The following is a 144,179-nucleotide window of genomic DNA, read 5'->3' as shown; positions in this document are numbered from 1 at the left end:
TATATGGTATTTGTTTTTCTCTGACTGACTTATGTCACTCAGCATGATACTCTCTAACTCCATCCATGTCATTGCCAGTGGCAATATTTCATTCTTTTTGATATAAAGAATTTTATATATCTTTTTGATATAAAGAATGAAATCTTGCCATTGGCAATGACATTATATATATATCTATATCTATATCTAGATATAGATCTATAGATATAGATATGTGTGTGTATGTATATGTATATACATTACTTCTTTATCCATTCCAGTAGTTGATGAACACTTGGACTGTTCCATAATTTGGCTATTGTTGATAATGCTGGTATAAATATCAGGGTGCATTTATCGCTTTGAACTAGTATTTATTCTTTTGGTAAACATCTAGTGGTTCAATTGATGGAACATAGAGTAGTTCTATTTTTAGCTTTTTGAGGAGCCTACATACTGTTTTCCAGAGTGGCTGTACCAATTTGCATTCCCACCAACAATGCAAGAGGGTTCCTCTTTCTCCACATCTTGCCAAAACCTGTTTCTTCTTGTGTTGTTAATTTTAGCCATTCTGACAGGTGTGAGGTGATCTCTCACTGTAGTTTTGATTTGTATTTCTCTCTGATGATCAGTGATGTTGAGCATCTTCTCATGTGTCTATTGCCCATCTGTATGTCTTCTTGGGAAAAACATTTGTTCATGTCTTCTGCCCATTCTTTAATTGGATTATTCATTTTTGGGGTGTTGAGTTTGATAAGTTCTTTATATATTTTGGATACTAACCCTTTATCAGTTATGTCATTTGCAAAAATCTTCTCACATCCCACAGGTTGTCTTATAGTTTTGCTGATTGTTTTCTTTGTTGTGAAGTAGTTTTTTTATTTTGATATAGTCCCAATAGTTTGTTTTTGATTTTATTTCCCTTGCCTTTGGGAATGTATCTAGAAAGAAGTTGCTATGGCCAATATCAAAGAGGTTACTGCCTATGTTCTTCTCTAGGATTTTAATGGTTTCATGTCTCACATTCAGGTCTGTCATCCATTTTGAGTTTATTTTTGTGTATGGTGTAAGGAAGTGGTCCAGTTTCATTTTTTTTGCATGTAGCTTGGTTTCCCAACACCATTTGGTTTCCCAACAAATAGTTTCCCAACACCATTTGTGGAAGAGACTGTCTTTTTCTCATTGTATATTCTTTCCTGCTTTGTTGAAGATTTACTGACCATATAGTTGTGGATTCATTTCTGGTTTTTCTATTATGTTCTATTGATCTATATGTCTATTTTTGTGTCCCTACCATACTATTTTGATCACTACAGCTTTGTAGTATAACTTGAAGTCCAGAAATGTGATGCCTCCAGCTTTGCTTTTCTTTTTCAAGGTTGCTTTGACTATTTAGGGTCTTTTATTGTTCCATACAAATTTTAATATTGTTCATTCTAGCTCTTTGAAAAATGTTAGTGGTATTTTGATAGGGATTGCATTAAATATGTAGATTGCTTTGGGTAGCATCGACATTAAAACAATATTTGTTCTTCCAATCCGTGAACATGGAATGTCTTTATATTTCTTGTATCATCTTCAATTTTTTCATCAGTTTCTTACAGTTTTCAGAGTACAGATGTACAGGGTACATCTTTGGTTAGGTTTAGTCCTGGGAGTCTTATTGTTTTGGATGCAACTGTAAATAAGATTGATTCTTTAATTTCTCTTTCTGCTCCTTTATTATTGGTGTATAGAAATGATTTTGTACACTGTGACTTTACTGAATTCATTTATCAGTTTTAGCAGTTTTGGGGTGGAGTTTTTTGTGTTTTCTATATAGAGTATCATGTCGTCTGCAAAGAGTGAAAATTTGACTTCTTCCTTGCCACTTTGGATGGCTTTTATTTCTTTTTGTTGTCTGATTGCTTATTGCTAGGACTTCCAGTAGTATGTTAAATACCCTCTTAATAAAATTTTAAGTTTACAAATCATTACTGTTGACTATGGGTACAATGTTATATAGCAAATCTCTAGAGTTTATTCATCTTGCTTGCTTGAAACTTTATGCTCATTGATTAGTAATTTCCCATTGAGAACTTTGTCACAGAAAGTGTGAGCTAAATAGTGAAATCCCAGAAAAGCACTAAATGAGTAAGATTCGCCATTACCAGATCTATATTGTTGCCATGTGTCACAATCTCTCAAATTAGGAAAACGTTTTAATGATTTATGGAATACAGATTTCCATTAATTCTTCAGAATTGTCAAGCATATCTCATACAAAAGCATGTCTACATAGGAAAGATCAACGCTTCATTTATCATTTAATAAAGAAGTCAAGGAGAAAACTCTACTTACCACTTTCCTTTCCACTTGCTGTAGGCTAGTACTGTACCAAGAAATATATTGAAAGGGGACATCTAAGCACATCTTTTTAACTATCAAAATCATACACAACTTCAGAGTTTATTGAGTAGAAATATTTACAATATCTCTACCTCATTTACCAACACAGAACCATGGCTTCTATTCCATTGACCTAGGCTTCTTGGGGCCATCACCATGCCTCTGTATCCACAATAGGAATACAGTTGTTAATAATGCATGCAGTAGATGCTAATGAAAGAATTAGTAAGGTAGACTTCTTACAAAGATAAAAACTAATTTAAGTCAATAAAGAATCATCATCCCAGCAAACTATTATCCATAATGACTTTCAAATGCCATACATGTTGAGGGAATCATATCCCTAGAGTTTTTTCTTTATTCTTTTTATCATTTTTCTCCATTTTATTTTATAAACTAGTATTGAATGTCATATAATATTAGGACTCTTAAACTTCCTACCCATTACTCTAGTACAAGTTATGCAAATTTGCAATGTCGAGTCAACTTATTAAGAGAAAATGGAAATATCCTATGCCTAGTGAGCTAAAAACTTAGAGTATTTCCCGTTTAAATTGGTAACTGAAATGTACACCTTCAAAGTTGGAATCTGTTCTTTTTAATTAAACTCAAGCACATTCCAGTAAAAAGGTGAGTTTGATGAGATTGTACTGAAGTTCTCAATTCTGGTATGACCATTAAAATCTTAGACACATTTGAATTAATTGGTTATTTCTCTCTTCTTTGATAGAAAACAAACTGATTGCGACATCACACTATGAACCCACATCAGTGAGTACACTTTTACCTAAACCATTTTATGATTACTGCAAAAATTCACATGTGAGAATTTGGGGTTATGTATTGAAAGAATTAAATTACATCCATTGTTTGTACTTTCCACTGTTTGGTCTTTTGGTGTTGTTTTTCTGTTTACCCAACAGAGTTTTCCACTCCGTCCAAATCTTTGTGTGTACTTGGGAAGCAAAGGTCTTTACCTCTAAGAGGGCTGACCTGGGGCATTGGTGCAGATTAGATGTCATCCTGCACCAACTACCCGGCATCCTCCACAAATCATATTCTGCTTTATATCATGTGGCCCAACCCACTCGACTCACCGTTGAGAATGAGGAACACTGCTACTGCTACATCATCACAGTGATGAACGGTGCTTGAATTTATTTGTACATGTGTTTAAAAACCTTTTAAATTTAAATTAAATTGTAATTCAGAGGCTCTTCATGAAATGCCCAAAGTATACCAGTCAGGAGAATTGTATCTTCTTTTTTTTTCTCATCCTTTTCTATAGTACCAGTTGATAAGTTTTCAACACAATTTTACTTTTTACTTTGAGATAATATGAGAGTGACTTACATAACTTCATATGTTATATTCTATTAAATACTTATAATCTATTGACTAGGCTAATCAGATTTAGCAATAGAAATATAGGACACCCAGTTAAATTTGAATTTCAGATAAATTATGGAATTTTGAAGCTCATTTGGGACATAGTTTCCCATGTTTACTGATTGTTTACCCAAAATTTGAATTTAATTTGGTGTCCTGTATGTTATTTTACAATCTTATTTGTTGATTTGTTCAAATTTTCTAGGAAACATAATTCTAAAACAAAGAAAGGGGCCACAATAGGAACCCATTCTGACATGATGAATTATTACATATAGCGAGATATACTGAAGGCTAGAGAATATCCATCAAAAGTAGCATATTCACAGAGTAAAACACAATTTGGGATGACTTAATCCCTATCCCATGGTCATAAAAGTGTTCATCGATTGAGTATCTATGATACTCAAGTATCTTTGAAGTCGGGTTGGCAGCTCCTATGCCCAAGAGAGAAATGCAGCAATGGATGTGATGCAGTTATTTAGGTACAAAGAGAAGAGGCCTAAAACAGAAACGTAAAGACCCCTGCATGTAAGGGGTGGCAGAAGAAGACTAGAAAGAGACTGTGAAAGGGCATCAAGGGGAGGAAGACAGGAAGAAGCATTCTCCACTGAACACTCCCCACTGAAATAACCCACAGTGCTTGAGAAGATGGCTACTTCTAAGACAAGGGAGGTAAGGAAAGATTCAAGATAAGCTTGAAATATTGGTGGTATTGGAGATAGGTACTGAAAAGGTGATGTAGAAATGTCATAAGGATCCAGGAGCCAACATGAAGGGACTCCCATAAACCCAGACAATAGTAATATACTAGAATTCATTAAATAAAAGTTGATTCCACGAGTTTCTACTGACAATAATAGAAGATAGATAGATAGATAGATAGATATAGGAGAAGGGAAACTTGTTCCTTACAGTGAGGTGCCGATTAATAAATATAGAAAGAATGATGGAATCACTATTGTGCAACCATAATTGTAAAAACTGATTGAAGAAAGAATCAAGGGTGAGTGTAGAGGTTAAATGAGGTTCAGTCTATTTACATAATATCAAGTATCTCCCCACATACTACTATTACAGTTCATCTTCCTTATTCACAAATTTCACATTTGTGAATTCACCTGCTCCTTAAAAGGAGGTAACCCCAAGTTCAACACTCACAGCATTTTCTCAGTCATTCATGGATATGCACCAAAGGGTAAAAAGTCTGAAGTCCCCAGTGTGCACATTCTCATCTGAGATTGAACAGGGCAATACTCTGCCTTCTTATTTCAGCTGTCGTTCTGTAAACAAGAGTCTTTTTCAAGGTATATTTATTGTCAAGTTTTTGTATTTTTGTGCTTTTTATTGGTTGTTTTGCTGTTTTAAAATTTTTTTTAAGTTTATTTATCTTGTGAAAGGAGAAAGAAAGCACACATGCAAGCAGGGGGAGAGGCAAGAGAGAGAGGAGGATGAGAATTCCAAGCAGACTTCATGCACTGTCAGCACAGAACCCGACATGGGGCTCAAGCCAGCAAACTGTGGGGTCACGACCTGAGCTGAAATCAAGAGTTGGATGCTTAACCAAGTGAGCTGGTTATTTTGCTGTTTACCTTGTCTCCAAAGTGAAAGCCTTAAGGGTGAGAACATTATAATGTGACTCGTGGAGAAAATACTGTTAGATAAGTTTCTTCAGGCATGAATTACAATGTTGTCCATGCGTTCAATCAATGTTAATGAGTTGACAACATATATTGAGTAAAGTGTCTTTGAATAAACAATGGAAATACTCATAAAACAAAGTTATGGATTGGTTGGTTGATGAAAATGTTATGATTAGAGGCTCTCAGACACTTAACCCTGTATTTCCTTTGGAAGCAATGTTCAGTACTTGCTAATTCAGTGTTCACAGAAAGTCTGTAACACACAACTATTTTGAATAATGACACTCAACTGTTACTACAAAGAGAGAAATAATAAGCATACAGTGGAGATAAGCTTTAACCAATTGATCCAAATTAATATCACTAGTAAGGAGCAAATGGACATTATGGTCCACCAGATCTGATATTCTGAAAAGCAGATAACATTCCTCATGCAGTACATCCAGCCCAAAATGTTTAAAGTTGAATTGAATATGGAGGAAATGAGAGAACTCTCACAAGGTAAAAAGCATTTTATAAAACAATTCGTTTATGTTCTTAAAAAAACGTCAATGGCTTAAAAAATCAAAGAAAGATTGAGGAACTTGTCCATATTAAATAGACTACCAGAGTTATGCACATGCATTGTGCAATTCTTCACAAAAGTCTGTTCAAAGAAAGAAGCCATAAACTTCATTAAGAAAATGGACTGTATTTGGTAACAGTTTTATACCAATACTTAGTTCCTGAATTTGATCATTGTACTGTGGAGACGTACAAGAATATTTTTGTTCTTAGGAAATACGTATAGAAGTGACATGGGGTAATGGGAAGTATGTAACTTTCGCTGAAAACATTCAGGGAAAAACTTGTTATATATTATCTCCCTATCATCTATTGAGAAGAAGACACAGGACAAAAGAAACGACATATTACAAACAGGTGATTCTGGGTAAAGGGAATTATTTATATAATTCTTGCAACTTTGGTTTGTTCAGAACAATTTCAAGACACACAGTTTTTAAAAGGAGGGGAAGGAGGCTCAGACCAGTGTGCGGTCAGAGGAGTCTGGGGAAGAAGAAATCGCCCGTAGTGTCATATGCTACAGAGGTGAGTGAGGTTGGGGATTTAGGTTAGATTTAGCCAGCGGGGAGTTGCTAGTGATGCTAATTTCCATGGGTTTGTAGACATAGAAGGCTGCTTGTCATGGGTGCAAATGAAGTGGTGTGTGGAAATACAGACACCAAACTCTAGAAGTTTAGCTGTTAAAAGGAATATGGTAAGAGGTGGAATGAGGGATGGAAGTGTGGTTTTGTTTGTTTGATTTTAAATTGGAGAGGTGTAAGCATTTTTAAATAGGGATGGGGACCCACCCTTGGCATGTGAGAGGGAGGGGGCCAAGCTGAAGACAAATGGAAAGGAAGTAATAATTGAAAAGGGAGAGTTCTCATGAAAAATAGAAGCCGCAATGAAAAGCACAGAGAGGATAGGAGGCAATGTTGAATTCTGCTTAATTAACTGGAAAATGAATCTTTTTAAAAATCGGCACGGTGTCATGATATTTTTTAGGTTTTCTTAGGAAATGTCAGTTTATGAAACCCCTTAGGTTATGATAAAGAGAGTAGTATATTAATATAGAGAATATGTTTTATTTTTTTAATTTTTTAAATTTCTTTTTTAAAAATTTTTTTCTTAACATTTATTTATTTTTGAGACAGAGAGAGACAGAGCATGAGCAGGGGAGGGTCAGAGACAGAGGGAGACATAGAATCTGAAACAGGCTCTAGGCTCTGAGCTGTCAGCACAGAGCCCGATGTGGGGCTCGAACTCACGGACCGCGAGATCATGACCTGAGCCGAAGTCGGACACCCAACCGACTGAGCCACCCAGGCGCCCCTAATTTTTTAAATTTCTTAATTGATATTCAAGTTAGTTAATATGCAGTGTAGCCTTGGCTTCGGGAGTAGAACCCAGTGATTCATCATTTACATGTAACAGTGCCCATCATTTAACCCACCCCCACCTGGAGCCATCAGTTTGTTCTCTGGATTTAAGAGTATCTTTGGGTTTGCCTCCCTCTCTGTTTTTATCTTATTTTTTCCTTCCCTTCCCCTATGCTCATCTGTTAAGTTTCTCAAATTCCACATATGAATTAAATCATATGAGATCTTTCTGACTGACTTATTTTGCTTTAAATTAAAGGCACTGCAGTATGCTTTCAAATCTGGAAAAAAAGCAATAATTTATCTTTACTCTCGTGAAAAAACATAAGGATGTTTATGGAAATCTTATGTCCTAGCATCTTTTCTATTGTCTCTAAAATATCTCCCCAGTGAACGTGTCCATTCTCCTGATATCAGCTCTGGTTTCAGGCCTACACTTCTAACTGCCTTCCAAAGTTTGACATTTGGATGTTTCACCTTACATGCCATAATCTTCCTCCCCAAACCTGCTTCTTTCCATTTTTTTAGTAGGTAATTGAGATGACAAATAACACGGCACAAAGTATTTTGATAGACATAGTGTTTTTTAAATGAATGAATAATTGCATAATGCATTCTTCCACTTTTCCAGGGTGCCAGGACAGGAATCATGTGTTCCAAAGAGAAGAAAAGTATCCCATTTAATTTATTTTTTGGCCACACACCTAATTGAGGAGGTAATGATGTAGCATTTATGGAGTAGCCTAAAAAACAAACAACACTAAGTGTGAAGTCTACTTTAAAGTCTCATTAAATGCTAAGGGAATTGTTAAAATTTCAAACCCGTAATGAAAATAATCAACCTTGGTGCTTGTGCTTGAATCTGAGCTGCAATCGAACAAATGGAACTACTTTGGCTGAATGTGACATAGATTTGCTAGCACCAGCTCCATAATAACCCCGAGGAACTTTTTGAAAGTTTAGGCAGATTATGGGATGTAAATACTAACCAGTGAAACAGCTCTAACTGAAAATGGTAACAGTGAGTTCAATATTTCTGTTTGTGTGGGAACAGGAAGTGGTAGGGGAAAATTGAAAAAAAAACAAAAAAAAACAAAAAGAAAGGGAATTCAGGGACAAATATTTCTCTAGGAAAAACAGAAAAGCAGGATCTTTTTTTTTTCTGGTATTATGTACCAGAATGTTAGTTGTATTAACTCTCTGCTTATTCTTCTTTGAGTTGTTGGGACCAAAGCCATGTGACATTTACTCCACAGTTTCTTTGTATGTTACATTTTTTTATTTTCCTTGGACAAAAGCCCATGGCAACTTACTTGATTGGGGCAACACATACACAAGCTTTTAGAATCTCAGAATCATCAACTCTAAAGGGGATCAGATTATTTTAGTAGTAAATTAGGTTAAGCTGTGTTTTTAGAAAGAGCTGTACTTATAATTTTTGCTACGGGGTCATACTTGAATGGATAGTTGTATGAGAAATTGCTATAACTTTTGTTGCTGTTATTTCTCCAAGACATATACATATATAGATAATGTTAATCTTGTTCTTCTAGAGTTGCAGTCCTTTTTCTTAATGTCCTCCTATGATCTGGGTCCACTAGCATTTGTGGAACCACTTCGAAAAGACATTAACTCCGAGAGACACAACAGCTACAGTTTAAATACGCGAGCAGATCCACCGAAAAATTCTCATTCATAAAATAAATGGTGCTGTGTAACAAGTTCATGTGACTGTGGAAATTTGAAAAATGTGTTATTGCTTGGGTCATTTCAAAAACCATGATTTGAAAAAATATGGTGTGAGTTGTAATTCTTTCTAATTAAAAACCAGGCAAGCCCTTAGGTGGGAGTCACAGTGAGCTGCCCTGAGTTTTTCCCAAGCCTAACAAAAGAAAGAAGGACCAGCCACCGCTTGTGCCTGCCAACCGTGCATTGTTCAAGGAATCAAAATAAAGAGGCAACGGGGTCAAGGGTGAGGAGCTCATATTTCCACTCTACATGACCCCGTCTCGGGGCTGGGGTGCTCTTGTCATCTGTTTCTCAAGGTCTCTCAACACAAGACTCTCCTCCAGCCCTTTTGGCAAACTCCTGTGTGGACTATGCCGGTGATTAATGAAAAGGGCTCACAGGAGACCTTCTTAAAATGCTTTGGACAAAGGGGTCCTCAGCACGAAGGCTCCACAAGAATACCTGCAGACATTACTGTCTTGAGAATATCGTGGAAATATCTGTGTTTTCCACCAATTCTACCTTTTTACAACATATCAAGTAACTTGATTAATGGTATGCCACTTTCCATTCTTGTTACAGGCTGTCACCAGAATACTTAAACTTTCACACTTCATGTCGTTGCAGAATACTTGGTTGTTTTTCATGTTATTTTCATTATTTGAAGTATTAGGTGACCACTGGGTGGAATTCCGAAACTCCATTGAGTCCACAAATAGTGGAAAATTATAATCATGTTCCAGCAAATAAAATGTAGACGTATAAGGCAATTTTTACGAAAATCTGAGAAGGGAGGACACAAATTATGAATACTATCCTTGTGACATGGTAGGCACCTGAATAAAAAGCACACAAAAGTATACTCCGTTATAATCCACACCTTGTGATTATCACATATACGCTGGCTGCTTTGCTAGAAATTTCTCAAGAGATTATAAGAGATATTAATGAAAATCCAAAAGTGATTTTAAAAGATTTTCCCCCCCAAATACTTACAAGACAGTGAAATTAAACATGCTGTGGCTATTATTTTTTCCAGTGGTTTGGGACAGTGAAATAAGACACAGGCTCTAGTTCTAAGAGCTATCAGGGGTCCAATTTCTGGAAACCCTAACGTCTAATGCCTAACCTACAACTGTACTGATTAGGACAGTGTTTCACCAATTCCGCACTGTTCACACTAATGAGCCTACAGAAAAGTAGGAATTATCAGTTAAAGCTGCTGTTAAGCTGCTCCCCTCACAGTCTATCAGCTGCACGACTTTCTTACTGTCCTACAATTCAATATAGCATCTCCTGAAACAGTCGGCTTCTAGTTAACATACACATTTGTTGTGAAAGAAGTGAAGGAAAGGAGAGGCAATATTTGTCTATGACCATGAGTGTAAAATGCCTCCAACCAAAAGTTGTTACTTCAAATAGCACATTCTATCAAATAACATCCCTTTACTTTGTCTGCATAGAATTTTATAGGAATATACTTTTGACCAAATGCAAAACCTTTCCTCCCATTTTCTGTGCTTACTCGTTTTTCAGAGCCAACGGTGTTCAGCTTTCCTAACCGCTGAAGTGTAAATCACAACTGGGAGACTATTGAGGCGGTTTGGGCCAAACTGCAGAGAAACAAGAGAAAAAGGGTAAAAACACGTCTTTTCATTAAATTTCATTAAATTTAAATTTAGATAACTAGGAACAAGGCAGCTATTTCCTGTTTCATCCAGGTGTTTAACCTCCAAAGTAACCATGGCTGTTGAGAAGTCATGTCTGTGTTTTGAGAAGTGCAGTCACACTTTCCAGATAAACTAAATTATGATTACAGAATAGCCTTTTGGTTGAGAGATTCACTGCAAATTTCAGGTTGCTGAAAAACTGATACCAAGGGGAAGGTTAACACAATACATACATACAAGCAGAGGGAAATGAAAATATTTTTTTCAAAACCGTTACAAGGCCTCTTTGCTTCTTTCCAGGAACTGTCAGTCAAATATAAATTTCCAACTCCTGTCCTTCTTTTCGCCGAAACGATTCTTTGATCATATCCATCTACATGCTCCTCACACCTCTTCCTCCAGCACCCCCTCCTGCACCCCCACCTGTGTCTCTTACTCTCTTGTCTGTCCCTCGTAGGTTAAGTGGCAGGGTGGTTTGAGGGGTAAGAACCTGACCTCGTGCCTCCAGGTCTGAAATTTGGCTTTCTCGTTTACCAGCTGTGTGTGCTCAAATTATTTAACCTCTCTAGGCCCCGTTTCTTCAAATGTAAAATGGAGATCAAGATAGTATCTACATTGCAAGCTTGATAAGAGAGTTAAAGTGTTAATTTATGTGACGCATAGAACACGGTAGGCATTAAATTATTACTAGGGCCACTTGCATGCAGGTGTCTCCCACATAACCTCCTTGGAGGCAGGGGCCCAGGTTTCTTTTTCTTTAAAAAAAACTCCTGAGTTACCCGTTTCAGTGTTCAGTAGTCCTAGCTCTTAAACGAGTAGCGAACGAAGGAAAGAATAAAGGGGAATGGATTGCAATGGTTAGAAGTTTAGTCATCTGACGAGAGTTGATTCTGTCTCAGACAGATTTTGCTCTGCTCTCTCATCTTTGCTTCCATTTCTCCACTTTCCATTTGCTTCCGCCTGGAATTCACTCCGACCTGTCTGCAGCCTGAACCCAAAGTCGGAGCCCAGCTTTCCAAGATGATAGGTCCTTCCGGAAAGAGGGGAGGGATGATAAGTGGGAACTCACATCAAGAACATATACGTCCCACTATGTTTCTATGTGAATTTCAATATGAAAACCTACAACATTTTCAAGATCTTGAAACTGATTCTCTGTGATGTTTACAGAAGGCAAAAAGAATTTTACTTCCAATACAAACTTTACATTTGGGCACGGAATCACTTCTTATTAACAAGGAGATAAAATTTTGCAGAGAGAGAGAGGGCCAACTGCTTGTCACCTCTAGAGATGATCTCTATTTCAGCCAAGGAAATGATTATATGGATAAGTTTAACTTTGAAAACAGACATAATACCAGGCCCGGATCTTTATGTCGGGGGCTTCTGTTGGCAGTCACTCACATCACCTTAATCAGTGAACCCGATCATATTTGCGTGTTCTAATCACTGCCTTGACAGAACAAGATAAGCACCTGTAGAGATTTTTAAAAGACATTTGCTCCCTTTATCTGCAAACTGTCAGCACCCTTGCTTTAAAGCACGCTTGCCTTGCCCAATATAGATTATTAGTCTGAAGATTTGAATTAGCGGGATGTTAAAAAATGCCAGCAGCTAAAGTAAAGAAATGCACCATTTTCACTGCCCGTGCTAGGGCTGGTGCCACTGGCCACAGGAGTTAATAAACAAGTATGTTCCTAGAGATGGTCTTCAATTTTAAAATGCTGGCCCCAGCAAAATTCCTCATTGCACGTATTAATGGCAATTGATGTCAACAATGAAGGAAGGCCATGATAATTATTTGGCCAGCTACCGAGCTTATTTGAGGTGTAAACAAAATACCTTTCATGAACTCCAGGTTGACTTTCCACTTTACAAACATTATCCCCTGTTTACTTGCTAGCCTTTATAACATAAACATTGCTGTATCATACTATTAAAAGGAGCTCTCTGCTCAGGAAACTCAAGGTAATATCATCTAGCATTTTGGCATTCTCCCGAAGAATTAGTGCCTAGGGGAGGCCAAACAGAACATTAGTGAGGATTAATAGAATTTTTGAGTGAGCCTTCTTTTTCCCTCCTCTCTCTGTCCCTGCTTTTATGTGTTAACCTTCAAATTATTTTAGCATGTCTTTTGTGTGTGTTGAATTATTTAAAGTGGTGTATTTTTCAGTATCTAGCCAGTAGATTGTTTATGACGGCTTCACATTTTTTTTCAACAGCCACACTATATTTAAATTTCAATGCTTCAATATTGCTATATTTTAAACTTGGTTTAAAGTCCAAGCAGTTATAAGATATGTCTTTTTTTTTTAAATTTTTTTTAACGTTTATTTATTTTTGAGACAGAGAGAGACAGAGCATGAACAGGGGAGGGGCAGAGAGAGAGAGGGAGACACAGAATCTGAAACAGGCTCCAGGCTCTGAGCTGTCAGCCCAGAGCCCGACGCGAGGCTTGAACTCACGGACCGCGAGATCATGACCTGAGCTGAAGTCGGCCGCTTAACTGACTGAGCCACCCAGGCGCCCCGAGATATGTCTTCTTAAAAATGTGTTCTCTCCAGGCACATTGATTTAGTAGATTTGCTGACTGTCTCACAGGGCACTTAAACCATCCTCAAACATCTCTGGGATTTGATAAAAGATAGATTAAGAAACCCTCACAGGTTCTTGGGTGGCTCAGTCAGTTGTGCGTGGGACTTGATTTTGGCTCAGGTTATGATCTCACAGTTGTGAGATCGAGCCCTGTGTCAGGCTCCTCACTGAGCGTGGAGCCTGCTTGGGATTCTCTCTCTCTCCCTCTGTCTCTGCTCTTCCCTTTCCCCTGACGCTTGCACACTCTCACTCTTTCTTAAAATAAATAAACGAACATTAAAAAAGAAACTCTTATAAAGAAGTTTCCTGCACCTCACAAATGGTGTGATGTTTTGTAAGTAACTTGTCTGTGTCTGCATCTAATAAATAATGGACTTAAGCCAGATGATTCTGTGAGTTGCTTCCACGCTGGAGTGATATTAGACACTGTAGGGGACAGGAAGTCTGAGGCCCTACCTCTTGCGGTTTGAGTGGCTCCATAATTGAAATTGGAGGGAAGAATGGGCTTGAGAGTGAAGCAGTTTATGTAGCATAAAGCTTTCTGCATAAAAAGCATCAGATATAAAATAAAACCTATAAGCCACACCGTTCCGATGAGGTTTCCCTCTTCAACAGTACGGTTATTTTTTAAAGCTCAAACTGTAGACTCAGGCACATTCCAATCCAAGACCTTATGCAAAGTGGCCATAAAATGGATTGAATAAACATGCTTCTGAAGCACTTTTAAGAATCAAGTAAGGTGAAATCCTTGTCATGTTCTCTGTTTTCATTAAAATAAAAGTACTTTGATTTCCTGCTTATTAACATGGTCACATTTTTTTTTTTGGTTGTAAATTGCTCAGAAAGCCAGTGATATTCCAAAATATTTTAACAATTCCTGTCTAAATATGTCAACTACAGCCCTTAGTTAACAGTTCTATCAGGCATCTACTCTTTCTCACACTAATAAGACTGGTGGAATTGTTTTCCTAATTTAATTCAACCCCGCCACACCAGTGCAATTGTCTGATTCCCAGATCTTTCAGTTAGCTGCAGAACTGAAGTTCTTGGTTAAGTCGAAACTATTATACACATAAGTTGCCATAAATAATGATTCATTGAGAAGAATGTGGGTCATAAACATAAAGAATATAATATAAAAGACAGTTTCAAACATATGTTGCTTCATTTCTGTTCAAATAGTCTGGATAGCCTGTTAAGATGCTCCAACTTCCTGTAATAGAGAGTGAAATGAACATTTTTCTACAAAATGTGTCCCTCTTGGTTATTTAATGTAGCAGAACAATAGCAAAATAAAATACCAGCAGAATATCTGATAATTTTTTATTGAGGAAACAGGGAAGTTAGGATGAAATGTAGGACTCTTCAAGTTAACAGGAAAATACACTTAGAGCTTTCAGGCCCACCTTAAGATCCTCTACCATTTATCAAAAAATCTCTTCAATTTTCAAAGGCCTTCTAAAGACCTCCTGGGACCATAAACAAAGGCTATATTGTATCCTTGGCTGAAGCTTGTTAAGTGGCTCATGAATAATACTAAATGCATCCTCCCCATAAATCTCCTTGATGTAGGACTACTGTTATCCAGCCACAAACTTCACTGACATTCATCATAAACTTGGAGATGGGAGGTTTGCCATATGCACCCAAAACCACTGCTTCCAATGTCCCATCCATGTGATTCTCTTGAAGTCAGAGAAAGGAGAGATACTGACACTTTTTTTAGTGCAATATGTTGAAAACACTTCTAATAGTCTTGCCCTGCTCTTTCAGACCAATGATTTAAGGTGGTGAATTATCGGAACTTACATTTGCAATAGCATCTCATTCAGAGAGACTGGAAAGAATCGAGCGTTGCGGAGACTGTTTTAGATTCTAGGCATTTATTCTTTAATTTTTTTAAAAGAGAAACCCACAAATAATGTCTTTAGATAATCTATGGAAGGTGGCAACAACTTGGAGGTGTTTCTTCTAATGAGCAACCTGTTTTTGGCCACCTGTTTGTGACAAAAACAAAAGAAGAAATGGATGGCAGGTAGAACCTGGTGCATCTTAGTGATGTCCCCTGTAGAGCAGAAGGGGAAGTCTAGGCAGAAATCACCTGTTTTTTTTTTTTTAATTTTTTTTAACGTTTATTTATTTTTGAGACAGAGAGAGACAGAGCATGAACAGGGGAGGGGCAGAGAGAGAGAGGGAGACACAGAATTGGAAGCAGGTTCCAGGCTCTGAGCCATCAGCCCAGAGCCCGATGTGGGGCTTGAACTCACGGACCGTGAGATCATGACCTGAGCCGAAGTCAGACGCTCAACCGACCAAGCCTCCCAGGCGCCCCAGAAATCACCTGTTTAGAGTCCCTCTATGGTGAGCAGGATTTGGTGGGAAGTCCAGTGTCACTTGAAGGAGCATTACTCACCTTTTTTCTCAAAAGTATACTTATCATGTAAAACTACATCATTTCAAGAAAGAAAGGATTTATTTAATACCTCACAAGGAACTCTTGACTTTCAGGGTAAGCATAAACAACATTGGACACTTTCAATAGGTCACAGAAGTGAAAGACCGTGTAAAATGTGTTTCATCCACCATCCTGTGATTTAGATCTTCTAGGAAAATATTTTAATTCCTACAGTAATAATTTAGTGATGTCATTGTTCTTTTGGGGACAATGGATAAAGTTATATTTGCTCTTCAGTTTGTTAATGCTCACACAGAGAATGGGACTTTCTGAATGCCCTCCTCAGTACCTCTTCACAGTGACTATAAAGCAAGTGTCTATTTATTTAGACAGGTGCATATCAGCCTCCAATTTCATATGCATATAAATTGTGTTTAGTTCTTCTAGAAGTCAGACAATGTAGCTTATCTGCTTGTCAATGTACTATAGGCTATATATATATATATATAATATATATAATATAATATAATATAACTATGATAGATATAATATAATATAATATAATATAATATAATATAATATAATAACTAGATATAATATAATATAATATAATATAATATAATATAATATAATATAATATAACTATGATAGATAAGTCTTCAACATTCAGTAGGCTTTTATTGTAACGACTTAAAATGACAATTAAGATGGGTTTGCTGGTGTTTAAAAAAGAAACAGGTCCAAAACGGAGTCAGCTGTGCTAAATGCCCTCAGCAAACCAAGACTTGGTACCTAACCTAATTGCAGTTTTATTTTTTCCCAGTAATCGTATCTTAACCCAGTCAATCCGAAATTTCCTGGTCAGCAATAGTAAGGAAACCTGCCTGACAGATCCCTCCTGTGCCGCCCCCCAGAAGATGAGGTAAGCCTCTCTTTCTTTGCCCCTGCCCCCTTCTGTTTATTAAATTCTTCCATTTTGTACAGCTTTTTGGATCTCCTCTCAATTTGCTAGATGGGATGCTCCCCAATTCATGAATTGTTGAATAATGCCAATTTGACTTTCAAGTTTACTCAGTTAAATTATGTTTTTTTTAATGCTAGTATAGACCAAGAATATTAGATTAACCAACTGAAAGTTATTTTATTATCGGTAAGTGTTTCCAGACCTGGAGTTTGGGAGATTTAGGTGGAACCATTTAAGAACACATTTGAAACATGGAAATATTATTGTTGTTGTTATTGCTGTTCTTGTTTATTGTTCACTAAGAGAATTTATGAATGCTAAAAATCAAAACAGTGTTTATTTGAATAGATGGTTGCTAGAGGAATATTCTGAATTCAATAGCAAACAATTCTTAGAAATCTCCCCTGACATTGACCATGGTCAGTGATTAGTACTTAGTTTTTAACTCCAAATCTATAGTGTTAAAAATCTATATTTAGTGTTTAAATATAGCGTTTAAAATCTCTACATAAGAAAAATGTTGTAGAAGATTGAATACTTTAATCAAATACTTTATAGAATTGTGAATTAAATAAAGCATATAAATTATAAAATCAAAAAATAAGGACCCATAATTCTATCCTCCAGCCTCCTTCCTCCAAAAAAAATTTTAAAAAATTAAAAAAAGGGGCGCCTGGGTGGCGCAGTCGGTTAAGCATCCGACTTCAGCCAGGTCATGATCTCGCGGTCCGTGAGTTCGAGCCCCGCGTCGGGCTCTGGGCTGATGGCTCAGAGCCTGGAGACTGTTTCCGATTCTGTGTCTCCTTCTCTCTCTGCCCCTCCCCCATTCATGCTCTGTCTCTCTCTGTCCCAAAAATAAATAAACGTTGAAAAAAAAAATTAAAAAAAAAATTAAAAAAAAATAAAACTCATTCAGGGGAAGTCTTCCAAACTTATGCTCATGGGCATTGAAGGTCATATTTTGCATCATTGGCCAAGTATGTCAAACTTGACATGCAATGTCAGCTGCATTCCAAAAGAAAAGAATATTCTGTTGATACAGCTGTAGCAGGATATGCTTTCTTCCTACAGAAGCAATTGTCTTTTTATTGAAAATAATGGAACTATGGGAGGTAATGTCTCCAACAAACTTGAGGTGTATCCAGTGTATATCTAAATATCACAAAATAAAAATGAACTTTTTGCTCACTACATTTGTCTTCTTAATAGTTTGTGTGAATTCATGTAAATGCCTGAGTAGGTTACATCTGCATTGTAACTTTTGGTTTGTTATTTGCCTGAAAGTGGTGATGATGTTATTAAGACCTCTAAAACTAGACAGTGTTTATTCTCCATTAATAATAGCTAGTACTGACACTTAGAAAGTTTTCATTGTCCGAGAGCAGAATATGGTAATTTTTTTTTCTGCAAAGGTCCAGATAGTAAGTATTATAGGCTCTCAGAGGCATCTAGTCTGTTCGGCAAATATAACTTTGTTGTTGTAGCATAAAGGCAGTCATAGATAATATATATATGAAGGAGTGAGACCCTGCTCCAATAAAACTTTATTTATAGGCACTGAAATGTAAATTTCACATAATTTTCACATGTCACAAAATATTATTCTTCAATTTTTTCCCCAACCAATTTAAATTATGAAAACCAATTACAGCTGGCAAGATGTACAAAAACAAAACCAGGCACTGGGCTGCATTTGGCCAGTGGGTCAGAGTTTGCCAATCCCTGTCCTAGAGGAATGTTTGGACAGACATTCACTCCACAGTTTGACTCATTTTATGTTATTTTTGGTGTAATATTTTGGTTCTCTGGAAGAATCAGCTTTATATATTTCTTCATACTGAATGTCAGAGATTAATAATTTTCTTTGAAGATCAGGAATGCAGAAGAAAAACAGTGAAGAAGAGGTGAGAAACTAAGCTAAAAAAAAAACAAGAAGGCAAAGTCACTTGAATTCTGTTTTTCCAAAGGAAAGCTGTTTTTTGATATTTGACAGTCTCTCAATAATGATGTTGCAACCTTGAGACTCTCTGGAGAAATGTGAAAGTGACACCTTCTATAATGTGTTCATTACTGTGTTATGTTTGTTAAGAAAATTAACATAATCTGAACAAAATGAAAACTAGCAGTTAGCATATTAGCAAATTTCAGCATATTTCTGAAAGTGTAAAATTGAAGTAAAAGTTTATTTTCTCAAAATACTACTAAAATATGATAAACATGTTGATATGAAAGAGGTTCCTAATTATTATGTACAATTATCATAAGCATTGATATTTATGTTAATTCTAGAAGAAATTTTTAGTTCTATGACCTTAGACAAGTTACTTAACTTCATTAAGCCACAGTTTATTCCTATGGAAAATAGGTATAATTTTACCTACTATATAGGGATTTTTTCAATGTTTAAATAGGTAATACAGTTAAAGTGTTTAGTATGGTTGTAACATGGAAAGAATAAATGTTCAATAAGTGTTAGTAATTATTATAAATAAAATGATATCACTTTTTCATTTTTTAGCATTGTATTTGAAAATAGTGCAGGGGAATAATAAAACTGTTATGTACAGTCTTATAATATTTGCCTGTCCTTCGAACCAAAAGACTTAACCTATAGAGGAAACCACTTGTAACAATTGTAACTGTTTTTCAGTGATGAACTTTTTTTCTCCAGGTGATGTGATATTACTATTTATTGATTTATTAATTTTTTACAATATATGTGAACCTCATATTAAAATAGGTAAGAATTGGGGCACCTGGGTGGCTCAGTTGGTTAAACATCTAACTCTTGATTTCGGCTCAGATCATGATCTCACAGTTCATGAGATCCAGCCCCGTGTCAGGCTCTGAACTGACAGTGCTGAGCCTGCTTGAGCCTCTCTTTCTGTCCCTCCCTTGCTTTCTCTCTCTCAAAATAAAAAAAAGTAATAATAATAATAAATTTAAAATAGGCAAGGATTTAACTCATTTAAACCATTCTTACTTACTCTCTTCCTGATTTTAAAACATCAACTATCTTTCTCTTCTTTCTTTCCTTTCTTCTTCCTCCTTTTCCCCTTCTACTTCTTTCAATTAAAAAAAAAAAACTAGATTATACTTATTCTTTTCTATAACAAGTATGTTTAGAAGAATCATTGTGAAACTAAGGATATATATCAAAATCACTTGTGAAGCATTTAAAAAATACAGTTATCAATCAATCAGAATCTTCAGGGATTGAATTTAGGCATGTGTACATTTACAAAAGCATACCTGATTAAATCATTTGTTACAAACTTATTGATCCTTTTTAATCTATAGAATGAAGAATTTCTTTAGCTCAGGAAAGTTTTCTTCTATTATGTCATTCATTATTTTGTCTGTTTCCATTTTTTTTCACTCTGAAATTCCTATAATTTTAAGCTTGGTCCTCCATTCTCTCTCTCCTCCAAATCTATAATCGTCTTTCTTAGTGTTCTGATTTATGTACTTTTCTTTCATTTTAACAATGACTGTACACTCAGCTCTGTACTCTTTTGCTTGAAGATGATGACACCGATAGGATTGTTCTCTTTTCGGTTAAATTATAATTTAAGATATAAAACTAATATTGTTATATTTAAGGTTTGTTTTGTCACTGAAGCTGACATATAATATTCCCATATTTGACTGAGACTCTATCCGTAAAACCTTTAGTACCTGAAACCTTTTTTAGTGGAATGGAAATGGTATGATGGTGTCTTATCTCTCATCATGAGTTAATACATATAGAAGTAACTAGGGAGGCTTGAGGATAAAACACCAGGGAGTTAAACTTTTCAGGGATTCATAAGGTCCCTTTAAAGCGAATTCATCTTGTGGGAAGACAGAGACCAAGCAAACAATGGATTTGTCATGGAAGGCTGAGAAAAATGGCAGAATTTAGTTTACACTGTTCCTTTACTAGACTACCCCAATTGACTTCCTCATGGATTTCCTTTCTCCCCAATATACACAACATTTGCCACTAAGGCATTTGAGCCAAAACCATAATAAATGGAGGCTGTAAGATTTTTAAAACACAGAACTCAAAGCATTCAGTGCACTGAAATTTAAATAAGGGAAAGTGATTGATGCCATTTTGATATGAAATACGTCATTATTTTAGAATAAGGTAAGTTACAGAATACATAATGTGGCCTTGGCATATGAATGGCTTATTAAATTTTCTATGGCCTTGGGACCCGGCATCATGACTGTTCCAGTGATAAGACTCTGTGCTCAAACCATAGCTATTTTAGCTCTTGTAGAGGCAGTACTCTCAGCAATAAATATTGGCAGCTTTGATGTAGGCCTAGGCGAGTATCATCAACTTCCGGAGCAGCATTGTCATCTCATCATCCATGGCAACAGATAATGAGTCAGTGTTCAAATTTAACTAAGAACAGATCACAATGTCAGCTGAGACAAAGGACTTCATAAGTAAATGAATGAGGATTTGGTATGGAGAGGGACAACTTCCTAAAAAAGAGGTAGGATGCCTAGAGCAATGGCATTTATTTTCTCATGAATATGAGATAATAATAGATCGCATTTCTTTGTATTTAAGATTGGTCTGCTTGATGCACGCAGAATATGTCAGATTTGGAATAAGAGTTTTAAAAACCAAAAAAGTCAAAAGCATGTGAAATTCATGAGATTCTCTGTTTAGGAAAACAATCATCAATAATCGATAGGTCAATTTTCCAGATATAAACACTGTGCTTACCATAGCTTACAAAAACAACTCAAATTTTTCACAGTTCAGACTCAGAGCCTAATTCTGCTTACATCAGAGGCAGACAGGGGAGTCCTGCAGGAATCCTGGGGACTGGTAGTCCATAAAGGTTTGGCTGGTTTTGATGAAAATTAGTGTGAGATGATACACAGATGAAAGAGCAAATGGGTTTTCTTTACTTGATGAAAGCAGTGAATTCTGAAATTATGCACAGCAGGTACAGATGGAAAGATATTGCACAAATATCGCACATAGTTTTTATGCTGAAACATTTGTTTTATCCTTTTACCTCCCAGCCTTTTTGTGGGGAGAGGAAGAACAAAAAGTGAGCATATTAATCTAAATAAGTAGACCTTATTTTGTAGGGAAAAATAACTGATAAAAAGACAATGATAAATCATGCTGCTTACTCTTCCTTCATCCATTCATTAAATAAATATTTATTGAGTCCCTACTATGTGCCAGCCATTGTGCCACAGCAGATTTCTAACCTCCCTCCACTGACTAAAATAGAATTGTGTGATTTGGGTAATTTCTAGGCAATATTGCGAAGCAAGTGAATTTTTCAGAGATGTTGCTCTTCCCTCTCCTGAGACTCTGCTTCTTGCCTTCCCAGAATGATCACTCTTCAATTCTACCTGCTAGCATTTTTCTCTCTCCTTTCAATTATAATCTCTTCTAAGCATCAGCCTATAAAGGCCTAAGTCTGAAATCCAATGCTAACATAAAGCAATAAGGCAATGTGTGTGTGTGTGTGTGTGTGTGTGTGTGTGTGTAGAAAGATGTTTTGGAGTGAGACTTCTACCTGAAGGCCTACAGATCACATAATGTTGGTACCATTTTCTTTACCTTCAAAAACCAAATTTGTGTACATTTCTTTGAAATCCTTGGGGATAGAGACCATTTATATTTCTTTGATCTCTCTGTAGTAGATAAAAAAACTTTTCTAGAATGAGTTAGAAATTTTAGTTTATTCACTAATTCATTCAACATTTGAGTACTTACTCTATGTTGTTCTAGGGTTTTTGGGATATAGAAATGAATAAATTAGACAAAAACAAAAAAAAATCCTTATTCTCATAGAGCTTACATTCTCGTGGGGGTAAGATGACAATAAACATCATAAATAAGTTAATTATAAAGTTTGTAGTAATGTATTAATTTTCAAGTGAATAAAGTAGAACAGCAAAAGAAAATTTGGAAATGCTGAGGGTAGTAAAATTGAGATTTTAAGTAGGATGAGGAGTAGACCTTATTGAAAAGGTGACATTTGAACAAATACTTGAAGGAAGTGAGGAAATTAGCCACTTGGATACTTGGGTAAGAATGTTCTAGATAGAAATAGAGCATGTGCAATGGCCTGAGGTGGAAAGTATTTGGCATACACCAGGAACAACAAAGGGGTCAGTAGATAAGGAACAGAATGAACAAAGGGAAGAGAAGTAGGTGTTGAGCTCAGAGGCACCATAGTGTGTGGGCCTTTTAAGACATTGTACAACTTTAGCTTTTCTTCTGATTAAAATGGAGAGCCATTACAGGGCTTTGAGTGACATAATTTGATTCATCATTTTAAGGGCTCCTTTTGGCTGCCTGGGCAAGAGTGAAGGCAGAGAGACCCATGGGAGGCAGATTTCGTAACTGAAGAGTAAGTTTCATTGTTTCATTTGTTTTAAGTGGAGAACTATAGGGGTTCCTGGGTGGCTCAGTCGGTGAAGTGTCCTACTCCGGTTCAGGTCATGATCTCACAGTTCATGGGTTCGAGTCCCATATCAGCTCTGTGCTGACAGCTCAGAGCCTGGACCCTGCTTCAGATTCTGTGTCTCCTTCTCTCTCTGCCCCTCCCCTGCTCACACTCTGTTTCTCTCTGTCTCTCAAAAATGAATAAACATTAAAAAAAACAATTAGATGGAGAACTCTGATTCTCTCCTGTAGAATCTCCCCACTCCAATTAACCGCTACAGGAAAAAAATTGTTATTTCTTTGTAGGCATAGATTAGTTGAATCCTGTGCTTAAGGGCATGGAAGGCATCCATCTCAAGGGAAAGGGGGAGCAGGGAAGGGCAAATTAGGGAGTAACCATTTACTGCACTGGGCGACATTTCAGGCTTCTTACTTTAGAAACACCAGGGCATCTGAAACAATAATAGCACAGTAATAATAATAATATTCCTGGGGCCGAAGCCAAAATAATTAAATTGGAATCCTATGTTTGAAGCTTAGCCACTAGTTCATTTTAGAAGTGTCCTATCTGATTCCCATGTGCAGTCAAGACTCCTAGTTACTGGGCTACACATTGGAAACTCTGGAAATCCGTCTTCTACATATGATTTTCAAGGTTATTCTATTCATTTATATTCCTTTTCAGCCAAATGGGAAGGAAACAGGAATAGCATGTCCAGGGCTAGTGTCTTTTAAGCAGAAGTTCTGCTTCCTTGTTTTTATATTTCATCAATGAAAAATGAATTTTTATTCATACCTAATCACAGGGGAGACTAGGAAATATAATTGAGTTGGGTATCCAAATGCGGATAATTGTGCATTGTGGAGGGGGCAACTAAAGTGTTTGCCATATTATCTTGGTATGACAAGGGGGAAGATAAGTTTGGGGACTACTTGACATGGGCCACTTTTTTATCCAGCCAGTTAGAGACAAAAACCGAAGTCTATGAAAGCTGAGGAACTGAAACACTTGAATTCTAAAAGGTTTTCCTTTCTTGTCTACTCTGCGTCAAAGTAATGTGAAGGGCGTGGAGTTGACTCTGAACATAAGCATAGCAGCATACGAATTTTCTCTGTGGATTGTTTCCATAGTTTTTATAACTGACACTGACTCAAAAAGCCTGGAGTGTGGGAGAGAAAGTGGGGAGGTCACAGGATAGTGTCCCGTTGTACTGATAACCTAGGCTTGTTAAATATATGACCTATTTAACTTCCCCTCTACTAGAGATCCACCATCGTGAGTTTTCTTAAATGTAGTGGGTTAGAAACAGAGCATCAGGATCTGACCGTGCTGTCTCAAGTGTCTATTACAACCAGTGATTGTTAGGCAAGAAGACTGGAGATGTCATGCACAGTCATTGGGTGTCCTGACAGTGGGTGGTAGGAAGACAATTGGATATTGGCCGAGGGAATGCCTAGCGTACAATAAGCGCCAAGAAGCATTCCGGAAGCAAGTGAAGAAGGAGAGGAAAGGAGAGAAAGAGAAGAATAATTTTCCATTTTGGAATAGCCAACTTGAGGTCCTGGAATCTGAAAAAAGCTTGCTCGTATCAGTTCAGGGTGATTATACAATTAAGAGCAAACAAGTCTCACAATCCAAAACTCACAGCTGCTTCTTTTGAAGCTATGATTGTAACAATTGCTCTCTTAATCAGAGAGATTAATTAACTTTCCCAAGGTCGCATAGATTCATAGCCAAGCCTGGCAACTTCATCAGACTTTGTCTTTTAATCTTGCTTGATTAGTTTTATTTTATTGTCTCACTTTTCCTGATCCTGTAAGTTCCTTTTGCAACTAGACATTAAGTTGCATTGATTGCAAGGACTCAAGCATTGCTGCTCACAATTATTTTTATACAATGTACCCAAATATCGTTTTTCTAATAAAGGCAAGAAAATGAAATACTATATAAAGAAGTTCCTCTCATCTTCATAGAAACCAGAATATATCCTTTTATAACACTCTATCCTTACAGAATAGCATATCAAATTGTGGGAAATTTAAGAAAATGTTTCCCCCAGGAGTAGTCAGGTTATCTCTTTTGGGTTCATTGTTTCAAGCAAATATTTTCCCATTGATTCAGAAGCCTTTAAAAGTAACTTCTCTTATCTTCAGCTGGTGAAGAATGGCTTGATTTGAACTAAATGGGTGCAATTCTCCCTAATGTCACTGGGTATAACATCTGCTGTCATTTATTTTTCTTACTAAATTGTAACAGGTGAGACAGGCTGGAAGCTTAGGGGTAGCATTACTGCACAGAGACAGGCCAATTCCCAATCTAATGCCCAACTACATCGGGTGCAGTAAAGCCAAGTTAAGCTTTAGGATCTCAAGTGGATGTTATGGTGGTCTATGACACTGGTCATGTCAAGGAATACTTGACATCACACATAGCTGTGATGTTTTGGAATATTTTCCAGCATTTAAGATATGGACTTTTATGGGGAACTGTTCTAGTCTCAAATCGATTGGGGTAGGGGGTGGGGAAAGGATTTTTGTCCCTTGTTTTTTCTTCACTGATATACCCCTAATATGCAGAATAATATCAGGAACATAGTAGGTGCTCAATAAATACCATCTGTTGATTTAACACCCAAATCACATGTGGATTACCTCTACCTCCATGGAGAGGTCATGGAAGATGGAGCAAGATTGTTTGCAGTTTAGCCCAGGACCTAAAATTTAAACATGCTCAGGCCATACTCTCTATCTGAAATCAGTGGCCTCCTTTTCACACCCACCCTTCCCTAACCCATTGTCAAGTGTCCATCTTCTAGGTCCAAATAAAATCCTACATTTCTACTGATACCATTGCAATTTCTTCATGAGAATGTGTGTGTGTGTGTGTGTGTGTGTGTGTGTGTGTTTCTTTTTCTCTTTGCTGAGTTCATCCGGGAACTCTGTGGAATGTAGCATTTAACACCTTTCAGTACTGGCTTATCACCCTAGCTTGACACAGTGCCTGGCCCCAACCCTAACACACCAACATACCAAGTAGGAAATTATTAACACTTTATTGATGATTGATCAAACTATATTACTCACTGTGGAAAACATAATTTTAAAGTTTCTTTCTTCATTTTGGGCCAGAAGAATATATGTAATAGAATAATGGAAATATCAGTGCTCCTAAAACTAAAGACTATTGCTCTAAACAAAAAGGCAGAAATATCTATCATTTAAAACAAATTTTTCGGGGCGCCTGGGTGGCTCAGTCGGTTAAGCGTCCGACTTCGGCTCAGGTCATGATCTCACGGTCCGTGAGTTCGAGCCCCGCGTCAGGCTCTGGGCTGACTGCTCAGAGCCTGGAGCCTGCTTCGGATTCTGTGCCTCCCTGTCTCTCTGACCCTCCCCTGTTCATGCTCTGTCTCTCTCTGTCTCAAAAATAAATAAACGTTAAAAAAAATTAAAAAAAAAAAAGACATTTCTCAGAGAAAAGAGACCATAGTTTTCAACAGGAAAATGTTGAGAAGTAAAAGGTTGTCTTTTATCCTATATCCTGTGTGGTGAGATATATATATATATATATATATATATATATATGTATGTATATATATATACATATACATATATATGTATATATATACATATATATGTATATATATACATATATATGTATATGTATATATATATACATATATATATATAATTTTTAAGTATTAGAATAAAGAGGTTTGTGAATATTATTAAGGTAGTTGACACTTTTTTTTTGAAGGAGAAATAAGCAATCCCATTCTTATGTCAACAAAGCGTTTCAGTAACTGTACCTTCTAGTCTCTTGAATTTACAAAAAAAAAAATCAGCTCTTACTCACAAACCTGGCTAGATGGCATGTTAACCTAAAAATATTCCTTAGCATTCTTGGGGTAAATTGCTGGTTCAGTCAGCAAAGCATGACTCTTTTTTTTTTTTAATTTTTTTTTCAACGTTTATTTATTTTTGGGACAGAGAGAGACAGAGCATGAACGGGGGAGGGGCAGAGAGAGAGGGAGACACAGAATCGGAAACAGGCTCCAGGCTCTGAGCCATCAGCCCAGAGCCTGACGAGGGGCTCGAACTCATGGACCGCGAGATCGTGACCTGGCTGAAGTCGGACGCTTAACCGGCTGTGCCACCCAGGCGCCCCAGTAGAGCATGACTCTTGATCTCAGGGTCATGAGTTCTAGCTCATGTTGGGTATGGAGATTACTTAAAAATAAAATGTTAAAAAATAATAAAAATAAAATCAAATAATAAAAATGTAAACATTCCTTAACATTCTATTTCTACTGAAATTAATTTATGAAGTTGGGGTAATGCTATATGAAGATGAAATGTTAAATGGCACATACCGAATCCCAGTGTTTCTGGATTAGGGGAACCCCTTTTCATTGACACAATTAGTCTCTACTCACCATGATGTGAAGATACACACCAGGAGCAGAGTATTCAATCAGAAAATTATTAGTCCTATTTAGAAATATTTGACTTTAAAATTATTAGCCAACAGTTTTGTATGTAAAGCTAATTTCCTATATTGAATTTTTAAAAATTTTTTTCCTATATTTAAATTTTAATCTGATTTCATAGGTCAGGCACTTTACATTAGAAAACAAAATACTCTATCAAACACATCTAGGATGTCATGCTGAATCCCTGAGAAAACTACTATCTGATAACAATAATTTTTCCATTGCCAATCTAAGTACATGCCGTATTAATTTGAAACTAGCCCTAGGCATTTAAAGTATAATAAATATATCTTTAACCTTTGCTGAGTGGTAGGTGGACTAGTGATCTAAAACTTTTTTTATGTGTATATCCTTTTCCTTATAAATGTGTAAATGTACATTCCCAACATATCTATTTTTTAACTTGAAACACAAGTATATTTATACTCAACATACCATTTACAAAGCATAAACAAAATTAAAACGATGAAGTAAAACTTCTACTTAAAGGTACTTTTATGTAAAGAATTGACTTGCACACAGGCTAAGTTGCAGGTACCCTACTTTGGAAGTCACTGATCTAAATGTACATAAGGAACAAAGGGTACGGTTCAGGACCTATGGCGAAAGGGATCTTTAGCAATATGTATGAAGGAAACGCTAAATACTGCAGTGAGGAATGGTGACCTGCAGTTCTGGAAAAATAGAGGCACAACACTGCAGTAGTTTAGAGGTACTATCAAGATTTCTTTTGGCACCTGGGTGGCTCAGTCAGTTAAACATCTGACTTTGGCTCAGATCATGATCTCAGGTTCCTGAGTTTGAGCCCTGCATCTGGCTCTGTGCTGACAGCTCAGAACCTGAAGTCTGCTTTGGATTCTGTGTCTCCCTCTCTCTCTTCACACCCTCCCCCACCCCAGCTCACACTCTGTCTCTCTCTTTGTCTCAAAATAATTAAATAAGCATTTAAAAAAATTTTAAAAAGATTTCTTATCCTGCTTTTATCAAAATGATCACCTGACTGTATGGGATGTTTTTCATAATTGTAGAATGCACAAAAAGCTATTATGTAGTACATCTTTAGAGGTCACCTAATGTAAAAGTTTAGTTTAAAAAGAGCGGCCAAATGTTTGGTAAAGACTGCTGCTCTTCTGATGATACCCGGAGAAACACAATGAGTTCCAGCTTCATTTTGTCTTTTGGGTCTCTCTGGTGCTTCATGTGGTATCATAACACCATCATTTAAGTACTGCCTTGGCTTAAATTTTCCTCATTTATTTTTCAAAAGTAATGCTGTAAAAAACACTTCCAGGAACGTTATAAATCACATGGTACTATACTGAGATACTTAACTAAATCCAGAGGCATTCCTGTTTTTCAAGTAAATACGAATTCTGTCTTGTTTGAATATGTACCCCAGATTCATGCTATAAATTACTTTGCCTTTTGTCACCCACATAAGCGCACACACATACACACGCATTTCTAGATAAATATTATTTTAGCAATTGACTGTAACTAAATACTTAGGCACTTGAAAAGATTTTTTTCTAAACAAATGGATCATATGGATTTCTTTCAAGCCATTAGGTCCACACCACGAATACAGCGCCATGTGGGAAACAGCATTTTGTACACACTTTGCAATGGCAAAATAAATGTGTTTTTAAAATAAAATTGAATACTTTTCATTTTTGAAGATTAATAACAAGTGAATTCTCCATTACTGACAAATAGCCATACAGATTCCGTTTAGAAATAGAGGCCCGACAGCAGATGTAAGTGACTATTTGGATACCTCACATTTAATTATCTGCAGGGGTAGCACATTATTACTCCTGAGAAGAGAGTTCTGAAACAGGTCAATCCCCAGCAGGCACCTGGACGTTATGGGGGTACCAGAGTGTCGCTCCATCACTGAAAAATGTCCTAGGAATATCTGAACACCAGGGGAGAGAGATTTTTTTAATGTGACTTTAAAAAAATCATCTTCTTAAGCTTCCTGATCCTCCTATATCATCATCCCAATGACATGACCAGTTGTCATTTCACTTTCTGTCTACGTAACCTCATGCACAGCTAGGAAATAATGATTTAGGACTTGAAATTCAAAACATAATGGTGTTCCTTTTTTTTTTTCCATTCCTCATTTTACTCAACACCCCTGCAGAGTTGATGCAAGTACTGAGCTCCCTTTGAAGTCAGCTTGCATCATCTTTGATGGAGTATAAAGCAATAGGAGATACTGACTGTAGTTTTGAGCATCTCAATTCCCATCTCAGATGATGCCGATACATTTGTCATTAAATGCGTGACATGAGTAAATCCTTGGGAGAATTGCCAAGCAGTTAAAATTGGCAGGTATAGACTACATATTTATACTTTTATAAAAGAATAGGAAAGAAAAGTATCAACCTGTGTTTAAAGCATTTTATCTCATGTTGCACTTAGGTTGTTCTTACTGTGGGTGATTTTGTAACAAATTCTTGTACTTGGTTCACTCTTTCTAATACTTGGAATACTTTGTGAAAAGTTATGTTAAACGGATATATTTAGATGCCAAAAACACTTGAGGCTTTGAAGGATGATGTTCTTCTTTGTTTAAGTAATGGTAAAATAAACCGGTTCTGTGGATGAATGCTGGTAGTGTTCGCTTTTTAACACAGTTTGCTCTTGGCAATAATTATAAGCCACAGAGTGAAGATGAGAGTAATTTGGAGATAAAAAAGAGCAAGGCATTTGACTGTGAAATTCTGTCCGCCTGTATGGTAGGCACAAGTACAGACCACCCATCTCTGGTTCTTGTCTTCGATAAGGCACAAGGGAAAATTGCACTCCTCTGCCCCTTTAATGGTGGGTGTCAGCCATAGGACATGTTTTGGCCAATGAAATATGAGCAGAGGAGCTAGGTGAAGCATTTGATGACTTGAACTCTCTTCTTGCTCTTCATCTGCAGAGATGCTCACAGAAGTATGTGTGCTACAGGATCAAAGCATGCCGGAATGCCAAGTAAATACGTGGCATACAGGTGCTGTGGAAAGTGACCAAGGAGAGACCACAGTAGATTTGCCTGCTCGAAACTTTAATTTTGTTGCGTGAAACCATTGGTATTAACGTGCTGCTCGTTAACATAGCACAACCTAGGCTATCCTAACCAGTATGTGTATGTGTGTTTGTGTATCTATCTATCTGTCTATCTATGTATCGATCTATAATTAGAAAGAAAGATAATTTTCATAATTACAACAATTCAAAGTGGAAGATACCAAAAATCCATTTTGTGATTCCCATGGGCCTCAGTGCAATATTCTCCATATAGTTCTGTAGTAAATGTCTGAAAGTCTTCTCTAAACACTCACATTCTACTTTTGTTAGGACAATCACATCAATGCCTATTGCCGTATCCCCTTCCAAAAGGGAAACCTTCAAAATCACCTTATTTTTATAACAATGTAGAATAAATCTTGATTGCTGGTGAAGAATTTCAAAGGAGAAGGACCAGCAGGTAACAACTTTATCAGAGCTTTAGAGAGCGTAGTTTATTTGAGAGAATGTCTAGTTGATTTGGGTGGCTAGATCACAGGTTACAAGAAGGCTGGGAGTAGAGAGGAGGATTATGGCAGAAAATATGTGTGGCTAATTCTTTCCTGTGTTGCCTTAAGTCTATATATCACAAGATATTACATTCCATTAAGTTCTACAACATTTCCATTAAAAATACAATCTGAATCCTAAGAGGAAAATAGTGACTACCAGAAACATAAGATTCTCGGAAGGCTCAGCAAACTGTATGCTAAATTGCAGACAGACATGTTAGTTTCCTTTGAATCAGTAATTTAAATCTTTCCCCTTATTTTTCCATCTAATTTTCAGTAGGTCACTCTCAAGTCAAAATTTAATTTTATGTGGTTGAAGTGGTAAAGCCAAAATGAAATTGCATGCTGTAGGGGGAAAACTTTAACCTACTTTTAATAGCCCCTTTGAAAGATACTTTGAAGACATGACTTACTCTCATAGTATGTTGACTATCTGAAGAATGAATTATTATATCCTTGTCAAATTTTAAATAGCATGCTGTTAAAAATATTAGTCACACAGGGGGCTGTTTGACAGTAATGTCACAGAAAAGCTCTGGTCTATACGAACAGGCAGAGTCTGCAACTTAATATCATGGTTCCATGGAGCTCTGTCTTCCACGGGCATCCATGGAGGGGTGGGGGTGGGAACCCGCTTCAGGTTTCCTTGGAACATTGGCAGGATTCTGCCAACTGATGCATTTTGCTTGCTGTTCCAGCCAGCTGAGAGGGCCTGTGTCTTTCTCCCTTCCGTCCATTCCTGGCAGAGCTTAGACGAGAGCCTAAAAGAAATGGAAAAAGCTATCATTTCAAGCGAGGAAGAGTTTTTTTTTTTTTCTTAATACATCCAAGAAATGTGAGTTGAGATCTAGACTAGGGGTTATAAAGAAAATGATCCAAAGAATTTCTTTTAAAAGATAGGTTTCTTTTTTTTTTTTTAAGCCTAAAAAAATAAGATTAGAAACTGGCTTGGATAAGCCCAACTGTGATTAAAAAAATAAATTCTTTATAGTTAAGTCAAGAATTTTTCCCCTTTTTGTTCTTTGACTTTTCCTGCAGGGAAAGGGGCAATCTTTACCTAATCAGAGCAAAGCAAGAATTACTGAGGCAGCGGAAGCATCATGCAGGTGAAGGTCAGGCCAATTTTCCCCAAGTAATGCTGTTTTATCACTCATCGAACAAAGATTGGGGCCTTTCTTGCCTTGATCCTTTGTGCCTTTCCCTATTACTTTAACAGATCTGAACAAACCAGAGGCCCTTCATCCAAAAGTTCCATTTAGCTACATTTATTTCAAATCCTCCAAATTTCACGTTTCAATATTAGAGCAACTTAAGGATGATACAAAATCCACGTGTCAGGCAGGAAGGCAAAGTTACCTAGAAACAGAATTGACACGGGACACGGTGATTGTTTTCATTGGTCCTTTGCCGTTTACTGCTGGCTGCATGTCAGCTCCATTAATTCAGGCACCTTTTGGTTTCAAAGATTTCTGTCTTCTGTGTGTCTACAAAACACGAACGTTGTTGGTGAAACATTGAATTACAAATTGAATGATGTTACTCTTGGCAACCCGGATAGGGGTCAGGCGGAGAAGCCAAGACTATAAAGCAAACACTCACCCTAGGGATGTGTGGTGTCCTAAATAAATGTATTCTGCAGTTGCCTCTGAGTAACTGCCACAGAACTGTTAACACTCCTGGTCACATGCTGGTCACGTGCTGGTCACATGCTATGCCCGTTTACCCTCATTAGTAGATGTGGTGTTTTCACAGGGGGCATCAAGATGAGGACATGGGAAGAGTGTCATTATGCAAAGACGAAATTAGGAATTAGTTTAATGTTTTTTTTTTAAATCATCTCATTTTAAAAAGGTAGCGTTTTGATTTAAACGTAGCCCCGTGGCACTGCTTCTTCATCCTTCGAGCTTTGACTCTGTTTTCCCAAATCTGAGGGATTTTAAGTAATCCTGGCTTGTTTATCCAGTCCTCTCCCTATTTTTCTCCTTTCGTTGATCTTTCTTTTTCTCGTATCTTTACGTGCCAATTACTTCTCCCTCCTTTTTTTTCCCTCCCTTCCTTTCCAGGAGCCCAGCTAAGGGGATGGTTGCTTTCAAGTTGAGGGATGCATCTGGACACTTTTCCCCCTCCCAAAGTGGCTTAAAGTACCTTTTTAAAGCTAAAAATGTCACAGCCTCACAGGAATACTGAAAATGTTACTTTGAGGGTACTCCAATGAATCTCTAAATACTAGTGATCTGAATTCTTTACAGATGAACAGACTAGACACCCTGAGATTAACATTCATATTTAATCTTAAATACTTTTTAGTCATTAGGAAAGATCCAGAATTACTTGGTGGCATTTTACCATCAAGTTAGTTCCTACTGCTCGCTCTCTCTCTCTCTCTCTCTCTCTCTGGAAAGAAAAAAGAATTTAAAAGACCCCCAGTTTTTTCCCTGATTTGGGGATATATACTTTCTACCACCCATTTCAAATCATGAACTTTCACAATATATTTGCTTCCCATTCTCCAGAGTTTCATTTATCTTCAAACGGAACAATTTCAAACCACAAGTTTTGGGTTTTTTTCCTAATTATCATTAAAAGAATTCAGTGACTTCTATCACAAACATGGCTAAAATAAAAATGCTTACTTGGTAGGTTTTTAGTTGATTCAAAGGGGTTTTCAGAAACCAATAATGTATGATTCTCTGTCTGGCATAGTGAGCAACGTGACTTTTTTTTTTATCCGCTCAGCCGATGTTTGTATGCTCAGTTAACCAGCCCTTGCATGCTCTGTCTGTTCTAAGGGTTGTGGAAATTTAAATACAGTAAATGCTCTATGACAGTGCTGATGTCGTGGAGCCAATTCATTTCCTTGAGTACAAGATCAGTTCACAATTACTTCGGGGCAGTCCATACAGGGCCTCTTAGTTGGCCATTAATTAGGCAATAGGACATGACAGGCAGTATATTTCTGGGCCATTAAACATATCTCTTGAGAGATTTTTTAAAGCAGGAGGCTAAAGGTCAAGTGACTTCAACCACTTGAGAAGTTCACTGCCAGGACTTTTTTATGACTACCAGAAAATTTAAATAGGAATTATTGAAACTAAGACAAACATGAGGATTTTTTAGCGTATACTTAGGAAATGAGGCCAAAACAAAACTTTAAGAAATGAGTTTATACAATGCCGTGTATTGTACTATGGTTTCCCATATATCATGTCATTTAATTTTCCCAATGACCTTGTGATATGTCCATTATCTGTATTATACAGCTGAAGCATGTGAGGCTCAGAGCAATTTTATGGCTAAAATGCTCTGTGTTATGTTTTGGAATTCTGAAATTAAATATTATTGGATTATAAACTCTTGAATTATCCAGTCTTAAAGCATTGTTCTCCCCAAACCAAACTCCACCTTCTTTTGATGAGAGCAAAGATCTTTTTAGAAAACATGGCTATCCCATGGGCTAGTAGAAAACCACTTCTTTAGACTTCAAGGCTCCTTTTAGTGAGTCTTGCAAAAATTAATAACAGAGTTTATTAAATAATTATTAATCCAATAAGTCCAAGAATAAATATAATGGTAGACATGTTAGGCAAACCATCTGGAAGAAATTTTTGAGCTTCACTGGGCAATATTTGAAATGTGTCTAGAAACTGACCCACCATGCTGAGATTCTTTCTTGATAACATCATCCTATTCAAGTACCTTATTTCATCTCCCCTGGCCCAGACATTTGTCCACATCTGTCTCCTAGGTGTCATGCTCAACTCCACTCTTGCTGTATGTATAGACACATTCTATTGATTTCTTATTGTGAAATGAACGTGGTCAGCTCTCTTTTGGGGTCAATTGTTTAATTTTCCCTAAGTTATTCCTGACCCCTCACTCAGCACTCGGTATGCCTTGCACTTAGCCACTCAAGTCTAGCAAACTCTCTTGACTTTTTTCTACTCTACTGATTCTCACCTTCACCTGCTTGTTGTTTTCAATAGAGATACCCAGATAAGCAGGTACCTGATTTCATTTTTTATCCCAAGTATGTATCATGGTATCAGACATAAATGCTCAATAATTGTTTTCTTTGCTAAATTGATGGATGAATTATTTTACAGATTTAAAATTTTCAAACCATAACTAAATATTAATCAGGACAGAATGTTATTTAATATCTGATTTGATTTTTTTTTATCCAGGCTTTTTTTTTATAGCTTCCCAAACTCACTTTCACTTAAAAAACAAAAGAAACAGCTTATTTTATTCAAATTTCCCCAAATGCATACTCAATATATTGTTTCTAAATGTATATCACCCTTTATATAATGGTTTTATTATTTCATCTTTATTTTTATAGTTTTTTCATCTTGTCTTTATATAGTTCTTCAGCAGAAGCCAGAGTCCTATGTTGCCTAGTTAGGAGCCTCTGACCTACTATTCTGATTAAGTTTCTTCTCAATATTTTTGACCAACATCTGCCTTCTAAATGAAAGGCTTTTGGTCATTTCAATCACTCACTGATAGGGTGAGACTACATTGTTACCCATAACCATATGACCTAATTTAGAATCAGTCTCGGCATCCAAACTTGCATTTCTAATCAAATTTACAATCTGCCTTTGAGCTTCTTCTGGAGTCATGGTCAGTTTGCCTGTCAACAGGTTAATGCCGATACACTAGTGGATGTGAAAAAAAGTCTTAAATACAAAGAGATGAGCATTTTCAATGAAATCCTCAAGACAAGCCACCAAGAAGTCATTCACAAGTACTGAATCACATTCCCTCAGCTTTTTCTGAGCCCCATCAAAGTTGTAGTTAACATATAAGCATTCAACAAATTCTGTAATTGGGTCTGTGTCTGTATATGTGTAAGACTCCTGCTGAATGACTTTAATCAGATCTTTTAGCACCTGCTGGCATTTTTGAACATTTTTGTTTGTTATGACAACTGTAGTCAAATATGTGGACAAATGGTCTGAATTGCATTAAGATAGTGTGACTGGTAAAGGAAGAGATCGATCATGTTATCACACCTTTTGGGGTGGTCGAAGGCAACACATAAAGACCAGTGGATGAGCCATGTTCATTACTGAGGAGACCAAAATTAAGATCTCACAAAATTATCAATGATCTCTTTTAAGCATGTAAGACCTTCCATAGCTGCATCCCAATTCTGCATTAAGATTTCAGAGGCCAGTTTTCTGCCATAATGAACTCAAAGCATTTCTGTGTTTGCTGGAACCAATACTCTAAAGAAGTAAAGATGTTCTGCTGCTCCAGAGTAATTCCCACATGCATTTGGAATTCTGCATATTTAGAATGTATCTAAATATTCTTGCCATGCTTGTCCATCAGTTGGTCAAGCAGCATTTGACCATCTCTGGTTAATGGCATTTGCCTTGTAGTTTCTGGATCTTCCAACATCTTCAAAATTGGTTTAGTTTCTCCCTGAAGCTGTTTCAGCTGTGCAACAACTGTGGTCCTTTTCTTCTGTCATAGCATGTGGAATATCATCAGAAGAAAGATTTTTGTATACATCCATAGCAAAGTCTGTCATGTTGGTAACATTAAGAAGATCCTATTTCCTTTGTAATAATTCTTTTTCATTATTTATCTCTCCCATGGACAGAAACTTGAGCAACAGAAAGACCAGATGTGGATCCAAAAAGTGTGCAATGCAAGTAGTCAAGTTGTACTCTGCCCTCTTGCCAAGGAAAAAGCCACTTTCACTTTTAATACACCCAGAGAATTAAATATATTTTCTTTGCCTTCATGAGAAGTTTCTTCTGTCAGCTTCCATGACGCACCACTCACCTCATTTTTCTTCTGTCGAATGACTTCATTCATTCATTTATTCATGTTTATTGGGGATCGGCTATGCGTCTTCTACTTTTTATGTTATCAAGATTCTACTTTTATCAGGATTCAGTAGCTTTATACTTGGTTAAAATTGTTTCCAGATTCTGACCCTACATTATTTCTCAGTCTGTTTTCAAAATTGTACGATTTTGTTGTGTGTATGTGTGAGTGTATGTGTGTGTGTGTGTGTGTGTGTGTGTGTGTATGTGTACCTCTGGATATACTCCAGGTCAGAATTGAGTGAGTCAAAAGTTGTTATGCAAAAGACATTTGAAACCAAAAGAATGTCCTTTGGTCACCCTCTTGGTCAAACTCGTAAGAAATCCCATGGTTTTCTTTTGTCTCCACTGGCTAAAATCAGAGGAAATCCCTGTACATTTTTTTTTCATTTAAATCTAAGCCAGTTCAATTAAACAACAATCAAGGCTTTCTTGAGTTTTCAAGAGGGGGTTGCAACATTGAAGGGAAGGGAATAGCTATTGCATAGGATATGAGCTTGCGAAGATGTGTGCAACCTTGCAGGTGCTGACAGCCTTCCTGTGGAACCAAGAGGGGTGCTTGCCTGAGAGAGGAGCCAGCCTAAAGAGAAGACCCCATGAAAGGTAGGGAAAAGCAGGCTGACTTCTGATGTCATCCTTCAAACTTCTGGATCCAGCTTTGATCCCAAACCAGTTCTTTTTATTACTCATGAAAACCAACAACCATTCTTTCTACATCTTTTCTTTAAATCAGTTGGGCGTTTAAATTTTGTTTCATTTTTTTTTTGTCATTTGAAGCCAGTAGAATAAAGATAAGATTCATAAAATTCTGGGTGTAGGGGCTCCTGGGTGGCTCAGTCAGTTAAGCGTATGACTTCAGCCCAGGTCATGATCTCACAGTTCGTGAGTTCAAGCCCCATGTCAGGCTCTGTGCTGACAGCTCAGAGCCAAGAGCCTGTTTCAGATTCTGTGTGTCTCTCTCTCTCTGCCCCTTCCGTGCTCACACTTTGTCTATCTCTCTCTCTCTCTCTCAAAAATAAACATTGAAAAATTAAAAAAAAATAAATTACTTTCTCAAAAGTCTATTATTTGAAATATTGACCCAGTGCTCAGATTTATTCTGTAAGAAAGAAATCCTGTTTTTGCAAGGACTGTTCATATGTTGGGTCACTCATATTTTGGACTCTCTGCCCAAATTTGCAATTATTTCCATTCCAGTAGGTTCCAGAGAAGTACAAATAATGAAACTGGCGAGGAAGGAAGTATTTTCAAAATTCAGTACTATTCTGAATAATGATGTTGTCAGGAGAGTGATATAAATGATCACAAATATGCGGAACCAAATAAGGCTAGCTCTCCATATATAAATTTATGGTAGAAGCATATTTCTAACCATTTCCTCAGAGTTCTTTCATAAGGTGGATTAGATAGAATGTTTACCACATGAGTTTTTCATGGTTTCACTGGTAAGGAAGATTTTCAGCCGTCAAGTTATGGTGTCATGTAAAAAATTTACTCAACAAAGTCTTCTTGTGGAAATCTCAAGCAAAATACTCTTTACTGAGGAACTGTTTGAGTGCTACTTCCTGTTGAAATGGAGTTCCATGGAAAGCATGCATTTCGAGGTCCACCATTGAGGCCAAACTTCAAGGTGTATTTTGTTCATCTTTTCTAGGCATCTGACGTCTGCACAAATATTAAGCTTTTATCCTTAGAATGCTTTTTCAGGTCATTTCCAGGAAGACCTGATCTGCTATATTACTGCAGATGGCTGTCTCTAATACACCAATAGTTATTAAAGGCTCAAATCATGGGTTCTTAGATTTCCTCCACATTTTTTCCTTTTTTTATTTGTAAAAGGCTTCTATAGGAATTACTGTACATGCACAAAAAGGCCCCATTTAGAAAATAGTTTGTGAATCCCCATTCTGTACAGTAATGGTCCATATAACTGTATTAAGTCAGCACCTTTAATAGGGAGAGTGCCTTTTTAGTTTGTGAGAAATCTGCCCCTGCTGAGATTTGAACCAGGTACCCTTGGATCTAAAAGCATGTGCTTTACTCTTTAGATAAAGTGAAATCTTCTTAAAAGTGGGGGGAGGGGGAGATAGATGGGAGTTCTCTTTGACTTTGGAGCCATTTCTTTGACAATTTTATTTTTCTTTCTGAGTTACTTTCTCAGTCTCTTCCCTCCATCCTTTGTTTTATCTGTTCTGGGGTCTTTTTTTTTTATTTGATCATTTGGCTGGTGTTGACCTTTAAAAATATGAATATGACCCTCTGAATCTAAGACCCACATTTAATATCTAATGAAAGCAATGTTGTTAAACCAAATAATCTTATACATGCTGGGTCCTAGACTTGGGCTACAGAATCTCTAATATTCTCCCACCTCTAAGAATTCGTGAGTGTAAGTTATTTGTGTCAAGTTAAAAATGGAAACTTTTTTTTCCCCTGTGGAAGAAAAATGATCATGTGGTCCTTTGAATTTGCTACTTTCTGTGTATTGCCTGATGGTGGTCATTTTACCAACAAGGCTTCTGGAATCCTCTTCTTACAAATATATTTTAGTAATAAAAGAAAAGTTTGATTTTCTATATTTCCTAAGTTTCATTGTATATGCAACTAGCCAAAGTCTAGTGTCATGTAACATTCCTTCACCCCTTGCAAATCTCATCATATTCAATAAGGTTTAATGAGAGCATTATAGATACTTGTGAGCTCTGAGAAGATGAGTTTGTTTTATTCTCAAAACAAAATTGTGTTCCAAGTGCTTTTTAAAGTAAAATAGAGTGTGGGGATTTCTAATAAACAGATCAGATGGGATAATAGGCTGTAATAAAGTAACAGAAGTGATGTTTCCTCTTCCTTTGTCATAGCAGAGTTCCACTTAGATTACCATAGCCACAGGAAACCAAGGTTTAGATTCTTAGTTGCCATTGTTGCATCATTAAACACTTCTTAAATGCTCACAAAATGCCAGGTGCTTTATGGAACATATAAAGACTAGGTCTTGCATAGTTTATTCAAGGATGACATTGGACACATTGTAATTACTCCCACTGGAGCCATATGTATAACAAAAAAGGATTTGGGTACAAGAAAGAAAATTTAGCAAGGCATATTTTCTTTTTGTTGCCATGCCAGCCCTAACTGCTCACTCATAACTCTCTGAGGTCAAACTGGCAACAATCCAGATCTGGATTTGGTAATTTATTCAAGGTCAGAATATGGTAAAATTTGTTATTTAATAGGATCTTCGAAAAAAACAGTGAAACTTGCGTGGATTCTTTCTTGGATAGTCAACTGCAGTCCAGCCCTAAATTCTTGGAGTCACCCTGTATGTGTCCTAGAATAAAGTCCCAAGCAATAGCTAGGACCTTGATGTTCAAAGTTGACCCCAAATCAGGCTGAGCCCATTGGAAAGTTTTGTATTAGAGATTAGTACCAGTTCTAGTACACTAGATTGGGAGACAAAATATAAAAAGAAATGTTGTTTAATTACCCAGAGTCTCTTTAGTGTCAGACCCAGTTGACTGCACAACACATATAAGAATGACAAATGGTCAGAGAAGTGCTTGCAATATAAAAATCACTCGATGAATATTTGTGAAAGAAAGGAATTTCTAAGAATTGTGGTAAGAAAATATCAGGCATGATCCTTGCCACAAGAAAATGAAATTAAAGTTTGTAAACCAATTAGATTGGTAATTGTGAGGTGCGGGATCTGAATTTCTAGTTTTCCGACCTCACCTTTTACATGCTATTAAATGTCAAAAATAGTTTTTCTTTCAGGGTCAACATGGACATCATTAAGTCTTAAGGGCAATAAGAAGGTTCCACTTAACACCACCCCCCGCCCCGCACCACCAAGTGATTTCTTCCCTCTCAACTGTTTCCTAAAAGCAAAAAAAAAAAAAAAAAAAAAAAGGAGCGAGTTCACAATTTCAGTAATAAAAGATTTCAATGCTTTATTTCACTAATTGGAAAAGTTAAGACGAAAAGGTTTGCCAGAAAGGTTTCTTTCTTGTTTCTCTGGGACCTGGATATTAGAAAGTAGGAGGGCACTGGATACCGAAAGGAAATAAAATAAATATCATGGAAATGTTTTAAGACTATAGAAAGGAAACATTAACTTTTACACTTCTTGCTTCTGCTTGAAAAAGAAGATGTGAACGTTGTGTATGGCTAGTTCAAACAATCATGAGCACTCCAGTTAAGAATTTTGTCATTTTTTATATGAGTGCATTTGCCTGTTTTGTAGCATATCAAGGAGCACAATTTTCTCCAGGCAGTGGTTACTATTTCCCCAAATATGACTAATGTGATCAATACCTTTTTTCCCCCACCTTAAATTCTTTATTAAGGAAGCATAATTATCAGTAAACGTGGTCTATGGAAAGATATGGAGATGTGAAATTGCACTTAAAGGTGTATGAATGATTGCCTTCCACTGTGTATTCCTTTGATTAATCGGCCTGTCGTCTCCTGCAGCGTGACTAGCCCCTTGAAAGAGGGAGAACCCACAGGGTGCAGCCAGAATTCAACGCTGCCTTCCTTCTCCCTACTCCTTCCACTCCCTGCCATCCTCACCTTAATCTTTCAAACCTCTTCTCCAGCCTTGTTCTTCTCTGCTCCTTGGATGAAATTTCAAGCAAGTACCGTTACTTTCCCTGGACATCCTTAGGTAGTAAGTCCTCTAGTCAGTTTGGGTAAAATCAAGGACTCACAGGCTTTATGAAAAGGTCCCATTCGTGGTAACATTAAATATGACATGAATTTCACATAAAGTCAAAGTTCTTTCTCCTTGCTAGCGTGGTATTGCTTTAGGCATCGGGCAAGAAGAGGAAGAACATGGCCGGCTCCATCTTTGTTACTCATCCCTAACACCTTCCTCCTGTATCTGCTCCCCTTGCTAGCTGAGGTTTCTAATCCTTCTTACAGATGGAGTGAGGAAAAGGAGAAGCTAGACATAGTAAAGATCTTATTTGACAGTATTAACTTAATCCAACGATGTTGTTCTTAGGAAGGACACCTTAGATTCTTAATTCTGATTCTCCCAGAGCGTAATTTTATGGATTATTTCGAGAATACCTTGTTGAGATGCTCTGGTTGCAATGATCTCATATGGTGAGGTTTCCATTTGGCTAGCTGCTAACAACTGCCATCCTCAGAGTGTGGGCAGTCCATGGCACACAGACTCTCACTGAAGAGGCTCTGCTGTCATGCCAGGCATCTCACTTGGGAAAGTCCTTTTCAGGCTGGCTTGAGTCTGACTCCCTTTCACATGGTCCACATTTGGCCCATGGGAAACTTGTGCCTTCGTTTCTGCCAAATGAAGACGGAAATTGCCATTTCTCTCAATGTCATCATTTGTCTTTGCTCACCAGCTGCACAGATATTTCCAGTCATAGGCTTTAGCTTTTTACTTTCCCATGTGCAGGTCAAATGCCATCTGATACAAGAAGACACATTGTTAGCTCTATGAAAGTGGTCCCTTCTATCCCGATCCCTTCATTATGGGCAAGGGAAAATGCAGTAATTTTCCCCAGAGAAATTCTTTCTCCAGAAACAGTCATTTTTCTTGGCCTCTCCAACCTGTAAATATCCTCAAGGACAGTGTTAAATTCAGAGTTAGAAGATGGGTTCTTCACCACCTTCTTTTGTAGGTCTTGCGTGGTCTAGTCCCCCATTCTGGAGTTCTCAGCACGCATAATGTTTATTCTCTACGTTTGGGGTCTCAGCTAAAGCTAAGAAAGAAAGATTTTTACTTTAACATCCTTTTCTGATGGTTGGTAATTAACTTGCCCTTCTTTTCTTACTAGAGACATCCATCTACTACAAAACTGTAGCTCCTGCCTCTCTGAGCTTAGAAACATCTAGGGGAAAGGAAGAGGCCAATTAGGTGAGGAAATGTTACCAAATATACTCCACCTCCATTTATTCATATTTACAGATGAAGACTCTCCTCCACTGAGATGATATTAAACCACATGGTTTGTTCTTCATCCAATTTCACATAAATTCATAGGCAAAGACCATGCCCATCTCTAGCCCCAGGGCTGGAGTCTGTGTCTGATCTTTGCCCAGGCAGAGGTCATGCCTTGTGTCTGGCCTAAGTGTGAGTACACAATACACAACAGTATATTGCCATATATTCTTAATCTCTAACTAAACCATTTACTGTGGGACAGTAGTGGTGCCTCACTTCTCCTTTTGGTTAGTTTAACCCAATTGGAACTTTGTTTGTTATCTCTTCTGCTTCCAGCAGGGAACATTAGTTGTACAATAATTAATTGCTACAAATTCATACTTTAATACATTCAACAATCCTTTAATTTCATTTCTGAGGAATGTTAGTGACTTATAGATAAATAAAAAGAACCCAACTACAAAAATTTAATGTAGTATATAACCTATAGAGTGTTTTTAATATATTCAAGGGAAAATGCTGTGAATATTAAAAGGAAAGAGATTCACTTTAGTTGAGAGTGGTGAGACCCTAGGGAGGACTTCTGAGAAGGAATTTTATTTCATTGGGGCCTTGAAAATAAAGCAGCAGATTGCAATGGATGTGTTATGCAGGATTGAGAAAACAGCATGGATACAGTTAAAATATTGGGGCCTGTTTTCAGTAAAATCTTCTCATTGTATGTCATATACAAAGGGAAAAATCTAAAAAGGAAGACTTCTGCCAGACTTGGGAGAACCATAAATGTCAACATCAGAGAGACTGGACTTTATTCAATCAGGAGAGTGTATGAAGGATGGTGTTGAAATTTCTGAGGAAGAGAATTAATTGGGGCAGTCATTTAACAAGGTTAAATTGGTAGCAGAAAAAAACCTAATAAGTAGAATGCCTGGAAATGGAAAACAGAAAGTGAACATGAATTTATGACAAGGATCTAATCAAGAAGCAATGGATTCATGAATGAGGGAGTATGGTGGGAAGGAACGAGGGAATATGGGAGCTCTGTCTGTGGTAGAATGAACAAGACCTGACTACTGACTGGACATGAGATTAGAAAAGAAGACTAGTCAGTATGACTTCAGGGCTTAATTGCCAGAGGTGCAATTAAGCAAAATTCAGGAGAAAACCTTACAGTACAAGAAACAATTGATAACAGGGGCACCTGGCTGTCTCTTCTCAGAAGAAGAGAATGCGACTCTTGATCTCGGGGTTGTGGGTTTGAGCCCCATGTTTTGTTTTGTTTTGTTTTTTAATTTTAGTTGGTAGCATACAGTGCAGTATAGGTTTCAGGAGTAGAATTCTGTGATTTATCCCTTTACATACAACACTCAGTGCTTATCACAAGTGCCCTCCTTAATGCCAATCACCCATTTAGCCCATCCCTTGCCCACCTCTCTCCATCAACGCTCAGTTTGTTCTCTATCATTAAGAATCTTTTGTGGTTTGGGGTGCCTGGGTGGCTCAGTCGGTTGGGCTTCCGACTTCGGCTCAGGTCATGATCTCACGGTCCGTGAGTTCGAGCCCTGCGTCGGGCTCTGTGCTGACAGCTCAGAGCCTGGAGCCTGCTTCAGATTCTGTGTCTCCCTCTCTCTCTGACCCTCTCCCATTCATGCTCTGTCTCTCTCTGTCTCAAAAATAAATAAACATTAAAAAAATTTTTTTTTAAAAAGAATCTTTTGTGGTTTGTTTCCCTCTCTTTTCTTTCCCCCCCTCCTTCCCATATGTTCCTCTGTTTTGTTTCTTAGGTTCCACATATGAGTGAAATCATATGGTGTCTTTCTCTGACTGACTTATTTCACTTAGCATACTATCTTCAAGCTCCATCCACATTGTTGCAAATAGCAAGATTTCATTCTTTTTGATGGCTGAATAAAACTCCATCTTTTTTTAATCCATTCATTAGTTGATGGCTATTTGTTGAGCCCCATGTTGGGTGTAGAGATTACTTAAAAAAAGATGACATAAAGTCAAGTGTTATATGACTTTCAGAGAGCAGAGCAATCAGATGTTGGAATAGTTGAAGAAAGACTTCATTGGAAGCTTTGAAAATTGAACAAGAATTTCCTAGTGAAAATGTGAGATAAAACGAAGAAGTGCATGAAGGACTCTGGCTCCTTCCAATTTGTCATTAGGTTTTCTAATAAAAATGTGTTACAACAGATTATTCTGTCCTTTAGATAGTACCCAAGTTGATCAAGGATAGAAATAATAGATTTAGATTCACTTAAGATGATATTTAAGGTAGCTCAGTCTTGGAAGGAACAGACTTCTTTTAATCTCATTTTTTTCTTCTTCAACTTATTTTTTAAGTTAACAAACAGTAAGTTTCACTATTTTTGGTGAACAGTTCTAAGAGTATTGAAAAATTCAGAAAGTCAGGTAGCCACCACTAAAATCAATATATGGAACGTTTTCATTCATCCCAAAATATGTTCTCTTGCTGTCCCTTTGTAGCCAGCCCCTTCCCCTACATTTAACCCTTTTGCCACTACAGATCTGTTCTCTTTCCCTACAGTTTTTCCTTTTCCAGAAAGTTGTTGTAGGGAACACAATTTTAAGACGGCATTTAACCCTGACCATAACAACTCCCATAATTATGCTACATGATATGGGTGGGTCTAACATAATCACATAGGTTCTTTAAAAGCAGAGAATTTTTGCCAGCTGATAACAGAAAAGGAATCAGAGATTTGAAGCCGAGATTTGAAGCCTCCTCTGATAAAGATGGCCTTATGGACAGAACCTGAACATGGCCCCTAGAAGTTGAAAGCAATCCCTGACGGATAGGCAGCAGGGAAATAAGCACCTGAGTACTACAATCATTAGGACCTGAATTCTGCCAACAATTTGAATGAGCTTGGAAGTTGCTTCTTCCCTTGAACCTCTAGGTAAGAGCCCAGCCCAACTGATACCTTGAGTATCAGCCTGATCTGACTGCTGATATACAGAAGTGTGACCTAATAAAGGGAGGGTGTTTTAAGCTGCCGAGTTTGTGGTAATTTGTTATGCAGAGATAGAAACTTAATTGTCATATAAATGAAATAATAGAAGGTGTAGCCTTTTACAACTGGCTTCTTTCACTCAACATGTTGCATTTGAGATTCATTCATTTTGTTATAGGGATCACCGAGTTCCACTGAATGGATTATCTCAATTTGTTTATTTATTTGCAACCTGGAGGACATTCAGGTTGCTTCTAGTTTTTGAGGATCTGAGAAAGTTTGCTCCAATCATTAGCACACAGGTTTTGTGTGAAAATACGTTTTCATTTCTCTTGTGTAGCTATCTATGAATGGGATCTCTGCATTGCATCATAAATATATGTTAAAAATTTTAGCAACAAACTTTTCTGAAATGGTTGTTCCATTTGCCTTTCAACCAGCAATATGTAGGAGTCCCAGTAGGTATTGAGGTATTTAGCCATACCAATAGGTGTATAGGAATACATCATTTTGAATGTGATTTTAAATACTTTTACCAAAACATTAGAGGTTCTGCACAAATTATCATTTTAATAAAATTGTGATGCAAATATAATAAGGTCTTAGCATCTTCAGTGGTAAGTCACATTCTGAAAATATGTCATCGGTAAAGACCAAAGTTTTTCAGATAGTAGTTTTCCACTAAGATACAAGGGAAGTGACTTGACCTGAGATTATCAACGTTTAGCGATAATCAGCTACTGACTATGTTCCAGGCATGATGCTAGGTGCTAGAGATAAAAGATGAGTAATACATGCCCCACCCTCAAGAAGCCCATGCTATCTGAGGAAACAGACACATAATGTGTAATTATAATATAGTCTAGTAGTTGTCATGATTCATGTATTATTAGGTCAGTCCTACTAGGTCACAGGTGAGGGAGGAGTGAATTTCACTTGAGGGAGCAGGCTAGTGAGGCGATAAAATTGGACTGTAGGTATACAATGCCTGAGACTGAAGACTTATTAGCAGTCAATATTAGCAGTGAAGATTTACATGATTTACATGAAGATTTACAGTTGTGTGCAATTGGAGTCACTTTGAACAAAGTTTAAGAATTGAGAGATGTTTTCTCTCAAATTCTTTCAGATTTTTGGAATCTTCCCAAATAACTGTGTTGGATGTATAATTAAGGATACTATATAACATGATTTTGTGGATTCCCACAGGAGAGATTCTCATTCTCACAGATGCATGTTCATCTGGGCAAGTATGAAAAAATTCAGTGCTTTGGATTTTTGTTTGAGGGTCACCAATAAACATATTAAACAGGATTTCTTGGCGGAATCTTTCTCACTTTGATGTTGTCTTTGTTTTGAAGTTAGTCAATCATTTATGCAGTGTGTGTGTGTGTGTGTGTGTGTGTATCAGTAAAACAGTTAGATGGGAATCATTAGAAATAAGGCTTCACGAAGGCCAACCAGGCCAACCATGTGCTTGTAAGTGGCTACCTCTGCTAGTGATACGATCTTTGAATTTCATATTCAAGATTAATTTATCTAACGGTGCTTGGGTGACTCAGTCGGTTGAGCGACTGACTCTTGATTTCAGCTCAGGTCATGATCCCAGGGTCATGAGATTGAGCTCCGCATCTGCTAGGCGTGGAGCTTGCTTAAGATTTTCTCTCTCTCTCTCTCTCTCTCTCTCTTTCTTTCTCTGTCTCTCTCTCTGCTCTTCTCCCCACTTGCACGTATGCTCTCTCTCTCTAAAATAAAAACTAAAAAAGAATTAAAAAAGAATAATTTACCTGTATTGTAACATGGATAGTACAGTGTATGTTAAAGGCAATAAAAGGGGCATTTGTAGTTCTGTTTTTCTAGTACAGCCAGTATCTCCCATATCCATGGCCGAAGCCCATGTGGCAGGACTATACGTGCGAAGATAAACTGAGAGGAAACAAACTGGTGTCAAACAAATTAGGGATTGCACATAATTGAGTAAATGTAGGGTTAATGATCCAATCATCGTAAAATCGTTGTAAAAAACATTTCTCACACACGACGCCTGAGTTCTAAGGAAACCATTTGGACACTGTGAGTTTATTTGATTTTACATTTCAGAAGAGTTTTCACTGAGGTAACATTTACTTTTGAGGTATGTAATCTAGGCTCAGCAGGTTGTAATGCTAGAGCCTTTGATGTTCGCCAAGTTTGTTTATGAACTGTGTCAGAGAAGGCAATCCAATATCTTCCACAAAAATTCGGAAACAAACACAGGACCTCTTTTTCTATTCTATTCATAATAGTGTCCTTACTGCCCGAATGCGACCACAGATCTGTTAGAAATGGAAACAAGATTGTCTCTGTGCGCCAGAGAGAATGTGATTGGTGATATCAAAAGCCGGTGCATTTTAGATGATTGTAAAATGTGCTGTTACGGGTGCCATAGCCTCAAGCATCGCTAAAGCTGCCCGAAGCAACACATAGACACCGAGTCTACAGAATATGAGTGATTTGTGCACATCGTCATATTTTGAAAACATTAAATATGTTTTCCTTTGTTTGTGTTTGACTTTTTGCAACCTGTCAGCTTGAGCTAGGGTTTGTGAGGGCTACTGAGACACCATATTGCAGTTTTTGAGAGCTCTGCCTTTGATGGCTTGTAATAAACCACATAGGATATTCCCATTGGGGGGAAAGAAGTTGTAAACTGTCAGGGATATTACAATTTACATGATTTGGAGCTTGGGGATCTCTTGTTTAGATTTTTAACTCCAGCTAATCACAGATTTTTCTGTTTTGAAAACAGCGATTTGAATGTAAACCAACACAAAAAAGCACAATAAAGCAATTTCAACAAGCTCATTAATTTCCTTAAAAAAGAAAGAAATTTCACATGTTCTGAATTTTTTTTTTTTTGGAAGATGGCTCCAGAACATAAACTTCATTTACGGAATCATTCAAAACCAGTTCTACTGGTAAACAAACATAAGGTAGAACTCAAGTGCCTGTGTCTAAGGATGACATCTAGCCAGGTAGCACTGTGAAAATATATTAACACTCATTCAGAAGAAGCAATTAGGAAGTGTCAGATAAAAACGCTAAAAATAAAAATAAATTAAAAGAAACACCTTTACTACAGACGGGAAAAGGATTTTCATTTTCATAAAACTATTAATTTAGAATTTTAAATGAAATATTTATCATCTCTCTTATGTTCAAAGCAGACAGAATAATAGCAGATCTCAAGCTTTGTTTAATTTGTTTTTCCTTCCAAACAAAAATATTCTTCTTGACTTTTCTACAAATGCCACCATCTTGTCGGAATTACTTTCAAAGGGAGATGTATGGTAAATAACCCAGATGCATAATCCATTTGGTATCTTGTAAAAGTCAATGTTACCTGTCTATAAATAAATACTCCTTGAATTTATATTAACAGAAGTAGAAATGTTTACTTGTGGACATTTAAAAAGAATATCTATTGATCTAATTTCAAAAAATCTTTGGGGGCACTTAGGTGGCTCAGTAGGTGAAGCGTCCAACTTCGGCTCAGGTCGTGATCTCAGGGTTCCTGAGTTCAAGCCCTGCATTGGGTTCCGTGATGACGATGCGGAGCCTGCTTGGGATTCCTTCTCTTTCCCTCTCTCTCTCTGCCACACCCCCGAGTGCACTAGTGTGTGCATTCTCTCTCTCAAAATAAATTAATAAACTTAAAGAAATGCCTATAAAAAAATCTTTGTACATGTCTTTTGTTCAATTTATGAACAGGCTATATTGTGTTTAAACGAAGTGTTAGCCATCACTGTTGAGATGGGAACCTTTTACTACTCATTAGTTTAACAAGTATTTTCAAGGACCAGAGTCAACCATTTTCCCCATCCCACTGTTACTCTTCCATTGAGCGTCACCATCATTTCTCACCTGAGACATTGCAGTAGGCTCTCAGTAGATCTCCCTGATTCTGCCCTTGTATTAGTGATCTCATGGCTCTTTTCTGTGTCAAATCTCCCGGTCGTTTCCCATTGCACTAAGAGTAAAAGCCAAAGCCCTTGATTGGCTTCCAAGACTCTAAATTATCTGTTCCCATCTTCTACCCCCACTTTTCCTCTCTGATTGCATCTCCCACCTCTTTGCCCCCTGGCTCATGTGGTTTCAGACGCTTAACAAATTAAACCATTCCCAGAGAACTCCAGGTGCACTTCTGCTTCAGGATATTTGCCATTGCTGTTTCCTCTGCTGAGAAAGCTCTTCCCAGCTATCTACAAGACTCACTCTCTTGCTTCCTTCACGTTTTGACTCAAATGTCACTTTCTCAGTGAGGACTTCCTTGCCCATCCTGATAGTGGCACCTTCGCACTCCCCACAAATGTACACATCCTATCTGTCTTGCTCTGCTTGATTATTTATCTTCTTTAACGCTTAACCACTATCTAATAGACTATCTATTTTACTTATTAATCTTATGTATTGTGGGTGTCTCTCACTAGAATATAAAATTCATGAGGGCAATTACCATTGTTTTATTTATTTATTTATTTATTTATTTATCCCTAGCATCTGGAACAGTTCCTGACACAAAATATGATACTCTGGGCAGGACGTATTGCAAGTGTTAGGGTCCAAGAAGTGATAAGTTCCACTCTCATGACAAGAACTTTCTAATAAGAAAAACAGATAATAAACAGGTAAATTAGATAGCATCAGATTAGGTATAGGTGCTACAAAAAATAAATATGGCCATTAAACAGCAAGGCTTTATTTCTCAAATGTGGTTAGTCGGCATGTGGCTTTTAAAGAACATAAGATAGTCACTTACTATATACCTGGGGACACAACACTCACTAATATGAAGCAACACATAATAAAAGATGGCAGTTCAGTAAGGAGATACAAACTACAATGTGAATCATAATAATCAGCACTGGTGAACGTGGAGGAGTGATGACTGGAAACCGTCTGGGCAAAGTGAGAATGAGCACTATATGCGAAAAGAATAAGGAAGATTGATGACTGGGGTTTTGTAGTATGGAGAGGGGAGCTCGGGATGTAGAACGCTTGCTTTGAAGGCTGGACAAATGAGGTTAGGACCCATCTGCTGGAAACCACGGGAGCCACACTTGATTCTTCCATTTTCTTTCATTTTTCTTTCATTACCTTCAGTTTATCAACAAGGCATGTGAACTCTGCCTCCAAAAAATATCCTGAAGCATCCACCATTCCAGCTACTACCTTACCCAGTTCACACTCCTTTCTTGTCTGGACTATGAGAATTCAAACCATTCTCTCTGTTTCCACTCTTTGACCCCCTGCATTCCATTTTCCATGCAAGGTGTGTTCAAAACATTTCAGTAACTTCATTTTGAACTTAGAATGAAATTCAAACTCCTTACCATGTTCTAGAAGACCTGTGTAATCTAACATGACCACCTATCTTGTGCAAGAACGCCTCAGTCTCTCCATGCTCCAGTCATGTCTTCTTTATGTTCCTCATTTTCTAGATAGTATGTGGGGTTGATAGGCTTTAGGACCTTAGCTTTTGGTATGCTTAAATATTTTTCGCTATCTTCACATAGCTTTCTCCTTCTCATTATGTGAGATTTACCTTAAATATCAAGTCCACATGGAAGAACTCCCTGACCATCTTATCTAAGGGGTGCCTGTGTGGCTAGGTCAGTTGAGCGTCCGACTTGGACTCAAGTCATGATCTCACAGGTCATGGGTTCAGGCCTGTGTCGGGCTCTGTGCTGACAGCTCGAGCCTGGAGCCCGCTTCAGATTCTGTGTTTCCCTCTCTCTCTCTCTCTCTGTCCTTTCCCTGCTCGAGCTCTCTCTCTCTCTCTCTCAAAAATAAATAAAAATTTTAAAAAATTAAAAAAATATATCACCCCTTGCGTGTCTGGGGGGCTCAGTTGGTTAACTGACTGATTTGGCTCAGGTCATAATCTCACAGTTCATGAGTTCAAGCCCACATCTGACTTGCTGTCAGTGCAGAGCCTGCTTCAGATCCTCTTTCTCCCTCTGTCTCTGCTCCTCCCCCACTTGCACTCACTCTCTTGCTCTCTCAAAATAAATAAACATTTAAAAAATAAAATAAAATAAAAAACATCACCCCTATCATTCTCTATAACATTACTCATTTGCATTTTCTCCTTCATTTTTAATCATTATGTGAAATACTTTATGTATTTGTTTACCTATTTATTATTTGTCTACCTCTACCAGGATGTAAGCTCTGTGAGAACACGGATTCTGTTTGTCTTGTTCCTCACCGTGTTTCTCGAGCCTAAAAACCATTTTTCTAGGCATTCCTGAGATGTAGAAGGTAGAAAATAAGTTCAATTGAATGAATGAAAATAATTAACCATTGAAACCTTTTCATCTATTTACATGAAATGGAAAAAAAGTGTATTTCAGAGTAGCCTAGCAGGAAGATCCTGAGTATCAGGACTGAAAATAAAGAGGGATTGCCAGCTATGAGCTATTTCATAAAAGAAATCAATGGGGGCCCCTCACTGACAGCAGTCAGAGAATTGCAGTGAAATCAAAGGAGGATATATCAAAGATGATTCGTTCTGTAATCATCAGCGAATGAGTCAAAAATAATTTTTAGAAAGAGTCCAATGGCTAGATTATATAGTGAACACAGGATATTAATAATTAGCAAAGGGTGCTCTATGGTTGGGGAGAATTCTGTGTACAAATTTGTTCTTTTGTCGTTATCCTGACATAGTTTTGCAATATTATTGTAGCTCTCATTATTGTGCATTTATTTGCAATTGTGGGCCCATAATGAGGTGTGAACTACTCCCCTGGAGTAAATTAGGCACTTTTGGAAAGTTCGCATCACATCTTTGAAGCCATCAGGGTGCTATTGGGTAAGCTGCTACACCCCCTTGGCCCCACCCCATTTCCCCACACATGCTTTTCTCAGGATACTCTAGCCTCAAGGAAAACTCTTAATGAGGCTTGCCGCCGTATTTCTCTTTCTTAGCTCCTTTGTATGAGAATACATTTTAGCCATAACATTTCCCTACCTCTGTTTTATCTGGAATAGTTTGGAGAATTGACTGATCAATATACCTCACAACAACGCTTCATTCTTAAAAATTGTTAAGACCCCCAAAGAACTTTTGTTTATATAGGTTTTATCTATCACTACTCACCAGATTAGAAATGGGAAGTGTATGCCTGCAAGAAAATGAGAATGGAAAATTAAATAATGTTGCCATTAAAACAGTATTTCTCAAAAATAGTTTTGACCTCTTAGGCTCCTTGAAGGGAGGTTGAAACCCTGAGGTCCCCAGACTGCACTGGAGGGCCACTAGTGTATAATAAGTAGCCTTTATATAGATCTAGCTGATCTGTCATCGTTCTTACATGACATAAAAAAATCTTATACTCACAAAAGGACAGATTTTAGAGTTATTATTAATAACTCTCAATAAAAACTTTTTAGGTTTTGAAAAAAACTGACATCTTTCACTGACTTCTGAAGTTTTCCACAATTCTAGGTTTGTGATCTATGGATGACAGTTTTATTTTTAGGAATCACATCTAAGGCCCATTTTGTTTAGTTCAAAACATGAAATAATTTGGCATATTTACCAGCAAAATTTATAATTTTTTTTTTTGCTGAGAGCACCATACTTTATGCTCTATTTTCAGAATCAAGTTGTATATTATAGTATACCAAAAATGCCAACTTACGACTTCTTCATAAATACAAAATAGCATTGTTAATGCCAAATGCAAAATTGAGAATTCAGGGGCTCCTTGGTGGCGCATTCATTTGAGCGTTTGACTTCAGCTCAGGACATGATCTCACGGTTCATGGCTTTGAGCCCCGAGTCGGGTCTGTACTGATAGATCAGACCCTGGAGCCTGCTTGGGATTTTGTGTCTCCCACTCACTCTCCCCCTCCCCCATTTGCACTTTGTCTCTGTCTCTGTTTCTCTCTCTCTCTCTCTCAAAAATAAGTAAACATAATTTTTTTTAATTGAGAATTCAATCAATTCAATTGAATATTCTTTAGAGAAAGTTTGAGGGCAAGAAGGACTAATTCTTTTAAGTTATAATATCTAAAAATTTTGTGGTGTTTTTTAGTTTACAATGCTCTCTTCACAATCATCATGTCTTTTAGTATCTGCAACAATTCTGTGAGACTATGCGTTATTTTCTGTATCTTTGTTTTGCACAAGAAAAAAAAAAAGAAAAAGGTTTTGGGAGTGATTAATTTTCTATGGCTGCTGTAAGAAAATACCACAGACGTGGTCACTTAAAACAACACAGATGTATTATTTTACAGTTCTGCATTTTAGAAATCTATTGTCATTGGATTAAAATCAAGGTATCAGCACGGCTGCATTCTTTCCTGGAGGCTCTAGAGGAGAATCCATTTTCTTGCTTTTTCCAGCTTCTTGAGATTTTACCCATTTTTTTTTATTTCATGGCTTCTTTCCTCCATCTTTAAAACCAGCAACATGGGGCCAGTCCTTCACATACTGCCATCTCTCTCGGTTTATCTTCTGATTCCCTTTTCAACTTTTAAAGACCCTTATGATGACACTGCACCCATCTGAATAATCCAGGATAGTCTTCCCACTTTAAGGTCATTTGATTAGCAAACTTAATTCCACTTGCAACTTAGTTCTCCTTTGCCATGTGTCCTCATATTTTCATAAATTCCAAGGGTTAGGACATAGACATCTTTGGGATAAGGGATCTTGTTCTGCCTATCACTTGGCCATTTACCAAGCTCACCAAGCTAGGAAGGGTGAGATTTGGACTCACATCTGGCCCGCTGACTTTCTTGTTCTTACAGGGCAAACTGTTCTTGCTCTTGAAAGTCTTACCATGAAGGACAGCGGAACTGCAGAAGAAGGATTGATGGTAGAGAGAATTGGAGTATGAAATCTGAAGCCATCGTGAGGAATTTGGGGCCCTTAAGAGGAGGTTGTATGTTGAAGGAAGAGTCGTTTTCTGAAGGAGACAAGAAATTAAACTTTCCTCATTTTTTCTCTATGCTTAAGAGTTTTGTCTTTACTGGTCTATACTCTTCATCTTCCTTTTATTTCCTTCAGTCATCATTACACGGAGATGACATATAACCACAATGTTGTCATGGTTTTATTTTTAAAAATATTTTTATATTCTTATTTTTAAATACATTGTTATAATACCTCTTGTTAACTTATATTTTCTTATTTTTTAAATTAAAAAAAAGTCTAAAACCAATTCTGCTCTAATTCTGTAACCCAATGTCTGCATTAGATAAGTAAACTTCTGTTTTCGGGTGTGAAAATGATTTTTATTTCTGTGAGTTGGCGAATTTTGATAGTAAAAAAGACCCAGGTATTACCTCCTTCTTTTATTTGATACAAATATATTACCTTGGAAATAAGGCACATTAAGCTAAATGATTAGGTCTGAATCTACCTCATCAATGAGTTATATGAGACACAGGGCAAATACATTTTGATAAAGGCAAGAAGACAAATGAAAAGACACAGGCCCTCAGACCATGAAAATAGTGAGGATCCTGGGAGACAAAATAAGTACTTTGACAGTGGACAATTTCAGAAAATTACATAATCTTTCTGTGGCATGGTTTCCTCATCCATAAAGTTGGGATTATGATACTGTCCTATTTTAAATGTTGTGAAAATTAAATGAGTTAATTTAGATAAAGTGCTCAGAACCTTACTTAGAGTTTTACATATATTAAATTTTCTTTTTCTTTTTTCTTTCTTTTTTTTTCTTTAGGGAGAGAGCGAGTGAGCAGGGGAGAGGGGCAGATGGAGAGAGGGTGAGAATCTCAAGACGCCCCATGCTCAACACATAGCCTGAGACAGGGCTTGATCCCACGACCCTGGCACCATGACCTGAGCCAAAATGAAGAGTTGGAGCCTCAAGCAACTGAGTGAGTCAATTTACTTAAATTTGCCCTTAAACTTACTTATTTTAACGTGTGCAACTATTATCATTATTTTTGCTATTTTTATTAGAGATACAGCCCTAGAAGAGAGTAAAAGGGTGAAAAGTAAAATGTTAAAAGAAAAACCACTCTTTGCCTAATTCACAATTTTCTCTATCATTGAGCCGGTTCAGACATTGAGACTCAAGATTTCTGTACTTTGTTAACATGAGACAAACCCCTTCTAAATTGTTTCTACTTTCTGTAGAGAAACATGCCTATAAATATATAGATCTCTAATCTAAATTTAAAAAGCTTTCTTTGGAACCTTGGGCCTCCTATAATCACTGTTTTCCTCCTTCTAACTTTTGATGCCAAAAAGCTCCATCCAGGGGATGGCTCTTACTTGCTTTGTGTCCTTGCCATGTATTCTCTTCTCAGTCTCCTAAAATCTAGCTTTGAAGGCCACCACATCAATATCAGTTATTTCATCACCATCAAACCCTTCTCAAAACAGTGCTGCATTCAGAAATATTGGCAGAATAAAAGCAATCCACAAAGAGGTAGGTTAGACCCTCTCAAGTTACTCAACCCAACTGGATCCTCAATATCCTTTTCTCTAAAATGGAAATAATCAAAAATAAACATCACTCACTTTAGTACCTATCACATAGTCTCTGTCAGTGAGTGGCTTTTATTGTATAGGTCACTTTATTGAAATAAGGGCATTGCATAAGGCATGAAAATTAGTATGCTCATTTTGTACACCAGATTTGGAAAATGGTCAAGAATTGTGTAGTTTGATTTTTTTTAATGTTTATTTATTTATTTTTGAGGGTGGGGAGGGGCAGAGAGAGGAAAGAGAGAGAATCCCAAGCAGGCTCCTCATGGTCAGCAAAAAGCCCGATGTGGGGCTCGAACTCACACACTGTGAAATCATGACCTGAGATGAAATCAGGAGTCAGAAGCTTAACCAACTGAGCCACCCGGGTGCCCCAAGAATTTTGTGGGTTTAAAGGGGCAGGTGGGGTTAAATGGAAATTGTATCTGCTATGGTCACTTGCTGACAGACAGAAATACAAAATAAACGATATCATTGATCACGATGTACATATTGCAGAAATTTTGTGAGTAATTTTGGTAATGATTATAGTATTAATTTTTGAAGTATCAATACTAAAACTGAAGTCCTAGCTCTAATAATGTCGCTCGAGTTCTCCTGAAGTTGCTGTGTTAACACTTGCTGAAAAGATGAAAAACTTTGGAAAGCTGTTTAGCTGTAATAAAAAATACACTTTGAAAAGGATCTAGAATTCCCATAATTCTCTGTGCTCTTAATTTAAGAGAGGGTCCTTGGGGTAGTTTTACAGAAAGTGTCAAGAAAAAGAAGGCATTTTTTGATTCGTATACGTCCTATAACTGGGAAAAAATAATCTTTAAAAACAGGAGGGAAAAGAATATGTGACATGACATGGCTGCAAGATTTTACAAAAAGCCAGGTCAGGTGTCTCTAAGCCCCATTGGCTAGAAATTTATGCAAATCAAAAACACAACCTTTATGTTTATTCCCATGGGAAAGTCCATCTTAAATCATGTGTACATTGAATGATGTGAGGTCTTCAGAAACACATCCCTTTCACAATATTAGACCACCCTGCATCTTTAAGTTCAAGTCTGGATTCAGTCCACTGCGCTGGTGGAGTGTTTAAACAATTTGTTTAAATAAATACTCCTTGTAAAGCTTGCATTTATAAACGGACGACTTATTTTTAAAACTACCTCTGATACGTCTTTCTAAATGAACAAAGAAATGTATCCTGCAGTGAAGAATCACATTTCCCCCTCTGCGAGCTCAGGGAAGGTCTTCGGCTCTGTTCTCCTTGTCGAGCTGCAGGAAATTCCCTTACCTGTCGTTCACACGTCTGGCCTGTGTTAGAGAAGCGGTTTTGGCAGAATCCAACGGCTTGTCTGATACTTCTCAGGTATATATACGTGACAGGTCAGGGCCTTGATGTCCAGCTCCGCTGTGACACTTGTGAGGCCAGGGACACTTCTTGTTTTCTAATAGAGGCTGCTAAGGGACTCCTCCTGCCCCCATCAATTCTCATGCTCTTGACCCCTAGAGACCTCCACCGGAGGTAGCAAACTCTATTTAGTGCTTCCTAGAGACACTGGGGATTCGAAAACATGCCCATGACACTACTGTCCACTTGTCTGTGGTCCTTAGCATTGTGTGGCTGCTCTGGGAATCCTCTGTTCATGGTGCCCAGAGTTAGCAGGGGTGGGGGCTCTGGGGACAGCCGAACGGGCACCCTCTGAAGTCACAGAGCCCATCAGAACCTGTACACGGCTAACTCACTCTGTCAGTGTATTTACTGATGAGGTCACTGCTCTGCCTAACATACTTCTCGTCACTACGTTTGCAACAGTGACACAAAAACAACAAACAAAATAAAACAAGAAAAACCAGCCTGGACCATAATCTGCTCCTACTTTAAAAAAGAGCTACTACTGGGGCGCCTGGGTGGCGCAGTCGGTTAAGCGTCCGACTTCAGCCAGGTCACGATCTCGCGGTCCGTGAGTTCGAGCCCCGCGTCAGGCTCTGGGCTGATGGCTCGGAGCCTGGAGCCTGTTTCCGAATCTGTGTCTCCCTCTCTCTCTGCCCCTCCCCCGTTCATGCTCTGTCTCTCTGTCCCCAAAATAAATAAACGTTGGAAAAAAAAAAACTTTAAAAAAAATAAAAAAGAGCTACTACAACTCTTGAAAATTTGAAATGATGACTATTCCAAATGGAAGATATTTCTGCCAAATGCTACAGATAGAGTGTGTGAGAGAAAGGTTTTCTCAAATAGCACAGTCTGTATGCACAGTCTATATGTCCTTTTCTCAAGGCTGCCTATCTAACTGTTTAAATAAATGCTGGCTGGAGAGCTTATATGAATAAGAGCTTTATTATCTAAGCTGCTTATTTTACAAAGTCCATCTCTTCCATCAATCATATACCTTCTCCCCTGTTCTCCAACTCCTGCCACCAGGATTGTGAATCACATTTACAGACAGAAAACTGTAACAGTTGTGGTATGCTTATTTCTACATTTCGGTTTATCAGATTCATTTGAATCTACAAGTGAATGAAAACTATAGAAATGTGAAAAAACTTTTCTCTATATGAATTTATACACACCCTTAGAATTATACGTGTCTTCCTTATAACAACAAAGAAGCTATTTTCCCCCATATAATGCACAGAATATTTTAAGTTTACCGATTTATCTATTTTGAGAAAGAGAGACCGCCTGCACGAGTCAGTGTGAGGTGGGGTAGGGCAGAGAGAGAGAGGGAGAGAGAGAATTCCAAGCAGGCCCTGTTTAACCGATTGAGCCACCCAGGCGGCCCCACAGAATAGTTTTTAAAACTGAAAGATTGGGGCGCCTGGGTGGCTCAGTCGATTGAGCGTCTGACTTCGACTCAGGTCATGATCTCGCGGTCCGTGAGTTTGATCCCCGCGTCGGGCTCTGTGCTGACAGCTTGGAGCCTGGAGCCTGCTTCGGATTCTGTGTCTCCCTCTCTCTCTGACCCTCTCCCGTTCATGCTCTGTCTCTGTCTGTCTCAAAAATAAACATTACAAAAAAAAATAATAAAAAAAAAACTGAAAGAGAACTTACTTTGTCCTACGAAACTTCTAAATAAGAACTGATTTATGACAACAACAGCTTAATGTCCTTCATATTATGAGTGATATTTAAATATGTAATAAACCTTAAGGGCATGGGTGTCAGTTGAACAGAGGGGGTAGTGACCAGTTGGAATTGTCCCTTATAAATAACTGTGATACAAGCTCTGATACAGGATGCTGGCTGCTCCTTATTGTGATTTACATGGCTTCTCTTCCTAGATGACAAACACAGAAAAGAAAGAGAATGACAGATAGTTTTTGCTTTTCCATCTACTCCCTGTTGGACAAAATGGGTTAGCCGTAAATTGGGACCTGCAATGCAACTGAAAAGATTCTTAAAGAATATCAATTTTAAATTAAATCAGCCGAGAAATGTTTCTTCAACTTCTTCCAGTGTATGAGACATCATTTATAAGTTATTGTGCTGGTGAGAACACAGTGACATACAAGACCAAGGTTGAAAAGTGCAAAATTGCACCAAGGAAGTACTTTGTCCGTAGAAATTCAGATTGTGACAGCCAGATATACTGGCTCAGTGTCCACCACCTGGATGAGTACCCCATTTTTTTCCCCTGAAGGAGCAAATAACCGTGTTGATCATCTACAGTCTGTCAGGCACCGGCCAGGGGCATTTGACATACCTCACATTAACACTGCATCTTCTGTGAGTTTAGTTTCTGACGTTACCTTGTACAGCCAAATATCAAAATTATTCCTGGAAATCTCTTACAATAACATCACCATGGAGATGGAAACTCCATCGCTTAATAAATCCAGAACCAACGCTCTTTTTTTTTTCCCATCAGCTTTGAGGCAGGATGTTCTTTCTTGCTTTAATTCATAGATTGAATAGTTAGCTTGCACCGAAACAGAAATGCTTATCTTAAAGCACTATAAAAATAACTCAAGATGGTAAGATGCTTACACCACAAGAGGTGGATAGGACCTGAGACCAACTGAAGGAAGTGTGGATTCACACCTCTCAGCTAACGCTCACTCACACTGTCACATGAGTTCTTTGAATACATAAGTAGGTGGAATCTCCTACATTTTTTTGCAAGTGCCTTTTCTCTTTCTTTTCCCTCTTTTGAGACCCAAGAGTGCAAATTTGAATTTGTATTACCACTAAGTGAATGTGTATATCCTGTTACTCTACTGTATCCATAAGATGTGCAACAATCCTGCAAGGTAGGGTAATTATTCTCATTTAAAAGATAAAACATTGAGGGGAGCCTAGGTGGTTCAGTCAGTTAAGTATCTTCATTTTGACTCAGGTCATGATCTCACGGTTCTTATGATCAAGTCCCATGTTGGCTTCTTGGGAGGGGAGGCTGCTTGGGATTCTCTCTCTCCCTGTCTCTCTGCCCCTCCTTACTTGCTCATACAAGCACATGCTCTCTCTCTCTCTCTCTCTCTCTCTCAAACTTAATTAAAAAAAAGATAAAACACTGAGGCTAGGAAAGGTTAAATGACACACTGCGGATCTTGCAGCTGGCAGAGCTGAGTCTGAAGGAACATTGCTCCGAAGGCACTGTGTTCTCACCAATGTGGTGCGCAGAAACTTTGGAGGTAGTGCTGTGCTACTGTGTTATTTACAGAAGCTCCAACAGGCCCCTTCTTTTTCAGACATCCTGACATCCTGTCCTTAAAGTCTATTTATGGACTAGACATACTGCTCAGGAATCTATCTGACCTATGGAGTGATAAATTTTTCAACTAGATGCAGGGTCTTAAAAAAAAAAAGAAAGAATGAAAAGCTGAATCTCAGATAATTCAGGCCCACAATAATTATGAACTTGAAATAAAGCATTAATATAAAAACCATAAGTCTAAAGATTCTGTCTGCTATTGGTTCTCAGGGTTATCAGCTATTATGTTGAACCAAATGATATGCCATTTTTGCCATTTTTATGAATGAAAATGTTGATTATAAGCAATTTCATGTGGTTCAGTGTAAATTTATCAGCATGACTTTTCATAGCAGATAAAGGCCTTCAAATGACGTAAAGTATTTTCTGGTCACCTTAGGAAACACAGTCTTCTGGTGACTATCGTATCAACCTGACTTGCTTGTGTTTTGTGTTGTTTTGTTTTGTTTTTGTTTTGTTTTCTCTCTCTCTTCAAAGCAATTATCAGAATCTGGACTTGTTTTGTCTTTTTTTTTTTTTCTTCTTTATTTGCATATCCTCTGTTTCCTTTTCCACAGTAGAGTTTACTCTCATCACCTAGAAAAGTGCCTGGAACATAGGATGCACTCAATAAACATTTGTTGAATAAAATAAACTTGATGGGTTGAAACATCTGCCTAAAATGTTGAATTATTAGGTATATTTTCTATTTGGAGTGTTGCTATAAAACATACATTTCCAATTCCCCAATGTGCCTTTGAAAAAGATAAATTAATTCATTTTGTTAGTGATATTGCATTGCCTGTGGCCTGACTTGTCAGTGTGGCTACAATAGACTAATGATTGGGTAACAAGAGTTTATTTATCATAGAACCAATTTTTGCTACTGAACTGAAGTATAAATAATGGTATATCAGGATTTACATTATAAATACTGTTCTAGGGTTTGTTAGTTGGTCATAAAAATTCTCCCTAGGCTGAAACAGCTAGTGTATATACCACATATAATATATCAAAATAAGAGTGAAATGCTCCCTTTGTTAGGCAAAGAACAAACATTGCATACAAATTATTTTTGTACAGGGAGAGTGAAGCTATTGAAGAACCCCAGTTTCTTGATGACACTCAGGATCTTGGAAAAATGATTAAAATAGGAGGAGATGAAGTGTATACCACACAGAAGAAATGGAGTGCTACTAGAATGTTCATTCAGAAGAGAAAATTAGATTCTTTTTTATAACATCAAGAGGCAAGAAGGTTTCATAACTGTGGCCAAAAACTGGGGGTACCAAAAAGAGTTGCCAAGAACTACACGTCAGGCTGCTGGTGGTATTCCATCGTGCCAGCACTCTTGACGTTGAAGTGCAATCTGACCTCCTACAAGCATAAGAGATTGAGTTTTACAAACCTCCTGTATAAGTCATTACTTTTGGGGAAAATACAATTTGGCTACAAAATTCTCTCTCACGTCCAAAAAACTTATTCTGTAAAGCATAGTATTTTGGTCAATTGAGAATATTCAAAAATCCTTCCTCTCCTACATTCTCAGACCATGGAGGTGCCAAAATCAAGTGACTTCTCCAATGGGACTTCCCTGGCTAAATATGTCACCACTATAGGGCGCCTGGGGGGCTCAGTTGGCTAGGCATCCAACTTCGGCTCAGGTCATGATCTCGTGGTTCACAAGTTGGAGACCTGCCTCCAGCTCTGTGCTGACAGCTCAAAGTCTGGAGCCTGCTTCAGATTCTATATGTGTCTCTCTCTCTCTGCCCCTTCCCTGCTCACACTCGTTCTCTCTCTCTTTCTCAAAAATAAATAAACATAAAAAAAGAAAGTTGTCGCCATTACAGAACAACTTAAGGAGCCGCCTAAGGATGGAAGTCTACCCCAGAGCTTCTGGTTTTCTGGTAGCTAGGATAGGCAGATTTTGCAACAGCCAGCCACAGGAAATAATGGTGACTGCCTCGGAACCAATAAGCATTAAAAATCATTGTTCTGATGACTTACCTAAAATTTTTTAAACATTAAGAATTGTTGTTCTAATGACCTACCTAAAATGTTAAAAATTTCCTCTGATGTGACAAGCTCTTCAGAGATGTTATACATATAATTTTATCTGCCTAGATTGTTCTTCCCTTGATCACGGCCTACCTATCTTTTCAGGGTTCTGGTTGTATCTTATTTCCTCAGACAAATCTTCCCCACCAGCCCCTCAGCCCTTATCTTAACAGCCATAGCTACACACAGAGGCACACACACTCGGGCCTTCCTAGTACACATCCTCATAGCCCCTTCTACATTTCCTCCATAGCACCTTGATATGTGTGTGACCATTAGCTCTGTAAGGGCAGGCACATCTTTTCCGCTCTCTGCTGCATCCCCAGAATCTGGCAGACTACCTGGCCCATAGTGGTTACTTAATAAATATTGCCGAATGCTTGACGCTTTGAAGTTGTTTTTCTTCGGTTCCTCTGTGTTTTCCTTTGAACTAGAGTTTATAATAGATACAGCCGGTGCATTCCTTTGTGGGACTGCCCTGTTTTGTTTCCAGCCTCAACTCCACACTCCTGCCAAACCAACCATTTGTCATCTCTCGTCGATCGCTCCACAGCTGCCAACTGCAGCGGCTTCTCTGGGGTTGGCTCTCCGCTAACATTCACGGCTGGGGCAAGTTTCTTTGGCGCCCAAGTTTTAGTTCTAGTCAATGAACATTTATTGAGCATCTGAAATTTGCCAGACACTGTATGAGGGCCTTAGATTTAAAAATGAAGAAGATCGTGGGGCGCCTGGGTGGCTCCCTCGGTTAAGCGGGGGACTCTTGATCTCGGTTGGGGTCATGATCTCGCAGTTTCTGAGTTTGAGCCCCGCATGGGGCTCAGCACTGATGCTGCGGAGCCTGCTTGGGATTCTGTCTCTCTTTTTCTCTGACCCTCCCCTGCTTGTGCTCGCTCTCTCTCAAAATAAATAAAATTTTTAAAAAAATTGTAGAAAATCATTTTTACCTTTGAGGATCTTTGAGTCAAGGGTGAGGAGAGAAACACATTGATAGATCAATGCAGTGAAAGGTGCTAAATGTCACAGTTGGGGTCCTATAGGATTTAGCCTAAACGGAGGGAAAGGAGGTTTCCTCATTGCTGGGACTCGCTAACACTTACGGGTCCCTGGTACGTGTATATTCAGCGACTCTCTCACGAGAAGCAAGTGGTCTGTAGGTTGAATCATGAGAATACCAGATGCTGATAAAAATCCTTTTTTTTTTTAATTAAACATTTTTAAAATTTATTTTCAGAGAGTCAGAGACAACGTGAGTGAGGGAGGGGCAGAAAGAGACAGAGAGAGAGAGAGAGAGAGAGGGAGGGTGAAAGTCCCAAGCAGGCTCCCCACTGCCAGCACAGAGACCGATGTGGGACTTGAACTCACAAACTGTGAGAACATGATCTGAGCCGAAAAGAAGAGTCAGATGCTTAACTGACCGAGCCACCCAGGTGCCCCGCTGATACAAATTCTTAAATACCCACATTAAAATTTTGTCTGGGACAGGAACTTCATACATCTCACTCTTGGTGTGGGTTTCTTTTTAAATGCAGAGTTCCAAGCTCTAAACTCTAATCAGAGTTATTGCTTCAGGAGATTTGTGTCTAAAAAAATTTTTTTAATGTTTACTTATTTTGGGGAGAGAGAGAGAGAGAGAGAGAGAGAGCGAGCTGACAGCAGAGAGCCTGATGTAGGGCTCGAACTCACAAACTGAGAGATCATGACCTGAGCCGAAACCAAGAGTCCGACGCTTAACCAACTGAACCATCTTCTCCCACCACCCCTCCCACACCCCCAGGAAATTTGTTTCTAATGAGTATTCAAGATATTTCTGATGCTGCAGGGCTACAGACCTAGCCCTTCCTTCACAAACGTCAACATCAGCCTTCTGGGTTGCGACAACTGTGTTTCACCTGGCAACCGTCTTCTCTTTTACCCTCTCCTCACTACCTTACAGAAAACTTATTTTCCCAGAAACCGTTCTCATTTTGAAGATATTCTCCCTTTAAACAACGGGAAGACATCATTATGTTTGGTGGGGAGGACAGCCTCCAAGCACAGATGTCCTTTCTCTATTGTTCCGGATAAAAGATGGAACTGCAAAGCCAACTCTAGGTGCCAGTGCATTGCATCCTGCTTCCTCACTTGTTAATGACCAATCTCTTTGAAACGCTCACACACAGTAGATTGGAGTTGTGAATGGCAATCCTAGGAAACAGTGATCACTGGTTTGGGGGCATTTATACCAGCATAAAGCAGCCCATTGTGGGAATCTGCCATTTCCATCAGGTATGTGTTAGCTCTAATTGAGAAGCCTTCTGCTATTACCCCAGTTGGATATGGTCCTTTATTCCTCAGGGCTTTATTTATTTATTTTTGGCACTTCCTCTTATCTATTATACTTAATTCTTCCTTGAAATATATTCTGCTGGAAGATAGAATCTGAGCTCTGAAAGGGACCTTACCTTGTCTCTGAAAATACAGAGCAAGATCAAGTCAGGAATGTGAGCTGGAAACCACGGGTCCTGCCTGCCTGCCTCCGGCCAAATTATAACTAACTTTTTGTAGAGCACTTCATGCATTCAAAATGCATTTTTTTTTACATATTATATTATTTAATTCTCATACTTCTCCTGTGAGTTAGTTATTCATAAATATTTCACAGGTAGAAAAATAGGGCGCAGAAGTCAAATGACTGGCCAAAGATCACAGAGCAAGCAGAGGGGAAATAAAAAAAATCAAAAGCGGGCCTTCAACCGTTAAATTCTGTGATGTTCCTGTATCTTGTAAATGTACAGTGTCACCCCCTACAGCCTGTGTCAGTCCCCTGGAAACCAAAGGTTTTATTCATCTTTACACCCGCACCCCCAATGGCTCTTTCATCTGGCGTAAGGGGAGTTTAATGTGTTTATTATTCGGTTGAACAGAATTTGTTTTTTGGGTAAGTGTCTGTTGAGTATTTATTTGTTTTCCTTAACAAAACATGTGTATTTTACTTTCCAAGCTGGCCTTCAAAGTTCAGAAGTAAGCAAATAACAGAAAAGCAAAGCAAACAAAACAACAAAAACGAACCAGCATTTCCTCCAAAAAAGAACGCAATGCCATTTAAGCTTCAGTTACACTTCTCGCTGCCCTGGGAGCAGCCACGCCAGGGCCCGAGGCCTCTGGCTGATCCAGGGCCCATTTTGAGTTCCCCGCATTGTTCCTGGCACCACGGCTCCTGTGTAGCAAGCAGGATATTCGACTTGACAAGGCTCTTTCTTTCTGGATCAGGGAGGGAGCAAGGTTCTTGTCAGTTTGAATCACGAGTCCACACTTGGCGGAGCCGACTGGACAGGCCCAGTGGGGGAGGGGGCCATGTGCGCGCCATCCGTGCGCGCGTCACGTGGGCCTCTCTCCCCATCTCGCAAATAACTCCACTGGCTTCAAGCTACCCTGCTCCGAGAGGGCCTGTTGACCATTTGGCCAGCTGATCCGCTTCTGACGCTGAATGTCCTCGTTATCCAGCAGCTAAAATTTTACTTTCAGGCTTCATCCCTCTACCGCGATTTTTCTCACAGCGGCAGCTGAGAGTATCCAGTTATGCAATTCTCAGGGTTTTACTGTTTTAAAACGCATTTCTAAGGATTTTATATATATATATATATATATATATATATATGCCTTTTTTGGAGTCCACGTCAAAAGGCTTTCAGAAGTCATCAAAAAAAAAAAAAATCCCCCAACTGAAAACTTAGTATATGTTCTTCTAAAAAATGTTTTGTCTTTATTATTATTTTTTGAAAAAACGGAGTTTTAGAAGAATAACATAGAATTAATGAAAGGTACAGTCTGGGAATTTTGATTGGGTAACGAAGAAAACATAAGTGTTCACGTTGCTTTATCTCTTTATCCCTAAAAGTTCGCACTTCAGTTGTGTTTGTTGGAAGAGGAAAGAAGAAAGTTTGATTGGTTGCGAATTCTCACACGTGTCTGAAAAATAAGTAATCTGGTTCCATGTTTCTTTACATGGACCTTGAGAACACTATTTTTGATTATCATGTGAATGTGAAATTCTGTCCTTTGCCATTTTTGTTTCCTAATAGCGAAATGGCAAGAAAGCCTTTTTTCTGAGCCCATGCAAACCACTCTTTACAATGTTTTTATGGCAACAGAACCGGTCACTAGCTATTTGTGATTTATATTACAGAATTTTGTGATGCTGATTATCCAACCAACTTGCTAAATATGTCAACAAACCAGGTAATTAAGGGAAGGAAAAAGGAAAATGGCTGATAATGTTAAATTCAGTCAAAACAATTGTTCTGTGCTTTTCTGCATCCTTTTCAATGTTTTCTGCTGAAACTAAAACTCAAATAATAAAATCACACTTTGCGTAACAAACATGGTTTTTTTTTTTTTTTTGTCTAGTTTCCTGATCCTCAACGAAAATTTACCACACTTTTACAGGGATATCTGAAGCTGAACTTGCATTAAATTTTTTTCAACAGGTGATAATTATAAAAACATTGCTCTTTGGGACTTTTGGCCATGCTCTTTTTCACTTTTTCATTCCCTTGTTTTAGTTACGTTCGGCTTGTCCCCTTTGCCAGAAACTTATAGGGGCAATATATTATTATTCTATTACCAACTTAGCTACACTTTGGGTGTAGCTTTTTCTCATTGGGGTACCTTATGGGATTTCTCTGATGCACTAAATCATTACTGCCATAATTCACTGATAATTAGTTTTTGAGTATTTACTAACCTGGATGGTACCCAACAGGGTGCTGTGATACTGCTTCATTGTTTAGTTATCATTATAGTTCCAGCCCTAAAAGATTTTGTAGTCTAAAACCACTAATAGAACAGTCTAAACCCGTTAATATAGAGGTTAGTGATTACTCATAAAATTGAGAAAAGAACTAAACAGATACGAATATGTAACTCATCACATAAATTTGGAGCTACATAGTATTTAGGATCAAGGTCAGTTGAGAACTGAGCCAATAGATAAAATCCAGACCAGTCAAGCAGAGATTAAAGTGCGAAGCAAAACAATGTACAGAGCAGAATTTTTCCCCCATGGGGGTCTTCAGGATAGTGAGAATGTCTCCTGTTGTAAACAGATGTTCAGAGAAGTTGTTACGAAATTATTCAGAGTTGAGAAAGTGTCTGTGCCCAGTAGATGGAGGAGGCTTTCATATTAATCCTGAAAAACAAGCATTGCTTAAAACCTCTGTTGCTCACTAACCTTGGAGTATGTAACTTGAGGATTAGAGTCTCACTCTCTCAGTTTTTGAGAGGAGATCGAGAAAGGGTACTTACTTTGCTACGGCTTGATACTACTGGAAATACATTGGGTGACAGGAACCACCAACTTCCTAGGATGTTAGAGAAGCCCCTGAATGAGAGCAGTATGGCCCAGCATTGGGTAGGGGAGTCAGTGATAGGGGAATGAGAGGAAGTCACAATTAGGAAAATCTCATTCTCCGATCCAGTTCATAGATTTCCCAAGTGCAAGTTGATGCAACACAAAAGTGAACGAAAATTTGTTTTGACTTGTCGCTTTGCTGTGTTTGTTTAGTTATGATATAAAGCTGTGTATTCCATTAAAAAATGTAAAAAAATGTTAAAATAGTTCAGAGATGATCAGATGAACTATCTGCAGGAGAGACAATAAAGAGCATTCTAAAATGGAATATAAAATCATCTGTAAAAAGCTAGACTTTGAAACAACTGAGTACACTCACATGTGTTATGAGTTAGTGGTCTTGTGATTTTCAAATTATGCCACTGTACATAATAGAGCGTTGTTTGATAGGCCTCACTAAGTGGCCTGGCACTAAACCAGATCTGTCATCTACAGGAGAAGAAGGCAATTCCAATTTCATCTAAATAAGCTCATATTAAAATAAGGAAAAACAAATGTGACACAGCTGCAGTAGTTTGGCCAAGTCAAAAATGCTTACAAATATTTTATGTCTGTAATATAAGACTGCTTACTAATGGGAGGATCTTATGTGTAAAGAGTGCCAGATTGCCTCTGATATAAGTTGGTAATAAAAACGCTATAGGGTTAGTATTTATGATCCCTGTAGGTTATAATAACATGCTTCCTGTGTTATTGCTTTAACAGACACTAAGAAAAAAAATCTATACAATGTGGTCACTTTCCTTAAATAGCACGTATGACATGTGCACAATCAGCTAGGACATTGAATCAACATTTTATCAGAACTTGTTACACATCTTGTAAGCCACAGTTTATATAAACATGTGCCTTTTCTTTCCTGAAGAGAACGTCATGCGTGCTCTGGATCATGCTATGTTCCACTGACATACAAACAGGGAAGCATGCCAAATGAATAAATGTCATGTGTTAGTCAATACCTACAGTGTTCTTTAGTAGAAGGGGAAAAAGAATGTAGCTAAGTTAAAGCAATATAATAAATGATGAAGTTCTGAGGTTTGTTAATAAAGACACCTTATTTATTATGCAAAGTCAAGGAATTTCCCCTGGGGAAAAGAAAATGTAACATAACTCTACTGATGTATTTGAAACAACAAAAAAAATAGTCTCCTAAAGGGAATGGTGCAATTCCTATCACTTCAATCTGCTTGGCAACTACGAAATATGGGAATGACCTCAAGGAAAATAACCCAACCGTTCTGTAGATCATTAAGCAAAGGGGAGATTGTTATGACATTTTGGTTTCGAAGTCAACAAAGGATTTAAGTGTGATTATTTAATGGATATTATGTTAGGAAACACGTATGTGGATGCTTGTAATGTCAATCCTGAAGTATGGAGATTACTCCTATCTCAGTTGAGCACTGAGGTGTTCCTATAAGAGTGTCATCAACATTAAATTTGAATCCCCCCACCCTCAGACCAATCCCCGCCAACTCATTTACCTCTCGACTTTTACCTGGGGATACTTCTGGAGGATGAATCCCACAGAGTGGCTCTACTGAAGGTGATGTCAGGTTTTATTGCAAGCCTGGAAAGACACTTTTAGGCAGGCATGGTGATATGGTACCCCTTCAACCACATAAAGGCTGACTATTCTACCTCTATGCTGGGCTGGCCCATCCACAAGTTTTCCTCTTGGGAAAATGTTCTGCAAGCATTTTTGATAGGAACAAATGGGACTTCTATCTACTCCAAAGTTAGAGTGAGATTCAGCAATTAAATAGAAAGTGATATAGTTTGGAGTCAGATATGCAAAAATTGAGATTGTGTGGTAGGCAGGATTCCAAGATGGCCTCAAAGAGTCCTGGCCTTTCACATGCATCATATAGTCCTTTCCCTATTAGTGTGGGTGGGACTTGCGAATATCATGGGGTATTAATCCCATGATTCTATTATATTAAATGACAAAAGTGAAGTAATTTTGCAGATGTGATTAGTTCTTAATTAGTTGATTTTGAATTAATCAAAAAAGGAATTATCCTGTGTGGGCTGAATTAATCAGGTGAGCCATTTCAAAAAGAGTCTAGAGGCAAGACACAAGGAGCAGCAACAGACTCTCTCCTGTTTGCCTTGAAGAAGCAAGTGCCAATGGTGTGGAAAGGGCCATGTGCCAGAGAAGAGAGCTTCAGTCCACACAGCTGCAAGAAACTGAATTCTTTTTTTTTTTTAATTTTTTTGTTTTACATTTATTTTTGAGAGACAGAGACAGAATGTGAGTAAGAGAGAGTCAGAGACAGAGAGAGACAGAATCAGAAGCAGGCCTCAGGCTCTGAGCTGTCAGCACAGAGCCCGACGCAGGGCTCGAACCCACGAGCTGTGAGAGCATGACCTGAGCTGAAGTCGGACGCTTAACCGACCGAGCCACCCAGGGGCCCCAAGAAACTGAATTCTGCCTACAACCAGTGAACTTGGAAGAGGACTCTGAGATAACATGAGATTATACCTCCCGTCAATACTCTGATGTAAATTTTGTGAGACCCTGAGCAAATTACCCAGCTAAACCGTGCTCAGACCCACAGAAATGGTAAAATAATGAATAGTGGATGTGTGTTGTTTTAAGCGCCTAAGTTCGGGTACAGACTTCTTTGTTACACGGCCAATACCGATAGCCTACCGTTCTCTTTGTCAATGTTTAGCTGCTCTTGCTCCCAGGAAAATTTTTCCTGAATTGAAGTCCATATCCTTCAGTTCAGTGTGTAAGGAGACAGAACTGTTGCAAAACCTCCTCCTTATAATAACTTAGTAACTTTTTTCTTCCACTCTAGTTTATACATCAAGAAATCTGGATTCCCTTAACTTTTATATGTAAAACACCTAACCTCCACATTCAAATAACATTCCTATAATACATATTTTCAGTTCTTAAGATGTTCCTTTCTGAATAACTTCAGTTTTCCCACATATCCTGTGTTGACTTAAATGGATTTAAGATCCCATAAGGAACTTGCCACCGAGAGTGGAATAGAGGCGTGTGTCCTTGCCCTTGTACCTCATGCATCCTTGTGTGCTATATATAGGAAAATATCTCATTTGTTTGGCCTTTTGTCTATTTGTTGATTTGTTACAATTTGTAATGCCAGCTGGAAATTGTTGATTCAATTTCAGTTTGGGTGTGCATTCCAACTCATGTGTCTTCTCTTTGTCATTGAAACCATTGCAGATGTTTCCCAATTTTAACTCTGTAGTTTATTTCAGATCCAGGAGAACCAGGCAGGTAGTGATAGCTTGTCATTGTTTTCTGTTTTGCTTCATTTTGTTTTAATTGTGGTAAAACAAAACAAAACAAAACAAAACAAAACAATCTTAACTCTTCTAAGAGTACAGTTCACTGGTGTCAGGTGTATTCACATTGTTGTGCAACCAATCTCTGGAACTTTGTCATTTTGCACAATTGAAATGCTACACCCATTAGACAACTCCCCATTTCCCTGTCCTCCCAGGCCCTAGCAACCACCATTCATTTTTATGTTTATATGAATTTGAATATTCTGAATACTTCATATAAATGGAGTCATATAGTATTTATCATTGTCTTTTTGTGCCTAGCTTATTTTGCTTAGCATAATGTCCTCAAGTTTTATCCATTTATTGCTCAGAGTTCTATATTAGAGTTCTCCAGAGAAACAGAATCAATAGGAGATTATGCATATATATGTATATACATATGTATATACACATACACACATACATAGAGAGAGAGAGAGAGAGAGAGAGAGAGAGATGATATAGAGATAGAGATAGAGATGAGATAGTGATAGAGATAGAGATTTTAAGGGATTATCTCATACAGTTATAGAGTCTGGGAAGTCCAAAATCCACAGGAATGGCAAGCTAAAAGCCCCAGGGAAAAGTCAATGCTGTGGTTTACATCCAAAGGTTATCAGGCTAAAGACCCTTCAAAAGAGCTGTTTTAGTTCATGTCCAAACGTCCTCTGCTAGTATTATTTTCTTTTTTAAAGCTGAATAACATTTCATTTTGTGCATATAACACATTTTGTTTATGCATTCATCTGTGGATGGATACTTGGAGTGTTTTCATTTCTTGGCTATTGTAAATAGTGCTGCTAGGAACCTAGGTGTGCAAATATCTCTTCAAGATTCTGCTCTCAATTCTTATGGGAATATGCACATAAGTGAAAGTGTTAAATCATACGATTGTTCTACTTGGAACTTTTTGAGGGACCATCATACTGTTTTTTATAGTGACTACACCATTTTCCATTCCCACCAACAGTGTGCCAAGATTTCTGATTTCTCCCCATCTGCATCAACACTTGTTATTCATTTGTTATTTTGTTTTGTTTTTGTTTTACCAGTAGCCATTCTCACAGGTGTGAGGTAATATTTCGTTCTAGCTCTGATTTGCATTTTTCTAATGACCAGTGATGTTGCGTATCTTTTCCTTTGCTTGTTGGCCATTTGTGTCACCTCTTTGGAGAAACGTCTATTCAAGTTCTTTGTACATTTTCTCATTGGGTTATTTGTTGCTGTTGTTGAGTTTTCGAAGTTCTTTGTATGGTCTGGATATTGGCCCTTAGTAGATACATGACTTGCAAACATTTTGTCCTATTATGTAGGTTGCCTTTACACTGATTGGGTTATTTTATATGCAGAAGTTTTTATGTTTGATGTGGTTCCATTAGTCTATTTTTTTGTTGTTGTTCTTGCCTGTGCTTTCATGTCATATTAAAAAAAATACTTGCCAATCCAATGTAATGAAGGCTTTTTCTGTGTTATTCCAGGAGTTTTATAGTTTTAGGTCTTCCATTTAAGTCTTTGATCTGTTTTGAGCTAATTTTTGTATATGATGTAAGCTCGCAATCCAGCTTCATTCTTTTGCATGAGGATATCCAATCTTCCTGATGCCATTTGTTGAAGAGACTGTTCTTTCTCTCAATGGACGGTCTTGGCACCCTTATGGAAAATCATTTAACCATAAATGTGAGGGTTTATTTTTGGGGTCTCTGTTCTATTTTATTGGTCTTTACGTCTGTCATTATGCCAGTATCATACTGGTTTGATTATTGTAGCTTTGTAATAAGTCTTGAAATCAGGAAGTATAAGATCTATAACTTTGTTCCTCTTTTTCAAGATTTTCTTGGCTATTCGGTGTCTCTTGAGAATCCACATGAATTTTAGGATGGATTTTTCTGTTTCTTCGAAAATATTATTGAGATTTTGATAGGGATTGCATTAAAACCATAGATCACTTTGAGTGGTATTGACATCATAACATTACTAAATCTTTCAATCCATAAACAGAGGCTGTCTTTCCATTTCATTGTTTTCTGTAATTTCCTTCAGCAGCATTTCTTAATTTCCTTCAGTCTTCAGTGTACAAGTCTCTTACCTCCATGATTAAGTTTATTCCTAAATATCTCTTCTTTCTTACGCTATTGTAAGTAAACTTGTTTTTTAAATTCCCTCTTTGAATCATTCATTGTTAACATATAGAAACACAACTGATTCTTGTGTATTGATTTTGTATCCTGCAACTTTGCCAAATTCATTTATTATTAGTTCTAATGTGTATTTCTGTGGGATCTTTATAGGGTTTTCTACCCATGACATTATTTTGTCTTGAACAGAGGTATTAGTTTTTCTTTTTGATTTGGATGCTTTTTTTTTTCTTGCCTAATTGCTCTAGATAGGACTTCCAGAATTATGTTGAATAGAAGTGACAAAAGCATACACCTTCCTCTTATTCCTGATGTTAGAGGGAATGATTTTAGTCTTTCACCATCAAATATGGTGTTAGCTATGGGCTTTTCACTTATGGCCTTTTTATGTTGAAGTAGTTTTTTTTTTTTCTATTCTTCATTTGTTGTGTGTTTTTATCATGCAAGGATGTTGAGTTTTGTCAGATATTTTATGGATCAGTTCAGATAATCATGTGGTTTATGTTCTTCATTATATTAATGTGATCATACAAAATTGACTGATTTTTATAAGTTGAACCATCCTTTCATGCCAGAAATAAATCTTGGAATCTTGGTTATTGTGTATAAATGTGTATAAATAGATTTGCTGGTATTTGTTGAGGATTTTTATATCAATATTCATCAGGGACATTGATCAATAGTTTTCGTATCTTGTATTGTCTTGGTGTGGCTTTGGTATCAGGGTAATGTTGGCCTCATAGAATGACTTTTCAAGTGTTCTTTTCAATTTTTGGAAGACTGAGGAAGATTGATGTGAATTCTTCTTTAAATATTTGATAGAATTCACTGATGAAGCCTTCTGGTCCTGGGCTTTTTTGTTGTTGGTAAGAGATTTTTGTTGTTGTTTTTGTTAAGTTTATTTATTTATTTTGAGAGAGAGAGAGAGAGAGAGAGAGAGAGAGAGAATATGAGCTGGGGAGGGGCAGAGAGAGAGGGACAGAATCCCAAGCTGTGAGCACTGAGCCTAACTTGGGGCTTAATTCCACAAACTATGAGATCATGACCTGAGCCAAAGTCACCTGAGTTGAACGTTTAACCAAGAGAGCCACCCAAGAGCCCCTACTGGGTGGTTTTTGATTGCTGATTCGATCCCTTTACTAGTGAAAGATCTGCTAAGGCTTCCTATTTCTTCATGATTAGTTTGGGTAGGCTCTATGTTTTCAGGAATTTATACATTTTATCTAGGTTATCAAATTTGTTGGCATACAATTTTTTATAGCATTCTCTTATAATTCTTTTATTTCTGTAAGATTGATTATAATGTCACCTTTTTCATTTCCAATTTAATTGAATCTCCTTTCTTTTTTACACAGTTAATTTAGCCAAAGTTTTATTTATTTGGTTTATCTTTTAAAAATATAATTCTTGGGGGGCGCCTGGGTGGCTCAGTCGGTTGAGCGTCCGACTTCGCTCAGGTCACGATCTCACGGTCCGTGAGTTCGAGCCCCGCATCAGGCTCTGTGCTGACAGCTCAGAGCCTGGAGCCTGCTTCAGATTCTGTGTCTCCCTCTCTCTCTGGCCCTCCCCCCGTTCATGCTCTGTCTCTCTCTGTCTCAAAAATAAATAAATGTTAAAAAAAAATTTAAAAATATAATTCTTGGTTATGAATTTTCTGTACTTTTTTCTTCTTTCTTTATTTTGTTGATTTCTGTTCTAATCTCTGTAATTTCCTTATGTCAGCTAGTTTTGGGTTTAGTTCTTTTTTTTCTAGTTCTTTAAGTTATAAAATTATGCTCTTGATTTGAAATCTTTCTTTTTTATTGTAAGCAATAACAACTATATATTTCTATTTTAGCACTGTTTTCACTGCATCCCATAGTTTGGAATGTCATATTTTTATTTTCATTTGTGTCAAAATATTTTCTAAGTTCTCTTGTGATTTCTTTTTTGACTCATTGGTTGTTTCAAAATGTTTTATTTCATTTCCACATATTTGTAGATTTTCCAGTTTTCCTTGTATTGATTTTTAGTCGTGTTCCATTTTGATCAGAAAAGATGTGTAGTGTGATTTCAATTTTATTAAATTTACTAAGACTTGTTTTGTAGCATAAAATGCACTCTGCCCTGGAGAATGTTCCCTGTATACTTGAGAAGAGTGTATATTTTGCTGTGGGTGGGTAGAGTTTTCTCTCTATGTCTGTTAGATCCCATTGGTGTAAGATGTTGCTCACGTGTTGATTTTCTGTCTGGTTATTTTGCTGTTGTTTTTTAATTGTGAAGTTTACTTCTGCACAATTTGTTTGATTACTTCTACTGTACAGTTTGTTTGATCTTTCTCTAATTCCCTAATTTGTTTCTAAGTAAGTTTTTTTTTCTTTTATTTTTGGTGTTTGTGGGGGTGGATATGGGGGAAGGTATGGAGAGAGAAGAATAGCGTCATATAGACTGTTATAGAAACAAGAAAATGATTGGGCTATAGAATGGCAAACTCAGCAACTTCCTCCAGGGCTTTCTGAGTGGTTGACTCAAACATTCATCATCTGCCTAAAGTTGTACATATTACTGTCTAAAGTAGGAGGGCAGATACCTGAGATTCCCAAATGAGTCCTGGGGCCAGAGAAATGGGGCAAGGATTCCATACAGCTTAAACCTTCTGTGAGGGATAAGTACTTTAGCACTTGGTGGACAATCTGCATACCTTAAAGCAGACCCTGCTCTGCTGCAGGTGCTCATTTCTCCCTCTGTGGAGCCTCAACTTCTGCAATCATCGTTCCTTCATCAGACATTGTATTTACTGCCGTTGCGTAGATACCCTCATTTGGGTTAATGAAATGAAAAGAAGAAGAAGAAGAAGAAGAAGCAGGATATAAAAAGGGAAAACTAATTCAAGTGGAAGAGAATTAATATAAGAAAAAGAAGAAAATATTAAAATAGTTATAATGGAGATTTTATTTATTTATTTTTAGGTACTCTGTATGCCCTACATAGGGCTGGAACTCACCACCCTGAGATGAAGCATCGCATGCTCTTCCTCCTGAGCCAGTCAGGTGCTCCTTCTCATGGAAATTTTAAATAATAGAATTCAAAAATCAGTAAAATAGGCAGCACTGGAGAAATTCCTGGAAGTTAGACTTAATTTTCCATGTGTCACTTTTCATCTTTCATTTAAGTTGATTTTCTTTTTTTTTTTAAATTTTTTAATGTTTATTTATTTTTGAGAGAGAGAGAGAGACAAAGTGTGAGCAGGGGAGGGGCCGAGAGGGAGGGAGACACAGAATCTGAAGCAGGCTCCAGGTGCTGAACTGGTAGCACAGAGCCCCACATGGGGCTCGAACTCACATTGGTAAGATCATGACCTGAGCCGAGGTCGGACGCTTAACCAACTGAGCCACCCAGGTGCCCGTATTAACCTGATTTTCTAAACCAGTGATTAAATTTCAAAGTGTGGTCCCTGGACCAGCAACAATAGTGGCAACTGAGAACTTGCTAGAAATGCAAAGTCTTGAGCCTCAATGTAGACCTACTGAATTAGAAGGTTTGGGTATGGAACCCAGAAATCTGTTTTACTGAACCCTGCAGGTGATTCTGAGGCATGCTAGAGTCTGAGACCCATGGCTTGACTACTTATTGGAATCATCTAAGGAATGTTAAGAGCTGCTGGTGACTGGCCGCTCCCCCAGGCAATTCTGACTTAATAGACTTGGGGTGCAGTTTGGGTTTCAGGAGTTTTAAAAGCTCCCCAGGTGATTCTAATGTGCAGCTAGAGATGAGAACCAATGATCTATATCTACTGGGCTCAAACAATTAGATCCCTTTCCAGATCTGGTTAAAACAGTGATTTCCAAACACATCTGCTCACTGGGATCACTTGGTTAAACTTCACCAATAACTGATACACTGGAGCACCCCCAGAGACTGAGAATTAATTGGGATGTGACCTGAGCCTGAAAAATACAAAAATCAGCTGATTCTGATGTGCAGACAAGTTTGGGAAAGAGTGGGTTAAAGACTAAATTCCCAGTTCTAAAAACTAAATTACTAGCTTTAAAGTAGACACTAAATTCATGACCTTTATAAAAACTAATGATATATAATTATATATATGTATAACTGAAGAGTTAACTGCCTCTCAATATCCCTGAACAAAATGGAGATTAAAAAGAAAAAAAAAAAGGGTGATTCGTAGCCCAAGGTAAGGTAAAGGGAGCAATGCTTCTCAACCTTGGCAACACATTAAAATCTCATGGGAACTTTAACAACTTCTAATACCTAGGCCTCACCTCACGCCAATTAAATCCAATTAAATCCAAACCTCTGGGTGTAACTGGGGTATCAGTATTGTTTAAATTAAATCAGAACGTTGCAGAGTAATCAAAGTTTCACTATTCCTTAAATCTCCTCCAAAAGGGGAACCCTGTTAGGGCACCTAGGTGGCTCAGTGGGTTAAGCGTCAGACTTCGGCTCAGGTCTTAATTTCAGTTTGAGCTCAAACCTTGCATCAGACTTGCTGTCAGTACAAAGCGTTCTTTGGATCCTCTATTCCCCTCTCTCTGCTCTTCCCCTACTCTCTCAAAAAAATCAAAAACAAATACTAAACACACAAACAATACGGGAATGCTTGAGGACTGTTGGTGGGAATGCAAACTGGTGCAGCCACTCCGAAAAACAGTATGGAGTTTCCTCAAAAAAGTTAAAAATAGAAATATCCCATGACCCAGCAATTGCACTACCAGGCATTTACCCAAAGGATGAAAAATACTGATTTGAAAGGATACATGCATCCCAATGTTATAGCAATATTATCAACAATAGCCAAACTATGGAAAGAGGCAAAATATCCATCAACCAATGAATGGATGAAGAAGCGATACACACACACACACACACACACACACACACGCATGCACACAATGGAATATTACTCATCCATCAAAAAGAATAAAATCTTGCCATTTTCTATGACATGAATGGAACTAGAATGTTTTATGCTAAGCGAAATAAGTCAGAGAAAGGTGAATATCATATGATATCACTTACATATGGAATTTAAGAAGCAAAAAGGAGGAACATAGGGATGGGGAAAAAAAGAGAAGGAAGCAAACCATAGGAGACTCCTAACTATAGACAACAAACTGAGGGTTGCTGGAGGGGAGGTGGATGGGAAATGGGCTAAAGGCGTGATGGGCATTAAGGAGGGCACTTGTGTTGAGTACTGGGTGTTATATGTAAGTGATGAGTCACTAAATTCCACTCCTGAAACCAATATTACACTACATGGTAACTAACTAGAATTTAAATAAAAATTTTTTAAAAATTGAAAAATGAAAAATAAATCTCAGAAGTTTCCACAGGGCACCTGAAGTTGAGAACCATGGGTTAGAGTGTAGCATCACTTCAGGAAAGATGATTTAGTCATTCCAGTTTTCTTACAGGTCACAGATGAGCTGGACCTGCCTTGTGTGCTCAGGGAAGGAATGACAATGTCACTAGCAGGGGTTATGATGCTGACACCAGCATAGGACTTTTCCTAATATATGTCTGTCCAGTATACTTTTGGCTTTTATTGCGAGTGATTTGGCACTTGGTGGCTGAATACTACCTACATAAGTCACCTAATAATCTTTCAATGTTATATTATTACTAAAAGTCAAACATTTGAGCCCCATTCAGCTTATGTTAGTGCTTATGTTAGTGCTTATGTTAGTGCAGTGGTTTTCAACCAGTGGTGATTTGTCCCCCAAAGAATGTATTACAATATCTAGAGATATTTTGATTTTCACAACTGTTGGAAGGGTGGGAATCTTCCATGAACACCTCATAAGTAAAGGCCAGGGAAGCTTCTAAACATCCTATAATGTACAGGACAGCTCCAGACCAATGAAGAATTATCTAGTCTAAAATGTCAGTAGTGCTGAGGCTGGAAAACCTTGCTTTTGTGGTAAGCCTATAGGCTTCATCTATTTCCAGAGAAAATGTAGATCAAAGGTAGAAAGTACATTAAAAAGAAGAATTTGCCTGGGGAAGAGTCCAGAAAAGTCTCTAGAACTTCTTGATAGAAGCAAATACTGTGAATTCGATACCTTGTACCTAAGGAAAAATAAATTCATCCACAGAGTGGTTTTGAATCGACAAATAATTATTATCACAATATCTATTTAAAGTTTGCTGCTATGTTTCTCAAAGTGAATTCAAACTTACAAAATCAAATATATTTTAATGATAGAATCCCACATCTGTGGAAATATATTTAGACCAACCAACAAATCCCCTAGAGTATGTCTTCCATCCATGCTTTTGTTCCCAGGACCCTGAGTGTCCTTTGCTATCTTCTATCCAGCCTAGTCCAAGTACATTTTTGAAGTCACAGTTAAGGAGTCAAATCCTCCTTTGGCCTAGGACCCTCATGCTAAAAGAGGTATTTCTTCTTCGTGTTCTCAGAATACTCTGTGCACATTTGCATTATAGTATTCATATAAACATTTAAAAATATGCATCTGTCTCCTCAAATAGTTTCTTGAAGGTAGAATATTTGTTCTGTAGTTCCAGGATCTAGCAAAAACACCTGGCACATTATATCTACTCAAATTTTTGTTAAATAAACAAAAAAAAAAGATGATACATTTACATCCTTAGTTGTTCCTTATGCAATACTAGGAAAACAACTATTTTGGATGAACTCTTACATAGGTAAGAGATCTATCATATCAAAAACAGTTTTGAAGTTCACTCAGACACAAAAGTCCACATTTATATTTAGACTCAATTATGGGTTTTGCTTCCTGCCTCTCCTAGTCACTTTCAACCCTCAGTTTTAGAGTTCAAGGTCACTGAGCACAAATAATAAGTTATTTCTTTTCCCCATACAAAATGCTGTAAAAACCTAACCTAAATGGATTAGCAAAAAAGCCTTGGAGTTTAATGTGTTTTTTCTAGGCTCATTATTAAAACGATCTTCATATGAATACATTTTGATTGTCTAAAAATATTTGTATATATAAAAAAGAAAAGCTTGAAACTTTGACACTCTGAGAATATATTTTCCAGCTCTTTCTAGTTGTATCCTCCCAAGTCCTAGTTCTAGGTACTCATAAGGTATTTTTAATCATTTCTGTCTGTTCATTTTGATTAAAGGAATTGGGTTGGGGGAGGGGTGAAGAAAGTAAGTTTGCCCTTCCAGAAAGGGCTACAGTAAGTATGTCATTAACATTTTTCTACCGCCAAATTTAGTCATCAGCTTAATTGCTGGGATTTAATTGTTCTCATGAGGTTTTAACAGTGACTGCTTCATTGACCATCTTATTCTACAAAGACAATATATGTACAGACTCTGAGATTCTATATTGTTTCTGGTAAAAGATCAGCATTTAGCTGATAGAGAAAGCAAATATACCTAGTTCAAAATATGTGTTTGTGAGAATTGTGGAGAATAGTCACTGCAAATCTAAGAATACTTCCTTTTCCATCTGTACCTGACAGCTAAAAGTCTCAATGCACCATGTACGGCCTATCAAAGTGAGCAGCTAGTCAACAAACCTCTAATAAGACTCTTTCCTTTCACGTACATTTAACAAAAATAGAAAGACCATTGAAATGCAGACTAAAGAAAAAAACAAGACTGTAAACTTTACATCTGACTCACTAAGGACTTTTTATGTCTTCCTTGCTGCTGAATTTCGATTGTTTATGTACTTTTTGCTGCATTTCTGTGAGTTTTCTTCCTGTTCTCCCAAGATAATTTTGTATTGAGGAGGAGGCCGGAATCGAGGCTTTTGTTCTGGAGGTAAGAGACCAGATTCCTATATATGTACTTTAACATTGCTATTCATACTGTACAATGAACATCTGCATAGCATTCTAGTCTTTGTATTTCCCATAAATCATCACCGGATACAGGTTAATTCTAAGTAAAAGACCCTTAGGTCTTATTTCATGTCATTCCACCCACCACAATTATATTTGTATATGTGTATAAATATAAAGATTTATGTGTATTGTTCCGGAAGCAAAGTTTAATGGCTCTAGAAACCACTAATTGTGTATTGTGATGTCATAGAAAGAAAAATATAAGATGCATTTCCCAAAGTTATATATACACACATACACATACACATGTGGGGGTGTGCTACTGGATATAGAAAAGTGGGAAGCATGAAGGCTTACTTGAGAGTGGCATTTGCCCACATGTTTTGGATGAGTGGCAAAGACACATACGCATGAGGAAATGCATAAATATATTTTTAAGCCCCTCCCCCACAACGTAGGTGAATCAATTGCCTATCAATTAAGTTGTTGAACTAGATCACGTAGGTTTCGTATTTCTATAAATTTTAGGATTCTATGAATGAGATTTTTTTTAAGCAATGCATACGCCCACCAAATTTTTCATCTGATGGTGAAAGCTGGAATCTCTATCTTTGTGGTCCTCCCAAGTGTGTTCAGATTTTTCTAAACAGAAATTGGTACCCAGTCCATCTTTTTCATTTTCCTCATCACTCGATGGTTAGCTCTTTCTTCAAGTTCTCTATGAATCATTTTTTGAACCATTAGAAGTGTTTAGAGATTTAGTAAGGGAAGAAAATTACAGGGAATGTTTCACAAAGTAAGAATATGAAAATCTAGGTGATAACTGGCCTCTTTCAAGGGACATTACTAACATTTTCTTCCAATTTTCTAATTTGCAACAAAGTAGCTTACTTTAAAACATTTCATTATTTAAAATTATTTCAGAGCTGCATAGGCTGCATGGGGAGAGTGACTAGTCCAATTATCTTAGCAGTTATTTCTAACATGTAATGCTGTTCTGGAGGCACAGTAGCAATCAGACAGTATTGTTTGTCCCTGGAGAAACGTTACTTCACGAAAGGAGGAGTCTCCAATATTTTTTTTTCCTGGAAAATGAAATGGTAGGTCCTAATAATGTACTATTTTATTATTTTAATGTTTACTTATTTACTTTGAAAGAGAGAGCATGAGTGGAGAGGAATGGGGGGGGGCGGGGGGAAGAGAGAGAATCCTAAGCAGACTCCACACTGTCAGCACAGAGCCCCAGTGTGGAGCTCAGTCTCACAAACTGAGATCATGACCTGAGCAGAAATCAAGAGTTGGACGCTTAACTGACTGAACCACCCAGGAGTCCCTAGAGGTATTATTTTAAATTGTAATTCTCTATTCTAACATATACACTTGGTTGCAGATTGTAGAATCTATTCCAGTTATTTTAAGTTGTAGAGGATTATTAAGAAATATTAGAAATATAACAGAACTTTTGGAAGCACTGAGGGAATAGATTCTAGGTTCAGCTAACAGTAATTATTCCACTCATCACACCGCAGAACTGACCTTGCCCACATCAGAACCACAGTACTTTTGCTGAAGTCAGCCATTTCCATCGCCAAGCCCAGAACCATGCTTGGTTCCATGACAAGAAAACTGCCAAGGCCACTGGAAATCTCACATATCTCCATCTCTGCCACTCCACACCTGATGCCCTCTCCTCACATCTGTTCCAAATTAAACCTCATACAAGTGCATCTGATTAGTAGAAAATGCACTTAGCACAGAGGAGGAAAATGTAGATTTAAAAAATTCTATTTTGGAAAAGTTTCCCATGTAGGGGACTACCAAATGTGAGAATGAGATTCAGAAACTTGGAGATAACAACAGGTGACAGTTACCTACTCTATGAACTCTTTAGTAAGCACAACCTCTCAATATTGTGGTGTTACCTTTATAATGGTTTACCATTTTTTGAGGTTCCAGTTTGGGATCTAAAAGTCAGGGTAAGAAAAACCAGCCAGGTAACTGGCTGGCCAACCTTGAAATATACAAACAACAACAACAACAACAACAACAACAAAAACCCAAGTCAGGTCTTGTTGGCCACCCTGTGGTTGATGATCTAACTTAGCAGATATTTAGGCTTCCCTGATACAGCATTGAATCCCATTTCAATACGGAAAACTTGAGTTATCAGGTCAGGACCATTTTAGCAAAAATTATTTCTGTAGTTGCTAATGAGGTCCAGATCAAGCCATGAGGTCCAGATCAAGCCAATAGAAATTCAAAGGTTTCAGCTCCCCTGGCTTTTGGACTGTTGAAATTTCCAATTCACTTTTAAACAGTTCTCTACAGAGAGCACATATTGGCATGATTAAATCATAATTACCTCCCCATAAACACAGTCTTAACTTTCTCTAAGTAATGGTTAGCTGGATATTCTCTCCAAATGTAGCCAACTTCTTCTATATGAATGTGGAAGAATATGGAGTAAGATGAATATAAGAAAAATATAAATAAAATATATAAAAATATATAATGTACATAATATCTAAATATACAAGTAAACAAATGTAAATAATAATATAAAAATACACACTACAGTACTGAGTGTCAAGTAAAATTTATTTTTACACTTCACAAATAAAAAATACCATCTACATTTGTGCTTTCCAGAGAATGAAAGCATTATAATGGAATATTTGAGGACTTAACTCAATTTTACCAGCTTTCTTTCCTTTGGACCATGTATGTGTGGTAAACATTTCATATAAATAACAGCATGTGCTCAAAGTTCAGGCAAGCACATAATTGCTTAATGAAAACAATTAGTAGCATTAGAAAACACTTATCTCGACGTTTTCTTTTTCCATGCCCATGAATGGATCTATGTGAGGAGTATTCACATGCATTTACAGTTTTCTAATATTCCTTTCATAATTTATGTCTCTTGAAGTATTTTCTAGGGCATATGTCATCTTTATCCCAAGCAAAATCTTCTCTATACTGAATCTGTTTTCCCTACTTTCGTGCCAATCTCTCCCCTTTTCATGTTCCCTGGGGCTATAACCACTTCTTATGGTTTGTTCTTTGTTGTTGCTTCTGCCCAATCTCTCCCTGTGTTGCTCTCTCTTTTTCTTGGTTTTGCTGTATGTATTTATAAGTTTTATAAGGGTTTTCATGTACATATCAGCTCTCCCATATAAACACAATGGACTGTCACCCAGTGGGCTAACAGTAAGGCCAGTCCGTTAAGTGGCAGTGATGGTACAAAGGATGATATCCAGGAAATGCTGGGATGATGGTCCCTACATGCTAAAAGGATCATGTCTTTATTTCTTCATGGGTTGGGACATTTGATTTAAAGCATTGTTAAGAAAGTAAGTTTTTAATCCTAAAAGTCAGACTATCATCTAATAACACTGAAGGGAAAAAAAGAAGGAAACTATTGAGATTTAAGAAAGCTTTCAGGGGCGCCTGGGTGGCTCAGTCGGTTAAGCATCCCACTCTTGATTTCGGTTCAGGTCATGGTTTCATGGTTGTGAGATTGAGCCCAAAATCGGGGTCTGTGCTGAGCACGGATCCTGCTTAAGAGTCTCTCTTCCCCTCCATCTGCCCCTCCTCTGCTCATGCACACGCACACCACCTCTCTCTCTCAAAAAAAAAAAAGTTTTCAAAGCAGGGAAATAAATAAATGTTTTTAATTTATTTACCAAATAAATACATGCCATCTCACACTCAGACACTTCAAAGGAAAGGAAAAAGGAGAGCTGACGCCTGAAAGTACAGCTAAAGAGTATTTAGGAGGTGACAGAGTACAATACATAATGTGAAGATTGTTTTTCAGCTAGGAAAACAATGTTTGTACTCTCTAAGGACAATTTCATTTTTAATCATTTATATTTCCTTTTTACAAGACCAGGTGCTTAGTGAACAAAATGGTTTTTATTGATTGGTTGATTTTGTTGGGATGGTTTCTGATGACTACATAGCTCATCTGACATAGAATATGATATCACCTTTAGCTCCAGAGGGTTTTCTCAAATCTTAATGAGCAAGAGAGAACAAAAGAAAAAAAAGGGTGGGGGGCAGAGAGAGAGAGAGAGAGAGAGAGAAAAGGGGGAGAAGTGAGAGGCAGAGAAAATGTGAGTATGTGTCTGTGTGTGTGAAAGAGAGGACACTTACATAGGAATTTAGCTAGGTGTTTGAGTTTGCAAAGGCAAATATAGAATGGCTGTTTTCATGGCTTTTATTCTAGCAGGGAATCAATTCTTTGGGAGTGATGTATTCTGTCTCAAGGATCAAGGAATTCTTCACAGAAGAGTTGTTTTCTGAACATGGTTTTTAAAGCAGTGTTTTCAAAGTCTAGTTCAGTGGTTCTGAGTGGTTTCTTGCTGAACATTAGAAGTCACCTGGGAAGTATTTAAGTCACACCATTGTCGAAACATCTTGTGAGTGCCACCCCACCTTTCTTCAAGACCCTAGGTTATTCTAATGTGCAGCCTGGGTGGAAAATCACCAGTGCAGGGCTCATTACCTATGTCGGAAATACCCAGGTCCTTGGGATCTCAAGGTATGGGGCCCTTGGAACAGTACCATAAATGATACTTGTAGACCTGGAAGTTTGAAGACCTTAAATGACCAACAAAATTTTCTATAAGGATTTCATCCTAGGTAGCGGTAGCAACTTATCCAAACTCAAACAGGTGTGAAGCTGGATGGAGGATGATGAGACTGAAGATTAAAAGAAGGAGCCCCATTATGAAGAACATATGATGCCAGCCAAGGAGCTTCACTCTTGCCAGGCAGATGAGAGCCACTGAGGGTTTTAAAGGTCCAGGCGACATCTTGAGGGGTAAATTTAGAAGGACCGTTCTGGTGGGGCTATGTAGGAAGTCCTGAAGCAAGGAAGGCCAATGTAGAGGCTATTGAAAAAGTCCAGGCAATGGATGGACAGAAGAGATGAGAAAATGAAAGATCCTACATACATTTTAAAGAACAATTCACAGAACTTGGAGATGTATTGGGAAGAAGATGAGTAGAGGAAACCTTCCCACGTTTGTTTGCTTGTTTTTTCTTGAGTGGCCATGGCACGACGTGGGTTTTCTACTTGACATGTAATTAAAGGGAATGACACAAACCCAATCCGTGTTCTCTATGAACGTTAAATAAAAATACATGAAAATGCAAAGAAACACACCGTATTGGCAGGTAGAAAAATGGAAACACTATCAATCAGTAATGAACTTCCTTGAAGGGCTAACAAGAAATCTAGTTCACATGGTGAATTTTAGGATTAATAGTCACATGCAATATCAGCTAAACATAGTTTTGAAAATCTGGACATCATGTAGTAAGACTGAAGGGTAAAACCAGTTATTTTCTGACCATTTTAGGTTTTCTTAAACGGACTTAGATCTAGTAGAAACAGCTCTGATCCAGAAAAGGACTTCCATGGCTTTACTTGTTGTAGTAAACAAGTAGTAAACAACTTTACTTGCTGTACTCCAGATTCTCTCTGGAGCCAGAACTAGAGACAACTTTATTTTTGAGTGCTTTTGTTCTGTTGGATTACATTTCATAATTTAATAACAATATGTGAGAAATAACTAATAAAATTGTTTTGAGGAATGCTGTGAATGTAAAATATGACCACATACTAAATAATGTGCTTAATGAACTATAACGATTAAACGGGTAGATTAATGTCCTGTGAAACTTTAGCAAGTTAATTACAATACAGTGAGAGGCAAAAGCATATGTATTGTACTCAGTGCCATGTGGGAACGGAATTTTACGTATCCCTGGTTCACAGGTGATCTCTGATACTCTGCATCACAGAAAGAAAAAAAAAACATGATATTTATTAAGGACAAAGTAGGGAAATAAAAATGAAGCAATTATGGCAAATGCATGTCTTGTTTTTAAGTTTCAGTCATGTATTTAAATATTTTAATGGCTTTCAAGTTATACGTATTGTTTGAAATAAAGTTATCTAGAAATGAGTAAAGTCATATTTTTGGAGAGTTACAAGCAAAATGATAAAGTCACTGGATGTTGGAAAACTATGGCCCCAACAAAATAGTGTATGAAACTAAGTGAAAACATAGAAGAATTAGTTCATTCATTACTTATTCAGTTAAATAAGACTCTTTTAATGCAAATAGCCATGTCAACTTTTTCATCTTTTCTAATTGTAAGAAAAATTCATCCTCACCGACCGCAAACTTTTCAGAAAATTATGAAGAAAAAAAAAGATCTTCTACCCAGAGATAATTATTACTAATAGTTGTTGTTATGCACCCTTATAAAATAGTCTTGGAGGTTATCTGCCTTCAGCTGTTTGCATAACTTTCTCTTTTTCTCTTAATAATGTGGTATATATACTTTTTAATGTCAACCATTTTAAATGGTCGTAACCCCCCACCATTGGACATTAAGTTTTTACCATTTTAAGAAATATAAACAAAACTGCAAAAAGTACCCTTATACACAAACCCTCACACACTTATCTAATTACTTTCTTAGGATAACTGTCTAAGTAACCTCAAATTATATTACTTACTTGATATCTAAAAAGATACCAGTGTTTAATTTACACTCATATCGATACTAAAAATGTTAATGTTTAAGTCCTATCCAATTTCATACCTGAAAAATATCTTCCTAAACAACTTTTCATGTGTTTTTTTTTTGGCCATTTATATATTCTTTTCTTCATGATCCTGCTCATTACTACATTTTCTATTGTTTTATTGTTCATTATAAGTGTTTATGTAATTCAAACTATCAGTCTTTTGCTGAGAAAGTTGTCCCCACCCTAAAATTATAAAAATAACTTCCTAAATATTCTTTTAATTTTGTGATTATTTTCTTCCCGTTAAATTGTTAATTCATCTCAGATTTTTGGCATTAATTCACTTGAGACTTTGGTATGAAGAAAGGATACAATATTTTTTTCATCAGAATCAAATTGTTGCAATGCCATGTTTTCTTTAATCCATCCTACCCCCACCACAGTAAGAAAAACCTTTATTATTACATACTAAATCCTCATATACACATAAATCTATTTCGGGAATTGTTAGTGCATTCCATTGATTTTTTTCCAGGGACAATTTCATTATATTTTTAAAACAGACTTCTAATACTTGGTAGAGCAAATCTTTCTTATTTTTATTTTAAATTATTTTTCTAGTTATATTCATGTAAGTATTATTTTAATGAACTTTGAAATAATTGTAAGGTTTTTTTCCCTCCAGTTCAATTGGGCTATTAATTAGTATTCATTATAGGTTAATTTTTATTTATTTTTTAATTTTTTTAATTCTTTCTTTTTCTTGTTATTTAAAAAAATTTTTAATGTTTATTTATTTTTGAGAGAGAGAGAGTGAGCAAGGGAGGGCCAGAAAGAGAGGGAGACACAGAATTCGAAGCAGGCTCCAGGCTCTGAGCTATCAGCACAGAGCCCAACACAGGGCTCGAACTCATGAACAGGGAGATCATTACCCAAGCTGAAGTGGGACACTTAACCACTGAGCCACCCAGGCACCTCATGGGTTAATTTTTAGAAAACATATCTCTAAGACACAGAGCAGTACCATCCAAGAATATTGCATGTGATTCTGTGCTTTAAGGCAGTTTTCAACTCTTTAGTGAATTTTTAAAAGTTTTCCTTACACAATTTTGCCTATCTCTTGTTTTCTTTTTTTTTAATGTTTATTTATTTTTGAGAGAGAGACAGAGCATGAGTTGGGGAGGGGCAGAGAGAGAGGGAGACACAGAATGCGAAGCAGGCCGGGGGTTCTGAGCTGTCAGCACAGAGCCCGACTCAGGGCTGGAACTCACAAGCTGCGAGATCATGACCTGAGCTGAAGTCAGACGCTTAACGAACTGAGCCACCCAGGCGCCCCGATTGCCTACTTCTTGTTAAGTTCATTCCTGATAGATTTATTTCGAAGTGTTTTATGGTTTCTGTGTTCTTTTTTATTATCGTATTTGCTATTGTTGATAACTCTCTTTTCCTGATATATTTACATAATAATTTTGTATATTTATTTTGGGATTAATTCTTTTACTGAATTCTTACTGTTTCTGAAGACTTTCCTGGATTTTCCTTGTATTATGTAACTTACAAATTACACCGTTTTCACCATATCCTTTCCATATTTATGCCTATTATAGAGTAGGTCTCCTGAAGCAACAGTGAAAAATAGTACTGAGTGTATGGGCGTGTGGCTGGCCTAGTTGGTAAAGCATACTACTCCTGATCTCATGGTCAAGAGTTCAAGCCCCACATTGAATGTAATGCTTACTTAAAAAAAAAAAATAGCAGTGACTGCATATAAATGTATTTGGGTTTAATTTATACAGGATTATTTATTGTATTTAGTTATTAGGCCTAAAACTTGCTCTAGGTATATACACGCATACAGATGAATTTTAATAAATGTCTTTTTTATAATCAGTTGAGATAATTATGGGTTTGCTTGGGTTTTTTTTTTTTTGCTTTTTTAAGCCTTTACTATGGTGAAAGTCATACATATTCTATTCATACGACACCAACAGATAATTATGAATTGCTGTTCATTCTGCAAAACAGTTTTGTTCGTTGGCTGGTTGGTTGGTTACGGAAGAATGGTTGACACACAATGTTACATAAGTTTCAGGTATGCATCACTGTGACTCCACAACTCTGTCTGTTATGCTCTGCTCACCCCAAGTGTAGCCACCATTACTGCAGAATTCCCAGTGGTCTCCAAATTGTGGTGATACATTCAGGTAACTGAGAGAAAAATGTTAAAACTTTCATCTCAATAATCCATGTCCTTTGAAACAACTGCGTAGCATATTAGTAGAACATTACAACTCTACAAATTTTAAATAAACACCTACTGGGTTTGCAGACTCAAAATTTTATCCTGTACTGATTTCCTAGATAAGTGATAAGATATACTGAACTTTTATTGTTTTCCTGAATGAAGGACAACTTATCTTCCTTGGTGGAGTTATGCTTCTTTCTGAGGTCAATCATCTCAAACCATAGTTGATTTTTCGTTAGAACTTTTTTCTTTCGATCACCTTGATGGCATTGATGCTATGGTATTTGGTACGTGAACAACTGTTCATAAAATTAAATTTCATATGGCCCCTTATGAATAAAAAATGCTCACTGTTTTAATTCAGTGTTTTACCATTGAAAATTTTACAATATTAATACTGTACACATTACTTTGAGTTTTCATATTTTCCTGTTGTATTTTTAACCATCTATTTTTGATATATTTTTATTTGTGTTCTGCATTATGTTTCACAGAAAAATACTAAAGATAAATGTATATACTATCACTAATATTTTAAATATTGTTTCAGAAGAGTAATTCAATAATAGAACCTATAGATCTAGAAAGGATAAGGCATAAGTAGTATTATTTACAGATTTTATTATTCACAGAGTCCGTCTTTTCAAATTTGCTTAAAGGTTCAGAGGCACATTTTATAAATGTGCATTCTATTTTTTGGAATAAGTGTTCCAAAATGTTTTCTTGACTTTTCTGTCATCTGTTATGTTGTTTTTCTCCCCTTGAGTGAAATTTTTCATTGGCCCCATCAGTGTTTTGTTTCCAGTTTCTTAAGGCTGTGGAGGAGCTCAGCATTGGGTGAAGATTCCTGAGAGCGGACCCTCCTTGAACTCTCTCCCAGTTAACCCCGTTGACCATTAGACTCTTAGCTAGAGGCCTGGGCAGGTGTATTGCTTATGTTCTGTTGTTCGGCTATTCCGTGTTCCCATGGATGTTGAGGCGGTGGGTGAGGCAGCTTGAGCAGACAGCGTCAATACTTTATGCATTCTCTGACCACTTTAGCCCAGTCCTCGGCCATGGGTATATCTGCCAGCATCTTCCTGATCTCAGTAGTTTCACGGTCATGAGAACATGTCAGCCTGACTAGAAGTGGTGAAAGACCTGTGACTCAAGTGCTTTTGTTGGCTGCTTAGTCTGCCTATATATAAATGAGGTTTTTGTGTTCCCCAAAATATCCTTCAAGAAAGTAGATATTGCCTTAAACACGAATTCTGCTAAAACTTTGCCTTTTAGTGGACTAATCTCAATTATTTTATTTTTAATCTTGAAAATTGTTTTGAGGAAAGAGCTTAGCCTGAAATGACTGTAGTCAATGGTAGAAAGATCCTACACGCAGCCTCAATACCTATTTTCTGGTGGTTTGACAATTGTGGACCATATCTGAGCTTTATAATGGGGTAACATATAACTTGTATTGATACAATTAAAATATTTTGTAATGTTTTCTCCAAACTGCTCTACTCATATCAGGCTTTCACTGTCTCTTAAAATCTAAAACTATATAGTTCTTTCAATACTCCAATGCTGAAACGTTCTAAAGAAAACCAAAAACAGCAGTATGTTGCTCAATTCTTTCAAATAAAATGAGATAAAAAGAGATAAAATCTTTATCTAGTGTGACCAGCAGCAACCACTCTCTATAGCGATTAAATCTTAGTAAATATGTTATTAAAATACAATCTTAGTGTTCAGTTTCCATGTAGCTACCAATGCCAGGGATCTGTACGTATCCTGTTACATCTAGACCTACATTTATATAAATATAAGAAGAATGTAAGTTGTTTAACGTTGTGAAATATCCCTCAGTCCCTGTGTGTGACTGTTACAAAGTGCAGTCGGGAACTCTAAGTACCCCAGGAACTAAGCGATAGAACATGAAGAAGAGGGAGAAAATAGAAAGTCGGCACTATTGGGAAATACATATTGTACAGGAAATATTACGCTCATACTATCTGAACTGAAAGAATTTGCAAGTTACTTGATTTGTCTCTTTCCCTTCCCTAGTTGCTTTGGCTACAAAAATCCTCCTTGAGCTTGAAACTGCCCCCATCCTTACGGCACAACCTGCAGGTCACCAAGGCTTACAGATGCATTCAGCGAGAATGCTGTGAACGAGGGGCTCCTGGGTGGCTTGGTCGGTTAAGAGTCATACTCTTGATTTCGGCTCAAGTCATCATTTCACCCTTCCTGAGTTCGAGCCTCACAGCAGGCTCCATGCTGTCAGCGTGGAGCCCGCTTGGGATTATCTCTGCTTTCACTCTGTCCCTCTCCCATCCCCCTCTCCTTCAAAATAAATAAATAAACTTAAAAAAGGAGAGAATTGCGTGAATAAGAGTTGTCCCAGAGAGTGAATGGTGTCAGCCGCGAGAGCCCATGTTTAATTGTGTGGTGCCAGGGCTGAGCATCGAACTCGCTATGACAGAGGGGCCTATACATGTATTCATGACTCTGCTTTTGCCTGTTTCTGATAGACAAGACACAGGAGACTCTCTGAAGTGCCTGACCCGGGGCAGGGATTTCTCTTTCGGGGTGGACTGCTCATTGCTGAAGGGCAGTCCTGGGGATAAGGCCCCAGGGAGCCTTCCTGCTTTCCTCCTGGCTCACTTCTCTCCCCTTTCAGGCCCTCCTTCCTCATCCTAAGTTTGCTGTAGCACCACTCAGGAATTGCTTCACTTATTATCCTCTAGAGATTAAAAACAAGAAAGGCTACATATTGAAACTCTATGTCCTCTGTTGATTTGCTTCGAATTTTGTTGTATCAGGCCCATATTCTTCAGAGGCCATGTGCGTGTGTGATTATTGCCATTCTCCGCTTATATTAAGGATAGAATACACTCTATTTTTAGTTCTTATTTCTCACTCTGGTATGTTTTTGAGAGAAGAGAGAGAAAGCGTGCAGCCTCCGCTGCCGGGTTTAAACATTCCCGATTACTTTTTAAATCGGCTGACTTCATAAAATTCATTGTATTCAGCATGAAAAGGCAGATTCAAGCATTTCCACAGGATTATAAAAGTCACATAATACAATTTCATAAGATGTATTTAGACCTTTCAGATAACATAAACTCTTTAGGACTTCTATGTCTGTCTGTATTTTAGATTATGGCCTAAAACATTTAAATAATTATAATAAAATAATAGTAGAATGGAAAAAGTAACTGGAAACGAAAGGACATACCTTTTGTCTGACAGCTGCAAAATCTTGCTTAGTCTCCGTTCAGATGTATTAATAGCACTATTATGACAGAACACAATGGTGTCATCATAGACTGGATATTTCTTCAGGCTGGGGAGCAATAGCGTGCAAGTGACACATTAACAAAAGCACATTTGTTTCATTTTGATAGTGTTAATTAGCACCTCTTCTATAATTACTGTCATCTGGTCTGGTTTTCATCTCCCTGCCTTTTGCTGATAAATCCCCTCTTCGGGGTGCCTGGGTGGCTCAGTCAGTTAAGCATCCAACTTCAGCTCAGGTCATGATCTCGAGGATTCATGAGTTTGAGTCCCGAGTGGGGCTCTGTGCTGAAAGCTCAGAGCCTGGAGCCTGTTTTGGATTCTGTGTCTCCCTCTCTCTCTGCCCCTCCCCTACTCGTTCTCTCTCTCTCTCTGTCTCTCAAAAATAAATAAACATTTTTAAAAATCCCCTCTTCATTTAGGTGAGTTAGCAAAGTGGGTTGCAACCTAAAGAACTATTTAGCTAAAAAATTATATGGACTTTATTTTAATATCAAAACGTGTTGATGGTTACTTTAAAGAAACCAAGAAATGGGGTGCCTGGGTGGCTCAGTCCGTTCAGCGGGGGACCCTTGATTTTGGCTCAGGTGATGATCTTACAGTTTGTGAGTTTGAGACCTGTTGGGCTCTGTGCTGACAGCACAGAGCTTGTTTGGGATTTTCTCTCTCTCCCTTTCTCTCCACCCCTCCCCTGGTCATGCTTTCTCTCTCTCTTTCTCTCTCTCTCTCTCTCAAAATAAATAAGTTAAATTAAGTACAAATAAAAATAATAAAGAAACTGAGAAGTGAAGAAAAGTAACGTAAGGAAAAAAACAATACACCTCTATTTATATCCAGTAGAATCATTGTAGACCATGAAAGTGGGAGTTCAAAGAAGGTTCTGAAGAGTATATCATCCCAATTCGATACAGAAAACATTATAATTTTCTTAATTGAAAACAGTGCTGAGAATGCAGATAATTGAGTTAATGAAATTTTTGCTCTGAAACTGATCTTTGTTTCAATACATATTGGTTGGAAAGCCTTCTAAACTACTTACTGGTAGTACCTTTTTCTAACTTAGTAAATGGCAAGCAAATATTTTGTGGAGAATGAAGATTATGCAATACCTTTGGGTCATTCTCTTCACTAAACAATTTGGTCTTGAACTAGCATATTGATAGATTAAAGTTTCACCTAGGGGATTATAGCACAAACTTCAGTAGTTAATATTTTGAAAAACTCCTGCCTGTTTTACTGTCATTTTCTTTTTCATATCACATCATATTATTTCATTTAATTTGTTTTCATCTCATTTTTTGGTGAAAGTCTGCTGTAGGCAGTTTAAATCTGCATTTGTCTAGTAACTTGTTTTTGTTGTGGAATCTATCCTTTTATGTACTTAAGAAAATCCCTTACATTTCTTCTCCTTCTTCTGATTGTATTGAGAGAAAATACAATCAGTTTTTCTCTCGCTACTAGGTCATTACCAGTAATTTGCAAACGTGATATTATTTCCCTTACCTGAAAATATTTTCTTAACCTAAATTCTCTGCCAGCTGCTTCTCCGATTCTCTGAAAATTTACCACAAACTCCTGGAAGTAATGCCACATATCTGCTGTCTTTAATTCCTCTCCACCTTTCCCTGTAGCCCTTTCCAATTATGCTCTTGTGTCCACCCCATCACCCAGACCTTGCTTTTTAGGGTCACCTCCATGTTGCTAAATTTAGTAGTCATGATCTCTGCCCTCTTCTTACTAGACTCTTCATTGACATTTATTTACACCATTGATCATTCACCCCCTCCTTAGTATGCTTTCTTCTCTTGGTTTTTAGCTCACCACAATTTTTTGGTTTCTATCCCACCTCCGTGCTTTTTCCTTCTCAATCTTCTTGTGCCCAATTCTTCTCTTCTTTGATCCTCTTCATGTTGGATTTTTGCCCCTATCTTCACTTATTCTCTTGATGGCCTTATCCAGACTCTGGAATGTACACATTATCTGTAAGTCAACAACTCCCAAATTTGTATCTCCAGTCCAGACCATTCTCCTGAACTCCACATGTGTATATTCAACCACCTGCTCAATGTCTCCACTCAGAACTATCATAGATAATTCAAACTTAATGTGTCCCAAACTGGACGGCTGGCTTTCCCACAAAAATCCACTCTACTTAGAGCTTCAGGGGACTGCAATGCTTTTGTTTTGGTTGCTAGGGGGACCCACTATCCAAGTTTTCTGGGGACTGAGGGAATTCTCAGGATGAAAGGCTTTCACTGATACAGCTGGGAAAGTCCTGAGGAAACCAGAATAAACAAACCCTATCAGTTGCTAAAGCCAAGAACCTTAGGACCATCCTTGATTCTCTTACATTGTGTATCTAATATATTTAAAAATCGTGTTGGTTCTGCCTATAAACTGACCAGTTTGTCCCACCTCAATTGCTATCACCTGGTCAAGCCACCATCCTCTCATTGGCGTTACTGACGTGGCCTCCTCACTGGTCTTCCTGTTGCCACCTTTCCTTCTCCTATCTTGCATTCTCAACACAGCTGTCGGAGTAATCTTTTTTTAAAAAATAGCTGGATCATGATATTCCTTATTACTTAAACTCTGTAATTCCTCCCTCTTTCAGGGTGGAAGCCAAAATCATTACCATGGCATCTGAAACTAACAAGATCTAACTCCAGCTTCTGTTTTATACAGCACCCCCTCTCACCAGCCTGTCAGTTAGGTGAAGTCCTATAATTCTTTTCCTTGTTTGCTGTGTCTTCAGCCACATTAGTTTCCTTACTGTTCTTTTCTGAAGATATGCTATCATCATAGGGCTTTGGCATTGTCCATTCTTTTGGCTTAGAACATTCCCCAAGTATCTTCATGATCAGGTCTTTCATTTGCTTTAAGTCTGCCTCAAATGTCACTATTTTCATGATGATTATACTATTAAAAATTATATTCTCCATTCCACATCTCTCTTTCTGTGCTCCACATGCTCTTAATCTTTTAACATTCTACATAATTTACATGTTTGTCATGTTCATTTTTCATGGTCTGCCTACTTGTGGGACAATATAAGCTCTAATAAACCAGGGTATTAAAAGAATCTTTCTTACCTAAGAAGTGTCTAGAACCTCTTAGACATAGGAAGTTCTCAATAAATATTGAATAATCAAATTTGTTTATTTTACTTCACTTCATTAAGTACCTTGTAAATTCCCCATATACCCATAGCTTCATCCCAGATAACTATAGAAGATTCCAAAGATGAATGAGACATTGTCCTCAAACTTGAGGTACTTCCCATCTATTTGCTGAGTTGAGATACAATGTAATATTGTGGAGGTGATTAAATACTACAATGTGTGGTAATAGCTATAAATCTTGTGAGCATGAGAAGATCTGAGATTTTCTTTTTTTAATCTTGAAAATTCGTTATTATTGTAGGGGTTACCTCAAGATTTTTTCAAATCTAAAATTATAATGTTCTATAATTTTACAAGTTATTAACATAAAGAAACTACAAAATATAGATGTACATGGCTAAACTAGTGCAAAGGCCTACACAAATCAGCAGATGTGCTGTGGGACAAGCTAAGAATGAAAAAAATATTATAGCACATACCACAAACCAAGGAGAAAAGGAACATTCATGGCCTTGAGAATTAGTTAAGTATTCAGTAACCCCCTCCTCAACCTCTTCTGACTTCTGGAAGGACACAACTCCCTCTGGGAAAACTGGGAAGAACAAACACACCTAATGACAGAAATAAAATTGAGCAGAAATGACTGAAATAAATAGAGGTTGAAGTATCAGATGGTGGAAGGGATTGGAAAGGAGGACATAGTTTCCAAAGGGTACTTTGAAGCATAATACAACACCCAATACTGAAAGCACCATCCAGGTTGATAAAGCTTGTAGAGCTTATGGGCTATGTGTAGCTCTGAGGTCTGAAAATCTTTCTGAGCAGACAAATCTATATGGAAAGGCTATATTTTCAGCACCTTTGGTAACAGCAAAAGAGCAAACCCTTGAAATATTATGTTTCAGTCCATTCAGTCTGCTATAACAAGATACCATAGACTGTGTAGCTTTAAACAACAGAAATTTATTTCTTACAGTTTTGGTAGGTGAAAGCCCAGATCAGGGTGCTAGAATGGTCAGGGGAGGGTTCTCTCTCTGGTTGTAGCTGGCACTTTATTGCTGTGTCCTCATATGGTGGAAGGTGCTAGGAATCTCTCTGGAGCCTCTTTTATAAAGCACTAATCCCATTCATGAGGGCTTTGCCCTTATGACTTCAGCACCCCCTAAAAGCTTCATGTCCCAATACGATCATCATTAGGGATTAAGCTTTTAATATATCAGTTTAAGGGGACACAAACATTTAGACCACAGCACCATAATATTGGAAAAGCTACACTATTGCCTACTCCCCTTCCAAGGAGCCTCTTTCTAACAGCTTAGGAAATCTATCCCTTTTAAAAATGTTGGGAGGGGGATGTCTAAGTGGCTCAGTTAAGCATCTGACTCTTGATTTTCACTCAGGTCATGATCTCATAGTCGTGAGTTTGAGCCCCACCTCCCTGCTATCAGTATGGAACCTGCTTGGGATTCACTTTCTCTGTCCCTTTCCTGTTTGTGCTCTCTCTCTCTTTCTCTTACTCTCTTTCAAAATAAATAAATATTTTTTAAGTGTGGGGGAAAAATACAATCTCACTCCAACAAAAGTTGTTGCAAAAATAGTGATGTGTTTCAACAGACAATAAGAACACATCAGGAATAAAACATGGCCTCTAAACAGATGGGAACACTAACGTAATATTTCTAAGTTATATAAAGAAAATAGTAGAAATTTTGGAGGAATAGCACAATTAAGAAATTTTAAATCTCAGAACTTACATGGCTAGATGATAGGAAGATCGGAAAGAAAAACTGGCAAAAAAAAAAAGAAAAATATTCAGAAATAAAACTAAAGTAAGCAGAACACTGAAGTGAATAGACACCAAACAGAACACCATAAAGGAGGTAAGATAAATAGCTAGCAAATGAAAAGAGAACAAAAAGATAAAGAAAGATAATAAAAGGATTTGAAAAACTGATGGAGAAAACCTACAGAGTTAAATATTTAATTAAGTATTTAATAAGTTGTTCTTAAAGATGGACACTAAAGTACTGAAACAGAAAAAAAATTTAAAACCACAGTTCAATAAAATTTTTCTAGAAAAAATCAAGAAGACTTTGAGTAGATGGAACCAGAGCAGTGAAAACCAAGACAGAGCCTAGTAAAATTATGAGACTTTAAAGTTAAGGAAAAATTACCTTTGGAAATCCAGACACCAACACACACACATACAAATCAACTAAAAATTAAAGGAAATAAAATGAAAGTAACATCAAATTTCTCAGCATCAACATTTTAAACTACAAAACAATAAAGTAACTTTGTTCGAGTACTCAAGGAATAAAAAAGACACGAACAGAGGTTTTTATACCCAGCCAAACATCCTTTTGATATCTAGGCTACAAAGATTTATGAACATGCAATACTTGAAAGAATGTTATTCTGATAAACCTTTCCTGAGGAATATACTACAGAAAGAGCTTCAGAAAAACATAATATGTGGAGAAGCTTCTTCATATAAGGTCTCAGGGCTCGGCAGTAAGCGTTTACAGACTAAAAGATGGAGATAAAAATGACAGAATGCAGTGTGAATACTACAGGATCTGATGTCAGAAAAATAATGCAACCAATTAAAACATGGGAAGAAGAGGCATAGAGTAAATGGTAAGTGGAATAAACTTGATGATTGACTCACCGGTAATAGGAGTGAAAACATATAACACTGATAAGAACTAGAAGCTTAAGTATATTTTGTTCAACAAACATCAACACTAAGATTATACTAACAGAGAGGAAATAAAACAGTTACTTTCTGACATTAATACTGATAATAGGAAAACACAAATAGTTTCAGCACAAAGTTGTGGATAAAAGTATTGTAGGAAGGTATCAGTATAAAACTAACGATTAAAAAAGTCCAAACCTTTCCAAATAGCAAAGGAAACAATAAAGAAAAAAATAGCAAAGCAAACAGCTAATATAATGGCATACCTACATGCATACATTTATAAAATATAATACTCTACTATAGAACTGAGACAAACATATTAGTTGTATCAATATATGTTAGTGAGCTTAACTTACATAATATAAGAAAAAGATTTTCAGATTAAATAAGAAAGCAGAATTCAACTTTATGTTGTATGCAAAAGACATAACTAAAATAAAGTGAATTGAAAAGGTGAAAGATAAAAGTAGGAGCAAAAATATATCAAATAAAGGCAAGTAAGAAGAAAGTGGGGGCCATGATCTTGATCTAAAACAAGGTAGAATTCAGGCCAAGAAGAATTAATACAAAGTAGGACACTCTATAATGCTAAAGGCTACCATTCACAGTGAAGATATTAATATCTATTCACCAAATATCAGTACAGCTTTCATAGAGCAGAAATGATAGGACATGAAAGGAGAAACAGACACATATTAAAAATAGGAAACTTTAGCACACTTTGCTCAGATCTAAATACATCAAGAGAACAAAATGTTAGCAAGGACACAGAAGACCTGAAAACCGTAAGATAGAGTCTACAGATATATAATAAGCACTTTTTCCTCAGAGTACAGGATATGCCTTGTTTTTCAAGTGTACATAAACATCTACCAAAATCATCTGTATGTTAGGTTACAAATAACTCAAAAAACAAGAATACAAACAACATTATCAGACTACAGTGCAATTAGTTCTCAATTACTAGTAATAATAATAAAGAGTTTCTTCCACCAGGAAATTTAAATAAGTTATCTCATATCAAAGGAAAAATACAGCCCCAAATTTTTGTATTTCTAGAAAAGAATGATGAAGAAAACATAATGTATTTTATTGGAATCTAATAAAAATAAGAATGTCATAAAAGAGCTAGTACAACATCTTGTGTTTGGGAAAGTCTTTCAGCCATAAAGCATTAGAGATAATCATATTTGCAAATCAGAGTGACTGCATTGTGGAAAATGGTAGAGGGGGAAGAGAAACTCAGAGACCAGGTAGCTGAGATTAAAATGTTAGCCATGAGCATGGAGAAAACTGGGCAGATTTTATACATATATTTTTTGAAGGCATAATCTGGAGAACTTGGGAAAGGACTAAATATAAATGGTAATCGAGAGTGAGAAGCAATTGAGTCATGGTTTCATCATATAAGAGCTGAGTGGATGGAAGGGCCATTTAGTGAGATAGATTTGGGGTGTTGTGGATGTGAAAAATAATTTATAAAATAAATTACAAAACCAATAATTCATAATTAAAATATCAATAAAATATTAAGTTTAACTTTATTCTTCATCAAAGAAATAATATTAAAATAAAGATACGATTTTTAGCCTATGAAATTGACAAATAATCGATGACAGTGATGAAATGAACACCTTGATGGTTTGCAAACTTTTAACATTTCTGATTAAAAATAAGGAAATACATGCCCTATGACTATAATTCAATTTCTAGGAATGTATTCTGAAGAACTAATTGGTTGCTTAGGCCAGTATCTATGCCCAAGAATGCCAATCACAGCTATATAATAGCAAAAATTGGCATCAATCAGTAATATTCATGATGTAAATTTTAAGTAACAAGTGTTAAATTATTATAACAACATATAACCAACACCTATATAGTTATTATTAATTATGATTTGGAAGGTATACTTCAAAAAGCCTTTTTGGTTCATATCAATGGAGAATTCTTTGAAGTTGGCAAGCTCTCTACACCAAGCCTCATTCTATAAATACACATAAGGTAAACTCAAATAAAATAAGTACTAGAAATGTATCAAGGTAAAATACCATATAAAGTTACAAAAGGAACAAAATAAGTTCCATAATATTCCTAAAGACAGTGGAAACATGCTGTAATGACATACTTCTAAAAATAAAATCTAGGGGCGCCTGGGTGGCTCAGTCAGTTAAGCATCCAACTTCTGCTCGGGTCATGATCTTGTGGGTTGTGGGTTCGAGCCCCATGTCGGGCTCTGTGCTGACAGCTCAGAGCCTAGAATCTGCCTCAGATTCTGTGTCTCCCTATCTCTGCTCCTTCCCCAGCTCATACTCTGTCTGTCTGTCTCTCTCTCTCAAAAATAACTAAACATTAAAAACAATAAATAAATCAAAATCAAAACTATTACATACTACTTCAAAAAAGATTAAAAACAGTTAAGAAAACTATTCAAGAAAATTTGTCAAGAACAGAAACAGGAATTAGAGAACTCAAATTATATAATGTCAATTGAAAAGACATGAACTTTATAGAGTGATTAGAATTATGGATTCTCATGTGAACAGAGAGAGCATAGACTGTGAATATTGCATAATACACACATACATCCACACAGGACAAAAGACAAGAAAAGAGTTTCACAATGTTCCTGGTGATTATCCCTAAGTGATAGAATTAAAGGTGATTTAAATTTTATCTTTCCTATGGTTTCCATTTTTTATACAATAAACACACATTCTCTTCATAAAGTCCTCTTGTTGTGGGAGGACCTCAGGTGCAAAAGATGGCACTAATGATGCTCCTTAATTCATGGCATTATCACCCTTTGTCCACATGAGGCTTTCTTCTTTTTTTTATGTGTTTATTTTCCTTATTTCCATCCCTGTTTTTATTCCTCTTCCTTCCATAAACAACCAACTTCCTATAGACAATGCATGCCGCTTTGTTTATACGTCTTAACAATTTTTTTTTATTTTTGGGGTATGCATTTTAGCTTACATGAATGGAGAACTCTTTAAAGTTAGCAAGCTAGTTGCACTAAGCTCTATTCTAAAAATGCAGATAAAGTAAGTTCACATAAAATATGCAACATAAATATATCAATGTAAATTACCGTATAAAGTTACATTACAAGAATAAAGAAGAGTAACATAAAATTTGTAAGGGCAACGGGGCGCCTGGGTGGCGCAGTCAGTTAAGCGTCCGACTTCAGCCAGGTCACGATCTCGCGGTCTGTGAGTTCGAGCCCCGCGTCAGGCTCTGGGCTGATGGCTCAGAGCCTGGAGCCTGTTTCCGATTCTGTGTCTCCCTCTCTCTCTACCCCTCCCCCGTTCATGCTCTGTCTCTTTCTGTCCCAAAAATAAATAAACATTGAAAAAAAAATTAAAAAAAAATTTGTAAGGGCAAGGATAGCATGCTATAACAGCACACTTCATTCATTTTGTTTATTTATTTATTTATTTATTTATAGAGAGAGAGCTCAAGCAGGGAAGAGGGGCGGGGGGGGGGGGTGGTGGAGAGAGAGAGAGAGAGAGAGAGAGAATCTCAACATGGGTTGGATCCCATGACCCTGGGATCATGACCTGACCCTAAATCAACCCACTGAACCACTCAGGAAACCCTTTAAAAAACCCCCAAACTATTACATACTATTCCAAAATAAGTTAAAAGACATTAAAGTTAGGGTGGCTTAAAGAAAAAGACATTAAAAAAAGATTCAGGACATAAAAGAACAACAGAAACATGAATTTGAGAAACTCAGAAATCAGTGATAGAAGTTAAGGAAAAATCTAAATATAAGGAAAATTTTTAGATATGAAGACTAAGCTGGTAGAAACTCAAGAGAAAATGAAACAATATCCTTCCTTGGGGCTATTACAAAGGTAAAGAAAATGAAAGGTTTTTTAAAAAAAAGGAAATGAAGATTAAAAAAATTTTTTTGAAAGAAAGAGACAAAGCATGGAGGTGGGCAAAGTAGACCCAACATGTGAATATAGGAGTCCCAGAGGAGCAAAACCAAAACAAGGGAGCAGAAGCAATATTAAGACCTATAACTCCATACATTGTTCTTGAAACAAACACATGGATTTGAAAATACATATTGAAAGAATTCACTTTGTACCTGATAATATTAATCCAGAAAGACCAACATCAGAACAATTTATAAAATTCCTGGACTTTAAGAAAAATAAAATATACCATGGGGAATTCAGCAAAATGATTCTGTGATTTATATGTGAAATAAAATTAGATTATCATCAGAACTTTAAAAATCTTTGTTTAATGTTTATTTTTGATATGTATATAGAGAGAGACAGAGTGCAAACAGGAGAGGGGCAGAGAGAAAGGGAGGCACAGAATCCAAAGCAGGCTCCAGGCTCTGAGCTGTCAGCACAGAACCCGATGGGGGGATCAAACTCACTAACTGTGAGATCATGACCTAAGCCGAAGTCGGACGCTTAACCAACTGAGCCACTCAGGCACCCCTATCATCAGAACTTTTGACAGCAACTCTCTATCATCAAAGAAAATGAGTAATGTATTTAAGATATTCCAGGAAAGAAAATGTAAACCAAAGACATTTTTAGCATAGCAAAAATGATCTTCAAGTACAGAGGGCAGAAGCAAAAGGTTATCAAAATGGCAGACCTTGGAGAATATTGTTACAGTGACCTTTCCTGAGATACCTACTATAAGATCAACTTTAGGCATCAAAAGTACTAGAGAGATATTTACATGGAAACTGGTGATGAGCATTAAATACATTGTTCCTCGAGAGCTAAGATTATAAAAGGGTTAAAGAAAGGCTGTAATATATAGTCAATACGATCTGTAATAGTAGCTATATTACAAACCTAAAAAGGGGGGGGGGAGCATGGGGAGAGTATATGCAAAATTGTTTTAACTGTTTCATAATCATATTTTGTGGTGGTAATCCATATTATTCTCAGACTGTTATGTGTATAAAGTAGTTGTAAAGGAAATAAATGTAGAATATTCTAATTGTCTTATATCCAGTATCCTTGTGAACCAGAATTCCCAGTGTGAAAGACAGGAGATTTTGTTGTTACATAGAAGAAATGAAGTAAAAGTTCTCAGGTCATGAATTAGCATTGGTACTCTAAAGGTATCTTATTTTTAAAAAGATGTATATGTAATGTAAATATTCTCCTTCCAACCCCCCAGAATCCTAAAAACAATGCCTGATGACTCATCTAGTAGCAATTGGTACCTAGGCCCCAAATAGTGGTCTTAAGAGTGAAACATTTTCCTTGTTGCTGTTTGTTACTATTTACAAGAATTAGAATAATACAAACCTCAACTTCCTTCTTTCTTTTCCTTCTTTCCTTCCTTCCCTCCCTCCCTCCTTTCTCTTTCTTTCTTCTTTCTTTCTTTCTTTCTTTCTTTCTTTCTTTCTTTCTTTCTTTCTCTCTCTCTCTCTCCCTCTCTCTCTCTTTCTTTCTTTCTTTCTTTCTTTCTTCTTTCTTTCTTTCTTCCTTTTCCTTTCCTTCTTTCTACCATGAAAAAAGCCTGACAGGGGCGCCTGGGTGGCTCAGTTGGTTAAGCGTCCTACTTCAGCTCAGGTCATGATCTCATGGTTTGTGGGTTCAAGGCTTACATCAGGCTCTGTGCTGACAGCTCAGAGCCTGGAGCCTGCTTTGGATTCTGTGTCTCCCTCTCTCTCCACCTGTCCCTTGCTCATCCTCTCTCTCTCTCTCAAAAATAAACATTTAAAAAACTTTTAAAAAAGAGATAGCTTGACAAAGTTTAAGTAGTCTAAATTTTAAAAAGACAAATTACCTTTTCTTTTCTTTACTATAGACAACTTCTGAAAAAAGTATGTCTTAAAAAAGTAATAAATGAAAAACTCTTCAAAAAATCAGTAATTAATTTTAGCCTAAAATATTGACCACCAAAATTAAAGTGCTAGAAATAATATAAATGATACACAGCTAAAGATACAAAACAGCATTTGAAGTAAATTATTTGGCCAAAGGAAAGCTTATGGATACTTAAAATAATGTTAACACAATAAAAAATGAGAAACGTTGCTTTGGAAGAATTTTTTGTACAAAAAATATTCAAAAATGTGTTTTAGCTTTATCAAATTATGGTTTTAGCACTCTGAAAAAAAAATTTGTTGTTCTGTTCCAGAGGTTTTCTTCAAGAATGAAAATGTCTTTTTCTGGCTTTTCAAGTGACCCCTTAACATATGTTAGATTTTCATTTTTATTCTTTACTTCATATAGTTTCTAATTCTCTTCCTGTGTTCTTTTACTTATCAACTGATTTCAACTTTCAGGTCTCGTAGTCCTCTTAATTGTTGCTCACTGCATTTATTTTATTTTTTTTTAATTTTTTTAACGTTTATTTATTTTTGAGACAGAGAGAGACAGAGCATGAACAGGGGAGGGGCAGAGAGAGATGGAGACACAGAATCCAAAACAGGCTCCAGGCTCTGAGCTGTCAGCACAGAGCCCAACGCGGGGCTCGAACTCACGGACCGAGAGATCATGACCTGAGCCGAAGTCAGATGCTCAACCGACTGAGCCACCCAGGCGCCCCAACTCACTGCATTTAAAAGCCACCATGGAATTGTCAGAATTGCTAGATATGTCCTTGTCTTGTATCATGCTATGTTCATTCCTTACAAGTCTAAAAATGTTGAACTTTTCCTTTTTTAAGCTCATTCCCTAAAAAACATAGATGAGGAACTTAGGTGTTTATTTTATGAAGTAAGTCTTCAGGGGAAGACTACTTAGACTATGTATAACCTTTCTTTACAATAAATGTAGGGGATCCTGAGTGGCTCAGTCGGTTTGAAGCATCTGAACTCATGATCTCACGGTTTATGAGATCAAGCCATGGGTCAGGCTTTGCTCTGACAGGGTGGAGTCTGCTTGGGATTCTCTCTTCCTCTCTCTCTGCCTTTCTCTCTCTCTCTCAAAATAGATAAATAAACTTAAAAAATAAATAAGAAACAAAAAGAAAAGAAAAAAGAAAAGAAAACATTTAAAACTACTACTCTGACAACTAATAGGGTTTCAAAGCTATCCTATGGGTTTTATGGCTATGCATTAATAACTCCACATCTCCACCGTTTCATCTTCAGAACTGTCATTCTCTATTGCCATTCCACTGGAAAACAAGTTATCCTGTGTTATAAAGTCCAGATTTTTACTGGGGTCCCCCTAACAATTCTTTCTTTTTTTTTAATTTATTTATTTTTGAGAGAGAGAAAGAGAGAGCATGAGCAGGGCAAGGCAGAGAAAGAGGGAGAGACAGAATCTGAAGCAGGCTTCAGGCTCCGAACTGTCAGCACAAAGTCTGACGTGGGGCTCGAACCCATGAACCGTGAGATCATGCCCTGATCTCAGACGCTTAACTGACTGAGCCACCCAGGTGCCCCTCAACAATTATTTCTGAGAATATGAGAGAAATGCTTGAATGTTCCACAAGTTCATGCTCGTTTTCCACTCAGCCAGTCACCTCATGTTGGCTCACTCTTGCAATTACTAGATAACCTTTCATTTCTTTACAACCGCCTCTCCATATTGTAAACAGGTGATATTCCTTAATTTTCTAAACTATAACTAATAACAGAATATAACCATTTCCATATATTACACTGAAGTCTTGGTGATTAAAAAAAAAGGAAATTATAATGTGGGGGGACACCCCTTCAAATTAGCTACTGGCACCACAGCTCCTGTAGACTGAGACTGAAACCTTCCTGATCCCATCTGTCTCCTCGACATTGGGTCATCTGTCAACAGTCAGACTACCTCTCCCTAAACAAACTGCCTATGCCCCTAAATAATTTCCCTCCAGTTTTCTCTACCACAGTGAGAATTTGTCAGTCATGAAATGAATTCTGCTCTGACAGTAACCCCCCAGATAACAGTGTGAGAGAGCTCAGGAGGCAGCAGTCTAGGGCTGGGCTGGAAGATGAAGACCTTATGGCTTCGCAGGCATAAAGCAGGCCCCCTCCCCAATGTGTCCAAGTAGGATATTTGAATTCCAGTGATCATTTTCCTATTCTACCCAGGAGGAAAGAGGAAAAAGGTTTTGCTCTTTCACGTGGATGAAGATTTCCTTTGTAGGGCTACATAATATGTCTTTTTACATCTCATTGGCCAGATCTTATTGAAATGGCCCTTTTAGCTGCAGGACCATGTGCCTCCCTGAATAAATTTGAAATTCTGCTACTGAAGAGGAAGAAAAGGGGTGTTCAGAGACAACAACACATCTCCGCCAAAGAGAGGGCAAAATCAAAATCTGTTTTCTCTTCAGCTCAAGTCTCTGGGCTACCTCACCATTATATACCCTTAAATTCAACCACGGAAGAGAGATTTATTTCTATATTGTTTTTCAGAAATTTATAGTTCCTCATAATCTCAAACTTTCAATGCCCATAGTAAGATCTTTATCTTTTAATAGCTAAGGGTTTATTGAGAATTTTACCACACAAAGTATTTGTATGTCCCAAAGATAAAGTCTTCTGTCCTCTCCCAAATTTAACAAGGTAAAAAAGTTGGCAGCTTGTGACATAGTACGTGGCTGTGTATACATCTGCATGTGAATATGTGAGTGTGTGTATTTGTGTCTCCATAATTGTGTGTGCACCCATCTACGTAAGACAATGAAGATATGCAAATGTTATAACTGTTATTCTCCCTGGCTGGTGAGGTCATTTGTAGATTTTAAGTTTTTATGTTTCTCAAATGTCTTGCAAATGACTTTTCTAAATTATAATAAAAATAATATTTGCAAATCTATATATTGATGCTTAATAAATAAATGCCAGTGGAATATTTCTTCTCCAGAAAAAAATTAACACATTTAAAATGTAATACCATCTAATGTATAAGTAGCAACTGTAAATTGCAGACTCCTGATAAACAAACGATCATAACTGTAAGTAACAGCAGGGTAGGATTCCTAAACTGTATTTAAAAGTAAAGATTTAGCCTCTTCAGTATGCTCATTTAATAAACTTGCAGTTTAGAAGCTTCTTAATTAAGTCTCTCTTGGGTGTACTGGGCTCTGTATGCTGACAAAATATGGAATTCTCCTTTTCTATATTGCATGTTGTTAATGCTAATATATATGCATTGCTGTGTCTTTGCAATTTATTTTCAATTTCCCTACATTTATATTTCTGTTTATTTTTGTATTCTGTGAAGGCAACCATTTCCTTTTGAAGATGAGGTAAAAAAATGCATGTGTATATATGTGCTTATGTATGCATATTTGTGTATTATAATATATAACTTTGTATATAAATATATAATATGTTAATATTTACATGTATATGAATGTTTATGTGTGTATATCTGTGTGTGTGTGTGTATGTTTTCATTTCTAATGTTTTCTTTCCACGTATGTTTAAAGCATCATTGAACACGTTAAGCATACTGGGATAGTCATTTATGTTACCATAACAAATACTACTTAATCAATGGCTGACCATATAACTTTATGGAAGCTAGGAGTATGTGATTACTTGCCCCTGCCCAAGTATGACATTGCAAGCATGTAACAGTGTTCCATGACCACTGACCAATCAAAATAGACACATATTCAATCAGAACATATTTCCAACACTTGCACAACTTTGCTAAGTTTCAAACTTTCTCCTAAAACCTAATGTATCTTCCAAAAAGTTGCAATTAGTTTTTAGCAGTAAAACACATATATCTTGAAGTTTGGGGTTTTTTTGTTGTTGTTTTGGTTTTTTGTTTTTTGTTTTTTTCCAATTCCATTAATGGAAGAACCAGGGAAGAATGAATACTCAGCCTTTCACTTCACATTCACTCACAGACTGCTCCTAGACATCAAAAAGAGCTCTTTAAGGAATGGAGAAATAGAAAGACCAGAAAATTTATAGAGTTTCCAAGGATACACAGTTGGCCCATTGCCACACAATAATTAGAAAATGTTCTCTTCCTCTTACAGCTTTCTTTACTGACTTTGGAGAACCTGGCAGGAGTTGGTTATAGAATCATTCCCAGGGACAAATGGAGGCCAAACTGCCAAATATGATTATGGTGAGCTCTGAGCTATCTCCGAAGGGGCCCTTGATCCTTTCCATCTTTTAGTTTTCTTTTGTTCAAATTTTAAGCTTTTTAGAACTGTGGCCATACTAGGAGAGAAATCGACGGTATGGATCTCTGAATCAGTATTAACACATATGCAAACTATGGGTTTCATTTTTTTCCCTCCCTTAAAATTAACTGGTGGTTGTTTAAAATACTATAAAATACATGGGGTGTCTGGGTGGCTCAGTCGACTGAACGTCCAACTTCGGCTCAGGTCATGATCTCCTTGAGTTCGGGCCCTGCGTTGGGCTCTGTGCTAACAGCTCGGAGCCTGAAGCCTGCTTCGGATTCTGTGTCTCCCTCTCTCTGACCCTCCCCTGTTCCAGCTCTGTCTCTCTGTTTCTCAATAATAAATAAACGTTAAAAACATTAAAATACTATAAAATACATCAACATGTAAATAATGGACTTTAATACATTTATGGGTTTCTTTTTATTTCAAGTAAAGAGAAAATTAGGCAAACTGGCTTAAACAAAGAAGAAAATTTATTGGAGCATCTAATTGAAAAGTCTAGGGGAATTTTTGGCTTCTGGTAACTTGATCTAGGGTCACAAAGCGAGGTTTCTTTCCATCCTTAACTCTGTTCTCTGGAGTGTTGGCTCCATTACCAGATAGTTTCCATTCTCAAGACAGCAGTCATCTTTGGTTTAAATCCCCCTAGGATGGATCTCTTCCAATAATCTCATCAAAAGTATCAGTATATCTTTTTGACATTGACAGGACACCTGCCTAATCAAGAACAATGCTCTCTGATTGGTCTGGCCTGACTCACAAGAGTGGCTGAGGACAGAGTAAAATCACAGTATGGTCAAATACAAAGTATGAGTGAATGGGTAGCAATGACAACACATTTTCCAATCCATATAGTCAGGGGGCTCTACCAGGCACAGACTCTTACTGAAAGAATCAGTGCAGCATCCAAATTAGCAAGAGAAAAAGTAAACTCAGGAGCAAGGATGGGGTCCAAGAAAAACTGCATAGCAACAGATAAAGTATTTTAGCAAGTTTAAGAAACTACGCGTGTTAGATAGAATAATGGCCCCCAAATCTCCACGTCCTAATCCCCAGAATTTGTAAATATGTTACCTTACACTTAAAAAAAAACTTTATAGGGGCGCCTGGGTGGCTCAGTCGGTTGAGCGTCTGACTTCAGCTCAGGTCACGATCTCACGGTCCGCGAGTTGGAGCCCCGCGTTGGGCTCTGTGCTGACAGCTCAGAGCCTGGAGCCTGCTTCCCATTCTGTCTCCCTCTCTCTCTGCCCCTCCCCCATTCATGCTCTGTCTCTCTCTGTCTCAAAAATAAGTAAACGTTAAAAAAAATGGAAAAAAAAAACTTTATAGGTGTAGTTAAATTAAAGGTTTTGAGATGGGAAGATTACACTGAATTATCTGGATGGGCTCAGTGTTACCACAGGGTCCTTATAAGAAGGAGACAGGAGTTCAGAGATGAGAGAAGATTCTAGGTGGTAGACTGTGAGAAGGGAGACAGGAGCCATGAGCAAGGAAAGTGGGCAACCTCTAGAAGGTAGAGAAGACAAGGAAATAGATTGTCCTCTGAAGCCTCCAGAAGGAACACAGCCTTGCCAAAACCTTGATTTTAGACTTTTGACTACCAGAACTGTAACAGAAGAAATTGATGTCTTAAGGACTGAGTTTGTGGTAATTTATTACTGCAGTTATAGGAAACTGACATAGTAAAAAATGTAAAAAGTAAGTTTGCTATAATTTGCAAATCAGAGCAAGACATCCAGTTAAATAATTTTCTTGGATATATGAAATTCAAATTTAACTGGGCATTCTATATGTTACCTGGCAGCAGTATTTAAACAACCTTTTCGTGATGTTGGGTATTTGTTTGTTTGCTTTATTTTTTTATGTGATTAGGAAACTAATGAAAAAAAGAATTTAAAAAACAGTAACGAACAAATTAGAGAAAGTATTTCACGGATAATATTTTTCAAATTTTATTTTCATTCCAGTTGGTTAATATACAGTGTACAGTTAACTACAGGTGTACAATATAGTGATACAACGCTTCCATATCCAACATCTGGTGCTCAGCATGACATGCGCACTCCTTAATCCCCATCACCTATTTAACACATCTCCCCACGCCCCGGTTCTGGTAACTATCAGTTTGTTCTTTATAATTAAGAGTCTATTTCTTAACTTGTCTTTCTCTCTTTTTTTCCCCATTTGCTTATTTGTTTCGTTTCTTAAATTCCATGTGAGTGAAATCCTATGGTATCTGTCTTTCTCTGACTGACTTATTTTGCTCAGCATTGTACTTTCTACCTCCATCCATGTCATTGCAAATGGCAAGATTTTTTTTATGGCTGAATAATATTCCATTGTACGTATATACCAAATCTTTCTTATCAGTTCATCAATTGATGGATATTTGGGCTACTTCCATAAGGTATCTGAGAGGTAATTTAAGTAATGACATAAATACTGGTAGGATTCTTCCACTTCTTCTGGTACACTGTCAGTAGTTTTGGCAAAGGTGACTTTGTATGGACTTAAGCAGCTTTCTGTAGAATGGAAGAGATCTTTCCAGCCTACTGAAGTGACGTATATTCTGAATGGTGAAGTGCAAGAAGGAGTTAGACTTGCCATGAGGTGACATACTTGGAGTTTTTAAGTTTTTGTTTCCTCAATTGTAAAACAGAGAGAAAAATGATACTTAAATTTCATTTGCGTAGCCTAGGGATTAATGAGATAGAGCGTGTAAAGTGTTTGAACTAGTACTGAGTAAATAATAATCAGTAACCAAATGTTAACCTATTATTATCATGACATCTACCAACAGACAGTGACACAATTATGTATATATACACACAGTGCCTTGTCTATTTTGGGTGCTGATTATTCCTTCTATATTCTAACCACTTATGTTTAATTGATTTGTATGTAGGCAATATAGGCAACTCTTCTTCTCCAGCCTCACCGTTCCACACATTTTCTCTTTGGATTTCCTTCTAAGTTCATGGTATATTTTAATGCCACTCTCTCTATATACATTTAAAATTCACTTTCGTTTCATTTTCCATTTCGCCAATGAAATCTAAGTTACCTATGCCCAGGATTGACTGCAGGGAAGTTCACTATGTACCTGAATATTAATTGTCTTCAAGAGACCAATTTTCTGATCTATTGATTAATAAGAATAAAAAGGCTTGGCCCAACTAAGTCAATGATAAGTGGTCATATTTGATGAGGATGTGACCATCACTCACTTTAAGCTAGAGAACTAATTTTACATATTTTTTTTCTACCTGTGACATGTATCTTAGTTGTGTTAACATGACAATTATTTTAAAGGTGAAATGATTTTATGATTTTGCAAATATATTGCCAAAGAAAAAGATCAGTTATTTTTTAATTTTTTTATTTTTTTAATTTTTTTTTTCAACGTTTATTTATTTTTGGGACAGAGAGAGACAGAGCATGAACGGGGGAGGGGCAGAGAGAGAGAGGGAGACACAGAATCGGAAACAGGCTCCGGGCTGTGAGCCATCAGCCCAGAGCCTGACGCGGGGCTCGAACTCCCGGGCCGCGAGATCGTGACCTGGCTGAAGTCGGACGCTTAACCGACTGTGCCACCCAGGCGCTGCGATCAGTTATTTTTTTAAACTGGAATGAATCAGTTGATTAAGTATTGACATCGTAAACTTAGCCTTTAGTTTTTAATTTTTTCTCATAAATTTTCAATATTAGTTTTGAAGACCAAATTTATAAATTCAGTATAAGCAATATAGTATACATTTCAAATCATGTAATGTAATTTTTTGTAACCTGGTAAGGTAACTTCACCTTAACATTTTTCCTGAGGATTATTATGTTCTGCACATCTATACTGACACCGACCCTGGTGGAAACCAAATTACTGCACTGAACAATCACAGAAACACAGCTCCTCATAATTTATTGTTACTTCAATAGCACTGTTAACTATGCTATGAAACCTACTTATTCCTAGAAGATTCATTAACTGATGTATCACTCTAAAATAGTAGAAAATATCTGGAATGTATTCTCCCACCAGTGAAATGTAGGGATCTTTATTGGAGATTAACGTTAAAATAAAAACAAAATTAAGAGTCACTCCATCTCCTTCATTTTGCAGGTAAAGAAAGTGAGCCTCAGGGAGATGAGAAAGTTTTAATCATTTGAGAGGTGACTTTTGGTGAGTCATACTTAAAGAGATAGAATTTTGACCTACATTATTTCCACATGGAATTGGCCTTTCAGTTCTTTGGATGATTAATTTTATTTAACAAATTTCAACATGTTGAAATATCCAGCAAACATTGTTGCTATTGTTGTACTTCTCAATCTGTCCCATATACCAGTCACACCCCACTTCTCCAATGCAGATGTAAAAACCAAGAGGTACTCTCCAAGATATACATCAGTGTTACTATTGTCCTCTGTTTTCTTGGAGTGTCTTGATACTTTCTTCCTTTTAAAAATAACTAGAATGTAAACTTCAAAGGAAAAAAGATACAGCGATTGTATAGATTTTTATATAGATTTTATCGTCAAAAGAATATTTCTATAGTTCTGGCTTTAACTTAACTCTTTTGTATTTAAAACACTGGCAGATTCTGGAATCAGAAAACTGTGTTTCATATAAGTGAATATGATCCTTTGACAAGTTAGTAATGAGACGCTAGCATCTGAGCCCCACAGGAAATGTCTATGTAATCAATCAACAAACTTAAAGTATATATGCACAAACACAACACATGTGCACACACGCACACGCATATTATAATGTAATGGTCCTGTAGAGCCAAACCAAGGAAGCTAGACTTACTTAATACTAATCCATGTTTTCTAGCTTCATGGGGGCTTAGATTATTTTCTATTGAGCTTTCTTGTCCACTGCATTAAAAGAGAAAACCAGGGACTGATTTGCTAAGCTACAAAGCCTAGCCCTACTCAAACCATTTTAATCTGTAGATGTGCTGAATATGAAAGAAAGACATGAATGAAAATGTGAACAGGCGCTTTGGGTCATAAAATTCCTAATAAAATGTGCATTCTTTTCTTGAAATGAATACTCTTATGTGTATAGGTGTGTGAACATTACATGCATTAAAATTTCTATATAATACTTGAATAGACAATGCGTGCATTTTAAAATGTATTTTTGATATGGTCTGACAGCAATTCTTTTTATCATAAACTGTTATTAGATTTGAAATCATTATGTGTCTCGAGCACCTGGTTAATCTTTTGCTTAAATTCTGTATCAGCCAGGTGTCCTCTTATGGATCGCATAAAGATTGGACCTCTTTAAGTATGAAATAATCCTGTTGCTTCTATCTGAGAGTGAATGAGCCCAGGATTAGATCAGATAAAACACACTCAAGCTAAAGTGCACAAGGTGGATTATGCAAGAAAAGAGGATTTAGTGAAGAACGGATCCACAACTTTTTGTTAACACAGAGAATGGTGGCTTTTGTAAGCAACATTTGTGGAAATGCAACCGGAGCTTTAAAAGCTATGTCTTTTGTTGTACATTTCTCTGCATACATTTGCTTTGTAGTTGGGAGTGCTAACTTTGGAAGCCATGCTGGGCCAGGACTCATGCTCATTTTGCCTAATGAAAGGCTAAGGATGTACTTTTACTCAGACATTCTTGTTTTGTCTTCTTTGAAGTTTATTAAGCTCTCCTGAAAGATGTGAAGTTCATTAGGCTGTTATTATCACGGCCACAAATTAAATATCTGTTCCCTGGGGAGTGGTAAGCTTCCAGTATAAGTTATACTTACTATAATATTTACTTAATTACTAACATACTGCTTCTCATTCTTAATGTAAAAAAGTAACACACCTATAAAGGTCTATTAGGATATATCCTGAATTTAATGCTATGCTTAATTATTAATGTTCTAATGTATCTTCTCAAAGTTATACATTATACATACAGCTGACAGGTATGTAGGCAAGAGATGCTTTAAGCATTTCCAGTGTAAGGTTTTGTATTAGAACTCCTACAGATCATATCTCTACGCAACTCTCTGGGCATTTTTCCAATTTTCACACATGTTCCTTCATCTCTGAAGTTTCAGTATTTCTATTTTAGCATATGAGTCTTTTAATTGGCGAGGGAAGTAGACATTTCATTGCATCTATTGGTGTTAGTTTGTGATAGAACAGATCAGTGGTACCTCTAACTTAGATACTAAATGATTATCAAGTCCTTTCCATTTGATTGTTTCTACTCTATTATAATTATCTATGTGTTCTCTGATCAACCAAATGATTAACTGTTGGATGTCAGTGAGTACTTCTCACACTTGTTTTCACCCGTAACACAGCATCATGTGTTAAACTTTCTGAGTGTTTTTGTTAACGTTGTACTTAAAAATGATGATGAAGTAGATACGGCCAGGAGCCAGGTAATTCTTGAGGTCTGGATGTAAAATTGTTACCTGATCAATATTTGGATTGAAAGGCTATCTTAATCCAACTGAGTTTTTGAAAATGAACCTAACAATCATAACTTTTTCAGAATTTTGTTTTGCCCTAATTTGTTCCTAATGCAGAAGTATTTAAGCATATTTACTAGTCTATGGAAATATCACATAGTTACACATAGGAAAAGAAATATCCTTACTTTTAAGTATAATGGGATATGATTAAAGAGGAAAAGAAAGTCTGGCTATTTCCAAAATACCTTTCCCATCAGTCTATCACACATGTAATTTTTACCAAGACAATCTTTTATTAGATAGGTACTTTGTGTGGCTTATCTTAAAATGTCTTAAAACTTGAGTAATAACTTTAAAAATGAACACTTTAAGGCAGTAGAAGGTGATAACAGATGAGTGACTCATTCAACACTTGTTATTTATTATATATAATATATCAGGCAGTGAATGAATATAAGAATAGCTCCACTATGGTAGGAAGGTTTTGTCAGTAGGACCTCAATAAGACAGAGATTTCCAGCATCCTCATTTGGGTATTGGATAGTCCAGTAGTAATTCTTTCAGATAAATAATGCCATGATTTTGTTTTTAGCTACCAGAAAAATTGAACCAAAATCAAAACCTAGTACTCTTAATTCTATAAAAACACTTAGCATAAGGGGGGAGAAAAGACTTTTTTTCCTTAATGACGTTTTCCTGCTCATCAGATTCCTTTGGTTATTAATATCAGCCTCTTGTACCACTAGTATTCATTTAGGCCTCTTTAAGCCCTCGATGGAATGGAACAGGAAAAAAACATATAGACAGCGCTTTAAATGATCATCCTATACATTTGTTTACCTGTATTTACTCTTTACTTTAAATTTTTTATAATAGTTTTCCTGTCTCCTTCAGGGTTTGAGTTTAGGGAGCTCGCGTGTACCATCTGGTGAAAGAAGCTGCTTTGTTGTTGTGTGATGGGCCCAGGGCAGGGTGAGGCCGTGTCACCCGTGAAGTGGCTTGGACAATTGCTGCAGGGGAAAGTTCCTCAAAATTTTCCAGAATTTGATATTTAAGGGTGTTGAACAAAGTGTCTCAGGGCGTAAACGGTTTTCAAACCATAAAGAGCGTTATTTTCACGTCTTTAGGAACACACAGGCACCCTCTAGAAGTAGTCGTCCTTTTTAGGACCAGTGTTTCTGCTCTTAGTTCACCAGAAGTAATGAAGATTTTGTCAGCTTTTGTGAGGCAACTGTAAAAAATAAATTAAATGCTGTAGTGTGGGGTAGCAAGAAACCTTTCTCTGTTTGTTTCTTACTGAGGAGGTAGCTCATGATCATTGCTTAAATACGAACCACATACCATGTGCTGATGGATATTTGCTCTGCTCCAGCCACTGGGCTACCTTCTGTTCCTTGATTATGGCAATCCCCCTCCCATCTCAGGGTCTTGGGTTTGGCTGTACCTCTTGCATGGAGTCCTAATAGCTGCCTATTTTCCTGGGCAAGCTTTCTAACCACCTTAACTAAAATGAAACTGAAAATTACATTTTGGAAATCATCCGGGTCGCCTGGGTGGCTTCGTTGGTCAAGCGTCTGACTCCGGCTCAGGTCACGATCTCATGGTTCGTGAGGTGGAGCCCCGCGTCGGGCTTTATGCTGGCAGCTCAGAGCCTGGAGCCTGCTTCAAATTCTGTTTCTCCTTCTCTCTGCCCTTCCCTCGCTCATGCTGTCTCTCTTTCTGTCTCAAAAATAAACATTACAAATTAAAAAAAAAATAAAGGGGATTAAGATTGTAAGTATGTTCTAATGTCTAGAATAAACAAAAATTTAGTTTCACGTTGACTTTTTAGCAGCATTTCCTCAAGAAAAAATGCATAATAGGGCAAAACCGCATCCTCCATTTCATCTGAAGTTTTGTGGCACAATCATACAGGATTCTTTTTGCAAGAACATTGGAGGGGGTCATTCATTTTCCCTAGGACCTTTCTTAACTTCAGCCGTGCCACCATCATCCCTTACCTGCCCTCTTCTGCTTGCTTTCTAACTGAAATCTATCCCAGTTTCCACCTTTATCAGCCTTAAGCAGTTTTTTCCCCACTGCAGCAAGAGTGATCTTAAAATGGAAATCCTGTCATTCACTTGTCTACAACCTTTCAAGCACTACAATTTAGTGATGTCTTATTCCTCTTAAAATAAAATCCAGTTCCTTGTCATGGTCTACAGACTCACCATGACCCACTCATTTGCCCCTTTCACTATAACTTCTGCAATAGTCCCCACCCAAATTATGCTCTTTAGGTTTTTTTTTTTTTCTTCAGTTCCTTGAACACCTCAAGTTCTTTCATGCCCCCAGGATTCTGCACATGGAACACTCTGGACCTGGCCTCTTGCAAATCCAGCTCCTTTCATTCTTTAGATCTCAGCTTAACTGCCACCACTTCCAAGTGCCCTTCCCTGGTCACTCATCTCCATGATTATTTTTTTATTGTAGTTATCACAATGTGAGATCGTTTTGTTTATCTATTCCTTTTTGTCTCTCTTAAGGAAATGTAAGATCTAAGAGGCCAGGAACCCTACCTGACTTACTCTCTTCTGTATCTTCAGGGTCAATCACATTCCTTGGCAGGTAGTAGGTATGCAAAATATTTGTTAGTTGAGGGTAAGAGAGAGAAATCTCTTTCTAAAAGGTCCTTTTAAAAACTCCCTAATCTCCAAAGGAGGAAAGGAGCTAATATTGGGATCTCCTGGGTACCAGACACTGCTAGGCTCTCTCTTCTGTGCATACTTCTATCTAGATCGTTTCCTGAGATTTGACGCGTTAATTTCCTAAGAAACTCCTTCTAGTCTCTCTCACTGTTTCATGCTGTACTCAGCTGTCTGTTTAATCTGACTTTGTCCCTTTCTTGTTCACAACCTTGGTTTCTCCCTACCACCTGGCAAATAACACCCAGTCTGCCTGGTCTGGCTTGAGGGCTTGACTGATATATTTTCTTAGGTTTATCTCCCTGACTTCTAATTTCCTAATAAACCCCTGTTTTCCTTCCTTGTTGCTTCTGCCCGTGGGTTTCCCCTTGGTGGGAATTTTAGCCACCTCTTAAAATCTAACCCATTATTCAAGGCAAGGTATATTCCTATCAAATGAGGTAACCAATGTGAAAAGACTTTACAAAGCGAAAGAAATTATATAATTAGTAGCAACATGGGGTGGGGACAAAGATAACATATCCTCTCTTTCCCTAATTTTCTTTAATGTAAAACCACATGTAGCTGTTGAGCAGCTAAAATGTGGTTAGTTTGAGTTGAAATATGCTGTATATGCAAAATACACACTAGGTTACAAAGATTTAGAATGAAAAGAGAATGTCAAGTATCTCATTTTTGAAATTCATTGCATATTGAAATGATAATATTTTGGATATTGGATTAAAATATTTTATTAAAAGTTAAAATTATTATACTACCCTACGTGTGATTCATATACAATTTCTCACTTAATTTTGAAATATATGGCAGATTAGCCACAGAGTTGAATAAACTTTTTGAATAGCTTTTATACATTACTTAAGTATTACTTAGTATTAACCAATTAACTTAATTAACTTAAGTAATACTTAAGTATTAACCAAAATTTATAATTTGGAATTTCACAAAATGGTCAATTGATCAAGCAGTTCACACAGAGTTAGGTAGTTTGGATGTAAAAACCAACTACAAATTTTTTTTTTCCACAGGCATTTCAGTAGTTTAAAAAAGGAAGCTGATTAAGATTATCATACAAAATCCCATCACTTGCTTAATAATAATCTTTACAGTATTGTTCAATATTATTCAATATTATTCAATATTAGGGGTTGTGAAGGTACAGCAAAGAAAGTGTTTATCAGTTTATCTCAGCTGTACTTATTTATCAGGACCCAGCTCATCTGGATTTTTTTTCCTGCTGTTATATATTTCCCATATGCTAAATCTGTTTTTTTTTTATTTTAACTAATAGATTATAAGTCCCTAATTTTGAAAACTATAAATGGCTCCAGAGTTGTTCATTGAGGAGCAAAGGACTCGAAAATCAAATAGCGGTATTCAGAATAATGCCGTAGTTTTAAATATTGAACAATGCTCCAGTGAGATTATAAACTGTAAATCTGTATGTGTAGAAATCAGGGAATGTATCACAATGTCTTTAAAGAAAATGATAAGGAACACTAGAAATACAAATGTAGCGTGTAATATCTCCAAATTGGTTTTTATTCAGATAGCCAGAGACCATTCTGCTCTTCAGGGCATTGTCTGTTATAAAGTACGTTCAAATAGTGACATAAAACTGTGAAGACTTGTATGCCAGTTTTAAAAGCAAAATGACCTTACTGGTAAAACAATCAGATTTCTCCAGAACAATCCTCAAATCATGCTTTTTAGCATGAAATTGAGTTTTTCTGCTAAAATAGAAAATGGTCAAGATTTACCCTTTCCTTCACAGTAGAGCAATTTGCAAGTCACACATTGCCAAGAAACATATAAAACCATCTGTAAAGTGCCAAGTATGCTCAGAAGAAAACAAGGCAAGCTGTTGGCCCAATTCCTGATCCATTGGCACCGTTTGGCTTCATAATTCAACAGCACACAATCAGAAAGAGAATGACTACGTTAGGTGGGTGTGAAAAGATTTTGACCTAGAGTTGGATGAGACCTGCAGAGGAGGAACCCATTCTTAGTATAGGCAGAGGGACGATATATACTCAATAGCTTATTCTATTAATTTCTGAACACCTAAACTATGGAAGAAGAATACTTATTTTATGAGCCATGATGTAGATTGGAGAAGGTGCTTCAGGCTCATTTCTGAGGGAGCACAAGCACTGCGTGCATCAAGAAAGGCATTGCTGAATGAACAAAGCAACACTGCCAATCCACACATTGCTTTGCCCACATACTGCTTTATTCGCAGAGACCAGTTGGTGGTTAACAAAATGCCTCCTGGTTTTGATTTAGTGCTGAAGGAAATGGTGAAAATCGTGGTCCAATGATGCTCAACATTTGAGCAACCCTGCTAAATGTCAGGCTCTTATAGTGCCTCATTAAAATTATTGCTAGAACCTTTCTAATTAGTTTGTGAAATCATTCTTGACTCACTCTAATCCATGGGTCGGCAAACTTTTTCTATAAAGTCTTCAATTGTAAATACTTTCAGCTTTGCAGGACATATGGTCTCTGTTGTAACTACTCAACTCTATCATTGTAACACAACATGTAAACAAATAAGCGTGGCTGTGTTCCAATAACACTTTATTCACAAAAAGCAAGTCGTGGGATGGAATTGGCCCATGGACTATGATTTTTTGATTCCTGCTAACTCATCTGACACTTCTTCCAGGGAGATTAATGTAATGTGAAATTTTGATCACAGCACACCTCTATTTAGACTTCAAGGTTCTTTTATTTGTTCATAATTAAGGATTGGATTCTTTAGAATGATATTTAAGATCCTTCTTTATTTATCTCTCCCTTTGGAATTCCATCTTACACTTTTCTTCAACATATTCCTTGTATTAAAGCAGTGGAGTTTCTAGATCTTTAATAATTCTGTTTAACTTTTTATAGAACCACTAAACTCACTCGGATATTGGAAGATAATTCCAGTCGGTAAAGATGCTAGGTTAATAGTTTTGTTTGCTATAGTATTAAACACCTATGTTAGAAAATAAGAAAGGTCTTAAATCAATAACCTCAGTTTCTACCTTACAAAATAGAAAAGGAAGAACAAACGAAACTCAGAGAAAGCCCAGGAAAGAAAATAATACAGTTCAAAGAGGAAATCAATGAAATAGATAACAGAAAATCAATAGAGAAAATAAAGGAAACCAAAAGCTACTTCTCTGAGAAGATCATTTAAATTTATAAACTTCTAGTCACCTGATCAGAAAAAAATAACAGGACACAAAGAAGCAATATCAGGAATAGAAAAGGAGACCATTATTAAAGATTCTAAAGGTATTAAAATGATAAGGGGATATTATGAACAACTCTGAGAAAAAAAATTGACAGTTTAGATTAAGTGAATACATTCCTTGAAAGAGATAAACTTTCAAAGGTCACTCAGAAATTGGATAACCTGAGAACCTTATCTTTATTAAAGAAACTAAAGAAATTGAATTTAGAATTGATAATCTTTCCACAAAGAAAACTCTAGGCCCAGATGGCTTCCTTGGAAAATTCTACCAAGCATTTAATAGAAGGAATAGAAGAAATAACATCAATTTTACATACACTCTTCCAGAAAATTGAAAATCAGGGAATATTTCCCAACTCATTTTATGAGGCCAAAATTACTCTCACGCTAAAGCTAGAAAAAGACATTATAAGAAAATGACATGCCAATATTCTCCATGAATATAAATTTTTAAAAATCTCAACACAATTTTAGCAAATGGCCTCAAACAATGTATAAAACAGTTTACATCATTAGCAAACGGGATTTGCCTATGGAATAAGGTTTAACATTCAAAATGCAGTCCTCACAGTTTACCGTATCAACTGACAAAATAAGAAAAACCACACATCATCTCAATAGGGGCAGAGAAATATTTCACATAATGCAACATCAATTCTTGATTAAAAAAATTATGACCATCAGCAAACTAAAACCAGAAGGAAACTTCCTCAACCTGATGAAGGACAGCTACAAAACCTACAGTCAACATCATGCTTACTGGTAAAAACCTAATCGAGAGCAAGACATGAATATCCACTTTTACCCATTCTATTCACCAATTGTACTAGATGTTGGACCTAATGCAATAAGTCAAGAAAAAACCAGGCATCCAAAATCAAAAGGAAGAAATGCAAGTCTTTACTCACATATTACATGATTATATATGTAACAGATCTTATGGAACCTATAATAAAAGCTACTAGAAGTAATGAGTGAGTTTAGAAAGGTGAAAAGTATAAAATCAACATAAAATTACATTATATTTCTACATGCTAAAAACAAAAAATCAAAAATAAAATTGAAGTAATTATGCCATGTATAACAGCAACAAAAATATAAAGTACTTAGGAAGGAATCTGATATAAGGCACACAAAAATTAAGTTCACCAGAAATTACAAAATATTGCTGAAGGTAATTAAAGACCAAAATAAGTGAAAATACATACTGTGCTCATGGATCAGAATAGTTAATACTTGTTATAACGTCAGTTCTTTCCAAATCAATTTTTAGATTTAATACAGTCTCCAAGCATGGCTATTTTGTAAAATTTGACAAACTGATTCTAAGTTGGAATACCAACAGTACCTAAGTTTGAGATTTGTTTTAAAGCTACAAAAATCAAGTGTCTATATCAACATCAAGATAGATACATTGATTTATGAAACAAAAGGGTCCAGAGACAGCCCCACACATATGAAGCCAATTGACTTTCGATGCTGTTGCAAAAGCAATCCTGTGAAGACAAGATGGTCTTTTTAAATAATTAAGCTGATCTTCCAAAAAACAAAAAAGAACCTAAAATCATACTTCCTACCATTGGAAATGTTCAACTCAAAATGAATAACGGAACTTAATGTATAACCTAAAATTATAAAACCTCTAGAAGAAAACATAAAATAAAAACATAAAATAAAAACATCTTATCTAAAACACCAAAATCATGATCCAAAAAGAAAATATTAAAAAATTGGATTTATCAAAATTAAGAGCATCTCTTCAAAATACACTGCTAGGAGGATAAAACAAGACAAGCCATACACTGAAAGAAAATGTTTGTAAATCATATGTTTGATAATGGACGGACTTGTGTCTAGATATATAAAGAAATCTCAAAACCCAGTAAGAAGAAAACAAACAACCCAATTATAAAAATAGTCAAAATATTTTCATAAGCACTACACCAAGCAGATATACAGATAGTAAAAAAAAACACATGAAAACATGCTCAGCATCATTATTCATTAGGGAAATTCATATTAAAACCATAATGAAATAACATTATCCACCTATTAGGATGGCTACAATTTTTAAAAAGTAACCACATCAAAGTGTTGGTGTGAATGTGGAGTAACGGAACACTCCTTCACTGCTAATATGAATATAAAAAGGCACAACCACTTTGGAAGAAATCTTGGCAGTTTCCTAGAAGTTAAACATGTACCTACCATATGACTCAGCCATTCCACTCCTAGATATTCACTCAAGGAAAATGGGTATATGAATATGCATATCAGTTTTATCTGGAGTAACCCCAAACTGAAAACAACCCAAATTTTTACCAAGAGGTAAATGGATAAACAAATTGTGGTTTATCCACGCAGTGAAATAATACTCAGTAATAAAAAGGAATAAATATTATTGGTACACATAACAACATGGTTCAATCTAGAAATAATGAAAAAGAACATGTGTATGATTCTGTTTAAGTGAACTTCTAGAAAATGCAAGCTAGTTGATAGTGACAGGAAGCTGTTCAATGGTCACCTGTGTGTGGTGGAAACATGGAAGGAGAAGAGATGGCAAGGGGAAATTTTAGGGGATGATGGATAAATTCACTATCTTGACTGTGGTCCCAGAATCATGGGTATATGCACATAAAATATATAAAAGGGTGCTTTTAAAACATACACATATGGGGTTTCTGGCTGGCTCAGTCAGTAGAGCCTGAGGCCCTTGATTTCAGGGTCATGAGTTCAAGCTCCACATCGGGTAAGGTAAAAAAAAGGGACGCTTGGGTGGCTCAGTCACTTATGTCCCACTCTTGATTTTGGTTTAGATCATGATCTCATTGTTCATGAGATGGGGCCCCCCGTAGGACTCTGCACAGGCAGCATGGAGCCTGCTTGAGATTCTCTCCCTCTCTCTCTCTCTCTCTCTCTCCCTCTGCCCCTCCCCACTCTCTCTCTCTCTCTCAAAATCAATAAACATTTAAAAAACAAACAAGCAAATACATAAATAGAGTGAATACTCTTAAAATATTCATGTTTTTGTATGTTTTTTATATATTTTACAAGAAAAGTTACAAGAAAAGTAAAGGCAAACAACAGTCTTTATACTCTCAAGGAGCTTTTAATCAGCCTTGAATCTTCTGGGGAGGCGTTATGTGGCTCTGCAGTGTTTTTGAAAAAGATACTCAAATTTAAATAGTATCTCATTCTTTTAAGGGCAAATAAAAGCATTTGTCAGTTTCACAGATAAAGATCCCTTTTCATTTACTTATGTACACAGCCTGCCAATGCTTCTTATGGGTTTGGTGTTCCTAATGAAAACATGGTTGGCCTTCTAAGAAGATAAATACGTACAAACATGACGTCTATGAAATAATACCCTGAGGCAGACTCTGACCTTTCTCCACAGGTAAAGTTCTGTATTGCTCATCTCCTATGAATTTCACAGCAAGTATAAGAGTTAGCCAATTGGGAATTTCCTACAGAATCAAATATAACAACTTTGTGTGTTTAAATCAAGGAATAGTTTGTTTTTCAATTGTATACATCTTTCCGGGGAGAGGCAATTTGTATGCTATCTAGAAAGTTCAAAGTTAACTCCCTGAAGGATAGCAATTTACTTATTTCACTTATTTTTTCTATTCACACTTTTACTCATTTATTCCCTTAATAAACCCACTGAAAATGTTGCTCTTCCAATGCTCCCATCTCCCTTTGCTGATTTTGCTCTTCCCGTACCTTCTTTTCCTGCCTATCATGTGCTCTTTGCTATTTCTTCCTTTCTTAATTTTTCTCCAATTTCCCCCAATTCCCACTTTCCACTGCCCACTGACCTGACAACTACCCTATTTAGGGATGTTTGGGAGAAAACCCACTCACACAAAGCAATAGTGGTTATAATACATGTGTTGAACAAATACAATTTGTGATATAATCCAAGTACAACTTTATCTTCCCATCTCACCATCAGTTCAAAATGTTTTTAATAAGACAAATGTTTCTCTCCCTGGATAGAAATTTGGGCAGATCCCGTGAATTTTATGCTCACTTTTAGACACACTCTTGGTTCAGTAATTAGGAAGTGTCCAGTAAAAGATAATTAATAACTAAATTTTCTCACGAGTTAAATCTTTCTTTCCCTTTCCACAAGCTAGTTAGTGGTTGTCTGCAACATCCTAAAAGGATTACAGTTCAATTCCCTTCCTTACCTTCTACTTCACTTGGTAGCTGCTGTGTTAAGTCATTTCAAGTTCAAAAGAGAAGGTGGAAAGGTGAGAGACAGGGATTTTCTGTTAGGCTGAGTGGCCTATTCCTCTGCCTCCCAATGGACACTACTCTATACTGAGGGGTCCATTATAATTTATTCTGCAGGTTCTAGAATCCAAATTTGGCATTAGCTTCCTGCTGCAATCCTTAGGTCCTTTCTTTGAATAGAACAGAACAGAACCCAAACAGTATTTTTCTCCTTAGTAGCCCTTTTAAAGTAAGAATTCTCATGCATCCCTTGCACTCACAAAGCAAGTGTTCCCTTGTAAATCTTCTTATAGACATTTTTTCTCATAGCTCACTTTAGAATTTAACACATCATATTGACTTTTGAGTCAAAACTTTGATTTTGAACCTTATTATACTAATTAGGTTTAAAGTCTTATGTATCTTATGATCATTTGTACCTTAAAAGAAATCACTCCTTAAGACATCCAAAGTAATATCTAGCTGCAGAATTCCAGGTATTATCAAATGAGAATAAACATGTTATACATGCACACATGCAAGATATTCAGAGGGATAAAAATTCTTCCCAGCAGTCTGGAAATCATTCCACAAAGACAGCTACTGTGTTAGCCATAATGCTTATCCCAAAGAGATTCAAACTACCAAAAAAGGGAAGTGTTCATTGCTTTACAGGATTGAAAAGTCCATCTCCTTCCTTCTCTTTCCCCTATAGATTTCCTATACTTGCCTATAGGAACCATGCTAAGATGCTGGCAAGCTTCTACAGAGAAAAGATGATTGCAGAGCAGAAGTGTCTCAAGTAAAAGGATAACTCCAATGCACAAGCAAAAGATGAACTCTGCCTAATGGGATTCTAATAGAGCTTCACTTACTCAGCTATGACTTCAGCTACCCAAGACACCTGGACCGAGATAGAAGCCATATTTCAGCCTTCTGGTGGGTACTGATCATGGCTCTGGCTGGGCAGGTTCCAGGTGGCTAGTCAGAAGTCAGAAGAATCATGGACAGGGTATGGTGGCCTATTCACTGTTCTCCACCTGGAAGTTGGAATGTAGTAGCTGGAAATGAATCTTTAAAAAGGGTTAGTTCTAGGTGAAGGCAGACCATTGAGAGAGTGCTGGTAAAATATGACAGGAAATGGAAGATTATAGATGTTACTCAATGGTCAAATTTTCTACTTAAACCAAAGAATACTGAGAAACCAGAAAAAGACATGCTGAAGGCAGTACTTGTAATGCTGGATTTGCCACATTTCTTCTGATCAAGAGAAAGCTTTTGAAGTTTCCATCATTACTTTGGACAAGGAAATGAGTTTAACGATTTCTTAATGATAAATTCAGGAAAGACTATTTTATTGCATTCTTTGTAAGAATTTACTTGTTTAACCTTCCTTTCCATTTCTACTAATTCAAATGTATTTTTATCAAATATTGTTGAAATTGAGAAGGGCTTTTTTGCCCTGTGCAAGACTAACAAGATACTGGCACAAACCTACAGGTCCAAACTGTAATGGGTAAGTCAGTAATTATATTCGAATTCATATACAGGTTAATATGACTCAATTATTATGTTTAAATCCTCAATATATCAATAAAACATGTGTGTAGAGGCATTGCAAAATAATGTGTCTACATAGAAGTAACTGATTATTTTTCTCTAATTAGACTAAACAAGGAGAGTTCTAATGATTAATGCTATTTTGCAGGAATTGACTCTATTTGGCGGGGGGACTAAGACGGAGGAGAGTACACAAGAAATAAGATTTTTATCTTGCAATACTAAGACCCCACTTGCCTAGAAAGCACTCGTGGAACATATTGCCAAAGGTTTAGTTTGTTCTCTTTTGTTTTGGCTAAAATCTGACTGTCCTGGGCAACTGGATAAAGCACTGTGCTTCCTTATCTCTTTTCTTCTTGTTCTTGAACCTAGGACTAGGTTTGCTATTGAGACAGAGTTTGCTAAGTGCTTTGAGAAGTTCGGGACAAAAGGTCTTATACTACAAATATAATTACTACTAATACATTATGCTGATATCAACTTTGGATTTGTGGTTCCCTTTTTCTTCTGTTTCCCCCACCCACGTCTACCATTTACTTCCTCATAGTATTTCAAACAAAGATCAGCCAGTCATTTTAGGGGAGTCATGGAAATGTTTTGAGCCAAAGCTGATTTCTAAGACTTCTGTACATGTTATCTTTTTCCTCCAAAATATGCAAGTCAGATCCTTTGGCATACATATTGTATATTTGATGTGATGGATAAAAATATGAAGGCTGGGCTGATATATGTATAATAATGCAGTGCAAAATTACTTTAATGATTCCAAGTTACTGATTTGTATTTTCCGTATAGCATTAGATCTTTTTTTTCTAATTTTTAAAAAATGTTTATTTATTTTTGAGAGAGAGAGAGAGAGAGAGAGAGAGCTGGGGAGGGGCAGAGAGACAGGGGGACACAGAATCTGAAGCAGCCTCCATCCAGGCTCTGAGCTGTCAGCACAGAGCCCAACACGGGGCTTGAACTCACAAACCATGAGATCATGACCCGAGCTGAAGTCGGAGACCCAGCCAACTGAGCCACCCAGGTGCCCCTATACAGCATTGGATCTTAATGGGCCATCCTAGTATATGTGCATCTATTTCTAAATGTATGGCAAATATGCATCTGTGTATTTCTTCTCAGGTTTAAAACTTTTTGAAAAGCTTTTTTCTATAACACCAGTTTTTAGTCAGATCTGACACTATGCATTGATTGTAAATATTTCCATAAAATGAATATAATATTTAAAAGGCGATTTTTAAAGGTTAAAATCAAGCCACTGGGTATTGAGTAACATATCTGAAATGATCTTAAGAATACATATACTTAGGCACCACATTTTAATTTAAACTCCTGTTATTACAGTAACTAGTCACAAAATGGCTCCCTATTTATGCAATATGTTAGCTGCAATGTTACTTAAATTGAACAGATGAGTGCCTTCTAATAATGTATGTTTACTTCATGAACTTGTGGGCAATTACATTGTAATTATGTCTTTGTAGGTGCTTTTTACTGACATATAGAGCGCCAGTGCATTTTAAATGTAATTGCAGTTCTCTGTACCATTTAGCAAAGCTGAAAATTGTTAAAGGTTTGTAAATTACCTACATTTAGACCATAGGCAACTAGGCAAATTAAGTGACACTGTCAGTAATGTTACAACATAAATTGGTACCAAGTATAAATTCAAGGTAGACTTTCTTTTCTAAATCAGAATGTTGTTTATAGAGTGCCTTCTAAAAAACAGATAACCTAAAAAAAAAAGAAGAAGAAAGAAGAAAGAAAGAAAGAAAGAAAGAAAGAAGAAAGAAAGAAAGGAAAGTGCACACTGCTCCACTGACAGAATAGATCAGCCTTTAAATACATGTGAAAAACAATGCCCGACCTGCAATAATGTTTTAAACTGTAAACCTGTTTAAAACTGGGAAATTGGATTGGTTTCCAATTGAATCATTTCCAAAATGACTACACGATGGCTCCAGAGAAGACACTTCTGTGTAGTTTCTGTGAAACTATGCGGCAAAGAGGGGAAGACCTGGCATTCAGAGTGTATCAGAATTCTGTCACATTTTATCTCTATGGCCTTATTTCAGTTACTTAATTCTTGAGCCTCAACTTTTTAATCTAAAAAAATGAGAAGTATGATAGCTGGCTTCAAAGGGCTATTGTGGAGACTAAGATGGAATATTGTATTTAGGCTGTCAATAAAATGGGAGTTTTCTTAGTCATCTTATCTTCTCCTGACAGGTGATTTGGCTGCTCTATTAAAAAAAAAAAAAGTGTCTTTAGATTTGGTGGAGAATAGACTTCTCTGAGTCTGTGTTGAATCAGCCACAGAACTGCAAAGCTTACACAGATTTACTTCACCTCATGGGATTAAAGAAACGGAGCGACAACTGTATGCTGAAAAATGTTCACTTTTCCTTCTAAGCAATGTCCCATAGAGGAGACCCGTCTCCAAAGACCAGCAACGCCAGTTAAGGAAATTAATTGTGAAAGTATTACTCTGTCACTTCATGCCTTCAGGCCAGTCGCTTATTGATGGCAGGGGTTTAGGTTCGGATAAAACCATTTCACCCATGCAAGCCCTCTCCATTAAGCGGGAAACAAGCATTTGAGCTTGACAGCTCAGAGGGCTCCGCTGTGCAGAAAGCCATTCTTACAGGGTCATTGTATTTAAGTGCAAGATTAGAGAGACAGTTGGTGCTAGGCCATGTTCCTAAAGTACAAATAATGAATTAATTATATGATAAAATTACATGCATTTTTCTAAACCCATATTCATATGACATACAAATTGTTAAAATTCATGCTGTAAGCTGGGAAATCCTGGAGTTCCATAGAAGGGTTCTGAACAAGCAGTAGACAACAGATGTCTAATGCAGAGTTCTTTCTCGCTTACCAGGTGACTTCGAGTACGTCACTTACCACTTGGAGTCACAATTTCCTTCTTAAAAGACTAACAGTGATGAAGAGCTGTCCTTCCCCCTGGCAATTTTAAGTTTTAAATGCGACAATGTAGGAGTAAAGACTTTATCAAGTATTTACATAAGAGAGTACTTTACGATGTACTGATTTTTTTGTAGACGCGGTAGTTCTCTTTCCCATATTTTTTCTTTTTAACATTTTGTTTAATTTATTATTTTTTTTTAAATTTATATCCAAGTTAGTTAGCAAATAGTGCAACAATGATTTCAGGAGTAGATTCCTTGATGGCCCTTCCCCATTTAGCCCATCCTCCCTCCCACAACCCCTCCAGTAACCCTCTGTTTCCTCTCCATATTTAAGAATCTCTTATGTTTTGTCCCCCTCCCGGTTTTTATGTGATTTTTGCTTCCCTTCCCTTATATTCATCTGTTTTGTCTCTTAAAGTCCTCATATGAGCAAAGTCATATGATTTTTGTCTTTCTCTGACTGACTAGTTTTGCTTAGCATTATACCCTCTAGTTCCATCCACGCAGTTGCCAATGGCAAGATTTCATTCTTTTTCATTCTTGAATAATACTCCGGTGTGTGTGTGTGTGTGTGTGTGTGTGTGTGTATACACCACATCTTCTTTATCCTTTCATCCATTGATGGACATTTGGGCTCTTTCCATACTTTAGCTATTGTTGATGGTGCTGCTATAAACATTGGGGTGCATGTGCCCCTTTGAAACAGCATACCTGTATCCCTTGGATAAATACCTAGTGGTGCAATTGCTGGGTTGTAGAGTGGTTCTATTTTTAATCTTTTGAGGAACCTCCACACTGTTTTCCAGAGTGGCTGCACTAGTTTATATTCCCACCCTTTCCCATATTCTTATAAGTACCTTTTTTTTTTGTCTGGTTTAGAGAGGTATTTGAATATCGGTTTTTGTAGGAGGAAGGTCCAAGACAAAGCCACCACTACATTCATACAAGCAAAAAATTGGCACATGAGCCCCATCAGGCACTGTTTTCTCCACAGTTGAAGCCAGTAGAAGTCTATCAACATGTAGAAGTAAGCCAACTTCAAGTGTCCACTCAAAGGTAGTTTGCTTTGGAGGGAAGCAAATTTGACTTAAGTTTGGAAATGAAGGGAATTTCTCAGGAGGGAGAGGTGCTGTTTACAGTGGATTTGGGATTTCATAGGGCTCAGAAGAAGGAGGCTATCAGGTCTGGGAGCACACAGTTACACAGTGCTGAGAAAATGCCAGCAGAATTCTTACCCCAGAGCCAGAGGGCTAAGCATGACAGGGATTGGCAACTCCATGAAACTAACTGGCCTCCAGATTACTAGCCAGTGAGAAGACCTTAGGCATTGTCAGAGACCCAGAAAGGCCAGAAGTATATGTTCTGATCTGAAGCATTTGATCTAACTCAAAATGGAATACTGGCACAGTGTGTATCAGATTCTCTGGAAACCTTTGTCCAGTCACTTGAGGGAGAGATTTAATTTCTCTGAAAATGAAATGGAAAATTTCCTTGGGGGTCTGATTTTAATGGAAAGCCACTGATGCTGGAGAAGCAACACATAATGGAAGGCTAGGAGCAGGCTACCAAGAAGGGGCATCAAGCATAGATAAGAGAGGGAATTCAGAGAGCGAACTTTCCAGCACACATATTACCCAGTTCCCATTTCCCCCCAGGGTTGGCTTTACTAGAAAAACTCCTAAAATGAAACTGATTTTGTTGTCAGTTAACTGTGCTGGATGTGAAGGGTAGACAATGGAGAATATGGTGTTACTGATGAAAATAAAGTACATTTGAACAGTATTTAGTCTCTACAAAGCACTTTTAAATACATCTGTTCCTCTGAACTTCTTGATAATAAGTGGGATAGGTTCAGCATATATCTGAACCCACATTTTACAGAAGGAAAATCAAGATCAAGAAAAGATGAATAACTTGAAAACATGTTGGTGGAACACTGAGAGAGATCACCTCTCAATGCTTCCATGTTTCCAGGCTGAGTAACCTGAACACTGTCCAGTGGTGACAATGAAGCTGATGGGTGGTAAACAGAAGCTGAGATACTGAGATGATGCTGAAGACCTGGGGACCAGAAACCGGAAAAAATTGAACTTTTTGAGGAAACAGCTATGTTAAAAACTTGGAGATAGGGTTTCCTTCATTTTCCTTTTCTTATTTTCCTTAAAAATTAATAATTATTTCTCCCAAATAGATAGCATGTCATATTAGCGTTATTTATTAAATAACACATTACTTCCTCATTGAGCCAGATGGAAACCTGCTAACCTCAAAATAATTATAATACTAACATCTACTGAACACTGTATTCCACGGCATTCTAAATCCCTTATGTGCATTAAAGTAGACGTTTAACACTCAAATGAAGAAAGCGTTCTTGTTTTGTAAACGAGGAAGCTAAGCTTTGCCCAAGGTCATAGAATTGGGACAGGACTCAAAGACCCAAGTGGTCCAATTCTGGAGCCCTTTCTTAACCACAACATGATAAAAATCATAACAACAGAAAATAACAATACATTTAATAAGAAAATTCTAATTTTATATCAATAAAGCTAGAAAATCTTATTCATGGACCTAAAGAATATCTAAGTGGTTAGAAAAATACACCATTCTCTTAGGTTTTCTCAGTGAAGTCTTCCTTTATCCTCAAGGCCAGTGGAAAGCTGTGACAGCCTTTTGCCCTGAGCAGTAATATGACTGTGAGCTACAGTATTGGTCACAATTGGTTCCTGTCTTTTTTTATTAAAGACACAGGTAAAATTTACTCACTAGTTGAAAGATGGAAGTATCTTTTGAATCCATGCCTTCCCACTCCTCCTCACTGGCACAATATGAGTCCGCCTTTTAGCACTTGGCCTCTCAGTTACTGGGTTGTTATCTCTTGGCCGATCTCTTCATGTCTTGGCTTCTTTCAAATTCATCCCAGGCTGCACCCAGGCTCTTGAAAGTCACTTGCATTGCGTTCACTGTCAGGGCCTCCCTACCTTCTCTCACATTAAATCCACCCTTCCCTGTGTGACTTACCAGCCTCCCTCCATTCTCTGTTACTATATTAGCCAACCTACTATATTTCTGACTGTATTCTATGCAGCGTGCCATCTTCATTCCCAACTTGACGATTTTACTCATAATCCCTGCCATCTCTTTTGTGTGTGTGCAAATCTATCCATTCCTCATGGCTTAATTCATGTCTTCCCTTCATAGTGAAGCCTACTCTGATGACCAAGATCCCACTAGTTTCGCCCTCCTTTCAGCTCCTATATATCTTTTGTAGTATGAAGTTAAATAGGTGCTTCATTATCATTATGTATCATATTTAATATTATTTCAGGTAGAAGTCCTGTCTTCCTAACTCAATAGTAGCCCCTTTGAGGGCAAAGACAGATGATAATAGATAGATAGATAGATAGATAGATAATTTTTTTTTCTCTCTCCCAACGCCTAGGCTAATTGTAAGTCCTGTCTACTGCCAAAACTTTCGTTATCATACAGGTTTTACTTTTCATTGTGCCACTCCTTCCTACTTCTGAGTCTACCTGTTCCCAAAGGTTCTCTTACCCAAAGCTATGACCCCTTCCCAGGGCAACCCACACCCAATAACGGAAGTGAGGTTATAAAGGCCTGGCCTCCTAGCCCCAAATCGGGACAGCTCTAAAAGACTGTTCCACCTGCAGGGCTCCTAACCAGGTAGGCTGAGCCTTCCACACTGAGACTGTTACTTCTCAGCCTCTGGTCATTTCTCCTTCTGCCCCTTCTGGCTTCCTTGCCATCTCTTTTCCAGGTGTTGATTCCAAACCCATCCTTTGGAAAGCCTTTGGTACATGAATCTCCTCAGATTCTGCTTCCTAGGGAACCCGACTTGCATCCGCAACCCTTCTTTTCCTGCCCCTCTTAAGAACTTCCATTTCCACTGTTCGCATATCTACCCCCTGAGAAGCCACCGACAAGGGCTGAGTGAAGCTCCGTCTCTTCCATAATGATGTTTCTGCTGCTTCAGTTTACACAGTTTTCTCCCACCCTGCAGCCTTGGTGTCTCTACTGTGATGATGCTGAAGAGGATGATAAGGAAAAAGAGGAGGTAATTGAAAGTATCAGCACTACACAACTTAGCGGCTCTTTGGTTCATAATTACTAACATTGGCAACTTTAGCTTTAAAAAACACTTGTAAGTTGATGAATATGTTATAGAGTAAGCACAGGAAAACAGAAGAGCAGGGAATATGACATTTCTTTTTTCTTTTCTTTTCTTTTTTTTTTTTTTTTTTTTGCTGTGGTAAATAATACGCTCTCCACAAGGTAGGAAAGGCACTTGTTGATTAATAGTTAAAACTTAAAAACCTTTGGTTGTTAAGTTTCAGATCTGAAACATTCTACATATAGCAGGCTTCTGTACAGGAGGAGCAGTGGTCCCTGAAATGTTCATAAAGAGGTGAGATTCTCCATGCTTGATGAACTACTCAATCCCATCGCCGTCCTTCTTTCTCCTTAATCCATCTGTCTCCCTTCCCCAACCTTTGTCCTCCCGGCTCTTCCAAATGTTGTATAAACTCAATTCTCTCTACTAAGCCATTCTTTCAAGGAATTGCTAAAGTGGCTTGTTTGTTTGTTTGTTTGTTTTCTGGATGTACCCTGGCCAAAAATACAGTAGGTAAACAACCAGTGCCCACTGTAATTACCTTAGTGGTTGTCTTTTCCATACAGAAATTTGCCATCCCTTGTCTATTTCCTTTACGTCTGTTACTCTTTCAACTTTGGCAAACAATTCCAATCAAGAACCAATAAAAAAGAAGAAGAAGAATCAGGAACCCAGAGTTCAGAACACATTTTTCAGAAAACATTACTTGAAAAAATGTGTTTATGAATGCTACAAAACAGAAAACTCAAGGAAAAAAATGTAAATGTTGAGATCCACTTCTTCTTGTAGATACAGAACAAAGAATAACCCACATTATGACTGCTCATAAAAAAAATGCTGTGCAGCAACACGGGTTTCCAACAAATTTGATAACCTGTTTCTGTCTCCCCCTTTCTCCATTAAATTGAACTCTCTGAATTATTCATGAGGGCTATTTTAATGGGATAATTTTTTCTTGCAAACGCTGACACTAATACTAAGGAATACCTCTAGGTATTCATCTTGGATAAATAAGGCTCCTGGTAACTAGTTTTCTTGATGCTTCACCTTATTCAAATGAACATATATGGAAGTAACTAATGTAGACCATTTTTTAAACACTTAATGTTTTCAATATGTTCCTCTCCATATATGTATAGTCAAACATATGTTTACTCAAGAATTAGCCAGGATGTTGAGTTAAATGAAAGTAGAGCTGAAAGTTAAGCAATTCTCAGGTGAACTGGGGCAGGGCATTAGGAAGAAATTTAAAGTCCACATTTTCCAGCTGTGAAGACAGCTCTGAATGACTTTGGGAATCGCCCATCCCTCCATAGTGCTTTGACCACATTCAGAACCAATCATTCACTTCAATGTGTACGTTAGGAGTTCTTAACTCAGGATAGGAGGATTTTAGGGGGTTGGTGAATTCCCTGAAACTGTATACCAAATATTCTGTGTGTGATTTTTTTTTTCCCTGAAAAGGAAGCTCAATGCGCTCATCAAATTCTCAGAGGGGCTCTTGTCTACTCCACTGCCAAACCCCTCTAATGTTAAGAATTTTCATTTTACAAAGAAGTAAGACTTCAAAAGTCAGGATTCTTTAGATTTCTGTGTGATGTCGGGGTGCGTGGGGAGAGTGGATGGCTATTTATCTTTTGATAAATTGAGTATTATGAAGAGTCGCATGCAAGATTTCCAGGACTTGGGGAAAATTATACTTTGTGGGTGAGCTACATTTCGTTGCTCAATACAGGTTTAATTTTTACCAATATCTGACCATTGTTTTCCAGGCGTCCCTGTAGGTCGGCTCATGTCTGTCCATAAATATTAACCCAAACCATTTTGTTTTTTTTTTCTACTGACACACATTAATTAAAAAATAAGTTAAATATCTGGATGATCCTCTCTAACCTATTCTATCCGATAGCAGGTGCTAAAACACGGAGTAGTCAGATAGCTTATGCTCTAATAGTACATAAAAAGAATGCTGTCATTTAATAATGTTGTAGATACCAAAGCTTCTAGGGTAATAAAGTTATTTTTATTTCAGTCGCAGTGTTAATTAAGAGCTTAAAGAAATAAAATTGTAAAGGAAATACTCATTCTCCGCCCCCCCCCCATGCAGCTTTCTAACATTTCTAACAGTTCTGTGCTAAATGTAACAAGATTTTTAAGACACAGAGGTGACTGTCACTGCTGGAATGTGTCCTGGAGGCTTTTTCTGTCAGAGGAGATGACAGTGACTCTTCCCATGCAGATTAAGCTGGTGTTTACAGATTTGCCCTGGGTGTGCATTTTTATCCTGCTGTGATCAAGTAACACAACCTGACGAGTGCCAGACAGATCTCTCGATAAGAAAGGTTTGAATGTGCCCCCACTTTGCACAGGGCACAGCCCTGATCGGACGCCCTTGGCAAGGATCCTTTTCCTGTTCTCCTTTGCAATGAACAGTTATGTACAAGTTACCTTGTCCCCTTTCCCTTTGGGTGAAGCATTGGGAATGAATGTGCAAAAGATTCAACAGCAAATTCTGTGCTGAAACTCAGATTGTTAAGTGTTGACTTTAAGAAAAAAAAATCAGTATTAACATTCAATTTTTGGAGATGTCAAAGGAGGCCTGTGTGGCCATGTGAGACATCTAAAAATACTTGAGTCATTTACGGTAATTTAAAAAATTTTGTTAATTTTCACACTGCAGAGTTTTCACAGACAAAATCACTGAGATAAGAAATCTTATTGTGGGCAAAAGCTAATCGGGCTCCAGATGCTGTGAGTGTAAAACCAGGAGCTGCCTGCAAGGGCACATCACTGAACCTTTCCCCCATCCCTCAGCCCTCCCACCTCCTGCCATTTCATTTTAAAGCCAGCATTTTTAATATCCATGGAAGAAAACTAGCTGTTGTCATCAGATAGTGAAACTCAGCTCTCTACATTTTGATTTCTTACTTCATTTCAGTAAGAGAAGTCCATAAAGAAATTTGTTAGGTTTGGAAAGGGATCACATTTTTGTTTTTTTTTTTTTTATTTTTTTCATAAGGATTGTTTAGTTCGCTGAATTAAAACCTAAACAGAAGAGCATTGCTAAAGAAGAAAATGTATTAGAGTGAAGACTCAAGTTCACAGTTCTGCCACTGTTAAGCTTTGAGATCTTGGAAAAGTCACTTCCTGTCTATGAGTCTGATTTGCCTTATCTGTGAAACAGGAACAAGACCTTTCTGTCCGGGGTGTCCAACCCGCCCTAGGCGACCTGTAGAATAACGAACAAAGAGCAACAGTCAAAAAGAGTTATGTAGCATTCTAGACCATCTAGCACATGTCTCTCTTTCCTACAATGCAATCAATCAATATTTGCTGATTTAATTATTAACTTTCAAAAGTATGTAAATCTAGTATTGTTAGATCCTTATCTAGACTTTGGAATAGAGGTAAGATTTCTCATTACAACCAAATACTGGTAGCTAAAACTTTTTATTCTCAACAAATAGTGCTGGAAAAGCAGAATATTTTTTTATCACCTCCTCTTTCAAATGAAGCTTTTGGTTTGCATTTTGAAAAGAATTATTTTTAGAATAACGAATGTCATATACATGGGAGATACAAGAGAAGTACACAGAATCTTTAGAGAGTGTTTCATAATATTTTCTTTTAGTCATTACTAAAGATAACTAAAAAAGGGGCCCCCGGGTGGCTCAATGGGTTAAGCGTTCTACTTTGGCTCAGGTTACAATCCCAGGGTTCATGGGTTGGAGCCCAGCATCAGGCTCTGTGCTGATAGCTCAGAGCCTGAAGCCTGCTTTGAATTCTGTGTCTCCCTCTGTCTCTGCCTCTCCCCCCCCCCCCAGAAATAAATAAACGTTAAAAAATAAATAAATAAAGATAACTAAAACAGCCATTAATGATATTTTTCAACTTCCAATAAATTTGATAAATTTCTATGACTCCCAACTATTTTTTTTAAATTTTTTTTTAACGTTTATTTTTATTTTTGAGACAGAGAGAGACAGAGCATGAGCGGGGGAGGGTCAGAGAGAGAGGGAGACACAGAATCCGAAACAGGCTCCAGGCTCTGAGCTGTCAGCACAGAGCCCGACGCGGGGCTCGAACTCACGGACCGCGAGATCGTGACCCGAGCTGAAGTCGGACGTTTAACCAACTGAGCCACCCAGGCACCCCTATGACTCCCAACTATTAAAAAAATTCTAAGAAACTATGATGCCTGAGCATACCTTGAGTACAATGTCATCTCTGAAGGTCTGGTAGTTTAGACATTTATCCAGTTTTTGTTTGAGACCCATCAGCTTCTAAAAAGGAGTCTAGTCCACAGCACAAATACAACAAATTAAGCTGACGGAAAGGGAGTTGATGATTATTGCACCCTATCAGTGTGGCCATAGCTGTCTCCACCCTTCTCTTTCTTTACATGGTCTCCATTTTAGGTGAGCCGATTTCAGGTCACACAGCTGGTGAAGGAGGCAGGGGTCAGCTTGCTTCCAAAGCCTGTAAACTTTCTTCATTATTTCCATCCCTAAAAGACAGGCCAAAAGATTACAGTATTTCTCTTCATATGTGTTACTTTTTAAAGTAACATTTATTTTCATAATTTTGTCCAAAATATGTGTGTGTGTATAAGAATTAAGTTATTTGTTTTATTGACTCGATTTTTTTTTCCAAAATAAGTGATGGACTGGTTAATTTATTCTTTAACTTCCTCCTACCTTTTTTTTTCTTTTCTGAAAATTTAGGCACTGTCTTGCATTGGGTTCCTCCAGATGCTATCCTTATTGCAAGGATTTGAGCAAGCAGTTTACTTGGAAAGAGATTCCAGAAAACAACGGTGAGGTTGTAGGGATGTAGGATGGGTAAAGGAAGGGGGTCATCCAGGGTGTATTAATGAACACATTGTGAGTCCCTGGCAAACTCTGTGGGACAGAATAGAACACACCTGTGAGTTAGTTTTTCCACCAGAATGAGAAGAAAGCTAGGCTATTTGTCTACCAACTTTTAAACCTTATCACTGACTGCTGCTCCCGGAAGCTATTAACCCCCAGGGATTCTGCCGGTTTCTGACACAGGTGCGCATGCTCCTGCCACCAGAGAGTCCCAGGGGAGAGTTGCAGGTGAAGAAGCCGCAGGTAGGTGCAGGAGGTGAACGTCCAGGGGATCTGGGCAGAGCACCTACAAGTGACTGCTACCGATTCTGTTCTGTGGTGAGAGGATTCCATTATCTATTCTATGATGTTTCAACAGATTTAGTTTAACAATTAAAATGAACAACAAATACACCGCAGTCAGAGAACATCTGACCCTTTTCTGTAGAGAAAAATAAATGCCAGTAGGCAGACAGAGAATAATGGGTCTAGCCTGACCTAGATTGGGAGGAATTTAGAAGTCTGTCCCCTGGGAAAGAAGGTTTTACAGTGCTCAGAGTAGCTAGGATGAGCTGAGAAAGCTTTTCAGCCCTTCACTTTAAAGAACATTATAAAATGGACGGTAGCCTTTAAAAAAGTACCTATGAGGCCAGAGTTAGCAAGACTGCAAAAAGCCATGATATGCTGTCATTAGCTAACTAGAGCTTATAACAGTTACTCGGTGAGAATAGAATTCAACTTGTACTTAGATTTTTATTTTGCATTAAGCTCTTGCTCTGTCTAGGGTTTTGAGCTATAAAGAAAGCAAAACATAAGTTTATAGGTATTCAGTTATAGAGAATTATTGTATTGAGGAAACGGTGAAAAAGTCCCTTGATCTTAAAATTACTTTCTCAAAAATATGAATTATATTACAGCTTCTTGGAGAAAACTATTAGAGATTTTTGAATAATGACTTTTTCCTCTAGGGGAATTGTGCCTTCTCTTCAAGAAAAAACACAGTATCGGGTGTTTGAAGTAAACATATTATGTTTTACACTGCCAATCATATTTAGTTAAGATGTAAGCCTTAGAGATTTGAAACTTCAAGAAACAAACTACACGCTAATGAGAAAGAAGTTGAGTGTCAGATCCTCAAATAGCAAGGTAATGCAATTTTCTCTGAGTTTGAATTTTTTGATTACTTTTTCAGGATACAATAACATACCAAAAAAAAAATACTTGGCATATCAATTTGTTGCTCATTGAAGAGGTTTTAGGTTCTTTTAGGCATCTTTGATAAAGAAAGTCTTAGTGAAAGTTTTGGAATTAAAAAGAAATGAGGGGCACCTGGGTGGCTCAGTCAGTTAAGGGTCAGGTTGTGAGATCTCCTGGGATCTCATGGTTGTGAGATCAAGTCCTGTGTTGAGCTCTGTGCTGGCAGTGTGCTTGGGATTCTCTCTCCCTCTCTCCTTGCCTCTCCCTGACTTGCACTCTTCTCTGTCTCAGATTAAATAAACAGGAAAGAAAGAAAGAAAGAAAGAAAGAAAGAGAAAGAAAGAAAGAAGGAAGGAAGAAAAAAAGAAGAAAGAAAGAAAGAAAGAAAGAAAAAGAAAGGAGAAAGAAAGAAAGAAAGAAAGAAAGGGAAATGAGACCAAGAGGGAAATTTAGTTGGCTTGAATTTTTGGAGGTGTGTTCTGATTATTTTTATAAAATACTTAGAAAATAAGAGAGTGGTTTTACAGAAGATATGCATGCATAGAGGTGTGTGTGTGTGTGTGTGTGTTCTAATTATAACAGGAATCCTTTCACATTGAAAAAAAATGTATAAAATGCAGAAAATAAGTTGCAAACAGTATGTGATCTCACCCCTGCCTACCTCTTCCCTGTGATTTTGTGCTTCTCTTCTTCTCATCCACAATGCTCCAGCCATACTTGTCTCCATTCAGTTCTAGAAGCATCTTTATGCATGCCATTCTTCTGGCTAGGAGGCCCCTCTGACCGTTTCTCCCATGGCTGATATTAGGGTTCAGATTAAAAGTCCTTGTTTCTAGAAGGCCATTCATAAATACTTTGTGCAAAGTAGTTCAACTGTCTACCCCGTATTTGCTTCCTTTATGGCACTTAACACCATTTATGATTAAATATTATCACATGTATTTGTTTATTTCTAGAGTGGGAGCGCCACAAAGGCAAAAATACTGTTTCATTGACAAACCTCTCTGAGATGCACCGCCTGAATTAGTCTTTCATTCTTTTTCCTTGGAACGAATGAAGAAAATGTCTGTGCAGAGGGCTTTTCACCCCTCCTCCTGCTCTGGTCATGCAAAGTCCCTTTAGGACTTAACTGTCTTCTATGCCTTTGGTCCCCTTCTTGTTCCCAACGGAAGGAAGTGTCACGTGTCACAAGTGGTGGTCAATCTGTTGGAATACTGTAAGTATACATAATGAAACGATGTAAAATTATCTTAAACAACAAGGATACTACCTGACATTATAAGGAAGTTCCAGTGTGGATGAATGGAGCAGCTTCACGTCATGACACACATGACTTTTTGCACTCTGGCCCAGCCCCACCTCCCACCACTCAGTCGTCTAGAGCCTAAGCTACCACTGGCGTATTTTATTCCTTTACGCACTCCATTCCCTCCCTCGAGAGCAATAATAATTTAGCTCATATTTGTTGAACATTCACCTTGCCAGGCACTATACCAATTGCTTTCCCTTCATTATTACATTTAATTCTCACACAATCTGATGAAGTAGACGTGATTGATCTGGTTTTACTGAGGAGTCAAATAGCATAGCCAAAGTCACACAGCTGGAATGTGGAGAAGCCAGGAGGTAAACTCAGTTCATGTGACCCTAACACCCTTGCTTCATCAACTCATCATCTGACTCACTTCTATGGAAATCACCTCAAACATTTCACCAACAACTCCCTGTATGTAGAAAGAGCTTTCTCTCTATGTATCTTCCCAAATTCTAATCTTCCAAAAATGCACTTTGTACTAAACTCTGTTAGCCCTTAGCTCACTAGATAATTTTGCATTGATCGTCCCAGAGATAGTCTATGTAAGGCAGGAATCACAATTTTTTTTCTTTTTTCATCCTGAGAACCCCTTGAGGTTCCTGGTTTACAATACACGTTCGATAAAGGTCCATTCAACGAATGAGTGAATTATTGTTCTGATTTAAACGCTCATCCGAAACAAGTCAAAAGGATCCCATTAAGACGGATTGTTGAATGTGATGATGAACCTTGGGCAAAAAATTGCTGTGTCTGCGCTGAACAACCAGCATCTGATCAAATAAACAATCACTATATTCCCTTTGAAAACAAACCTTCTTTCCTTAAAAAAAATCGCAGCACGTGGCATTGCTCCTCAGTAAAAGTTAAATAAAATAGTTAGTTCAGCTGGTTAGAAAATGTGCTTCAAGTTTAACACCACATATCATTGTTTATACAGATGATTACTTGGGATGAACTTCAATAGAATCATGCTTTGCTCGCAAAGAAGACGGCTTTGGCAGCACGTAATGATCAGTTAGGGTGACTCATATTTTCCAGCTGAGATCAATGGACCTTAATCCATTAACACAGACTTAAATATCACCAGATAGCAAGGTATGACAGTAGAGGTAGGAGTAAGAAAGGTATGGAGTATTGAGATTGAAGAGATTTTGTTTTTCATGTTCTAATCCCTTTTCATACGCTATAGGAAAGCAGTATAATTTTAGACTTTCAATTAGTTTACCCTAGGTATTAAATGAAAACGATCTTTGTGAGTAATGTAAATTATTTTTGTTCACCTACTTCAAGCTGCTCTTTGCAGAATTTGATTTTTAAAAGTCCTTGGCAACATATTAGTAATAAGCCATTGGAAAATGTCAACAAACAGTTTCATTTTGGGGGAGGATTATAATCATCCCAGTCAATCAGATGCCTGTTAGATATTTAAATTTTAAAGGGTAAGCCAGTGAGTTCACCACAAAGCAATCCATAATCAACTATTTTAAACTAAAAATAAACAATTCAGATACCTGATAAAAAAAAAAAGGTATTTGGTGGCAAAACATGATAGTGTCCTTTAGTTTAAGAATAAGATTCAGAATTTACTCTCTCTTAGTTTATCACAGTATTTGAAGTATGCATTTGCTAACAGAATTATTTTATCTACATATTTAAATTTGTTGTGTAGCTTTTCATGAATTATATGTGACATCGCATAGGTATAGACTGAGAAAGGAATCTAGGAGTTGTTTGTGAACTCATGACATGTAGTCTGTGGTTCCCTTTTCATTTTTCCTCCTTTTCTTTTTCTGTCCTTCTTGGGTATTTTTTTCTTATATTTTCTTGTCTACTTTGTGGATCTATGAAT

General features: G+C 37.2%; 1 long non-coding RNA gene and 1 pseudogene across 1 annotated transcript; one reads left to right on the top strand and one right to left on the bottom strand.

The window, feature by feature from the left end:
* Positions 1-5,932: 5,932 nt before the first annotated feature.
* LOC122491880 lies at positions 5,933-17,333 on the top strand. The gene is made up of 3 exons (XR_006299471.1): positions 5,933-6,488; positions 7,953-10,686; positions 16,533-17,333. It is a non-coding gene; the product is annotated as an uncharacterized LOC122491880 (long non-coding RNA).
* Positions 17,334-35,438: 18,105 nt separating this feature from the next.
* Positions 35,439-133,974, bottom strand: LOC122491025 (annotated as a pseudogene).
* Between the last annotated feature and the right edge of the window lie 10,205 nt (positions 133,975-144,179).

The sequence above is a fragment of the Prionailurus bengalensis genome, chromosome C2, assembly GCF_016509475.1.
Source record: "Prionailurus bengalensis isolate Pbe53 chromosome C2, Fcat_Pben_1.1_paternal_pri, whole genome shotgun sequence".
Taxonomy (NCBI): domain Eukaryota; kingdom Metazoa; phylum Chordata; class Mammalia; order Carnivora; family Felidae; genus Prionailurus; species Prionailurus bengalensis.
Note: the sequence above shows the minus strand (reverse complement) of the source record. Positions and strands in the feature narration are given on the sequence as shown.